General features: G+C 56.7%; 1 protein-coding gene across 1 annotated transcript; it reads right to left on the bottom strand.

Moving 5' to 3' along the window:
* Nucleotides 1-36,696: 36,696 nt before the first annotated feature.
* On the bottom strand, nucleotides 36,697-112,400 carry BMP7 (bone morphogenetic protein 7). Its single transcript, XM_012770495.2, has 7 exons — nucleotides 111,469-112,400; nucleotides 82,566-82,758; nucleotides 58,530-58,678; nucleotides 45,227-45,424; nucleotides 39,816-39,892; nucleotides 38,420-38,530; nucleotides 36,697-37,317 (listed from the first exon to the last, which is right to left on the bottom strand). The coding sequence occupies exons 1-7, from the start codon at nucleotides 111,884-111,886 to the stop codon at nucleotides 37,168-37,170; spliced, it is 1,296 nt and encodes a 431-aa protein (XP_012625949.1). The 5' UTR covers nucleotides 111,887-112,400; the 3' UTR covers nucleotides 36,697-37,167.
* Between the last annotated feature and the right edge of the window lie 29,007 nt (nucleotides 112,401-141,407).

Here is a 141,407-nt window from a genome sequence, read left to right as displayed (position 1 = left end):
GTGGGCCTGGCCGCGCCACTTGCTTTGGCTAATGACGACCATGGACGTCCTCTCGTGCTTTGTGCTGGCTCTTGTGGGCCAGTGACCCACAACTAGGAGACTATGTCCAGGGTAAGTGGCTGCCCCTTCTGCCTGGGCCCCAGAACAAACACATGTGGGGCTGAGTGAGCCCGAGCTGCGTCCTACAGCCAAGCCTGCCAACCGCATCTGACGCGGAGACCCCCGCAGGGCCCAGCCTAGACCAGCTGAGCCACGGTCCACCTAGCTTGTTGCTCCAGGCCCCGGAGCTTAGCGACGGTGTGTAGTGTCAACAGCTGCCTGGCTCGGTGATGGACATGCAAGAGGTCCGTACCCTCCCCCCGTCCCCAAGACTTCAGGGTTGTGCAGAGGAGCGTGATGGAACCTCCTGGTACTCTGGGAATCCAAGAGCACAGAAACCCTACGCCAAGCACAGAAGCACGGAAGGGAATCAGGGAGCCGGCAAGCCCCCGGCACCCCCCAAGGCATGCAGACAAGCGGGTGCAGAAGAAACGTCTGTCCGGTGTGCCTGGGAGCCTCCCAGAGTCTCATCAGCTCAGAACTCCCTGGTATCCAAAGACGCTTCCCGTGGGCTCTCGGGTTTCCCTGCCAGATGTGTCCGAGGCACCTGGCACCCCCGGGAGGCTTTGCTCTCGAGATGCAGAGGGCACAGAGTGGCTGGCGAGATCTGAGGACCGCTCCGGAGGGAAGGGGGCAGTCTGCGTGGGTGCCAGGGTTGCCTGGAGGGAGCTCGGGTCGGACGCAACTAGCATGCCTGGACTCGCTGGGCCCCCAGAACTCGAGCAATGTTCCAGCGAAACAGAGAGCCCAGACCCCTAAAATTCGGTTTCTGTCACCTGGCACAGGGGGCTCGAGAGGGAAATTAACTCCAGTTAGAGTTACATGTCTTGCACACCATACACTGTAGTCCGAAATTCATGCCCACTATAGACACAGAGAATGCATTTAGTCCCTGGGTAAAGCGGGTCAGCTCGCTTCAGTTTTGTGTGTCTCGGTTCCCACTGGACTAAACCAGGTCAGCAAACTCGGCCATAGGCCAAACCCAGCCCACGGCCTGTTTGTAAATGAAATGTATTGGAACAGCCGTGGCCCTTTGTTTGCAGATTGTTCACGGCTACAATGGCAGGATGGGGTAGATGCCATGGCCACAGTCTGGCCCACAAAGCTGCACATATTTACTCTCTGGCCCTTTGCAAAAAGAGCTTGTTGACCCCTGACCTTCCTACCAGCTCCAAATGCCAAATCCCCCCGTACTGAGCTCCGGTTCCAGCCCATCAACTAGACCAGGGCTGGAGAATGAGCACAGCATTCAAGAACCCAAACCCCAGTGGGCCAGGGAGCTGTTTTCTACCCACATACCACAGAATTCTCCAGACTTCCCCCTCCAATTAGCCAGCGGGCTGGGCCAGGGACCGCCTGGGTCCCACGCCGCTGCACCTATGGCCGCGGAGACAAATGACTTTTCCTCTTGTTGCTCTCTTGGCGTCCTCCTTACCCCGACCCCAACCTTTCTACCATCCTCTCTCCCCGGGCGTTCCTCAGGAGAGGCTGAAACGAGAGGGGAATTCTCAGGGTTTGGGCTCCACAAGGAAATCTGCCCTGGCCAGACTCCACCCAGCGCCTCGGATGCAGAAATCCCACGTTTGTCCCTGTTAATCACGGGCAGAATCTGCAACTCGAGCCCCGTGCACCAGAAATGAGTGGAAAAAGTGCAACCTGACCACAAAAGTATTATTTTATAAATAGGGCCCTTCAGTAGTGGTTAATTGGACGCACATTTTGTAAGATTCGGGGAACATTAAAACTATCATGCTCAAATTGACGGGCTGGTTTCGTGTTACAGCAGTGGCCATTTTCCGCGCAGCGTCAGGCCCCAGGCTGAAAACCGTAGCTCAGAGACTTTATTTTTCCCTTATGGATGTTGCTTCTCCACCCCCACCTTCACAAAACAGAGCAAGATTGATTTAATGTATGCTTAACAGCTCCATAAATCACTCAACATACCCCAATCTCATCAAAATTGTGCCAGAAATGATTTCCACCAAAGCAGATGGCCTGCACGGGGAGCTAACTCGGCACACGCTTATTTCCGCCAAGCTGCGCTGCGCTCCTACTGCGCGCCAGCACACACGTGGCCCCGGAAGGAGTCAGGGGAGCTGTCCTGTTTGTCTGTCTGAGGTGGTTTAACACCCACACGTTTCTCGCGGAGACAGAATAAGAAACCCAAGGCCACCTTCGAGTGCCATGTCCTGCTACGCGTGTGCTCTGTGGGCAGTTCGGGGATGGTGACGGGACCCAGCCGTGCCTGCTGCCGAGGGACAACGGGACGGGGTGGCAGGCGGCAGAGGCCAGACGGAGCAGGCAGGTCAGATGACAGCTGGCTCTGCTGAAGGCTCGCCAGGCCGAGGCTGAGAGTCCAATCTCCAAATCGGACGGCCGACCTGGACAGCCACGCGAGGCCAGGTGTCCCCATCTGCGAGTGGTGTGAGCGGGTGCTTACCCTGGGGAGAGGGGGCCGAGGGGACCGAGAAGTCAGGGGAGCGCCGGCGAGAAGAGGGCGGAGCTGAGCCTGAGAGAATGCAAGGACGGGATCAAGGAGGCCACTGTGCCTTTGTGACCCAGGTAGCTCTTGGGAGCATCTCTTGTCTTTGTTTCGAAGGCGTAGCAGTAGCATGGTCCTAGCTGACATTTACCGGGGACGCACTCAGTGCCGGGAATTTCACAGGCATTATTGCCTGCCTGATTACTCAAAACGACCCTATAAGGTAAAGTTGTTACACCCAATTCACAGATGAGAAAACCAAGCCTCTCAAGTTTCTCAACTTTTCCAGCAAAATGCTTCAGAGATCAAGAAGCTTATAAACTGCAGACTCGGAGGCGTCCCCCAAACCACCCGTCGCAAATACAAAATTTCTTTGAAGTTCTACTTTTCCTATTGATTTGTTTTTACATTCTGTTCTATAATATATTTTAGCTTGTTTTAATATTAAAATGATGTTTTTTGTTTTCTATCAGTGAGAGTCCACGAATTTTCCCCCCAAAATAACTTCCAATAAAACCACCCGTCCCGAAGCATGAAGCTCATGTCTTCTGGGGCTTTTCCAAGGCCTTTGCCCACTGGCTCGCACCCCAAGGCTCCACGTGTTCTAGTCCTCCCGACCAGAGAGCAGGGCTTGGAAACTGGTGGCTCCAGCCCTCTGTTTCTTGTTTGGCCTGTGCCACGTTCTTAAGTTTTCACCAGAAAAATCCAGATTTCCAGGCTCTCTTGAAAAACGTCCCACCGTGGCCACAATTGCGTGGCTCTGAGTCGCGGCGGCCCCTTCAGGCTGGGCTCGAGTTCTGCCGTTCGCCGCAGCGCCCACCCCTCCCTAGTGCCTCTCACCTAGCATGTGTCGGGATATGCTTATCTAGACCCTGCTGGCATTTGACTACGTGCGCTTGGCTTGGAGCTATCGGCATTAGGGGTGCAGAATGCTGAAAAGCCACGAGCTCTTTCCGGGGAAGACAGAGAGGGCCCCAGCTGAAAGAAAGAAAAGTCCATTCACAAACTGCCCGGGCAGAGCCGAGTCAGCGTGAAGGAGAAAAGGGCCCCAGTGATGCTCAATGCAGCCTTTTTATTTTCCACTCTACCTCTGATGCTGTTCAAAGTGATGAATTAGAGAAGCTCATTTCCTTTGGTTGGGGAAAAAGGAAAAAAAAAAAAAAAGCCAGAAAGCAAAAGAAAAAGCCAGTGTTCCATAAAGCATGGAGGAATGACGCAAGGGTGCTTGGAACCCTCGCGGTGGAGCTGTTAATTGCTTCCTTCCCCGGGACTCTGGTTACCCCCTTTCTCAGGGACTCGGATGCATTTGTCAAAGAAAGTCTCAACCCCCCATAACTCTCCCAAATGATACAATACATCACTTGAAAGTAAGCTAGGATCAACACGTTGTTAACTGTTTGATCTCACAAGTCAGAATTAATGATAGGTATTTTGCACAAAGAGAAAAAAATGAATGTTAAAAGCCTATTTACGCTAACTAAAGACATCCCTGCACCATCAGGGTTGAGTCGGAGGCGATTTCCTGCGGCACAGCTGTTCCACGTTTGTTGGTCTGCGGGTGGGTGGCAGCAACCGGTAATGGGAGCCAGACTGAGGGTGTGGGGAGCTGAGGAGACTGGGGGGCGGGGGGTCAGGAATCTTTTAAATAGAAAATCCCAGCGACCCACTGGAAGAAGAGGGTCTGGGTTAGAGATCAGCATGGACGCCTTCAGAGCTCTGGGGGGAGATTTGGGGATCAGTTTCTTCATCTGAAAAACGGACTTCCTTCCTTCATTCTGAAAATGCTTAGAAAGCATGGGCTAGGCTTGGGGGACCCGCTGGGGAACATGAAGGACCAGGTCCCCAGCCTCGTGGACCTTACATTCTGCACCGAAAACTTTAACCCATAAGGCAACAGATTAGCAAATAAGAAAATTCCAGGTCATGACAGTACGACGAAGAGAACAAACAGGGCGGGCTGTGCCCAAAAAGGGACCCGAGATGAGGTCACTTTAGATCAGGGGCTAAGGAGGAAACACCGGACACTGGTGACACCTCTGGGGAGGTGACACCGGGGTTGAGCCCTGAATGACGTGAGGATGGAGTGAGCCAGGCAACACCCGGGCAGAGAGTTCTGCAAAGGCTGCAACGTGTGCAAAGGCCCTGCGGCGGAGAGGCCTGGGAGCGTTCCAGCTACAGCACGGCGGTCTGTGTGCTGGAACCGAGGGAGGGAGGAGGGTGGTGGGGAAGCGTAGTGTGTAAGGCTCTGGGGCAAAGAGTCTAGCTGTTACTCTGAGCGCGAAGGTGTCCACTTGGAGATTCTGAGTAGGAGAGTAATAAGATTTGATTTGCATGGCTTGGGTTGGAGAACACATTGTGAGCACCGGCAGGGGGAGTGGAATCAGGAGCCCTGGAACAGGCTACCGGCGATGTCCAGGCTGGGAGGAAGATGAACACATTGACTGCCACACTAGAAAAAAAATTTTTCTTCCTTGGGGCCATGGTGTTTTATTACAAAAATAAAAACTTCAAAAACAAAATGATCCTTTCTAATTTAATGAAAAATTTGTTATTTTTGGTTTTCTGTGCCCATAAGTATAGCGAAAAAAGTAAAGAGTCGTGTGAGTTACATACACTTCACGAGGCCCCGGGCTCAAAACTAGTGTGAGTTAAATACAACCCACGTGGCAGCCCAGGGCCAGCACATAGGAAGTCAGAACTGGGATTGGGGGTGAGGCAAGTGATGCATTCACCTCAGGTGCAAGATTTAAGAGGGGGGGAGAGGATGGCCAAAAAAACTCAGGAATCACGATCTATAAAGACACAATCTCTATTACTGATTTTTTCCTTTTGCTCCAGGCTCCAATATGTGGCTTGAAACAGTGCCGATCCTGTCTTTCTTTACAATTTTGATGTTTTGTTCAGCATAGAATTTTTGGCATTAATTATGATTTTTAAATACATTGCATTAAAGTATTTATTTGGATGACTGAATTTTCAGCACCCCCTTAAATTTTGTGCCTATCCTGCCCCTGCACCAAGCACTCAACACCCTCCCGCAATTGAAGTCACTGCTGTCATTTTTTTGGCCTACAAAACATTATGTAAATGCTTACCTGGCCACCAGAGTAGGCAGGAGCAAAGTGGCTTCTGGAACCTTTCCATGTCCCCAGCTGACCCAGGTTTATGACTGAGGTGGGAATGAGCAAAGCCTTTAGAATCATCTTAGGAGTCTGTGGGTTGTAGAATCCACACGACTGAGCTCAATCCAGGGGAGATTGGCAGGAAGGAGCCCGGCTCATCTCAGCCAACCTCTAGCCTCAGGCTCTGGGAGTCTCAGCTCAAAATCCCCAGGAAGAGCCTCTGATTGGCCAAGCATGGGGTCACATGTCACCCACGAGCCAATCAGCTGTGGCTACCCAGGCAGGGTGGGTGAGGCACAAACATGGCTGCCAAGAAGAGCACCCTCTTGGGCGGGGCAGGTACCGGGAGAGAGGTGCGGGCTGCGGGAAAGGGCTAAACTCCAAATGTCTGTTCTTACCGCAGTACTCCCTGCTTCCAGGGAGCTGGACTTAGGATTTTGAAAAGGCTGGGGAAGTCTAGAAAAAGCCGTATAGGAGGGGAAGTTGAAGGAGCTCGGGACGACATCCTCAGGGAGTTGCGTCCTTGGAACTGTAATCCCCTTTGTCATGCGTCTCCCTCTGACCCGAGGGAGGCTCCCTTGGAGGACACTTTAATTCTCAGACTCATCACATTTGCTTTGCCCATCCCCACAAATGGGAGATTTTCTGGAGAGAGTCAGGGACCCTCAGAGAGGGCCTCCAAGCCCGCTGGGCTCTCGGCGTGGGGGCCAGTTTCTAGGCCTCCACAGCCCCGTGGGGAAGGCCAGGCGTCTCCACCGCAGCCCCTTACCCAGGGCAGGAGTCCCGTCACACGTCCGTGTCCAAGTGGGGAAGCGTACGTAGGGTGAAGACCAGCAAAGAGGAACAGGAAGTAACTAGTCTCCCTGCCGATGTTCAAAAGTCTCTCAGTACTGATGTGTTCAAATCAATCAAAGTCGTCCCTAGCATGTATAATATGTTTTATGTTGTAAAGGATTTTTTTCCCACCTGTAAGAGTTTATTTCAAAGTTTCACAAAGGCTATTCTGCACACCCCTGTGGCACATGAGGTAGCTTTAAAGAGGACACCAATAAACATGTCTTTCTTTATTTATATTTAAATGTATTTTTAAAAACATAGCAACCACATCAAACACATGACTTAGGAGATAAGAGCTTAAGTCAAGCTGAAAGTAGGTATTTAAATGAGAAAAAAAAAAGGAGGGAGTGGAGTTGATTTAAATAAAATGTTAATTAATTATACAGTCATTTTATGAGTAAAGACAAAATCGTGAAGGTAAGCGAGTGAAGTCCCGGGAGCACTTGCCACAAGTTCTGGAGAACCCATTTGATGGGCTAGGTGGCAGATGATGGAACGGAGAAAGAATAGCAACAAGCATGTGCCTCAAATCATGCATGTCCCAGCAGAGCCAGGGCAAATATGCTGGATTTTAAACTCAGTTCAACAGGCTTCTCGTCCCTGTCAAACTAAGAACTCACCTGCTACTATAAAATGTGATTTTTGAAAACTCACCCCAATGTAGTGCTTCTCATGACTTCTCTAGAAATGGAGAAAATATAATAAGATGTAATAATTATTTCTTTATTCTCATTTTGCCTTCTATAGCAGTGGTTCTCAACCAGGGGGGATTTTGTTCCCAGGTGCTGTTTGTCAATATCTGGAGACATTTTGGGTTGTCACGATTGGAGGGTTGGGGGCAGGTACTGGTAGAGGTCAGGGATGCTGCTAAGTACCCTACAATGCACAGGACAACCCCACGATAAAGGAGTGTTTGCCCCAAATGTCACTGGTGCCCAAATTGAGAAACCGTGGTTAAACACCATCACGACCCGTCTAATTCACACAATCAAATCTCAGACTGAAGGATTAGAGAGCTGTCTCCCTGTTGCACCCCTGAAGTTTGCCCAGAAATTAACATTGTGTTGGCTAAAAAACAGGAACTATTTTCTCAGTAGCTGTCGTATAATATCTTACTAACAGCTAACATTTATAGAGCCCTCATGTCGTGCCAGATACTGGCCCAACAACTTTGCGTGTCATTCTCACAACCACTCCATCAGGTAGGTGCAGACAAGAAAGCTGAGGCACTGAGAGGTTAAGCCACTTGCCTGAGGCTGCACAGCCTGGGCTTTGCAGGCAGAATTTGACCCCCGGCAGTCTGGCTCCGGACGGAGCCTGTGCTGTTATTCAAAACAGTATGTAGTCTCCGTTGCAAGATTATATATTTTCTATGGGACACACTTTAACGACTTTCATTATTAAATGGGAAAAATAGTGCCACCCATAAGATTTTTATTTTTCCTGCCTTGTTCTTCATGAAGAAAGAGGACTCACCACTGCTTCCTATCATTCTCCTTTACTACTGCAGTGACTTCCCCTGTAATCTCCCTGTTTGGCCTTAATTTCCTTTTAGTCCTCGAGTGCCACGTAAACCAGGGCTGGAAGAGTTCACGCAGAGGGCTTCCATTCCGCCCCGCAGGCCCAGGACGGACCGTGGCTTGCTGGAGCGAGGCTTCCGGGCTTGTGCTGGGGACCCGCGAGTCTCGGCGTTTGCCTCCAGGGGCTGCATTCAGCTGGCGCTTCTTACGTGCCAGGCCCCGGGCAAACACTGCACAGGGACCACTGCGTCTCAGGCCCAGCTCTCTGGGGGGGAACGTACTGTTTGTTTTTTGTTTTTTATTAAGGTAAAATTCATCTAACAAGATTCACCACTTTAGCCATTTTAAAACGTACAATTTAGCGGCTTTCAGTGCATGCACAAGGTTGTGCAGCTATTTAATTCCAGAACATTTTATTACATTGAAAGGAAACCTCATTTCTGTTACGAAGTCACTCCCCCTCCCCCGCCCTCTCTGTCCCTGACAGCCACCAATCTGCTTCCTATCTCCATGGGTTTGCCTGTTCTAGAAGTTTCCTATAAACGGAATCGTACAGTACATGCGTGGCCTTTCCCATCTGGCTTCTTTCACGTCGCACGACTATTTTCAAGGCTCCCCACCATGCTGCGGCAGGGACCGGTGCTTCTCTTACTTTTACGGCTGAATAATATTCCATTGCACGGGGAGACCACCTTGTGCTTATCCGTCCATCCGTCATGGAGTGTCTGGGCTGCTTCCACCTGCTGGTGATGGTGAATAGCGCTGCTGTGAGCCTTTGCGTACACGTTCTTGTTGGAACACCTGCTTTTAATCCTCTTGGATATATATTTAGGAGTGAAATGGCTGGGTGGTACGGTAACTCTCTGCGAGACACGGTTTTACGCCCGCTTTACAGATGAGAAATCTGAGTCACGGTGGAACTTGCCCGAGATCACTCGCTGCTGAGCGTCAGGGCTGGGATGGGAACCCAGCGACGGCGCCTCCCTTTCTGGAGAAGGAGGCCTGGGGAAGTTGGAGATGGAGCTCATGGCACCGGCCCTCATTTATGTACTTTAACGTTTATAATTTCTTGGTTTTATTTTATTTTATTATAAAAGCAATGTGTGCTCCTTGCAGCATGCCAAGTGATGTTTAAAGCAAGTACATAAAAAACACACACGGCTAAAGGTCCACATGCCGTGAGCGGCTCTCACTTCTGAGGTTGTTTTTGTCCCCAGTGAATGGGGCGATGGCACAGCGCTCCGACTGAGCGAGACTGAGCGACGCTCAAGGTCGAATCGCCGTAACCTTGCGGGTAGAGACTGCCCGGCTGCGGTCGGGGCTGTGCTGTTCCCAGGCAGGAGTGACGCGACTCGACTCCGAGGGCCCGGGCGGAGCCATCCTGGGAAGCTGTTGTTCCCTCGGCAGCCACTGAGGCTTGGCCCGCAGAGCCGGCGACCCGAGCCAACAGCATCAGCGTTTAGGTTAGGGCGGCGTCTAGGTTAGGGCGGTCCTGCGCCTGATGCTCAGGGAAACAGCTATCTTCCTCTCTCATTTTCCAGCTGAAGAAACCGAGGCTCCAACAGAGGCACTCACTTGCCGGATAGCAGGGACGTGGCTGATCCGGGCCTCCCACCCAGTTCTTCCCGACCTTACGTCCAGAGAGGTTTATTACTCCCCACTTCTGTCCCGGTTGTCACGTTTGTTTCACAACAACCCTGGGTAGGTACTTTCAGGGTCCCCATTTTGTAGATGGGGAAACTGAGGCTCAGAGCCAGGGAGTGATCTAACTGAGGTCACTTGGCTGAAGGTGGAGCCAGGCTGGAACTCAGATATCAGGTCTAAGGCTCCCTTTATCACAAGAAAGCATCCTCTGGCAAGTCAGTTGTTTAGTAAACACAGTTTTCCCTTTGGCTTTTCATACCAATGTTAAAAGCTTCTAGGCTTCCACCTTGATTAGCCCGATGGGCTTTGGCAGCATACACACAGGCCTCGGCTCAATCCCGGCTCTGGGTAAGTTGCTCAATAAGAAGTCGAACTAAAGAAATTAAGGCGATTCTATTCCATGGATAAAGAATGGAGAAACAACCAACTTGTCTGAAGAGCTCACTTCCCGCCAGAAACAGGGCGAAACGCTTCCTATGTATTAACTAATTTCTCACAGCAACCCTTTGACCTACGTACTGTTTCTATTCCCATGTCATAAATGTGGACACTGAGGCACAGAGGTTAAACAACTTGCCTGAGGGCACACAGCTGCCAGTTGCCAAGGCTGGCGTTTGCAGTCAAGCAGCTGGACTGCAGAGCCCGCGCGCTCGGCTACCGCGGCTTAGGGTCGCTCTGAGGAGCCACGTCCACCAGCAGGGCGCAATCTAGGGGTTCAGTTTAAAAAGTAGGCCACACGTCGGCATGGATGCCCCTGTTTATTCTATTTTTTTATTTTTAATTTTTTTGAGACAGAGTCTCGCTTTGTTGCCCAGGCTAGAGTGAGTGCCGTGGCGTCAGCCTAGCTCACAGCAACCTCAAACTCCTGGGCTCAAGTAATCCTCCTGCCTCAGCCTCAGTAGCTGGGACCACAGGCATGCGCCACCATGCCTGGCTAATTTTTTCTATATATATTAGTTGGCCAATTAATTTCTATTTATAGTAGAGATGGGGTCTCGCTCTTGCTCAGGCTGGTTTTGAACTCCTGACCTTGAGCAATCCGCCTGCCTCGGCCTCCCAGAGTGCTGGGATGACAGGTGTGAACCACCGCGCCCGGCCGTGTTTATTCTAAATTTGTGCTTCGTCCTACTTTTCTTTGAGTGCTGACTAAGCACATTGGTGCTAGTCACATTGTTTAAGTGCTGGGTGCTAAGCACATTGTTTAAGTTAATCCTCGAACAGCGCTGCAAGTAGGGTACTGCCCTGGCCGTGGGCAAATGCAGAACGGGGGACTCAGCAGGGTCGGGTCCCTTGGCTGCCGTCCCACAGCCCTCAGATGGGAGCCGGGATTCCGAGACCCGGGCCCCCAGACTGCACGCACGGGAACGTGCTTACCGGCCACACGACACGGTCCACTTGCGGAGCTTCTCCCTGGGCTCTGTGACATGGCGCGAGGGCCCTGGCCGTCGCTGTGACCTGTGGCTTGCGTGGCCCGGCCCGGGTCTAGCCCAGAGGCTCGCTCCACCCACCTGGCCCGCTGCTTCGGCGAGGCACTTTTCAAAGTACTTAGCGGTGCACGGTTGGAGCCGGAGCCTGGCAGTCCCCCTGGGTGGGCGCTGCCCCTTCGGTGGCTGCCCGGGGAGGGGCCGGGGTGACGGGCAGCACCCAGAGGGCTCAGAGCAACGTTGCCAACTCGCAGCTTTCCCTGCATGTCCTCCTGCCTGGAGGGGCGGCAGTGCCAGGGCTCCCCATGTGCCCCGAGAAGCCGCCTCCAGACCTGACCCCCACCCCCGCTCCGCATGGGAAGACAGGATCTGGAAGATGGTGGGATCGCGAGCAGCTGGGGAGAAGCGGCAGGAGGGACTCCGTGGGGACAGCTCGGATGCCCGCCCCTCCATGTGCAGGCCAGATGCAGGACAGGGCCAGGAACCACATCAAAGCGGCCGGCACCGGGCCGGAGTGGGAGGGACTGGGGAAGTGTACCGCAGGGTGATAAAAGCCCAAGCCCTGCGGGTCCAGGGCCAGCGGGGGACAGCCGGAGAGTGGCCGGGGCAGGCCCGGGTCCAAGGTGACGCTGAGAACTTGGGGGAACTCCAGCATCTCCAAGCCTGAGGGGCCGGGCTGGGCTCATCGGCCAGCCGGGCCACGGCAGGGCAGCAGCGCCACCCTCACAAGCAAGGGAGAGAGAGCCGCCACGCCACTCGGAGGCCGGAAGCACAGGCTCTGCACCAGGAGGGCCCGGGCTCCAATCCCAGCTCCACCGATCACCAGGACATTTAGCCTCTCTGGGCCTCGGTTTCCTCGTCTATAAAATGGGAGCAGCGTTGTTGGGCGGCTGGAAGGTGTTGAGCACAAGCAGGGCACGTAGCGAGTGCTTCATGAATGTCATTCTAGTGCCGGAGCGGCCCGGCCCGGCTGTGAGGCACCAAGTGGGCGGGGAAACGTCTCAGCCTCTGCTGCTCTTCCCTGCTTGCCCCGCACGGACCCCAGAGTCGCCGGCAGGATGGGGCTCGGCTCTCACAGCTACGATCTGCCCCTGGACGCTCCCTTGCTGGCTTCCTCCCCTCCCCGCCTTGCCTGCCCTCTCGCCTGCCTGCGTGCCCAGCACACCCTCGTCCTCGCCTGCGGCCTCAGGCCCAGCAGAGCCTCCCAGGTGACCGCGACAGCAGGGGCAGCGCCAGCCCTCAAGGCCGCTGCTCAGACCTCAGTTCAACTCCTGCTCTGCCACGTGCGCCGCGACCTTGGGCCAGCGAGGCCGCGCCTCTGAGCCGCTGCTCCTCACCTGCACAAGGCAGACGACCGTGGCAGCCCGCTAGGCCACGTGTGAGGACTCCATATGTTCTGTAGGTCAAGTGTCCAGCACAGACCCTGGCACTGGACGAACGAGAGGAACTGTTATTACGGCGGTCGGACCCAGGGGCAGCTCTGGGGGCGAGAGTGCCGGGCGGTCTCGCAGGGCTCCGAGCTCGGTTTAATGCGGTCTGATGGCCGTCTTGAAATCCTTAACGGTCTTTGCACGAAGGGCCCTGCATTTCCATTTTGCACTGGGCCCTAAAATTACGCAGCTGGTCCCAGGGGGAGCTCCCTGGGCCGCAGCTTGCACACCGTCCGATGAGCATGGGAACGCGTGTGCCTCCCTGCAGGAGAGCATGCGGCAGAGGAGCGTGCACCCGTGAAAGCGCTCTCAGATAACAAGACAGACAACCCGGCGAGAACACTGGCGACGACACTGCTCCCGAGAAGGTGCGCGAGTGGCCAACGGGCACGTGGAAAGATGCCCGTCGTTAGTGCCGGGGAACGTGCGAGTCAAGTCCACAGCAAGACGGCAGTTCCTACGGACGACGGTGGCTGCCATCACAAGCAGGCAGGCAAGAGCCGGTGGTGGCGAGGACGTGGGGAAATCAGGGCCCTCACTCGGTGCCGGTGGGCGTGCGAAATGGCGTGGCCGCTTCGGAAAACAGTCCAGCAGTTCCTCAAAGAATAGAGTTACCAGTGACCCGCCATTCTACTCGGACGCAGATATCAAGAGAAACGGAAACATGTGTCCGCCCAAACCCTTGTCCACACATATTTATAACGGCATCCTTCATGAGCGGCCGAAGGGATGAGCCAGCCGTGGGCTGGCCACGCGGCGGGCCGGGCTGGGCCGTGAGGAGGGAGCGCCGGCCACGCGGACGGACTGGAGACGCCGTGCTGGCTGCATGCCAGAGTCCGTCTACACGACATGTCTAGCGCCGGAAAGGCCGGGGGCACGGGCAGTGGATTCGTGGCTGGGAGGGGCCGGGGGTGAGGTGGGGAGGAAGGGGGCACGTCCTAGTTCAGGCTGATCTAACAGGGCGCCACCGCCTGGGGGGCTTACAAACAGGAGAAATTTATTTCTTTCAGTTTTGTAGGCTGACAAGTCCAAGGTCAGGGAGCCGGCAAGTTCAGAGTCTGGTGAGGGCCGCCGTCTCCCTGTGTCCCCCAAAGAGGGTGAGGGGTCTCTCTCGGCCTGGTTGGCGAGGGCATTCGCCCCACGCGGCCAGCGCCCAAAGGCCCCACCGCCCGCTGCCGCCGCACCGAGGGCAGCGTTTCGACACACGGGCTCCGGGGGCCACGGCACTCAGCTGTAAGGGGGAGTGGAGCGAACGGGCACAGGGCTTCTCTTCGGGGGTGATGAAAATGTTCTAAAAGTGATTGTGGTGCTGGTTGCAGAACTCTGTGGATGCACAAAAATACTGAATGGCACGCTTCCAGTGAGTGAGGTGTAGGGAATAGGAATTACATGCCAACAAAGCTGCCGTGTAGAGAGAGCAGCTTTATATATGTGTTTCGATGTATGTATTTAAACATACACATGCTTATACACACACACATATGTTTGAAAGTGCTTTGTGAACTCTAAAGTGCCGGACAATGGCTGTTACTGTGATGCTCAAAACACGGTGCCACGGCCACACATGTATGTACACACATGTACGCACACACAGGTATGTACACACATGTATACACACTCTCTCTCTCTCTCTCACGGTCCCAGTCGCCTGTGTGCCTGGCCAGGGCTGCTCCCTGTTGCATTCTCTGTGTTTATTCCTCGTTCTTAGGAAAACACATTCGCTGCCAGCTCCTGCAGGGAGAAGCCCCGAATAAACTCACCCACCAGGAGGAGCCGAGGGTCTGGCCGGGAGTCCTCCTTCCTGCCACTTGTCCCCCAGCCCCTGCATTCTGGGGCACAAACAGGTCAGCAAGAGTCCCCATTGGGGCGTGATGGAGACCCTCTTCAGGCAGGGTCTGCTTTCTGACTGAGCCAAGAGGCAAAGAGCCTTCTTGCTTTGGTTCAGGGTGCAGGTGACGGAGGACCAGGGCAGTGGGGCCCAGATGGGAGGCTTCCCAGGGCAGTCAACGTGCAAAGATAGGTGTGTTGACCCCTATGGGATGGTCCCCTCTCAACCTTTCCCACCCCCCTCACTCTCTCTCTCCCTCTCTCCTCCACCCCCAGTGTTTGGGTGTGCCTTTCTCTGACTCCAATTCTCACCCCACAACTGCAAGATGGCAGCTGTGCCTCCAGACATCACACCCAAGTTCCTGGCAGGAAGGAAGGGTAGAAGGAACATTAATCAATGCCTCAAAATATTTTTCCAGATATTTTTGACAGGAAAAAAAGCCTGACACCTATCTGAATGCTTCTTCTTTTACCTATGAACCCCTCAACCACCACCTCCAAAGGGGACTTTATATTTTACCTACTCAATTCTCTCCTCTCTTCTGTGCTCTACAAACAGCCCAGCCTGTTCCTAGGCTTTTGAGAATACAAGTGGGAGAATTAATGGACAGGGACACAGGGGCTGACTCAGGGCGGGGAGTTTTGGGGGCTGTGGGAGTTCTGGTCCTCTGGGCTCCCACCACGTCCGCCACTCCTCCCATCTCTAGAGTTTGATTCCTTCTGTTCGTTCTCTCACTCCCACGCTTGTTCCTTTACTCCTGTCCCAATGTTAGCAAGAACCGAGGCGCTTCACCAGGGCCCTCATCAGCTGCGTCGCGGTTGTCTTGTGCTTGTCACTGTCCTCCATGAGACTGTGAGCCCCTGGGGCCCCTCGGGGCCAGGAGTCCGTGTGTGTCGTGTTGGCCAGACATGCGGCGCTGGGTGCGGGGCTCTGCCGTGGTGCCTCCCAGGGGAGGATCCTGGCTGGGAAAAGCTCAGCCAGTCGGAAATCTCCGGGTTAGAGGAGAGGTCCATGAACCCGCGAGGGGGTTGGCTTTTCTAGGCTCAGCTGCTCGCTGCACAGAAAGCCACACCCGAGATAGCGAGGATTGTCAAGGAAGAAAGGGAATTTATCGCGGGGGCCGCCTCCAGTCCGCCTCCCTGGCTGGGGGCCAGCTGCCTTTCCAGGGATGAAATGAGTGGTGCAGGGAGGGAGCGAGCTGGACTGCAGGTTGGGGAGCGTGACGGCCGGCGGGTGCAGTGGGGAGTCACGCCGGCTCGACGCCGCGTGATCAAAAGCGAGCGAGCGAGCCCCACCCGGGGTGGAGAGTTCGGCGGTGTGACGGGCTGTGGGCTAACATGGGTCATTGTTTGGTCTCGTGCAGAGGTGGGGGGTGGGGGGCGGGTTGCCCAGCGGGTCCTCAGGCACGATCCGAGGTGGGGTGCCGCTTATCTGATCTTCCCTGAACTAACAGGCGGCGCGAGGCCTTGCAGTCATCTGGCTGCCGCAAAGAGGCTCCGTCGTTTCCGGGCGGGGACTCAAGAGGGAAGGGACCAGTGAAGCGGCGTGCCAAGCTCTGGTCAGCAAACGCTGCCGGCCTGGGAACCCGAGGCGGAGGACTGCATCGGGGCGCGTTCGTTTAGAGAGATGGGGTCAACGCGCTTTCTGTCCACCTTTCTCCGTGACCCCTTGAGGTCGGATGTCTTGCTGAGACACGGGGCCTGTCTCCCCACTGCGGTCAAGACCCGTGACCTTGACGGGACCTCCCGTTGGCACCTGTAGCTCTAACAGGTCTTGGAGCCCCACCTCGAGGGCCAGGGCAGGGGAGAGGCGCCGGGGAGACCGGCAGGCTCCGCCCCCGCCCGGGACCTGCTGGGCGAGCCCTGGGCTCGTGCTCCACCCGCTGCGGAGGGCAGGGCGGGCTCAGCGGGCAGGCCTGTGAGCTGAATTTCAGTTCATCGCGGCCCCTGCTCCGGGGTGGCTGTGGTTTGCCCCCGCCAAACCCACGCTGGAATTTGGTCCCCGGGGTGGCGGCGTTGGGAGGCGGGTGGGTCCGCGCTCTGGATTCGTGCCCATGACAGTGGGTCGTTAGGAGGAGTCTGGCTTCCTGCGTTTCCCTCGCGCTCTCTCTCTTTGCTCTCATGGGGTCTGTCTGCGCAGGCCCGCTCTCCTCCCTCCTTCCAGCACGGTGGAAGCCGCATGAAGCCCTCGGCAGACGCAGCTGCCCAGTCCTGAACCTTCCAGCCACTGGAATCTGAGTAAACCTCTTTTCTGTATAAATCGCCCGGCTGCTCCGTGATAGCAACGAAAAATGGGCTGGGACGGCCCCGCTTAGCCAAAGGCTGCCCTTCCCTGGGCCCCCCGAGTCAGACAGGGGCCCCCGGCAGATCGGGACAAGTTCCACGGGCACAGGGTCAGTTAGGTCCCTGAGGAGTGTCAGAATAAACATGGTGATAAGAACAACGATGACACCAGGCATGGTGCACTGTCACGTGCACATCATCATAATCTGCTAAGCACATGATATTTATTTTTCTTTTAGTCTTTGCTCAACAGCCCTAAGAAGTAGGTGCTGTAATTGCACACATTTTGCAGATGAGGAAACTGAGGCTCCAGGAGGCCAAATAACCAAATAGCCAATAAGTGGGTGGACCGGGGACCTAATTGCCAAGGCACAAACAAGGCCAGGCCGCCCTCCCCAGCCCTCCAGCGACTGCCTTGAGCTGGGCACCCCCTCCCTCTTTGGGTAAATTAGTGTAATGTGTGCGTGACCGCTGAGCTCAAGGCATCCTAGAGATGTTTGCCTTTTTATTTAAAGTGCTGGTTCATCCAAGCGCATGCTTCATCGGTAGACTGCAGAGAAGCATCAACCAGATAAATAAAAGGGCACCGCCCAGCGCCCACCCTCTCGGGGCAGCCGGGGTGCTGAGAGAGGCCGGCCGCGCTGCAGCAGAGGCAGGGAGAGCACCTCCAGCCCTGCCCTTGGCCGTGAGTAAGTCCTTCCAGGCTCTTCCATGGCGGCTGTTAATCCCCAGCGCTGACGACCAGCCTGCTCCCTGCACTCCCAGGTCTTGTTTGGACTGGAACGATTTGAAGCGCTGTCTTATAATTACAGAGGCTGCGGGGGCGGGGGCGGGGGCCGCTGGCCTCGCACGTCTGCACTGCAGCCAGCAATTTCAGTAATGACAGTCATGCCCGCCGTTTATCTTTGGGGTTTCCAGAAATATAGGGACTTTTCCAGACACTCCCGGAGTCTGCCGTGAGTGATCCGGTCTGCAGGGTTTCTGGGGCTGCGGGGGCGCCCGCCCTGTCGGTGGCAGTTCAGGGAGCGCCAAACGCACACGGGTTCAGACAGTCAGCCGGTGCCGCAAAGGGGACTCAGCCCTGGGGGCTGGAGAAAGAGCCTGCCCTGGACTGAGGGGTCTCCTGGGTACGGAACTTTCCGTTATAAAACCAGCAAGTCCTGGGCAAACCAGGTCTGTGGGTCGCTCTACTCCCCGCAGTTTCTGTGGAATTGAACATATGAATTTTTATTTTTTCCCCTCCGGAGCCCTTTCTTAAAAGGTAACAATTACATTTTTAAACCCGAAGAGCAGTAGGAACGGAAGAGGAGACGGCAGCAGGTGAAAGGTGCCCGCACAACGCTGGAAGGCGGGAAGAAATGAGCGGGGACACCCCGCAGTCCAGCAGAAAAGCCGACCCCTAAGCAGTGTGGGCTGGGAGACGACGGGACGCCCAGACAACCAGGCTCCGAGTCCTGTCCCCTCCCTGGAAGGAGGCGGGAGGACTCCCGTGCAGAGAGACTCACCTGGGACTCCCCAAAGCCAGCAGGGCCCATGGCAGCTCAGCGACAGGCAGGGGACACCGACAGTCGCCGCGGGCGTGGGGAAGTCACCCCTGTCTCCCAGCACGGGGAGCCAGGGCCGCCGTGCGCAAGCCGAAAACAGCAGCGTGCGGGGAGTAAAGACAGTGCAGGGGAAGGAAATGCGCTTAAGTAAAAACAGAAAACATCGTTAACACCCCCACCAAAGTGAAAGATTGAGCTCGTGGAACAAGAAGATGCTACTAGAACGAAGATCCTTCAGAGAAGCGGGAGTGCGGCCCTGTGGAACGGCACTGGCGAAAGAACAGCTGAAAGATGAGGGTGAAGAAACAGCCCCAAACTGAGCATAAAAACACAGAAGTAGAAAGCTAGAAGTACGAGACAAGAAAATTAGGGGGTCCACTCCGGAACCCAACTTTGAACTAGCTGGAGTTATAGACAGAGAAAACAGAAAGGGGGGGAAATTATCAACTTGTGAAAATTTTTCGGAAAACTGGGGACAAAACGTACTACATGTTTTTGTGGGGAGCAAAGGCCCCCGTCCCCATAACGGTTTGCTGAAAAATCACTGGCATGCGGCAGATTGATTAGCAGGAGGAAAAGGATATAAATTTATTTTAGCACGCAAACACGGGGACTCTCAGAAGGAAAATGCAAAGATGCAGGGGAGATTGTCCGTTTTTATGCGGAGGTCCAACCAGGCGTGGACAGCCGTGCAGAAAGGGCGTGGTCCGATGCCAGCGGGCCGCGAGAGGGGAGCAGCCGGGCTCCGTCTCCACTGTGCCTGTCCTTTGCGGGTGTTCCCTCCTGCCAGGCTCGGGCCAGGGCCCTTTCTGGAGTGGGGGTCTTACAGTCAAACAAGGTAGGTCTGAGAAGTACTGTGTGGCCAGTTTTAAATTACTATTTAGAAGAATTTCAGGGTTTATGGTTGGCTTTCAGGAAAAGGAGGTCTGGCTTTTATGACCAGCCTTGGGGAAGAGGGATTCTGTTTCTGCGGCCTCTGAGAAGAGAGGGGCCGAGAGGCAGGAGGACAGGGAAGGTCGGAGGAGACCTCTTGCTGCAGAGGCCTTCGTTTAGGGGTACTGTTTCCCGGGGCCCATCGTTTTCTTTTTTTCTTTTCTTTTCTTTTTTTTTTTTGAGACAGAGTCTCGCTTTGTTGCTCAGGCTAGAGTGAGTGCTGTGGCGTCAGCCTAGCTCACAGCAACCTCCAACTCCTGGGCTCAAGCAATCCTCCTGCCTCAGCCTCCCAAGTAGCTGGGACTACAGGCATGCGCCACCATGCCCGGCTAATTTTTTTTATATATACTAGTTGGTCAATTAATTTCTTTCTATTTATAGTAGAGACGGGGTCTCGCTCTTGCTCAGGCTGGTTTTGAACTCCTGACCTCGAGCAATCCACCCGACTCGGCCTCCCAGAGTGCTAGGATTACAGGCGTGAGCCACCGTGCCCAGCCCCATCATTTTCAAAGAGAAAGAAGGTGGGGGGGGGGAGTTCATATACAAATGAACAGAATTCAGAAGATTCCCAAACTTCTGAACAGCAACTCTGGGAAAACGGCAGCTCTGAAGAGCGCGGAGCCGACCCCTGTTGGCCCCCAGACACCCGGAGGAAAACGACTCCCCAGCTAGAACCGGGTTAACAAAGTGCGAGATAAAATGATGGCATTTTCTTACTTTTAAAAGTTTCAAAAAGTTGCGTCTCATGCATCTCGGCCCACACGTCTCCTGGAGAACTTGCTCTATGACACAGCAGGGTGAGCCACCAAACAGGAGGCCCAGGGCCAGGAATGGGCGCCCGCCACAGGAGGGAAGTGACGGCAGGTTTTGTGGTGGGGGGGGGGGAGCCCCAGTGGTGTGCCAGGCCTGGCAGCCACTGAGAGGGAACCGGAGGAACAACTTAAAAACCCAAACAAAAAGAAAAGCGTCCCCTAGACTGCCACCCAGATTTACTGATGTGTTTGTGCTGAGAAAAGTTCCAGAGCTCTTTTGCAGAGCTGGGCAAAGACGTAATGGTGGATAAGAAGAAAAGTCAGCAGGTTGTTTCCCAAAGGCAATTATAAACACCAGGAAAAACTAAAGGCTGCACGAGAAAGGGAATGATGCCATAAAATACTACACGGTGTTAAGGTAAACAGCATTTATGTGGCTGTAATTATGTAAACACTGAAAATTCACTTTACCAAAAACACGATCAGTACGTCTAAAGGATGTGGGAGGAGACGTCTGTGTGTGCAGGCGGCGCAGAGTCCTCAATCCTCATTCCCATACGGGAGGGCGAGGACTGTCGTAGTCTTTTCGGGCTGCTATAACAGAAGGCCACAGACTTGGTGACGCATAAACAACAGGGATGCATTGCTCACAGTTCTGGAGGCTGGGCAGTCCGAGCTCAAGTTGCTGGCGGACTCTCTGTCTGGCGAAGTCCTGCTTTCTGGTTTGCACGCAGGGCCTCCGCTGCATCCTCACGCGGGGGGCGGGGCCGGGGCCGGGCCTCTGTAACACGGGCACCAGTCCCACTCATCAGGGCTCTGTCCCCTGGCTGATCGCCTCCCGGAGTCCCCCACCTCCTAACGCCATCACCTTAGGGCTGAGATTTCCACTTATGAATTTGGAGGGTACATGGGCATTTAGACTGTGGCAATAGATACTGTCTACAACAGGAAATCAAGAAAGAACAGTATGAGCAAGGTATTTAGAAATAAAGAGGTATATATATATATATATATATATATATATATATATATATATATATATATAGTAGTTTGCTTTGAAGGACACCAGGGCACAGATGTAAAGGGTCCCCCCAGTGCCCCGCACAATACATTTCAGAGTGACGGTGACAGATTGGTGTCCCCACCTCAAGTAGGAGCCCAAGTAGAACACAGCTGCTTTTCATTATCAATCTTGGATTAGAGCTTAACTTTTCATTTGCCTTTATACACACAGAAATTAAATTTTAGAAGTAACAAAACAAGAGTTTTCTACGAGGGTGGGGGGGAGAAAAAGCAACACAAGGAATTCATTGGCATTCACACCCAGAAAGCCCGGGGCGGCTGGCTTTCAGGTGCGGCTGGATCCAGCACCTGGAACGGTGTTACCAAGAGCCGGAACGGCCACCTCGGCCTCCTGTGCCTGGGACTCTCAGTGCTAGCACCGAAATTCCCACATCCTGACAAACCATCAGTCCCTGAGAAACCCCATCAGTCCCCGAGAAACCATCAGTCCCTCCCGGACAAACCAGGACTGTCGGTCACTCTTTTAAGGGCTCAGTTTCCCGTTTTTCTGATCTGCCTTCCATGGGGCAGCAGTGACGTGCTCAGACCCCGCAAGGTGACCCCAGACAGCATTTGCATAATTGCCCCATCCCAGGTACCTGCCGTCTTTGACGTCTCTGCTTCTTTCAATAAGCATCTGACTCCAATTTCATTTTTAATCCTCCCATTTTTCATGTTTAAGTTTTATGTTTTTTGTTAAGCCTCCTACAAAACCTTTTTTTTTTTTTTTTTGGAAGCAGGCCACCTATCAATCCTAAATAAATAAATGCATCAGCCTCCTTTCCACAGCTGTCTTGGCGAGAGCAGAGTTCACGGCAGAACTGGCAGGCTCCTCGCTCGGTTGGGACTGCCGGCGCAGAGTGAATTTTTTAGCGTAAATTATCAGGTTCGCTCATCTAGAGTGGCCAGAGGGCAGGACAGCTGCCAAGTCTCCTCTTCGTGCTGTGCTCGGTCAGTTACCAGTAAAGTCACTTGTTTTTGTTTTATTTCATCCACATGCAGGTTTGGGCAAGAAGCTGTCTGCCTGGACTCCAGTTCAAGTTCTCAGACCGCGGACCCCGAGTTTGTGATGCTCAGGGCCTCGAGCAGAAGCCAAGAGGAACAAGAAACCATCGCTGGTCTCGAGAGTAGGGTCAAGGTCCTCCGTCGCCTGGGCAGGGGAGCACTGCAGCGGGCAGAGTCGTGCGGGAGTTCGGAGCCGGGCTGGGGAAAGAACAAACCTGGTCCAGACCCAGCTGCGAGGCCTGGCTAGTCGCGCACTCTCCGGGCCAATATCCCGTCCTGGGGCCTCCCTCAGCCCACCCGGCACCTTCGTGCGAGGAGGGCGATGGGGGCCTTCTGCATGGGTGTGGCCCCTCGCGGCTTGGGGTGCAGCCGGGCTGGATTTCTGCCCCCACCGGCCGGGCCGCCAGCAGCTTGTCTGCCCACAGCCGGGGACGGGGGCAGGTGGGGGTGCTCGGCAGGACCCGGGCCACGGCAGCCCGCGCGGCACCGCAGCCACACCGCGCAGACAGCTCGTCCCTTTTCTGTGTCTAGTCCCAGCTGAGGCCCTAAATAGCCGCGTGTGATTGGGAAGCCTCCCCAGAAAGAATGCAAGCAGAAAATTCAAAATTCAAAGGAATAACTCCCCAGACCACGTAGAGTGAAAAAGAAGGATAATATCGAGTGTTGGCGAGGTCGGAGGGTGCAGGGGACAGGAGGGGGGCGGAATGGTCCCGCTGCGTCGGAAGACAGCACAGCAGAGTGGGCCCAGGGCGTGACTCACACCTCCTGCGACCCGGCTGTGCTGCCCCATTCCTGCGTCAGACCCGACAGAAGCACAGCTGTATGTTCACCGACACGCGTGTGCAGCAGTGCCCGCGGCGTGTTCGCAGCAGCATTTTCTCCTGAGCCAGAAACGAGAGCCGTCCAAACGCCCGTCACCAGAGAGCGCACAGACTGCCGAGCTCGCTACGTCCGCTTCCGGGAGTGTTCACAGGGGCAAGCCCCAACCTGCTGCGCCACGCGCGGCACCCGGGGCAGACACGCCTCCCACACGGAGCACCGGGGAAAAGAGGCCAGACACAAGAGCACATGTCGTGTCATTTTGTTTACATAACTTTCTAAAACAGGCAAGCCCAAACTGCAGAGCGGGCGTTCGGGGCAGTGGTCACCGTTGGCAGGAAGGGGGTGACGGCCGGAGGGGCGCAAGACCGTCACCCGGCACCGCGCTGCGGCTTCTCGATGTGTTCCAGGTGCAGAGCGCTCTCCCGTGAATTTTCGTTCTGATGACTTTGTGCCCTCTTGCCTGGGTGTCATGCTTCAGTAGAAAACTAGAAATAAACACAGTCACACAAACCGGATCCCGTTTCCCCCGTGAACAGCGGTTGTGGGACTGGGTTGACGGTGACTTCCCTTGTCCCTCTGGTCTTAGCTGGAACGCCGCCCTCTCAGAGGAGCTGTCCCTGAGAACCCGTCCACGCGGCCACCGGGGTCGCCGCCCCCTCTGTAATTCTGCGCAAGGGCGTCCGTCATCCCCGCGCCGGCGCCTCTCGTGCAGCGCGTCCTCGGGCGGCGGCTGCCCCGTGCTTGCTCGGGTCTGTGTGTGGCCCGGGTCTTGTCTGTCTCTCCCCCAGACCGTGAGCCGTCAGAGCGGGGCCTTGCCTGCCTTCTCGTTGCCTGCTGTACGCCCTGTTTCTAGAACAGTCCCAGGCACAGAGTACAAGCTAAGCAAGTGCTCGTGAGCTCGACGCTGCCGGGACTGGCCACGCACTTATCGACAGAGCAGAGGCTGCAGCTATGCGTGCCCGGGTCAGCTCCGGGGCCGGGCACGCCCCGAGCCGGCAGGGGCCTGGGAGGCCCAGGGTGAGGCCGGACAGGGGCGGAGTAGAAGGTGGCTGAGGCCAGACTGGTGAGGGGAGGCCACGGGGACTCGGGAGCATTTGGTGCCTCATGTGAAGGCACCAGGAGGCCACCAAAGTGTCTTCCTTCTTTTTACATATGTAATGTTTTTAATATTTATATATTTTTATTGTACATATTTATATTTCATGCATAAATAAATATTCTTCTGATTATGTAAATACATACTCACTGGAGAAAGTCTTAAAACCACGGAAAATCATAAAGAACCTAAATAATAATTTGATGCCGCCAACCTCAGACAAGCACTGTTGACGTGTTGTGTTTTTCTTGCAGCCTTGTGGCTCTGTGCGAAGCACAGGTGTGAGGAGCTCGTGCAGCCAGTGTGAAGCAGGAGGGGCTGCTGCCCCGGTGGATCGGGAAGACACGGGCGCCGGTGGGGTGGTTGGCGGCTGGGGTCGGGGCCGGGGCTGCCAAGGAAGAGGCTGGTCGGAGTCCCGGGAGCAGGCTGAGGGCAGTGGGGCTGCAGAAGAGGGTCTGCTTGGGCCTTCCCAGGTGGGTGGAGCTGACTGGGTGGGGCTGGGGTTGGGTGAGGAGCCAGGGACCAGTCCCGGGAGACTAGGAGATGGTGGCGCCTCGAACTCGGGGAGGAGAGAGGATGGCCGCAGCGTCACGCCTGTCGACCTGGCGGGGGCAGCAGGACCACGCGGGAAGATGCTCACGCGGCCGGCGGAGGGGCGGGCTCTGGCCCAGGCGGGCGGTGCACGCTCCTGATCCAACAGAAAAGCGAGTGTCCTCCGAAAGCACCTGCCAGACGGCTCCTTGCCGACCCTCCAGCTGCGCGGCCAGGGACAGGTGCCGTGTCTTCTGCTGAGTTCCGCAAACCTGCGCGAGGGTCCCAGGGACCCTTCTCCGCAGGGACTTGAAGTGAGTAGGAGAGGACGCCAGAGCGCAGCCACCCAGAACTTCCGCAGCCGAGTGCACCGAGACAACGGAAAACATCAGGAAGGGAAGAGTCCGTTGCCACGTGTCCATGTAGCTGGAGAAGAATAAGGAGGAATCGTCGTCATGGGTGTGAGTGATGGGGACAAGGAGCACGTTGTCAGCTGTCTGTGCAGGTGGGAAACTTCAAACCTACACAGAAGTGGCATAACAGACACCTACACACCCACTGCCCAGAGCAGCAGAGGTTAACATTTTCACATTCATTTCAGATAATTAAAAAGTGCTAATAAATAATATAACACAGCAACAGCCCCTGTGAGATTGGTACCCCCATTTTACAGGTGAGAACACAGGGTATCAGAGAGAACATTGCCAGCCTGTGGTCCACGAGTGACAGCCCAGGCCTGCCTGAGCTGCCTCTTATTTGCTGCTTGACCTTGGCACTTCTGCCCCTCTCTCAGCCTCAGTCTCCCCATCTGTGGCGTGGACGACGTGCAAGCATGTGGTTGGTGGAGGGGGGCAGCGCTGAACTGGATGCTCTCCCAGGCAGCTCAGCGGGGTGTGGAAGTTTCCAGGTCTCCATCCAGCAGCCCAGACGGTCTCTGTGGGCTGTGACCAGGCCACCTTCCACTGGAGTGTGGCCCCACTAGCTGGCCGCCACTCTCAGATGTGGCTCCTTGACTGTGTCAGCCCAGCATGCTCTTGCCTCCTTGCCCCAAAGTCACTTGACAGTTGCACATGTGTGGAGAACAGTGGGCAAAGGGAAGGTGATGGTGATGGTGGTTACAATGGCGGTGGTGGTGGTGGTGATGAACTTGATGGTGATAGTGGTGATGGTGATGGACTTGATGGTGGTGGTGGTTGTGGTGGTGGTGGTGGTGGTGATGGTGATAAACTTGTTGGTGATGGAGATGGTGATGGTGGTGGTTGTGGTGGTGATGATGAACTTGATGGTGAAGCTGGTGGTGATGATGGTGACGGTAGTGGTGGTGGAGGTTGTGGTGGTATTGAACTTGATGATAATGGTGGTGGTGATGATGGTGATGGTGGTGGTGGTGATGAACTTGATGGTGATGGTGATGGTGGTGGTGGTGGTGGTGAACTTGATGGTGATGGTGGTGGTGGTGGTGGTGGTGATGAACTTGATGGTGATGGTGGTGGTGGTGATGATAGTGGGGGTGGAGGTTGTGGTGGTGATGAACTTGATGGTGGTGGTGGTGATGATGGTGATGGTGGTGGTGGTGATGATGGTGATGGTGGTGGTGGTGGTGATGATGGTGATGTAATGGAGGTGGAGGTTGTGGTGGTGTTGAACTTGATGGTGATGGTGGTGATGGTGGGGGTGATGGTGGTGATGGTAATGGAGGTGGAGGTTGTGGTGGTGTTGAACTTGATGGTGATGGTGGTGATGGTGGGGGTGATGGTGATGGTAGTGGTGGTAGAGGTTGTGGTGGTGATGAACTTGATGGTGATGGTGGTGGTGGTGATGGTGGTGGTGGTGATGATGATGATGATGGTAGTGGTGGTGGAGGTTGTGGTGGTGATGAACTTGATGGTGATGGTGATGGTGGTGGTGGTGGTGGTGATGGTGGTGGTGGTGATGATGATGATGATGGTAGTGGTGGTGGAGGTTGTGGTGGTGATGAACTTGATGGTGATGGTGATGGTGGTGGTGGTGGTGGTGATGGTGGTGGTGATGGTGGTGGTGGTGATGATGATGATGATGGTAGTGGTGGTGGAGGTTGTGGTGGTGATGAACTTGATGGTGGTGGTGATGGTGGTGGTGATGGTGATGGTAGTGGTGGTGATGATGGTGATGGTAATGGAGGTGGAGGTTGTGGTGGTGATGAACTTGATGGTGATGGTGATGGTGGTGGTGGTGGTGGTGATGGTGGTGGTGATGGTGATGGTAGTGGTGGTGATGATGGTGATGGTAATGGAGGTGGAGGTTGTGGTGGTGTTGAACTTGATGGTGATGATGATGGAGATGGTAATGGTGGCTGTGCTGGCAATGGTGATGGTAAGGATGATCAAACACTTGATCTGTGCTCACCTTGAACTAGAAACACTTCTAAACATGCTACATATTAACTCATTTAATCTTCACAATAATCCTACGAGGCTGAAAATGATTATAAATCCCATTTTACATGTGAGAGAACCAAAACAGAGAGGTTAAGTGACTTGCCCCTGTCACACAGCAAGCTAATCATGGAGCCAGGATATAAACCCAGGCAGCCAGTATGTGTGCCCAGTCCAGAGGGCAGGCAGTCATCAAAGGTGGGTCTGGGGGCTTGGGGCAACATTTGTGATCTAGTAAGCGAAGAGAGGAGGCTACAACGTTGAGTATAATCCCTTTTGTATTAAAAAAAAACAAACAGCAACGACAAAACAGTGTAAGTATTTGTAGGAAAAAAAACCTGGAAATAAGTATAGCAAATGTTCACAGCATTTTGCATCCAGTGAGAGGAGAAAGTTCGATTCACAGGCAGTTTTTCACCTTTCTCTCTATGCCGTTCTTGATTTCTGAATTGAGGGCCCAGAACAAAGAATGTGAACTAAAGGAACATTGTGATGATGAGCCGTGGGCAGCAGAGAAATAAATGCTCACGGCGTGATACTGAAGGTGAGACCCACAGCCGACGGCAGGGACAGGAGGCCACAGCTGGGCAAAGGCTGGGAGGACCAGCCCCCACGTGCCCGGGGCTCACAGGCCCCACTGGGGCTGAGGACACACGGGCAGAGGAGGCAGCAGGTCTCTGCTCACTGGTTCTAGGTGGGAGTCGTGCACCAGGTGTGCCAGGCCCTGCCACTGCCGTCACACCTGCATAGCAGACGTTGTGCCCACGGGACTGTTTATACCCCTTGGAATGTCGTCGGGCCGGCTGGGAAGCAAAGACCTCGCAATTTCTCCGAGGCCCAGGGCCGCTGCCCCACCCCGGCCGAGGGCCGCGGCGAGGACACTGTCCAGCCTTATCTGCAGGCCCGCCGCACAGATAAGGAGCCCCTCTCGGCCCCACTAATGGTGTTATTTTAGGGACCGCTCAGGAGACAGGCCGGGATGGGTGCCCAGGTCACCTGTCATCCTTTCCTTCATCGACACGCTAAACGAGCGTGGAACAAAGACCAGGGCCAGTTCGGAGCTGGAATCATCCTCCCCGAGGGCGGCTGGGAAAGGAATTTGCTCCCAGCAACTATTTCCGTCCCCCTCACAGCACCTCCGGGTGCCCCCTCGCCCCACCCACAGGCCGAGGTGACCTTGCAGGGTGGAAGGGCAAGGCCACTGCCGTCTAACTCTTGGCTAAGGGCAGGTGTAAGACGCTTTATGATAAAACCTCCTAAAATGGAGAGATCTCAGATCTGGATTCAGTTAGAAAGGGCCGGAGCTCAAATATGGGATTTCTCTGCTGGCATTAGCATTTGAAACCATTTTTCCTCAGTGTTTCTCTAATGCAATTAAGTCAGATCTGCGCCACCCGGGGTCAAGTACGAGGGTGTGGGCTTCCGAGGACGGTGGCCCGAGCGCCGCCCTCCCCCACCTCCACCTCCACCCGCAGCGGCCCTCCCCCCCCACGCAAACCCGTCTCGGGAATTATTTAGTCTGCAACTCGGTGGCTTGCTTGTGGCATTAAACAATGACGTGAGTCTGAGTGGACACGCATCTAAGGTCAGATTCGTCATCCTCTATTTCCCCAGCCGCCTCCTTTTCAGAACAAGAGCAGAGGAGGCGGCTCCGGGGTTCGGGAGGCAGGTGGGGGGCGCCTGCCCCCGGGCAACGGGAGGACCCTCCACGGCGGCCCCAGATGCTGCCCAGCGCGGGCCCTGGCGCTAGCCTCGACCTGCAGGGGGAGGCCCGGGAGACCGGGATGCAGGCCCTCCAAGGTCACTCGGCCGTGGGGGGCAGAGCCCGTGTTGCCGGTCCCAAGCCTGCGAGTGACAAGGGCATTTGCTCACCCACGTGTCCAGCGAGCCCGCTGTGTGCGAGTCCTCCAGAGCCCGAGGCAGGCAAGCCGCCTCCCACGAGGCGTCCCGTTTGTGGGATGACAACAGCGTGGAGGGGGCAGCACGTGGCAAGAGGACGGGTGCCGGGAGGAGGCTCAGGCATCACCGAGGGTGGGGGGGGGACTCTGGACAAGGTGACGTTGGGCAAAGACCTCGAGGAGCTACTGGTAGGCAGGAGGTAGAGGCCGGGGCTGCTGGGAAGCATCCCACGATGCACAGGACGCCCCCACAGAGAATGGTCTGACCCCAAATGCCAGTGGGGCCGAGGCTGAGAGTCACCTCTCGAACTCAGGAGCCTGTCCCAGCGCAGGCCCCCTCCAACCCTCTCCCTCGTCCCTTTAGGCGTTTATGCGCCGGGCTTTCCGTGCACTCTGCCTTACAGGCCCCTGCACACATCCGCGTCCCTTTCTCACTCCCTCCCCCGCTGGGCCTGACTCGAGGGCGTGTTGTTTCCTTCCGGGCCCTTTACTAACCTTCCGCCCAGCGCTCGCCATTGTCTGACCTTCCCCGACTGTTTCCGTACCGGCCTGTCCTTCCTGCCACTGGACGCGCCATCAGAGAGCGCGGCCCCCTCTCGCCGTTGGCCCCGGCGCGTCCTCCGTGCCCAGAACACTGCCTGCAGCGCACATGCCCGAAATGGGCTTGCTGGAGGACAGACGCAGCAGAGACCCAATTGGGCCCCGAGTCCTTGCCCCATCCGTAGGGCACAGGGCAAAGCGAAAACGTGGGCCCTTGTCCAAAAGTTACTTTTAAATTCAAGACGGCAACAGCAGAACGTGAAACCAAACTTGGGGCCCTCCTCAGCGCGGAGCCCCTGGGGGTTCCTGGCTGCCGGTAGTTTGCACTCGTCTTGCCACCCGGGCCCCGGTGCTGGGCCGGTGACCTGTGGACACCTTCCGTCCCCACGCCAGCCTCCAGTCGCTCCGGTGGGGCCAGCTCGGGGCCCTGCATCCCGCCTGAGACCCGGCCCCTCCTCGGCCACCGCTGGAGAGGGGCTGGGAGCAGCAGCACGGAGCCCGGCCAGGTGCACGCCACCTCTGTCCAAACAGCTGCCGCCACTCCAAAGGCTTGGGAGAGTTCCGTGTGTTTCCTGTTCTATTTTTATTTCCTCAAATCTGAGACCAAGAGAGGCCGTGCCAAAGTCCTGAAGGGTCTGAGCTGGGAGAAACTGACCCGCAGACGAAAGAGGCCGCCACGAGTGTCCTTGTCCGGCGTGGACGGGCTCCAGCCAGAGTGTGGGGCTGGCCCGGCAGAGGCTGGGTCTTGCGAGGGAGGGTCCATCTTGCCCTCAGGGGCCCCTGTCTGGGGGCTGGCCAGGGCTGCCGCCACACTCCCCTCCCTGCTGCGCAAGGCGCTGTTTCCGTTAGCGCTGCGTGAACGGAGGCCTGGGCTTGTGAGGGTCCAGTCGGTGCAAAATCCTGACGTCCGGCGAACATTTAACGGTGCCACTTCCCTGGGCCGCGGTCTGCAGCGGGACGGGCGGTCAGTGCAGAGAGCTCGCAGGCTCGCGGTGAGCGCGAAGCCCAGCGCAAAGGCGAAGCACTTGTTGGTGCCGTGCGGGGGTGGGGGATGGGGGTGGGGGGCCCCTGGCCCAGAGTGAGTGCTCAGAAGCTCTCCGTGATTTGTGATTTGCAGAGATTCAGACAGGCCGGTCTCTCACCATCCCAGGCACACGCGGGAGTCGCTGGGGTGACGAGTGACTTCATAGATGATTTTGAGACTACAGCTAACAATTCCTGGCACGTAAGACTCACAACTCAAATTGCTCAAATCCTCTGGTGGGGTGGGGGGTGGAAGGCTTCTTAGCAGGAGCAGCCCTGGGCTCAGCTGGGGGCCCTGGTATCTCATTGTGCGCCTACTGCATGCCAGGTGCTTTACTGCCAATGTAACCCGAGCTGTGCAGTGTAGCTCAGGTACCGCAGGAAGCAGAATTCTAAGAGGAATCCCAGGATTTCTGCCGCCTGTGTAATCTCCCGTCCTGAGTGACTATGGAGGGTGCCACGCCCAAAGGTGAAGGCCCCTAATCGATGGACTTTGAGCTAATCAAAGGGGTTATCCTGGGGGCTCTGACCCAATCAGGTGGACCCTTGGGAGAAGTGAGGGAGATTTCCCTGCCGGCCTCGAAGCGCGAGCCGCCGCCAGGAAAGGGCCGGGGAGAGGCCGCCAGGAGCTGAAGGTGGCCTTGGCTGACAGCCAGCAAGCAAATGGGGACCCCAGTCCTACCACTGCAAGAATCTGAGTGTGGCCAAACCCCGAGTGAGCCTGGACGGGGACCCTGAGCTCCAGGTGAGAACGCTGCGCCGACACCTTGTTCCCGCCCTTGTGAGATCCTGGGTGCAGAACCCAGCGAGACCGGCCCGTCTCCTGGCCCCTGGAGATGGCGAGAGGCAAGTGGGTGAGGAGGGGCGGTGCTAAGTCTGTGGTAGTTGTTATGTGCATAGAAAGTTGTTATGTGCATAGTACAGATAGTTAATTGCCAATAGCCGACATCCTTAAAATCCCGATGGTACTCGGACCCTGGCTTCTGATTTGGGGCTGTGCATGTTGCCACCTAGAATGCGTCTGTAGTTCCCAGTTTCCCTTGCAGCTCAGTGTGACTGTCATTTTGCTAAGTGAGAGGTGAGTGGACCTTTCGCGCCTGGCCTTTGGAAGCGTTCCTTAAAGGAAGCACACAGCCTAGAACATAGACATGACAGCTGGCGCTCCAGCAGCCATCTCGGACCTTGGGGCGGCTTGTGAGGACGGGTGCCGTGGATGAGGACAGCAGAGCAGGAGGACAGGAGCTCAGACCCCCCATGGCACCGTGGGACTGCCGCGCTGACCGTGGACGGCCGGCCTCAGACTCCGTTCAGACTCCGTTCAAATGAGAGAGAATTTTTATCTTCTTTAAGCCATGACCATTTGGGGTTTTTCTGTTACGTTGCAGCTGATCTGAAATATCCCAAATAAGGGTGGGCACCACACCCATCTCTGAGAGGAGGAAACTGAGGCGCAGAGAAGGGAGTAAGTGGCTCCAGGTAGGCGACCAACAGCTAACCCAGCGAGGGCGGGCTCTGTGCTGAGCCCATCTCGGGCCCCCCTGCCCCCGCCTCTGGCCCTGCGGCACGAGGGGCCTCCTCCACCCCAGACAAATGTCTGCAAGACGGCGGCAGGGGTCCTCCCCAGGGGAAGCGGGCGCTTGTCTCGGCCGCCGCCACACGGGAACCTAACTGGGTGCCGCTTCCCGCTCCAAACTCGGGGCGGGGAGGGCCCGCACGCCCACCCCAGCGCAGAAGGGGCGCGGCCTGGGAATGCTCCTTCCTCCTGAAACCCTCCTCGTGCCTCTAACCGCCCCCGCCCGCCATCATGTCTTCTCCTGGTCTCCCGTGCCCCACAACCCCCGCTGCACTTTAGACGAGCTCGAAGTCCCTGTGTGGCCCTCAGAGCCATGCACAACCGGCCTCCCCTTCCCTCGCTGCCTTCCTCCCCGCCCGCCGCAGCCGCTCCTGCCCACGGCTCCTGCAGCCGCCCAGCAGGCTGCCTCAGGGCCTTTGCACGTGCCCGTCTCTTGGGAGGAGATGCTCTGCCCTTCTCGCTGGCCCGCTGCACCCTTCGCCCAGGTCTCAGCGGAAAGGCCTCCTCGGGGCCCTCCCCGGCCACCCCGCCCCTGCGCGCTGTGGCTTCCTGATGCGAGTCACCACTTGGCGACCGGCAGCTCTCGGTCAGGCCCGGCTTCTCCGTTACACGCGGCGCAAGCCGTGCCTGGGGTGGGGGTGGGGGCCACGGCACGTTTAAGGGCCCACAAAAATATCTTAATGTCTTTTAAAATCAGAAGGAAAGACATGAATCTCATTCAGCCTGGCTTGTGTTCACTCTTACACCCGAAGTCATAAAACGAAAATTTTATTATTACTTTTATGGTGGCGGCAGCCAGGGCAGGCACGGGGCGTGCTGGTCCCCGAGCAGTTGCCGGGCTTGCCGGAATGGACGCTTCCCTGCGCCCACCGCCCGCCATGGGCCCGGCGCACATAGGCACGGGGTGAGTGGGTGAACGCGTGAAGGGACACTCTGGCCAAAGAGGAAGCGTGTGCCGTCTCAGAGCAGCCCTCCCTCCTAGAAAGGACACTGTGGCTTGGCACACCCGGGCCGCTGCGGTCGTCCCTATTTATGGCTGTCCTGGTCCTTCAGGCTGGGCCGTGGCCTGGAGCTCCTGCCCCGCTGTCAGCCCAGCCCACGGAGCGCGGGCGGGCGGAGTTGGGGTGGGGGCTGAGCCCCCGCAGCACCTGCTGCAGCCGAGGCGCCCAGGGCTCACGCTGCGGGGCAAGGACGCTGCGGTGGCACCAGCCGGGGACAGTGCGAGGGCCAGCTGCGGCTGGACGGGGAAGCTCTGAGGGCCCAGAACCCCTGGTGGGAAAGGGACACAGGGCCTCGGGACCATGACACGTGACCTCGCCGTCGGGGGTGGAATGGTGGCCCCCAAAAGAGCTGTCCTCGTCCTAATCCCTGGAGCTGTGAATGGGGCCTTCCTTGGAAAAAGGGTCTTCGCAGACGTGACCAAGGATGAGGGGTCATTTCGGGTTATCTGGACCCAGTGACAAGGAGACCTAGACGAGGCCGAGTGCTGACAGAGGCAGAGACCAGGTGACACAGCCACAAGCCCAGGAAAGCCCGGAGCCACGGGAGTCTGGAGAGGCCAGGAGGGACCGTCCCCTGGAGCCTGCGGAGGGAGCGCAGCCCTGCCCACGCCTTGACTTCGGACCTCTCTCCTCGGGACGCGGAGGAGAATTTCTGTCGTGGTAACCCAGCCGTGCGGAGATCTGCCCCGGCAGCTCCGGGAAGCTGGCGCACCGCCTCCTCCGCGGGATCTGAGCAGAGGGCAGGATCACACATGGTGGGGAGTCTCCGCTGCGGACGCCCCAGCGGCCACGGCCACCCTCTGGGCCAGCCCCGCACGCTGCTGTCACCGGCGGCGGAGGCGAAGGCAGAGGAGGGGCTGCGAGTGTGCATGGTGCACAGTGCGGCGGGTTAGGCCGTCAGTCCGGCCACGGGGACGCTAACAGTTGACCGCCAGGCTCCGGGTGAGGCGGCAGGCTCTGGACCATGCCTGAGCACTGGGGAGGGGGAAGGACACCGGGAGGGTCAGAGCTGGGGCCGGGAGCCCGTTTCACCTGCAGCCCCAGGAGACTCCAGCCCAGGTGAGCCCAGGTGAGCCCAGGCTGGGGGTTCACATTCCCGTTCGGGTAACTAGTAGCTGGGGGACTTCGAGGAAGTTCCTTCACCCGTCTGTGCCGAACAGCAGGCAGGAGCGAGAAGACAGGCAAGAAAGTGCCCCAAAGGAAAAAAGAGCAAAAGAGGCAGAAACCGGGCGTGGGGGCAGATGAAGGCAAAGGTGAGGCTGTCCGTGGTGCTGCGACCACAAACGCGTGCCTTACGGGGCCTGCTAGGGCGGGGGACAGGGGAGAAGGCCAGAGGTGAACAAAAATGTCCTTCCTAAAGCGCCTGGTTCTCCCAGTCTAGCTTTTACCTTGCTCCTCTTAAGAGGAGCATGGGTGCAAATAAATAGGTATCCACGATTTTAAAAACAGGACGCGACATTTGCCCCTTTGTACGAGACAATAGGGAGCAGCGGAGACTGCGGCATAGGCTACAGCCCCGCAGGGATGGGGCCAGGTGGCCAGGCCCGCCAGTTTCTCAAGGGAAGCCAGATTTGGGATGGCTTTTGTTCACCCCAACCTTTTGATTTTTGAAAACATGTTGGCAATGAATTTGCATTTAAAAAAAACTAATATAAACACCAAGCAGGGGAATAAGACATGTCTGCAGGCCACATCTGGACCTCCGGCTCTGGTCTTCAGCCTGGAAAACAGAACAAAAGCTGAGCTGTGCGTCAGGACAATGACAGGAGGGTTTGGAAATCACGGGGGCTGGAACTTGTTAGGAGCGGCCCTGCATCTGAGGCCACAGGCGAAGAGGGAGCAGGCCGGCCGGCGCGCACGGGGCTGGGCTCTTACCGGCGCCCGCGCACTTCAGGGAGGGAAGGAGCCCAAGGCGCTTGCTCCAGCCCGCAAGGCTGAGCGCGGCCCCCAGCGCAGCGTGGCACCGGTCACCGTCCCTTCGCCGGGCCTGCTGCGGCCATTCACATCCATGTCACAAGCTGGGCTCCGCGCAGTCCCCAGCTGCCCACGCTGTTTGCGCTGGACAAGGCTGGCTCCGGCGGCTGGCGCTGCTTTCAAGTTTGGGTGTGCACCACCCGCCCTCTTCCCTCTTGTGCCTCTGTTTTATTGGGATGACTAAATCTTTCAACTATGTTCGCAGTAAACACAGCTAATTTACCCCCTGCCTCCTTGAAGCAGCTGCTGACAGCTGCCCTGTAATTCAATCAAGGGTCTTTGTAGTGGAGCCTACCAAGTTCACGTGGTCGTTCGAGTCCCTCTCTCCTGCCTGGAGCCCCAAACAGCTGCAGCAAACATGGACGCGCCCGCTTCTCTCCGAGCCCCGGAGGATAAACAGCGTGTGGATGGTGGAGGGGCAGGCGGGGGCTTCTCAGCAGGCTGAGGGAACCTCAGTGTCCAGGCGTGGAGGGACAAAAGCAGCACACACAGGCCCAAGAACCAGAACCAAATGTCTCCTTTTATTGCAAAGTCAAACCCTTTTTATTTTGTCTATTTATACAGAATTTTCACTAAGGACTGCTCTATGCAAGAGCCGGGGTACATTGGTCCAACGGATAATAAATAGTCTTAAATAAGAAAACAAACAGGTCGAAGGACAGCAAGCTCATTGTTCCGGACAAGGGATGAAAGGAGGGTTTAAAAAAGGCTTCAGATGGAAATAAATAATTTCTTTGTTCCGTAACAACTATTTACATGTTTAAATGTACAAACGATGCGAACCAGAGGCTGGTTGGGTTGTTCAGCGGTAAGGAAACTTGCACCAAGAGGGAGTCCCACAAAAAAACCCCAAATCTGCCACCAAATGAAACAAAATATAACAAAAACTACGCTTCCCCCAGTGACTAGGCAGAGTATAGGCTGCAGCCCTAGCTACCAAAGAAGAAACAGTAAAAGAAAATAAAAACAGAGCCCCGACGTTTCCAGGAGCCGACTTAGCCAAGACGGAGAGACATTTCCCCACCGGACTGGACCCCACGTGGACACGGGCCTGCACGGATGACCTCGTTCCTTTTGCAGGTGCAGGAAACATTCGCACACAGCCTAGCCCGCCGGAGCTGGGTTTGCAGCTGCAGGCTGGGTGCACACCACGTACGGGACCCACTGACCAACGCAACGGGGGCTCGTCCCAAGTCAGAAACGCCAGCTCCAAGTCAGGATGCTTGGTTAGGATGTCACCCTGGACACAGCTTGGAGATCCACCTCTCTGCCGTTCGAGTCCAGCACAGCCTGCACCCATCAGACCCCCCACTCTGCTGTCTCTCCCTTCCTTCAAGGAGCCAGTCTGTCCGCAGAGCCAGTAAGAGGGGTCTACGCCCCCGCCAGAACCCGGCTTCAGAAGGACGGGGCTCCGCTCAGAGGACGCACGGAGGCCCTGCCCCCTTCTCGCTGAGAACCGGCCTTCCGGGGCCCCTAGGCACCGGGGTCCCGCTGCAAGTTCCATCCGCTTGCCGTCCTGGTCCCCTGCGTGGGGGCCGGAGAGCCAGCCTCCAGCGTCTGCGGTGCTTCCCGCGCCTACTTTAACCTGGGCCTCCGCACACCCAGCCGGACGGGGGGACACATGTTTCCTGCAAGCTCAATGCCCTGCCCTCCTCCTCCTCCTCTGAGCAAACACCTGCCCTTTCTCTCCCCGCCAGCGCTGGGCTCTGGGCGGGGCCCGGTAAACACGGGGCCTCCGCAAGGCTCCGAGCGAAACCCGAAACGCGCCACCCTCTGCAGGACGCGGCTTCTGCCTGCGAATCAGAACAAACCCAGCCCCGGGGACAGACTGTGTAGGAAAATATACCTGTAACGTCCTAACCATTTTCATCCATTCGTTTTATTGTGACATTTATTACAGGAACTTCCGCGTCGGCTTTCTTTCTGCACAGACACAGACGCGCCCACCCCTCGCCACGCCCCTGCCCTGCTGCCCGGCGGCCCCGCGGCGCGGTGGGCGGGCGGGCACGCATGGTTACCCCTGGGAACGAGTCCGGGCACGGCCGAGACGTCACGCCAGTGACCCCGGCCGGGCGATTTTCCTTTCTAGCTGTTTTTCCTTGCTAGGCTTTGCCTGCCGCAGCGTGTCGGATCTTGTCCGTGGGATGCCGCCGCCCAAAACCGATCAAAAGCCGCTTGCCGCCCGGATTCCTTCGTGCCCTTCCCCCTCTACAGCGGGGCGGGGGAGGGGCAGTCTCACGCGAGGCGTGGGTCTGCGGGCTCCCTGCCAGGGCGGGCGGCAGGCGGCACCCAGGAGAAGCGTGGCCCCGCAGGGTCGGGTCCCAGGAGGGGCTAGTGGCAGCCGCAGGCCCGGACCACCATGTTCCTGTACTTCTTCAGGATGACGTTGGAGCTGTCGTCGAAGTAGAGGACAGAGATGGCGTTGAGCTGCGTGGGGGCACAGCAGGGCTTGGGCACCGTCTCCGGGTTGATGAAGTGGACCTGGAACACACACGGGGACGCTGACGGTGGTGACAGACGCGCGGCCCTGCCGGCAGCCTCCGGGTTTGCACAGGGAACGTGCACTGCCTGGGGGGCCGCAGGGGGCCTGCGCCAGGCCAGCCCTAGGCTGAGCACGTGACGTGCACAGCTCGGTTCTAGCCTGTCCCTGTTTCACAGACGAGGGAACCGAAGTAGACTCTTCCCTGCACACAGCCGGGCGGGAGGTGGCCAGACCGGACATTTGGGGCCTGATCATTCCTTGCTGTGGTCCCTCCGATGCTAAACAAAGGGACAACATCTCTAATTCTCATCGCCACCATTGCTGGTAACAGAGTACTGACCACATGATGCCATGCTGGGCACCGTAACCTCATCGCCACACCGCCTCTCCCCCATGACCCCACAGTTAACTTGAAATAGCCCCCCGGGCCCCCCAGCCCCCCCATCTCCACCCCGCCAGCCTGCTGGCCTCTTCTCAGCCTCCCCCTGCTCTGAAACTTCTCCTCCGTTTACCCAACTGTCTCGTTCACTGGAAAACGAAGCCCTGAGGCCAAGGACACATCTGTGCTGTCCCTGCAGTGTCCCTGGCTCCCAGTGTGGATGCTCGGTCAGCACAGTGAACACCGTGAATGACTGAGCCAGGGCGTCCGAGGCCAGGAGGGAAGATGGGAGCTCTGCAAGGGCCACCAGACAGGCTCGCAAGCCCACTTGTCCCAGGGGACAGGTGGCACTGGGGCCGCAGGGGGGACAGGCCTGAAGATGACTCTCTGACTCACCCCGACAGCCCAGGACAACAGCCCCCAGGGGAACCGGGCCAGGGCCCCTGCCTTGGTAGGTACGGTGACCCGCACCCATGAAACTGTTTCCATTGCTTTTAAAATTAGAAGCAATAAATGAGGCAACTTCAGAGTTGACGACTGTATTTATACCAATGCAGTCGTAAAATGTAATTCCTGATTATTTTCCTTTTCAATGGACCAAAGGGCCCGAAAAAGTCACGATGTCACCTTGGGCCAAGATCCACTCGGGCCCGGCCTGGAGGGTCTGGCGGCCCCTCAGCCCGCCCCGCCTGGCTGCCCACCCCCGCGGCCGCGCCACCCACCAGCGTCTGCACGATGGCGTGGTTGGTGGCGTTCATGTAGGAGTTCAGCGGGAAGGCGCACTCGCCCTCGCAGTAGTAGGCAGCGTAGCCCTCGGGCGCGATGATCCAGTCCTGCAGGAGGGAGGAGATAGTGGGCAGCGGCCCGGGAGCGCCCACGGCCTCTCGGAAAGCCCGGGCCGCTGCCCAACGCCACCACGCTGAGCCGTGTCCCAAGGCCGAGGCTGGGACCGTGCCCTCCTGAGCAGCAGCGGTGAGCAGGGACGGCAGAAGGAAAAGGAGGGAAAGATGCCACGCCGGGGCTGGGCCGAGCCCAGAACGGACACGTCGCGCGGCATCTCCTGGACGGAGGGTGGCTCAGGCGTGCCTGCGGCTGGCCCTGGTATCAGCCATGCCCCACGAGGTGGCAACGTGCTGGCAGTTTGCCTTTAGCAGGCCCTCCATGCCTTGGTGCACCCACCTGCCGGAGAGGCTGTGACCCACAGCAGCGTGGTCAAGCCATCGACACTCCTCAGTGACTCTGAAGTGCTCGGAATCTTCCGCAGGGGCCCTGGGGTTTGGGCTCTGTCCCAGCACCGAATGCCAGCCCCACCCAGCGCCCCTTCGAGGGTAGGGTGGCCGTCGGACCAAGGACAGGCTCCCAGGAGGGCTCCGAGCTGGCTGAGGGCACGAGAGCCCTGAGCGTACCGGGGCGTGATGCCCAGGGGAGAATCTGGACTTCCCGCTGGACCGCAAGCTCCCCTCTTGCCCCGATGACCTCAGGACAACGCCCTGCCCGGGGCTGCGTGGGCTCCGCGGGGCAGCCACACTGTGACATCCGCGCTGCCTGTGCAGGGCCCAGAGCAGGGCCCGGACGCCGCAGAGGCTCCGGGACCGCTGCCGGGATTGAGAACCGCTCCAGCGCCGCAGCAGATGGGCCGTGGAGCGCACGGCCCTCGCTGCTCACCCAGGGCCTGTCCCCTGCCTGCCCTCGGCCTCACTTCAGCCAAGCGGCTCTCGTCCCCAAAGCAGGGCCCGCCCCGACACAGCCGGCTGGTGCGGGAGCAAGCACCTGACCCACGCTGGGCCCCCCGGGCCCTTCCCCGGGAATCCGAATGGGGACGGACGGGGCGGAGGGGGAGACGGCTCCCCAGGCAGCTGGGATCTGACTCACGCGGCCACGTCGGAGAAGCGGCCAGGACAGGGCCCAGGCTCGAGTCCAAAGTGCTGGGTTCCTGGTTCTAGTTTGAGTCTCGGCCACTTTTCTGCTCTTGGCTGTCACGAGACCTCCCCAGTCCTTAACCCGAGCCCCTGACCCCTGGAGCCTTGACTGGCAGAGATGAGCATGTGGGGAGCACGCACCTGCTGTCGCGGGCCACACTGGAGGCCCCAGCACCCAGGACGACCCGGCGGCTCTTACCTGCCAGCCCAGGTCTCGGAAGCTGACGTACAGCTCGTGCTTCTTGCAGGCCTGCCTCTGGTCGCTGCTGCTGTTCTCTGCGGTGGTGAGGGAGTCAGGCAGCAGAGCGCGGGAGGAAAAAGAAACACACGCGTGAAGTCCCTCGGTCTAAGGCAGTGGCATGAGTGACAGCCCCGTGCACACGGCCGAGGGCGAGTCTGCCGCACGAAAGCCGGTTCAAGGACCCGCAGTCTCAAAACTCACTGCTACCCCCAGCAAAGGGTCCCAGGAAGAGGGGGAGCAATGCCCCGTCCCTCTCTCAGTCTTAGCCCACTGCACTTTCTGGATCCTTCTGTGGACACTGGTGTCTTTTATACGCAAGTGTTGGCATGGCGACATCTGCCTGATGCCACAGGGGACCAGGCCCGGCCACACCCCACGGTGACAGGTGCGGGAGCCCTGCTCGGACGGAGCGACCTGCTTCTGAACAACCTCGCCCTGCGGGGCCGGCCCCTGCGGGGGGGGGGGGGGGGCGCAGACGGGGCCCGGGACAACCCCCCATCCCTCCGCCATCACCACCAGGAGGGAACAGAGGGCAGAAAGTCAAATCCCACTGACCTTCCAGAAAAACAAGCTCCTGAGGTTTCTTTGAAGAGAGAAAACTATGCACTGGGGCTTTCCAGAAGTATGTGAGTTTGTAAGCAACTGGGTCAGGGGCCGAGCGCTTGTAAACACTGGAGAAATCTGTCTGTCTGTCTGTCTCACCCACAGGCTGCACGCCTGCCCTCCACTGCGCAGCTACAGGGACCGTTTCCTCCTGCCCATGACCTGTCTTCCCTCCACCCAGCACCCGCCAGGGCTCCCTGTCAGCCTCAGAGTGGCGCCCCGCGTGGCTCTGACTCCCCACGGCCAACTGCCCAGCCCTGGGCAGGCCAGCCTTTGTTCCACCCCGCCACGCCCGCCTCAGGGCCTTTGCACTTGCTGCTTCCCCACCTTTGCTGTGTCCGGCTCCACTGTGACCTTCACGTCCCCAAAGGGGCCTTGTGGAGTCACCGCTGGGTCCCCAGAGCCTCGTGCCCACCCATCCTTGTGCAGCGAGCACACAGGCACATGAGCAGAGGTGGGGTCAGTGCCGTGGCCTCTGTCCACTGCTCTAACGTCCTCAAGCCCTCGGAGTCCCAGGAGGCAATGCAGACCAGGGGACGAGGTGGGAGGGGGAGGGGAGAGGAACGTCCCGGAAGCTGACCTGGGCCTTGCCCTGCTCAGGTGACCTGCGCTGGGAAACTCCTGGGAGCCTCCCGTGCCATCACTTACTCACACGGGGCTGAGGGCGGCCCTCCTGGTGGCTCATTCATTCATTCATTCAGCCAAATCGCACAGGTGCCTCCTGGGGTGCAGACAGGGTTTCAGGCACTTGCAGGAGTGGACAAAGCCCTGCCATTCGGGGACTTCTCTTCAAGGACGAGTAGTGGATGACAGACAGACCAGCTGGTGCACCTAACTCCAAGCCAGCGGGGCAGCCAGGGCGGGCGTGCTGCCGGTGCCGGCAGAGGGCTCTTGGGAGGAAGCGGGGGAGCAGCCAGAGCGGCCCCCAGGGGGGGTGTTCCTGCATGGGGACGCTGGGGGTGCCCTCCATGACCGAGGAAGTCAGAGTAGCGCGGGGCACCGAAGCCATCAGGGGAGGAGGAAGCTCGGGCCTGGGTCACCGGCTGCAGTGTGGGGTGGGACGGTCTACTTTGTTGGAACAAGCCCCCAGGCTCGACGCAGCTGCGGGGCAGCGGGGTCCTCCCCAGGGCCAGGTTGTCCCTAATGCGCAAAGCTCAAGGTCAAGGAACCATCAGAGAAGAGCCCGAGCGGCTCCACTACTCAGTGCCCTCTGGGACACGCAGACGTCAGGCGGAAATCTAAGACAGCGTCCAGGGCTGCGGCGACGCCCACGGCTGCAGGTGGCGACGCCCATGAACCTTCTCCCGCTTCCCGATGGGGAGGCAGAGGTAGGGGCGAGGGATGTCGGGCCAGGGACAGTGCCGGCTGCTGCTAGCGTCCTGAGTAAAGGAGGGTCCTGAAGCTACGTGCAGGCTCAGTGAGAAGAAAGAGCCATGATTGATTAGCAATGTCTGCCCTGAGCAGAGCAGGGGCAAGGAGTGGCCTGAGTGCCACTTTCACCAGCCCTGTCTTAAAGCAAAGCGAGGATAATTGGCTTCATGTTCAAACCCAGGGCCCAACAGGCCACGGCTGAGCATAGCCCATGAAGCCAGTTCTGGCATGTGGGTGGGAGTGGGCATGGGCCCTGCCATCAGGGCCCCCGACACCTGCACTGCCCTTCTAGGCCTCTCTGGATCATGGCCCCCAACACCTGCACTGCCCTTGTAGGCCTCTCTGGATCATGGCCCCCAACACCTGCACTGCCCTTCTAGGCCTCTCTGGATCACGGCCCCTGACACCTAAACTGCCCTTCTAGGCCTCTCTGGATCACGGCCCCCGACACCTGCACTGCCCTTCTAGAACTCTCTGGATCACGGCCCCCGACACCTGCACTGCCCTTCTAGGCCTCTCTGGATCACGGCCCCCGACACCTGCACTGCCCTTCTAGAACTCTCTGGATCACGGCCCCTGACACCTAAACTGCCCTTCTAGGCCTCTCTGGATCACGGCCCCCGACACCTGCACTGCCCTTCTAGAACTCTCTGGATCACGGCCCCCGACACCTGCACTGCCCTTCTAGAACTCTCTGGATCACGGCCCCCGACACCTAAACTGCCCTTCTAGGTCTCTCTGGATCACGGCCCCCGACACCTGCACTGCCCTTCTAGGCCTCTCTGGATCACAGTCCCCGACACCTGCACTGCCCTTCTTGGCCTCTCTGGATCACGGCCCCCGACACTGCACTGCCCTTCTAGAACTCTCTGGATCACGGCCCCCGACACCTGCACGGCCCTTCTAGGCCTCTCTGGATCACGGCCCCCGACACCTGCACTGCCCTTCTAGGCCTCTCTGGATCATGGCCATCCCAGGAGAAAGTAGCTGGAACTCCTGGAAATCACCATGACCTCTTCCTATTAGCAGGAAAGCAAAGGAAGGAAGCAAAGGAGAGACCCCAGCCCCCTGCCCCTCCACTCCTCCCCCACCGGCCCCAGGAAGCAGAAAGCAAGCACGCAGGAGACGGCGCCCGGTGCCAGGGCTGCGGCTTTAGGTGCCACCACAGCTCCCGGCCTGAAACGCCCGCAAGTCAGGACTGGTGCTCAGACTCGGCCCCGCCCCCGGGGGCCATCTGGAGAAGGTGGCTGCTAACCAGGGAGCCGGGTCCAAACATGGGTGGGAGGAGGAAGCGGAGGGAGGCGAGGGCGCCGTTTCCCAACCCCAGGCCGCACCATCTGAAGTGCAGTGGAAGCCCTGGGGGAGGGTGGCCTGCTGGAAAGAGCTCCGAGGTGGGGCGGCATGCCGGAGCACGTGACCCGCCCCAGCACACGAGGGCTGCCCGAGGGAGAGGACTCAACTTGTGTGGCCCTGGGCAGGGCTCCCGGCCCGTCACGCGCGGGCAGGGCATTTCAGATGGGCGCGAACACACTCGCACACACACTCACACACTCAGGGATTCTCGCTTGCTAAGACTAGGGTGGGGCCTACGCCTCGGTATTTTTTTTATTAAACTTCTGGGCAGGGTTTAGAAGAACTTAAAACGGGGCCAGGGAGAAGAAATCGACAGGACGGAGGCAAAACCCAAGCAAAGCTGCCACGTGAGGTAGTGAGAGCCCCATCCTGGGGGTCATGTAAGTGGAGACTTGATGGGGGGAATCAGGTGTTGAATTTTAAGACTTCGAGGTCTATTCCTCCCCCCTGGTTATGGAGGTATGCCTGGCAGAGCTCCAAGGCACAGGAGTCTTTGCTGGGGTGCAACCTGCCAGCACTTCCTGGCTGGCTGATTTGCAAAAGCCTCTAACCCGGGGGCTCTGAGCCCCACTCTCCAGCACCCCACCCTGCTCTCGCCTTGCTCAGAGCGGCCAGAATGAGGCTGTCACCTACACCCCACACCGTAGCTTGAAACTCCTCGAAGACTTCCACATTTGCTTGGGATGAAGTTCAAACCCAAGATGTGGCTCCCAAGAGAATGCCTGTCCCTGCTCCCCGGCCCCAGCCACCACGGGCTCCTCCCCCTCCCCAAAGCTGCCCGAAACCGTCCAGCCCGGGCCTTGCCCCAACAGGGCCCAGTGCCCGGAGCATTGCGTCCAGACCGCCGGCCTCAGGCGCGCCTACTCGGTCCAGCCCAGAGCGCTGAGCTCGCTGCCCGCGGGAAGTCAGTCTGGTCTGCACCCTGGCCACCGTCCCCCACCCCAGCCTGGATGTGGATGACAGCCACCTCCTGCCTGTCCCGAATTAGCTCCCCAAGGGCAGCCTGGGTCCGGGCGTTCGCTATGGAACCCCAGCCCCCAAAAGCCCGGCATGGGGGAGACTCCCACACATGAACAAAGGGATCCAGCTGGGTTGTGATTTGGGGGCTCACAGACCCCTTTGCGAAGGCTAATCTACAGAGATGACTGCTGAGTTCCAGGCCTGAATCTCTCCTCTGGGCAACGCATTAGCTTCACTTCTGTTAATCTTTGAGTTGCTTGCAATGAAAATGTTACCTTGATTTTTAATTTTTTCAACTTACAGTAAAGAAACATTTCAAACAAACCTAAAAGTATCCCAAATAATATATTTTTTGAAAAAACACTTACCACTTATATTTAAGAAGTATTAAAATTTCCCATGAGCTTCAAATATTTTTTATCTTAGGAAATAAAATTAAAAATAGAGCAAACTCTCCCCCTCCCTGTTTCTTCTCCCCTTAGTTCTTCCCATGCAGGTTTTCAGAGTTTTCCTTCATATGCCCACACGAGACTGTAAGTGTAGCCATTGTTTTGTCTGTTTAGAAATTTATACAACTGGCATCTTGTTATATTTTGCTACTTGCATTTTTCTGCTTTCCTAGAGCCAGGGTCTCCCCGTCATCCAGGCTGCCGAGCAGTGGCATCATTACAGCTCACTGTAACCTCAAACTCCTGGGCTCAAGCAATCCTCTCGCCTCAGCCTCCCGAGTAGCTGAGACTACAGGCACGTGCCACCACACCTGCTATAAAAAATGTTTTCAATTTTTACAGAGATGGGGTCTCACTATGTTGCCCAGGCTGGTGCTGAACTCCTGGCCTCAAACGATCCTCTCACCTCAGGATCCCAAAGTGCTGGGATTACAGGCGTGAGCCACCGCGCCTGGCCACCACTTGCATTTCTAAACTAATTTGCCACCTGCACGGAATTAAGAGAGCGAGCCCTGCGTAGGAGGGATTTGGGGGGATTTGCTTCCGGCCGTGTTTCTCCAGAGCCACCTGCGGATTCCCAGCGGGGCCCCGCTGGGTCCCGGGTCTGCGTGCTGCCCCCGGCCCTGGGCCTACCTGCCACGTTGGCCATCCGCAGGGCTTCCTGGTTCTTGGGCGTCTTGGAGCGATTCTGGCTGCGCTGCTTGCTCCCCGCGGACCGGACGCTGCGGAAGTGGACCTCCGTGGCCTTGAAGAAAGCCACCATGAAGGGCTGCTTGTTCTGGGGCCCGTGCCGCCCGATCAGGCCCGCCAGCTTGGGGTTGATGCTCTGCCCTGGACGGGAAGCAGCCGGAGGCACAGAAGGGCGGTTACGAGAGGGGCGGGGCGCGGTGGGGCCGCACGGCTCACGCACACGCCCGTCACCCCTCACCACGGGCGCTCACTCCGGCCAGGTGCGAACAAAGCTGCGAGGACTCCCTGTGGGCCGGGCTTCCCCGCTGTGGGGAGGGCGGCGGGGAACACACGCCGCCCGGACCCCACGGTGAGAGGTCAGTGGAGAAAAAGGGAGCAAGGGCGGCCGGTGCGGGGCTGCGGGCTGCAGGCCCCAGGCTGGCGAACCCTGCGAGTGCGGCTCACATTTCACCAGCCAAAGCAGATCACGTGGCCACCTAACGTCCGGGCGTAAGGGACAGTCTCGCCCTGTGCCAAGGAGGGTGGGAACAGGTGCTGACGGCCCTCAGGAAGACAGAGGCCAGTGAGGGCCGGAGATTGCCGGGAGCCCGACGCTGGAAGAGGCGGGAGGGACCCTTCCCTAGGGCGCTCAGAAGGGCACGGCCCTGCGACACCTTCATTTCGGGCTCCTGGCCTCCAGACTGGGAGAGGACGAAGCCCTTGGTTTAAGCCACCCAGTGTGTGGCTCCTCTACAGCAGCCCCGGGTCGGTACCCCACCACTGGGGTGGGGTCTGGCTGGTTCTAGACCAGCCCGGGCGGCCGCTGGAGACTGGACGGCAGAGGTCAAACGGAAGCAGGGTGACCGGGTGGAGGTCTGGGCCAGTCCAGGGGAGAGGCCAGGTGAGCCGGGACCCAGGGCAGCCAGGGTAGATGCTGGTGGGAAATGGGCAGGCCCTCGATTGTTAGTTTTTTTTTTTCAGTCCATCTTTAGAACTTATCTTGGTTTTAACGTTTTGTTTTGAAGTGATTGCAGATTCACAGGCAGCTGAGAAACGACACACAGGAAGGCCCATGTACCCTCTGCCCAGCCCCGCCCAATGGCAGCGCCTCCCATAACCAGAACACAACATCCAAGCCAGGAAAAGGACAGAGTCTAGATACATTCTGAAAGAAAATCCGATTGGATTTGCCAAGATTATAAAAGATGTGAAAAAGAGAGTCATCTCATAAGACTTTGCACGCTCTTGGCCTAAGCCCCCGGGAGAAGGGAGGGCCCCTTACCAAGACAGGGAAACTGAGGCAGGGGTGGAGGGTGGAGGAGGAAACGCGGTTTGGTTGAGCAGATGCTGCCGGACATCGATACGTGACGCCAGGGGTGGGAGCTGCTGGCAGGGCTGCAGACCACCGGCCCGGGCTTGAGGGATGGGAAGAGATGAGCTCTGGCCTGCTGAGGGGAGAGGTGGCGCCCAGGCCAGCCGTCCTGGGTTCCAGGTGCCGCCTCTGTCACCAGGTGCAGAGATGCAGCTCAGAGCAGGGCCCTGCACGCCGTGAGTGCTGGGAGAACGCCAGCACAGGCACCTGGGCGTCCCCAACACAGAGGTGGGGCTTAAAGCCGGGAGACGGGGCGAGCTCGCCGGGCAGAGCGCGTAGCCAGACAAGTGACGCGAAGGCTGAGCCCGGGTGGCCTCTCTTTTCCACCGAGAGGTCAGCGGAACGCGGCAGGGAGTGCTCAGCAGGGCGGAGAAGGAAGGATCTGGAAGAAGCTGGGACGGGAGTCGAGGGACACCAAGAGGATATGGGGGCCCAGAAACCGAGGGAAGGCAGTGGAGGGAGAGCCCCCGTGCCCTGTGCTCTGCCCGCGGGTCCGAGGTGTGGGCTCGACCAGGCTGACCGCCTGGTGGCTCTGACCACGGTGAGGTCGCTGGCAAACACACATGCAGCTACATGTCTGGTGGCAGCGAGTTTCCCCAAAGGAAAAAGAAAAGTGTCAGATAGTCACGAAGCCTACTTACTACTGGCAGAACAAGCTCAGAGGGGCTGAGGAGTCTGCCTAAGGACACCCAGCATGGGAGCAACCAAGCAGAATCTGAAGCCAGATCTCGCTGGCTCCAGAGTCAGGACGCCTGGTCACTGCAGGTCCGATGCCCCCACATTAGGTGAGAGGGGTCAGAGGCCAGCGAAGCCAAGGGCTTCTGGAAGGTCCTGGGCGCGTCCACATCTGGAATTAACTTCCCCTGGAGTCCCCCAGACGGGCCAGAAGCCGAGAAACCCAGCCTCCAGACCAGATCGGCACCGGGAGGTTCGCTTTGTTTTTTTTTAACGACTAATGTTTAAGAGAACAAATTTCCCCATCCACCACTATTTTACCTTCACCCCTTTTAATGTTCAGCTTCCCTGCATTCCTGAGCGGGGTTTCCTCGAGTTCACCCATCTATAATTTGAACGATTCTATAAAATAAACCATTAAAGCTGAGCCCCTAGGAATTGTGTTCCCCCCTGGAAGGGTTTTAGGGCAAAATAAAAATGTCTGGCCTGAAAACCTGATGCTATTCCAGATACCTTAGATCCGAGCGCTGCGAACAGCCTCTCTGCCCCTCGGAGCAAGGGCGTCCGGCCTGCTCCTGCGCCCGTCGGGACGGCCGCGCCCAGGGACCCCCAGCCTCAGCTGAGACACGGCGGGACGGAGGGGAGAGAACAGGGTCTCAGGGGTGTCCAAACGCACACACCTGCCACTGACCAGCCTGTGCGGGCAGAGAGGGGAAGTTGCACACTGAGGCCTCGACTTCATCTGTAAAATGGGGATGATGCCACCGGCGTCAACCACCCGCCCTTTTCTTGGGGACCAGCCCCATTTAGGCAGCTGTCCTCAAGCAGCCTGCGCCCTGGCCTTGGCCGTGGGGCCTGTGATGTAGTAAAAGGCGACTAATCCTCTGGCTACAGTGATTGATTCAGGGATTAGCACGTGACCAAATCCAGCCAACGAAGGGAGCCAATATGGCAGCAGGGTCCCACTCTAGGTCCAGAGCAACCTCTCTCTCTCTCTCTCTCTCTCTCTCTCTCTCTCGGACTGAGGGAGGAAGGATGGATGGAGGCCCAGAAATGGCCACCATCTGGCAACTAGGAGGAGACTGCGTTTCCAAATGAGGCTGCCCTGGCAGGAGGGACTGGGTCTCTCAGGACCCCGCCAAGTCACTGGATCAATCCCGTCCTGAAGCTCACATTCCCACCCCGACCACCAAGATGTACGACCCCCTGGATGGTTTAGTCCCAGCTGGTATTTAGGGTGGTTCGTGCCCCGTTCTTACAGACTTGAGGAGAGGGAACACGGCACAGGCCATCCTGGGCTTGGCATGGAACAGGCGCCCCCAGGGCGGTTTCGGATTCTTCCTTTCTTCCCCCAAGTCTGCGAAAAGACTCAGGTTGTCAACCTAAAGGCTGACACACACCACAACGGACTTTTCTTCTCCTTCAACAAGAAACAGGGATACAGAAGATAGGCCGGCAATATCTCACGGAAGATAACAAACAGTTATCACGTGACCCAACAATCCCACTCCCAGGCATGTACACACGAAACGAAAACACAGGTGCACACAAAATACAGGTGCACACGAGTGTTTGCAGCAGCGGCATTTATAACAGCCCAAGTGGAAACAACCCAACTGTCTATCAACTAATGAACAGATAAAGAGATATGGTGAATCCCCGCAACGGAGTATCATTTGCCTTAAAAAAGAAGGAAGCGCTGATACACGCCACACCATGGACAAGCCTCAAAAACATGACGCTCCATGAAAGAAGCCAAACACAAAGTCACGTGCTGAATGATCCCATTTATATGAAAGGTCCAGAATAGGTAAATCCACAGAAACCAAAAGTAGGGAGGGAGACAAGATATAGATAATATTTTAACCATAAAATCTACATCTTTGGGAGAGTTGGAAAAAAAGTTCTATTTTAGCTGATGGTTAACAGTTTTAAAAAAAAAAAGCCTGCAGATTTGCCCATGAATAGCAGGGTTTGCAAATAAAGTAGTAGGATGCCTAGTTCAATCTGAGCTTCAGATAGATGGACAATGTTTGCAGTATGTGGGACACACTTAAGCTAGGCAATTATTTGTTGTTTATCTGAAATTCTAATTTAGCTGGGCAGCTTGTGTTTTATCTGCTAAAAGATTCTCCTTAAAGGTGGGACAGAAAAGATTTTCCCGAAGGGTCATTATAAGTGAGCCCTCTGCAGGCTGCAGGGGACCAGGTGAGGAGGCATCTGGCCCACCTGCTGGCCAGGTGGAGCAGCCCAGGGCCAAAGGCTTCACTGGACTCCTGGCTTGCCTGCCAGGGAGGTCTTTTGTTTTTGTTCTGTTGCTTTTTAAGTGCTAGTTTTTAAATTCCCATAGAGTAACACTGAGCCTTTTGTGGTTTGCAAATTTGTCATTGTCAGCACATGGACAGATTTGTGTACCTGCCATTCCCATGGGAATGGGACACAGAGCAGTCGCAGCCCCGCGGAGAACTCCCCTGAGCTGCCTTTATCTCAGCGCTGCTCAGCCAGGGCGGCTGCCACTCCCCAGGACACAGGTGGCAATGTCTGCAGACATCTCTGGCTGTCACAGCTGGGCAGCTGCTACCGGTATTGAGTGGCTATAGGCCAGGGAAGCTGCCAAACACCCCACAACACACAGGACGACCCCGTGACTGAGAGTTCCCCAGTGCAACACATCCACAGCGCCAAGGTGGAGAAAGTAGGCTTCGCACGCACCCCACCCCAGCCCCGGTCTCTGGGAAATACTGACCTGTTCACACCCAGTAACTTTGCAGTTTTTAGACATTTTATATAATGGATTCCTACAGTCTGTTGCATCTGCTCGTTCCAGTCTGCAGAATGCCTGAGATTCATCCATGTCGCTGTGCATTGCAATAGTCCATTCCTGTTGGTTGTATGTAAGCACCACGGTTTGTTCTTCCTCTCACCCGGCTGCTTCTGGCCTGGGTGGTCACGAACACGGCGGGAGACATCCAGGTACAGGGTTCTGTGTGGACCCACCTTTGCAATTTGCCAATGCAGAGAAGACGTGAGGTCCTCACGCTGCCTGTTTCCCTCGGCCCTTTGCACGCTGCAGGTGTCATCTGCTCACAAATCGCCACACCTACTATCCGAAGAGGCCAGGGAAGCTGCCTGACCAGGCCCCGCCCCGATGGCCCAGAGCAGAGTGGAGAAGGTCCCATCCTCGCGGGGGTGACGGGAACAGAGCAGCTGGGTGCAGAGCCCACCGCAAAGCCGTGCCCAGCCCGCCCCTTGCCCTGGCCTTGCTCCACACATGGGGGCTGCAAAGCAGACCCTTCCGCACCTGCAGCTCCGTCTGGGGATGGGAGCTGCCGGCTTCGCAGAAGTGTCTTGTCTTCCTCCCTAGAAAGGCAGGCATGTGAAAGATGAATGTCCTTCATCCTGCCCACTGTGCCCTCCCCTGTGCTTGGGGACGTGGAGAAAGCCATCTCGCCAGCTGTGATGTGATGAGCCTCAGCACAAAATGCCAGCACACTCGGAGTGACGCAGCCAGCAGGGGAAAGCCTTGACTCCAGCTGAGACTCTAGCCAGGAGCCCACAAACCACAGCCCACAGGCTCTATCCAGCCCACTGCCTGTGTTTACAAATAAAGTTTTATTGGAACACAGCCAATGCACAGTCATACGCACATGGCCTGTGGCTGTTTTCAGGCCAAATGGCAGGCGGAAATGAATGCCTGACCCTCAAAGCCTAAAATATCTGTTCCCTGGTACTTCACAGAAAAACCTGTGCTGACCCCTACTCTAATCAACCCCAGACCACTCACTCCCAGACTTGGAAAGGAAACCGTAAGTGTCCTCCTGAGAGAAGACGCCATCATCGTTGTCCTCCTGAGAGAAGACGCCATCATCGTCTATGATTTGCCGAGGTAAGTTTCCTTGGCCCACTGGTTCCATCGTTGCTGGTTCTCAATGAAGATGGAAGCCCACCATTTGCTAAGCGCCAGCTCTGGGCCAGGCACTGTGCTGAGCCTGTTGCACTCACTGCTCCTCACTGTGACTGCTCAAGGCAGGGACTGTGACCCCACGTTCACAGATGAGGAAAGCGAGGCCCCAGGTGCAAAGCCGTCTACCTGGGACCCACCGCTAGGGAGGACAGAGACAAGTCCGCACCTGGTTTGGCTAACTCGAGCCTAAGGTTCCAACCACTGCACCATCCAGGCAGATGCCGGAGGTAAAGGACCCCCCAAATTCAGAAAGGATGCCCAGGAGTGGGGGGGGCTACCAGGTCTGCGAAGGTGGGAAGGACTCACTGAGGCATGGGGGAGCCTTCCAGGTGGGGAGGGCGGATGTGGGACTCAGGAAAGGTGAGCACAGAACGGCCAGCACGTTGTGCATTGCGCGGAGTCAGTAGCCCAACCGACGGCAGGGAGGGCACAAACGGGGCCCATGGGAGAGGCAGGGACGCAGCCCACCCACAGACAGGCGGCATCTCGGTTTTCTTGTGGCTTCGTGTTTCCAGGCCTGGGGCCATCGGCTGCCCCTCCGAGGCCCACAGCATGAGAATGTTCCTGGTTAATTGTGGAAAACATTCATTCCAGCCACTTCTCTGCATGGACCAAGGCCCAAGTGACAAGTGGGACCGTGGTTAACGCTTGTGACACCTGCCTGGTCCCAAGTGCCCCAATTCCGACCCCACCACCTCTGCCCGCCAGCCCAGGAAGGACCCAGCCCGGCCTGGGTCATCGGGCCCCGAGTTCTTTCCTCCCCCCGCCAGGCTCTGGACAAACAGGATGTGAAGCAATCGGAGAAGCGAAGGCACCTTGCAGCCAGCTGCGCCGTGGGCGGGATCCCCCGGCAACCTTGGCTCTCTGGGCTTGGTTCCCGCGGCCCCGGCGGGCGGCTCTCCTCCCAGCCCCTCCCCGCTGCCAGGGCCGTGCGTCATGGCTGGCGCACCCTGGCTGGCGCATGCCCTTCAATCCTATAAGCGCCCTGCGATCCCACTGCACTCAATCTGGGGCGATTAAGAAGTGAGGCACGTGCCAGAGGGGAGAGAGGTGCTCGAGGCTTGGGGCTCTCTGTGCACAGGGACATCCAAAACGCGCATTTGAGCCCCCACCCACTTCAGGAGGCAGAGATGGGGGAGAAGCCGCCCTGTGGCCTTGAAGCTCAGGAGATGGGGGGCAAGTGCCCGCAGGAGCTGGAGAAATGGGTCCCTGCCGAGGAAGGGGGAGGTGGGGCCGACGAAGCCACCGATCGTCTTCTTGGACCAGAGAGGCAAGGCTGATGGACATGGCCCTCCTGTGATTTCTTCTGCGAACAGGGCGAGGAAGGGGACCCTGGGAACCAGGACAAGATGCTGGAGGCCTCCTCTTGGGAACAAATGACCAGGTGCTTCCAAGTCTGCAAGGATGAGAGTCTCTCCAGCCCAGAGCAATCTTCGCCTCCCTGCGACAGGCTTTGGAGGTGGAAGGCGCACCAGGAAAGCAGGTGCATCGCTGTGCAGCCAGCAGGAAGTCCTCGGAGCCGCCCTCAGAACCTAAACTTATCCTCGAGGCCCCGACCCTCCGCATATGGTCCCCTGTGCCGTCTGCCTCCTCCTCTGAGAACGTGCGGCGCGAGAGCTCTCGCCCCTCGCCTCGTTCCGGCTGCGCTGGAACAGCCCCGGCACATCTCTGGGGCTCCCGAGTGTTTGTAGAGTGGACACGTGTTCTCCCACCCGGGCGAAGAGGCTGTCGGCCGTGGGATGCTGGTCCAGCGACCAGGTGCGGGTGCTGGGGGTCATCACTCGGGGTCAGCGGTCCTTTCAAGGGGCCCATGGAAATGTTTCCACGTCTCTTAAAGTCGGAAGACAGGACATGGACTTTCAGTATTGAAGAACTGTTTGGTTTTTAATTTAGCCAGGATCATATACATCTTGATACCAACACGGTTGGAAAACATACTTTTTAATATATATATATATATATTTTTTTTTTTTTTTAATAGAGGGAAGAGCCCATGAGAGTCAAACGCAGCCCCGGAAGGGGATTTTCGATCAGTCCTGCAGGAGCCCACGGGCTTCGGGTGCTTTGGCAAACGCTTTCCTTCCCGGCGAGCCTTCGGCGAGACCTGCAGTGCTACAGGGGCCCCCCAGGGCTCACTAGCAACACACTGTCCCCTCGGGCCACACTCGGTGGCAGATTTCCCAGGAAAGAGTGAGAGGGCCGGGCCAGCGACCTAGGTGGAAGCCCAGGTCTGCCGTGGAGCCAGGAGACGTTCAGTCGAGTTCCTGAGCTTCTGGGCCCCGCTTTCCTCATCTGTAAAGGGTGTCGCTGGGCAGGGTCACTGTGAGAACCAGCAACGACATCATCAACACTCAGGAGCACAGACGGGGGCCAGGCCCGGGGCTCAGCATTTTCTCTGACGTCACTTTCTTCCCCTTCCCAACCGCCCACGGAATCGGTGATGTTACTGCGCCACAAAGGAACAAGGGAACAAGGCCCCACGAGGGTGGTCAGGCTGCTGAGGCCGCACAAGGGAGACCCAAGGAGCTGTGCTTCGCCCCGGCCGTGGGGCAACGCAGCTCATGCAGGGGCCTGGCCCGTCCTGCTTCCGGAAGCTGCTCAGAGGTGCCTGTCCTCCCCTCTCCCCTGGGCCCGGGTCCCCAGCACCAGTGTGGGTGCAGGACGTGCCTGGCCCAGGGGTGGGAAGCGCAGCCCGGGGGCTGAGAGGGAGGGGCCGCCTCTCCTCTCTTCTGTCCTGAGGGAGAGAGGAGCAGACTCAGCCCCTGCCTGCAGCGGCAGCCCCTCCCTGTGGGATGAGGCCGTGCTCCCCAGTTGGTCCCCCTGATGAGCTGCAGGTGCCTGGGGAATTCATGGGCTTCCTCCCCTCCCCCACTCCCCGCGGCCCAGGGCAGAGCCCAGCTGTGCTGCTCCCGGGTGAGGAACAGGAGGGCCCAGCTGGGAGGAAGAGGGAGCAGACAGGCTCGCTGGGTGGTCAGAGGGAGGGAGGCGGGTGCCCCATCTGGGCTGCGGAGTTGAGGAGAAGCTGGCAAGCGGGGGCTCGCCTGGGGCCAAACACCAGGCTTCGGAGAGGTCCGGACACCTGCGTCTCACTCGAGGGGCAGCCAGCGCCCTTGCTCTCATCAGCGTGCCATTGTTTGGGGAGGAAACTGAGGCCCCTGGGAGGTGACCAGACCAGCCTCGTGTTCATGCACAGTGTGACGGCCTGGTGGCCGTGAGACTCTGCCTAGAGTCCGGGCAAGGATGAGGTGGCCTGCCTCACAAGAGCTCCACCAGTTGTCCCTGTCTTGATCCGTGCAAGCACCAGGCAGCAGGCAGGCTGAGACCGCGAGTTACCCAAAAGGCTTATGGAAAAAGGGGCCTATTCCTGGGACTATCCTCAGGGATTTGCCACTAGTGGGTGTGGGACGGAGCCCGGGAATCTGCTTGCTCAGTGCGCCTCCCAGGCATCCTGATGGCCACTGGGCTTGGGAACCTCCACAGTGGGAAAAACAAAGAATGTTCGTAGCCATGAGCCTGAGCCTCAGAAGTGCAGACTCACTTGCCTCTTAGCTCATCCCCAAAAGGTCCAAAAATTCACACGGCCAACTGGCACTGCACACTCTCCCCTCCCTGACGGTCGGAGTGGGTGGTCCTTCCTGACCCGCTGCCCGGGCGTGCACAGCACCTGGACAGGCCAAGTCCCCGGGGGCGGCTCCCACGCCACGTTCCCAGTGCCCTGCCCGGGAGGGAGGACGGGATCCCACTGAATCAGGGGCACAGCGTTCAGCCCTTGCCCTGACTCTAGACCGTATTTTTGCAGCCCTAGGCTACAAGGAACGGACAAGGGTTTCCAGGTGGGCTGCCAGAACGTGGAGCTCCCATTTCCTCACTGCACCATGGGATGTTAAGGTCAGCACCCACCTTGCTGGGTAACGGTGACAATCACGAGAGGCCATGGTACAAAGCTGCCACACGCTGAGCAGCGAAGCTCTTCCCTTGCACGAGCGCATTTCATCCCTCCCACCCGCCCTTGGAGGTGGAAACTATTATTAACCCCATTTTCCAGATGAGAGACATTAAGTGACTCACCCTGGGTCACATGGCGAGAGACAGCAGGGCTGGGATTCGAACCTGGGGAGACTGACTCCTCAGGAGCCCAAGCTCTGACCGTGAGGCTCTGCCACCTCAACCAGTGCTGAGCCTTGTCCACAGCCAGGGGGAGGGGAGACGGAAGCTGGAGGCAAAAGGGACGGAAAGATTCTGACTTTGTGTCGGGGAGGAGGATGGGGCAGAGCTGACGCTGGGTTGGTGTCAGGCCTGGGCCAGCAGGACAGAGCAGCTCCGGACCGAGCGGGGTCCAGGCAGAAGGTCTGGCCGACACCCTCGAGTCTAGCAAGATGGTTACTCTGAAAGGGGAAATTAAGTCCACCTTAGCTACATTACTTCATTTTTATCTTATCCCCAGTATGTTCCATGGAGGCTTTTAAGGAAAAAGAAGAGTTGAATGATTCTATTGCAAGGTAAGTTTGGAATCCTTCTACACAGTATTCTCTATCCAGAGACTCATAAGGGAAGTCGGCAAAGTAAATGCTCTGATAAGTCCCGCAGAGAAACCTGTTCCATTTACCTAGCCTAGCATCCCTCACCTGCAAGTGACCACGAAACCCTTCCCTTTTCCCTGGGGCACCCGTTGATACTTCCCGGAACCACAGTTTGAGAAGGGTCACCAACTATTGCTGTAAATAATATTTCTGAAAATACCAACGATTTTCAGCGTGGCAGGTCACAGGGTCTCTGTCACAATGACTCAACTTTGCTGTTAAAGCACGAAAGCAACCCTAGACAATACATCAACAAATGAGTGTAGCTCTGTGCTAATAAAATGCTATTTATGGACACCAAAATGTAAATTTCATACAATGTTATGTGTCACAAATATTAGCCTTCTTTTGATTTTTCTCAGTTATGTAAAATGTGAAAACTGTTCTTAGTACCCAGGCCACAAAAAAAAAAAGAAAGAAAAGAAAACAGGCTAGGGGCCGTGTTTGGTGGCAGGTGCAGAGCGGTGGCAGCTGCGGAGCTGCTGCCGGCACCTGAGCCGGAGGAGGAGACAAGGGCACCTGCCCCAGACTTTGAGCGACGCACCCCCATGATCCTGGCCAGGTGCCCCCCAAGCTCCAGACCAAAGCAGTGACCTCCGATTGGGAGGAGAGCAGGCCAAGCCCAAGCACGACACACACGGGAAAAGGTGACTCAATTCAGCTACAGCGTCTGAATCACTTGGCAAAAATCCAGCCTGAGCGAAGTAAAAAGGAAACCCACAACTGGGGCAATGTCTGCCGCTCCAGCTGCCAGCAGCCCAGACCGAGAAGACGATCGACGATCGCCTGTCAGAGCGACGGGCGAAGGATGGGAACAGATCGCGCGCCGCGAAGAGACCGCAAACGGCAGGCGTGAAGATGTGCTCCAGCTCACAGAGAAAGAGGAAAGCAGAGTCCCACTGCAAGACATACACCTGCCACCCATCCCTCTGTCTAGCAAAGGTCGGCACACTCGAGACCTGAAGTGGCGAGGAGGGGACACAGGCACGGCGTGTGCAGCAGGCGGGGGTGCCGATGGAACGGCCTCTGAAGACGGACGGACGCTGCCTGTCATGGCCACGACGGGCCAGCGCCTCTCTCGGGCGTTTATCCTAGAGCCACACGCGCTCAGCTGAGAACCAACGACCTGTGCCCCGAGGCGTTCCACGGCAGCCCTACCTGGGACAGCAACAGACTGGAACACACCTGGGTGCTCACCCAGGGGGCTGGAGGAGTCAACTTTGGCAGGAGTGATAATAACGGCAGCAGCTCTGATTCAGGGCACGTGTTGTAAGCCCTCACTACTCAAAGTATGGTCCAGGAACCAGCGTCCTCTGCATCACCAGGGGCAGTCTAGAAATGCGGGGGCCCCGCTGCCCCGGGCCCTCAGAATCAGGGCCTCAGTTCGCCAAGGTGCCCGGGGCATTCCCACCCACTTCACGGCGCTGTTTTCAAAACCCTTTCCACATTAACTCACGGATTCTCACAGCAACCCAACGGCCCAGGCCCTCTTATCGCCTGCATACTGGAGGTGAGGCAGCCAGGGCGCGGACAGGGTGGGAAAGCTGTCCAAAGTCACACACAGCACGTGGGTGGCAGCGCTGCGTGGGCACAAACACATCAGCCTTAAAGCGAACGAGGAAGCTCCTCAGTGGCTGGCAAGACCAATCTCCAAGGTAAGGTGCCAGGTGAAGGGCACTGTACGGACCAGGCCGCCATTAGTGCAAGAAAAAAAGAAAAGAAGAGCAGACTGTCTGTGTAAGTGCCAAAGCACCCAGAGAGCATCTCTGGAAAGATGCTCAGTGGTGGGAACAGCAGTTGCCCCCGGAAGTGGAACTCAGCGGCTGGGAGGAGGAAGCCGGAGGGAAGCCATTTACTGTTACACACGTTCACACTGACTTTGGAGCCCGGGGCTTGTATTGCCTACTGAAAAATAAATGGGAATTATTTTTTTTTTTCTTAAAGCTGGTGTGAAGAAGCTACATACCCGAAACCACCCCCACTTTTAATTAGAGACACACTTAGTCAGGGGGCGGGATTAGAACCTCCCCACCCAGCCCCAGTTCCCCACTCCCCTTCCTGTGCCCTTCTCAAAGTCGGCAGGTCTGTGGTGGGGGCGGGGGGAGGGCAGGCCAGCAATGGCCTCTCCAAGAATTTGGGACTCAGAACCATACTCAGGTTCCGATGTGGAAAGGACTAATGCCTTTCACCAAGGGCAATTTTGCTCCACAGGGGACATCTGGCAATGTCTGGAGGCATTTTGGGCTGTCGAAAGTAAGAGACGGTACCAGCGTCTAGTGGGACAAGACCAGGGATGCTGCTGAACATCCTACACTGCACAGAACGGTCCAGAATGTCCTGTGTCCCTAGCTGTCACCCCGAGGACCCAGTCCAAGTTCAGGTTCTGACGCAGCAGGTCTGGGTGGGCCCATGACTCTAAATTTCTGGTAAGAGGGATGCCACCCTGCTGATGTGGGACCACCCTTTGAGCAACGAGACCCAATCCAGTGGGGCCAACCATGTATTCTTCTCATGCGAAGTGGGGAAGGGGCTGTTTTTGGTTTGGATCAAAAGGCTGAACACTGAGTACCGGCTGGGCGGGCACGGGGAAGCCTGCTCCTGGCGGAGAAAAGCACGAGCCCTTCTGAGACCCACAGGCTGCAACAGAACCGGCGGTAGTGTGGCCAGGGGACTCACCATCCAGAGTCTCCACCGAGAGCTGCAGGCCCAGGTTGTGCCGCGGGTTGACCACCCAGTGGTTGCTCGTGGCCGTGATGTCGAAGACCAGCCAGCCCTCCTCCGAGGCCCAGAGGGTGCGGCTGTCCAGCAGGAAGAGGTCCGACTCCCTGCGAGAGAGGAGGAGAGAGACACGGGCTCCCGGTTAGACAGGTCAAGGCTCGGCCCCCCGACAGCCACTGGTGGAGCAGAGAGTCTCGTGGAGTGGGGGAGGTGGAGTCCACCGGTCCCCCGAAAGTGGGTTCACCAGACCAAGATCCAGGGGCAAAGACTCCTCGGTAGCTGTAGTGAGGAAGGGGAGTGTAGAAGAGGCATAGCGATATGCACGGGGGACGGGGAGCTGCTACGAGGCCACCTCACCCTACAAATCGTTTGGGGGGAGTCCCAGCGGGAGGGAGTATAGGAGTGCAGAAATTATACAGCCTCCATGCTGCCAAAAGAGTCTCAGGGAACAGAAGTTGACATAGATTGTATTATTCCCCACGTACCAGACACTGTCCCGACGGCCCTACACATGCTATCTCATTCAATTCCCACAACCCCAAATCGACCCCCATTCAATATATGGTAAAGACACGACTTGCTCAAGGTCATTTAGCCGGGAAGTTGCCAAGCTGGTTTTTGAGCCTGGGTAACTGAGCTCCCGGGTGGCCACTCTTCGTGTCTGTGATATGCCACCTCTTCATGAGCCTACCAAGCGTTAGCAGGTGAATTCCTGGCCTGATGTTGTTAATAGAGGAGATCCTTTCATTCTCTCCTCCTCACTTTTCAAAGTAGCAAAATGGGTAAAACCAGAATTAACCTTGTAAGGGATGGAAGATGGATGGAAGGGAGCAGGCGGGTGGATTTGTGTGTGGGTAGAGACATTTTTAAATTCCTGGGTGGCAGAACCCTAGTATGCAAGATCTTCATAGCATCTCTTGTGCACCTTTAATGATAAAGATTGAGAGTTTCAATACTTTGATTCCTCCAATAGTCAACTGAAATATCTGAACCCCCATCCTGTGCCAGGTGCTGGGCTCTTACGATGAACGACTCCACACTGGCCCCTTCCCCAGGGCACTGACAGGCTTTGCCACACCTGCAGTTATCTGATTTTCCTGAGAATGAAGGTGAACGTTCTCTGCTCGCACATAAAGATGTCAGACACAACAACTATTTATCGAGCACATACCACGTGCCAGGCTCTGGGTTGAAATGCCCCGCCAGCATCACGTCACCGAGTCCTTATAACAACCCTCTTAGGTGGGTAATGCCACCCACACCATCGTGCAGAACCCGAAACTGAGGCTCAGAAAGGTGGAGCTGTTTGTCCAGGGTTACACCACGAGGACAGGGTCTAGGCAGGACCGGAACCCAGCCGGGCTGCCTGCAAGCCCAAGCTTGCAGTCGTACCTGAAGACGGCTCTCCTGAACATCACCTTCGCTCAGGTGCAGCTGTCACCACTTCAGAGTCTTTGACAAATCGGACGTACTGGAATATCACTCGCTGAGACATCAGCACGAGCCGAGCCATCAGCAGGAGCTGAGCAACAGAAGCCCCTGTAGACGAGGCCCATGTCTCCGGATGGCCCACTCCCCGACTCTCCCCACTACTGACACAGCCACCCCATTTATCTTTCCTGCCTGGCCCGCGGACCTAGGTTTGTGAGCTTCTGCCCATCTGCAGCTCTGCCGCAGGCCACGATACATCAGACGTTAGCCGGACACGTCGATAGGCACCAGGCTCAGAGCAGACACGCGGGAAATGAATCTGTAACGTTAGCCAGTTTCTCAAATTTATTTAGAAATGTACTGGGACTAACAGGCCACTCAGAGAAGCCTACACAGGGGAGGAGAACCGGGCTCCGAAAGAGACGGGACCCAAGGCGAGACTGGGGGGCGGGCGGTCTCGTCAGGCCCACCAGAGGGGGAACGATCTGAGCTCTTTGCCCTCTTGGCTTCTCCCCATCCAAATCTGGGGCCAGAGAATCGACTGGGCCGGCTGCCTGGCCGCATGAGTGCAGGCACTCCACAGTGACGGGCGGCATCACCAGGACCACCAGGGGAGGCAGGGGTGACCCCATCCCACACCCCCAGAAGCCACACTTTTTAAGTAATGCTCAATGACTCCCGGAATCCAGTTCAGAAAATGCTTAATTATAGTATTGCTAAGGTTTGAGTGTTTGCGCTCCTCCCCAAGCTCATGATGAAACTTAATCTTCGATACAATAGTATTACGAGGCGGGACCTGTAGGAGGGAATTAGGCCATCAGGGAAGGATGAGTATCCTTATAAAAAGGTTCAAGGGAGAAAGTTTGGTCCCCTTTTGCCCATCCCTCTTCCGACACAGCAACAAGGTGTCATCTTGAAGAAGAAGAGCAGCCTTCGCCATGAGCTGACCCTGCCGTCACCTTGATCTTGGACTTGCCAGCCTCTAGCACTGTGAGAAATACATTTCTATTGTTGCGGCAGTGTGTACAGCCAGTGTTACAGCCCTTGCTACAGCTCTTATTCGTTTGACCAGGGAAAGAACCGAGCGGCACATGAAGAGTCGGAGAACAGCCTTTATTCTTCTACAGCAGACTCAGCACGCCTAGTGTTACAGCTCTCCTCCTGTCTTCAGATGCTCTCCCAATGTCCTCCCCCTTCCTGCCCTTCTGCCCCTGCTTTTATACCCTTGGTAGGGCTCAAGAAGCATCCAATCAACTACAAGCTTTAACATCCAATCAGCAACAGGCTTTAACATCCAATCAGCAACAAGCCTTAACATCCAACCAAAAACAGTGAGATTCAAAGATTACCCAATCAGGATCATGAAAGCAGCGTGGCTGGAAACAGGCCGTGGCACGAGGGCCTGGGGCATTCCGGCACGTGGGGGTCCCAGCGGTTGGGTGCCTCGGGGCCGGCCCCAGCGGCGTGCCTTTAACTGGCCACGCACAGCACTGGCCCCCGGAGATGCAGAACTACGAGGAGGCGGCAATCGGCCACATCCCGGCACCCGACATTTTCCGCATCACTATTACTGACAAACTACCCAGTCTCGGGTATTTTGTTACTGCAGCACAGATGGACTAAGACAGTTACGCTGCGTGTGTGAATGCCATATGACTTCCGATCTTACAACCAAAACACGTCGCCTCAATACGAGGCAATAACATCGTCCCCAGCCCGTGAAACCGCGGTCCCTTACGGTCTGCAAGAAACTCATTCCTCTCTCTGACACAGAGAGACCACAGAAGCAAGGAAGCCTTTTTAGAGCCACATAGGATTTTGAAGACCCTAAGTTTGACTTTCATGTCTAAACTGAATTAAAATAATGAGACGATTTTCCACGACTCATTTACTTCTTCTTCCTCCCTGTGCTATTTTAGCGGTGGTTTCAGACTGGCGTAGGGGATGTCCATGCGGATTTTAAACTTGCAAACAAGAATTTCCTGTTGTCTTCGTCTCCAATTTGTCTGGATGACTTTCCTGGCTCTGGAATGCCACCAAGGTTGTCGAGGAACCTGTTAGCTGTCCTCGACAATCAGCAGAGGAGAGAGAAACGCCACTCCAAACCAAAACACTCCCCCCACCCACCGAGTCAGCCTCCCGGGGCCCCTGTCGGACACACCTACACCACGGCACAGAAGTCACAAACCCAGGTGGTGAATTTGCTGGGAAATTGTGATTTGCAGGAAAATGTGACCAGATAGCTAGAGGGTCCCTCGTGGATGGCAACACAATGCATGGTAAGTGAGGGAACAGAATGAGGCCCCTAAACAGAGGGCGCCTGGCCAAACGATACTAAACATCCTCTTACTGCAGGCCATGACAGCGTGGGCCAGATGTTACAGGCCAGGGCTGACTCATCGTGAATCCATGTGCTCCCTCCCCCAAGTCACAGTTTGCAGTTTGTTCCAGGCACGCTTAGAAGAGCCAAACCTCCGTCCGAAGGCACCAGGAGAGGGGCCAGGGGAGCCCTGTCGAGATGGGCAGAGTGCGGGATGGTAGCGCAGGACCTGCTTTCCGACTGAGAGCCCAGGCGTTGAAGGGTGGGCCTCATTTGCAAAGGGCAAGGAAGGAATTACTCAGCAGCTGGGAAAGTGGGAATTGCTAGCTACCACCTGCAGCATCGTAAAAGAACACTGGTTCTTAACAACCAGGAGAGCACCGAACAGGCCCTTTGTGACATTTTTATTTACCTTGAGCACACTAGCCTCCCTGACCCAGCCCAGATGGGAAAGGCTCAGGGTGCAAGGCCTCAAGGACCCTACCTGCATTCTTTCACCTTTACCACTGAGAGTCTAGGCGCCTTCCGTACGTCAGTTCTCCAAGTCTCCACAACAGCCCTATGTTGTGCGAGAATCATTGTTCCCATTTTATAGATGAGTAAGTGGAGATCAGCAAGGTGAAGCCGACTGTCCACCATGATAAACCTTATAAGTGGCAGAAACATTCTATAGCACAGGAAACCTGACTCAAGAACTTGAGCGCCTTAGCCCTGCCACCTCCTTCACTCACCAGGGGACAAGAGAGACACAGGAAGTCGTCAAATCCTGTATGATGCATGCTGTCACAACGTAGCACGGGGCAGAGAAAACAGTATGGGGGCTGAGAGCCAGGCAGCGGGGAATGGAGAAGGCAAGAAGGTCAAGCCAGCTAATTCCTGAGCCTCAGTTTTGTCTTCTGTATAATCTTCTTCAATGATTGAGAACAGCCCAAGTCAAGACAAGCCTGGCAACAAACTCCCAAGGCTCTCTGGGGAAATGCCTGTAGTTATAATATTACAAGCTATGTCAGTGTTGGTATCTAATCCCTCCTAAACTTCAGGAAATTCTAGGATGGGGACAGACCTTACATGTCTTGGCCCCAGAGGTTATGTGAGCACAACATCCTCTGTTAATAGACCACAGATCCATGCAAAGAATGTTCACCTTTGGTTCCAAAATTCATCAGAGAAGTGTATGAGGATGTTCACAGAAGTGCTAGATTTTCTGCAAATATGCCACCAACAATTCCTCCTATCTCTGCATCCACATGCTATTCTCTCATAAAGCTGTGGAGTCTATTCCCCATCTCTGATGTCTGGACTGACCGGGTGACCAGCTGTGACCAGTAGGACCCAGCAGAAGAGAGTCCCTGCCAGGTCCAAGGCTGGGACTTACGAGGCCTGGCAGTTTCTATTCTTGCTCTCTGGAAACCTAGCCACTGAATCAAGAAATCTGACTACAATGCTGAAGACCCCATGAAGAGGAAGGAGGCAGAGGCTGTGGATGACGATGGTCTATAAAGGGAGAGTGACAGAAAGACCAAGTTCCCAGCTTCATCAGTGACCACAACACACAGTGCAAAGAGTAGAAGAACCAGCCGGCTAAGCCCTGCCCAAATTCCTGAGCAATAAAATGGTTGTTGTTTTAAGCCACTGCATGTGGGTGGTTAGTTTCAGGGACAGACAACCCAAAACAACAGTCACATTGTTTATAACAGGAAAACTGAAAACTAACCCTCTACCAATAGGGACTGGTAAACCACTGTGGCATGTCCAAGACAACAGAGCCCTAAGCAGCTGCTTCAAAGAACCACATACATCTACACTTGTTGCCAAGGTGGAAATATAGTATGAAGCAAAATAGTGTTTAAAAACAATGTGTAGTATATAAATTTCTGGGAAAACACAAAATGCTAAAATCAGTACAAAAAGAAATGGAAAATTTGAGTTGCTCAAAAGAAACTGAAATTGGAATAAAAGGCTTTTCCCATCCCCATACCCCAGAGGGTTTTATACTGAAAATTTACCAAATTATCAAGATAATTTCAAGAAAATGGAAAAGGGCCGGTCTGGAACCCGTATTGTAAAGTTTATGTTCCAATGACTCCAAAAATGGAAAAGGCCAATTTGACAGACATTTCTCTAAAGAAGATGTGCAAATGGCCAGTGAACACATGAAAAGACACTTCGTTAGCTCTTAGGGAAATGCAAATCAAGACCACAATGAGACAGCACTTCACACACACCACTAGGACCGCTAGAGCTAAAACCCTGACAAGGAATAACCAGTGTTGTTGGCACGGAGGTGGAGAAACTGGACCCTACACACTGGTGTGGTGGTGGGAGTGTGAATGGTGAGTGTCCTGGTGTCTCAAGGGGAAGACATGAGTTATCACATGACCTAGCAATTCTACTACCCACAGAAACAAAAATGTACATCCACACCAAACCCTATACACCAACGTTCATAGCAGCAAGTCATGATACCCAGAAAAGGGGAAACAGACCACATGTCTATCAACCGGCGAATGCATGAACACGGTCAATTCATAGAATGGAATAGTATCTGGCGATAAAAAGGAAGTACTGATACACTCGACAGCATAGATGGACCCTGAAATCATTATGCAAAGTAAAAGAAGCCAGACACAAAAGACCACGTAGTAGTTTATGATTCCATTTCCAATGCCCTGAATAGGTAAATCCACAAAGACAGAAAGTAGGCTAGTGTTTGCCAACAGCGAGAGAGGGAGGGAAAGTGGGCGCAGCTGCTAATGAGCACGGCGTTTCCTTACGGGGTGACGAAAATGTTCTTACCAGTAGACAGTGGTGTTGGTCGCACAACTGTGAATGAACTAAAAACCACTGAATTGTACACTTTAAAAGGGTGACTCATATATCTGAATTGTATCTCGATAAAGCTGTATTTTTAAAAATAGACAGGATAACATAAGCCCTAAATAGAGCGCACAGTGCCATTGTGCCAGTGACTGTTTTAAGGTCTACAAACATCTGCACAGAAAGTTCCCGTGCTTACCCTGCAGAGTTTCAGCAGCAGTTCACTCTCAGGCATGCTGCGGCCCTTTACAAGCTAACACATGTATGTCAATATCGTCTCAATTTAGCAAGCACACACACCCTATTTCCAAAACAGCTAGATCTGACACAGCTCCATGCTCTGCTTGATCTGCAGGACACAACGGGGCGAGGAGGCAGGCCTGGTGCTCAGCCCCTGTCACAGGTGGGGACAGTTCTGCCCACTCCTCCAAGCTCCCAGAGCCAGGACACGGGCCACACGTCTTCCGACCACTATCTCGATGCTCCTTCCACTTTCTCAGGGGCTTCTGATTGCAGAAATAGCAGCAAGACCCCGAAAGTCAACTTCTCCCCTCCCGAAACCTCTCCTTCCCCCAAAGCCCCACTCTCTAAGGTGTGAACCGCAGGGGACCCCAACTCCTCGGTGCCGAGGGCTGTTGATATTTCGTCACCATTCTGGGGGTAAAGTGCTGCAGGGGCTCGCGGGCACCTCCTCCCAGGGACGTCCACACGAGCCTGCCGAAATCTAACTGCAGGGGGAGGAGCAGGAAGGGCCGCAGCCACCAGAGTTGGTTTCTGGTGTCTCTAAGCCCACCTTCCCCTGGAAAGTTCTACCACGATGGAAAAGTGGGTATTTTGGAATCGCAACCGTGGGAAGGTGGAAAGTCCTTTTTTTGCCCTCCGGCCACCCAGAGGCTATTTAGAGGCTGCTCCCGGGGGAGTAGGATTCCCACGTGGGCTGCAGGAGGTGGCTCCCTGGGCCTCAGAGAAATTGTTAACGCTTTGTGCAAACACAGCTCCAGGGAAGACAGCCCTGAAGCCGGCTCCAGCGAGACACAGGGCAGAGTTTGGAAGTGTGAGGACCCCCCGCCCCGCCCTGTGCTCCGGCAGGAGCAGCTGCCGCGGAAACACGGATGCCACCTGGGTCGCGCGGCACCTACTGCCTGCTTACCCCGACTCAGGACCCGTCTCAGGGCTGTGGGGAAGACGCCTCCTTCGCCCTGCTACCTCTGGACCCAGCCGGCCAGGGTCTGGAGAGCCAAACAGGACCTTGGAAACGCACCCGGCCGTTTCCATTTTCAGCTTGTAGGATCAGAGAGCTCATGTTCTCACACAGGCTGCCGATGGCTGAGCGGGCGCAGGGTCCAGTTCTGGGCCATAGTTTAGGGTGGTGTGGCGAAAACTGCTGTCCCCAGCACGGCCCGACTCCCGCAGGGCACGGCCCGCCACCTCCAGGGGACAGGCACGAGCCAGGGTTTGGTGGGGTCACATTTTGGAACCATTCCAGCCGGGTCCGTCCAGGAGGCCTGGCTGGTGGCCGGGGTACCTCGGCACCCCGACACCCTGGCCTGGGCACCCACCGTGCACCTGGCTCTCCAGTGGCGCTCTCCCACCACCCCTCCTCCGACGGGGCAGGTACACTCCGACCCCCGTAACAGACTCGGGAGCCGAAGGGCAGAAGAGGGCAGGAAGGATCCTGCAGGCCCCGGACGGGATGGGACAGGACGGGATGGGACACGAAGCCTCTCAAGCCATCCCCCCACCAGCCATCGGCGTGCAGCCAGGACCCCGTCCCTAGGCTGGAGGAGTGGGGCAGAAGAGAGTGCGCCCAGCCCAGTGCCAAGTGGCCCCACCGTCCACGAAAGGGAAACAAACTTTAGACCATGCAGTGGGCAGAATAATGCCCCCCTCAAAGACATCCAGGTCCTAAGCCCCGGCCCCTGGGAGTGCGCTGGCTTACTCCACCACGGGGACTTCGTGGAAGTGACTCGAGTAAGGATTGGGGAACGGGGGACGATCATGGGTTATCCTGGTGGCCCCAGAGTGACTGTGAGGGTCCTTCCAAGGGGAACAGAGGGGGAGGAGGCCAGAGAAGGAGACGTGAGGACAAAAGCAAGGGTCAGCGTGGTGCGATTGCCACTCGTGGGCCAAGGAACGTGGCAGCTTCAAGACGCTGGGAAAGGCAAGAAACATTCTCCCAGAGTCTGCAGAGGAGCGGCAGCCCTGCGGGTGCCCTGATCTGGGCCGAGTAACCCCCGCTGCAGACCCAGACCTCCCAAACTGAGAGGGAATAAATTTGTGTGTCTTAAACCACCAAGTTGGTGGTCACTTGTTACAGCAGCTAAGAGGCACTAATACGATTTCACACCTGAAATCCACACTGGACACCTCGTATCCTTAGATGCTCTGCCAGGAGCCAGAAGTAGAGGGTCATGAAACCCTAATTAAGTGCCACGAAGGACAGAAGAGTCCTCTGGGGGAGCAAGACAAGGACAAGGACCAGATCCGGGGTGTGGAGGAGTGCGGGGAGGACATCCCCCCGGAAGCCTGTCCCAAAGGGACAGAAGGATGGACAGGGCTAACGCAGCCGGGGGGCGGGGGGCGGGGAAAGGTGCCCCGCTGGAGGGAGCAATGTGGAAAATGAGAGAAGAGACTAGCAAGGAGGGGTGCAGGTGCGCGGTGGCCAGGATCGGCAGGGCCTGTGCCGCGGGGAGCCAAGTCCCGGGAGCTGGGAAGCCCTGGAGCGTGTTGAGCAGGGTGGAGACCGCGTGCTCTCCACTGGCAGCCCCACCCCTGCCCTGACCCTCACCCACCCTCGCCCCGCCGTTCTCCGGGAAACCGTGAGGCTGGACATTCCGCAGCCCTGCATGCTGTGAACTGCCGCGGGGCCCGAGAACATTCCTCAGCAGAGAGCGGCGCGCAGGAGAGCGGCCCGCGCGGTTCCCAGGCTGCCGTGATGTCACGGAGGGAGGGCAGGAATGTGGCCGCTGAGGAGGAGCCGGGCTGGGAAGCAGCGACCGCCACGCACCTGGGGCGAGACCAGTGAGGACGCCAGCCTGCAGGGAAGCCCGCCAGCCTGCAGGGAAGCCCCGGACGGAGATCAAAGGAGCCCAGGGAGGAATGCGGCCCCACCCCTGGCCGCCGCTCCGCTCCCGGGTCCAAGGGGAGCCTCTCTGGAGCTCCGGAGCTCCAGGCCTCGGCAGAGGACCAGCCCGGCCCCGGGCGCCCCCACCCCGGCGTCAGGAAATGCCCTGCCTTCCCTCCGAATCCCCCACACAGGCCCTAGATCCCCCAGGCGGGAAGATGAAGTCAGGGAGGTCCAACGCTTTTCTCAACACACTTGAAGACTGCACACATCCAGGAAGACTGGAATTAAGTCATTTGAGAGAAAGGTGGAAAAGCACACAAAGAAGCAGTGTCCTCCCGCCACTGACGGGGCTCGGGCCAGCCCACGGCCTTCTCGCCGGCCCCGGGAGCGTCTGTCTCTCTCTCCGGGCAGGGCCTGCTGACCGCAAAGACAGCCTGCCCGCCCGCGCACTCTCGGGTCAAGAACGCTCCCGCCCAGCGCCCGGGAGGCCTGTGTTGTCAGAGACAGAAAGAAGCCGGTCACGGACAGTGAGTTCTGGGCCTCAGTCTGCCCATCTGCAAGACGAAAGGTTTGGAGACTACCAAGGTCTCGAAAACCGCGTCTTTTAAATAGGATATCTAAGAAAGGAAAATGAGAGGGTCAGAAACCCCCAAAGCCCTGTAGTTAAATGAAGCTGGGAAGCATTCTACGATACATTGCTCCTTAAAGACGTCATAATGTACATTAGTTCTATAAAGGCTCTGAGAAGTCCTGCTGCAGAAACACGTCTGGCAATGGAGTGTGAGAAATAGGCTCTCAAATCCATGTCCACATGGGGGCTGGGGCTTCCCGAGGGCAGAGGATCACAGTTAAAAATGGAAGGCTCTCCCCCATCTCAGGTGTATCTGGCAGCAGAATGATCAGGAGGTCCAGGTGGAGCCCAGGATCCTCTTCGCAATGAAGTCCAAAGGGTGATCCTGGGTCACACTCTGGGCGGTCATGGATGCAGGAATCAGGGCGAGAGGCTTTGCGTTGAGGCAAGCTAGAGTCAAATCCCAGCAGAGTGACCCTGGGCTGGTCAACCTCTGTCCTTTCAGATTCTTTTGTTTGTAAAACTGAGGACGGCCCCGAGCACAGATGCAGTGGGATGATACAGTCAAGATGCCCCACCGAGCCCGAGGCTCAGGGCTCCCAGTCGGTTGGGGCAGACCTCAATGTCAATGTCAATGTCAAGGTCAACGTCAATCCTCCAGTGCTGGACTCACACTGCCAGGGCCTGGAAGCAGGATCACAACTGCAGCGTGCCGAGCCTGACTCGAGACGTAATGATCTGGCCTGGCCCCGAGCGAGCCCACTGAGTCCCACGATACCCGAGAGGGAGGTACTGCAGTCCCACTCCCAGGTGGGAGACGGGAGGAGGGTCAGAGAAACTCAGGTGTGTGTGCAGGTGGCACACAGAGCCGGCCCCGCGTGCCGTGAGCACAGGGAGAGCTGCCTCCTGGGGCCCCTTCCCGCCCCCCACTCCCCCTGCCCAGCAGCCTGCAGGGTTGGCTACCCTGCCTAAGCCTTTTATTAGCTCTTAGGATAAAAAGCCAAAGCCCCTAACGTGCTCGGCGGTAAGGACGACTATGTAACCGACAGACCAAACTGGGGAGAGAAAGGAGGCGCTATTAACAATTCCAGATGGGCACACGGGGGCTTCAGTCACCCCATCTGCGAGGCCCTGGGTGGCCCGGCCACTCTCCCACACTGTCCCGCCCCCGCCCCCTTTCTCGCCTGTGCCAGACTCCAGCCCACCACGGGCCTTCGCACTCGCTGTTCCCGCCGCCTGCAACGCCGTTCTCACTTTCACCCCCATCACACCTGCGCACCCTTGAGCTCCCCGAGGAAGCGTCCCCGATGCCCAGATGGCACACGTGTGCTGGACACCCTCCTAGCCCCAGTCCTCCCCTCGGGCACTCGGGCTGGGGCTGAAGTGTGTTTGCACTGCGCTTTGGGGTTTCCTCTTTCCCCAGATTTTCAGCTCCTTGTGGGCAGGAGTCAGCCGGTTCTGCCCCGCACGCTAGCAGCCCCGGAACCCAGAGCCAAGCACGGCGCACGGCGGGCCTCGAAAGCGCGCTGCGTGAGCGTGCCGCTGTCTTCCCAGGGCTCTTCCCGGCCAGGGCGGTTTCCGTTTCACTTTTTGTGGTTTGTGCCTTTTCCTATTACTCAGGTACCTCCAGAGATGGCTCTGCCTCCCTGTTCCCCAGGGTCTTACCTCCCAGGCCATGGCCACCTGGCCACGCTAGTGGAGGGGACACCCCCGTCAGCCCCCGGGCACCTCCACACCCCCTACCTCCCCAGGCCTGGCTGTGGAATCAGGCAGCTGTCAAATCAGCACAACTGACGCCCCGCTGGAACCCGCCACTCCACCTCCTGCCGCCACCAGCTCCGAGGGGCACCTCCTTTCCCAACACGTCAGAGAGACACGAGAGGACTCGGGGGCAGAGAGCAGCCGCCGGGAAGAAAGCGGATCCACAGTTTACTTTTGGACCCGACTCCCGCTCCCCTTTGCTTACGATTCCAGGGCTTGAGCCCCAGAATTTCTGGGAAACTGGCGGCCCTGCCACTCCACTCAGCCGCTGCGTGGCCCACACGGAAGCCCAGCAGCAGGAGCGGAGCGCACCGTGGATCCTGGCACTCGGATCAGACGTGTTCCCCGTGAAACGTCCAGAACTCTGGGAGTCCCCCCGGAAAAGCCAGGCCTCGTGGGAGGCGGCACGGAGCCCCCGGCACGGCTCTGGGGAGAGTCCTCCGTGGACGGGCGGCTTCCCGCGGCGGCCGGGCGGGCGGCCAGCGGGACCGGGAGACGCACCTCTCCAGACTTCCCTGCCTGCCCACTTCCTGCAGCCTCCAGCCCCAGACCGAAATAGAACGAGGTAAATTCAGCCTCTTTCACGCACACTCAAGGAATAAACAAACAAGGCAAGCATGGTTTTCATGCTGGGTCATGTTTCCAACCCTGTTTTTTTTTAAAGAACCACAGGCTGTTTTAAGATTCCGAGCCAGAGACAGAAAAGTGGAGTGAGGCAGACAGACAGAGGGGAGAGGAAATGAACTTAACAGCAGAGTTCGCAGACAGAAGCCGGCAACACGATTACCAAGTTCCAGAGTTTCAAAAACAGACGCCAGGTCAGAAAAATCTAGAAACGGAATAGGGGCCTTCTGTCCAGAGTAAGTGTCTAGACGTCTTCTGCTGGGGGCTTCCTCAAACCAGAGTGCGGCCAGGAAGAGGGAAGGCGCACGGGCTTGCGCTTAGTAGGCGCTTGCTGGCTATGCAGGAGACACGCTCATCCCGTCGAGTTTCGGGGACCCCCCAGAAGCAGGTGCTGAGAGGGGAGCAGGAGTGGCGGCCAGTGAGACAGGCATAGAGCAGCCACACAGGACACTGTGGTCTGGGGCTCCTGCCCATCAGACCTCCGGGGGGCTGTGCTCCTGGGGGTGCCCTGAGGGGAGGCGGCTCCCGTCCGCATGGCCCAGGGCTGCTCCCACGGGCCTTGACTCGGCAGCAGGGCGGAGGAAGCCCCCGGCAGAGTGCCCACGCAGGGGAAGGCGAGTGCTGACGGGGGACTCCGGGTCTGTGCTCAATGGTCCCTCTCTGGGAGAGGTGGAGGCTCTGTCCCGGGTCACCGCTGGGAGGTTAAGGGGGCGGGAGTCGCCCCCCTGTGTGGCCAGCCTGGGCTGGAGGGGAACCGCCTCCCAGGCTCAGGGCAGGCACCCCCGCCAAGATGGCCCGTGGGGGTGTTGCCTGCGGAGAGATAAGACTCGAGAGGCAGTGCTGACAGGAAGCTGGGGGTCCCCCTGTGGCAGGGGAGCAAGACTATGGGCCCAGAGAAGAAGCAAAGTCTTACCCTTAAAAGGCTCTTACAATCTAGTTTCCACGCGAGAACCAGAGCCATGTGCTGGGCACTGGGGCACGAGGCCTGAAAGGCCAAAGGTTACAGGGACTCGAGGCTGGGGACCAGGCCCGGGCCCACCTGCCGTCCCAGTCCAGAAGACAGTGAGCCCACAGGCAGAGGGAGGGGACCCTGGCTGGACTATACGATAGGTGGGGCCAAGAAACCCCGAGCAACGGCGGGAGGGGACGGCACGGCCACTCAGCGTCAGAGGCGGCTGACCGCCAAGGTCATCAGAAACAAGCTACGCTGAATAAACAGACACACGGGGAGGGGCGGCCTCAGGAGACACCAGGACTCAGTGGCATGTGGTGTTCTGCGCGGGGTCCTGGGACAGAAGGACATTACCTAACAACAAAGGGAACCTGAACAAATGGTTGACTTTAGTTAATAATAATGCACATATTAGGTCACTGATCACAGCCAACGTAGCACGCTGCTGTGAGATGTTAATTATAGGGGACGCTGGGTGTGTCTGTCTTCTGTGTGCGTGTGCTTGTGTGTGTTTCTGTGTATCCGTGTGCGTTTCCCTGTGTCTGTGTGTACAGGAGACAGCTGGAAAGGAGGCTGGGGCTGGACGCTGTGCACGCCTGTACTGAGGCTGGAACTCCCACGTGTAGACGGGCGGCGTCCCCATTAACACAGAGACCAGCAGGCCTCCCCACCCAGGGAGCCGCAGGGCCGGCCTCGTGGGCGCGTCTCCGCGCAGGCACACAGGCCCCGCGCACGCGAGGGCTCCGCGCCTCTGCGTGTTCTCACGCTCTGCTGTGCCAGCTTGAAATCCTTTAGGCATTTCAACAAGGGGCCCCATGTTCTCATCTTGCACTGGGCCGCACGACCAGACCAGCTGGGGTTAGACACGGCCTGCATTTGTCTCTCTAAACGTGCTCCGGGTGGTTCTGACCGCAGCGGGGTTTGGGCGCCGCGGCCCCAGCCGGACGCGGGTGAGCAGCCGGGTACCCGGGTACTCATCGCGGGCTGAGTGGGGTTCGGGGGTGGGAGGGCAGCAGTGAGCGAGATGGGCGGGAAGGTGGGGAGAAGGGGCGGGAAACCGGCCTTAAATGACGAGCTGTAAGGACTTCAGGCCCCTTGACCCCTGACTGGGGTGAGGGTGCCACTTTGTCTCCAGGTCCCCCTGCGGGAGGAACGAGCCCGAGTCACCCTTGGGGACTTGGCACGCCCCCCCACCCCCCACCCCCGAGCCTGGCTCCTCCCTTTGCCATCCCGCTGCCCCACGTGCCTACGGAAACACTTTCCTGGAAGCACTTTCTAATCGTTCGAGCCTCGTCTCGGGGTCAGCTTCGGACAAACCCGGCCTGAAACCAGGGTGGACGGTTTCCTTGGTGGTAGCCTCCTGCGCCAGCCTCCCCTAGACCTCGGGACCCGGGCAGGACGGGAGGCGCGCCGGGACCTGTAAGCACTGCCTCCGTCCCGGGGGAGCACGGTGGCTGGCGGGGACGCACACCCCGTGTTGGCCCTCCTCCTCCAGCCGTGCAGTGACAGGACGGAAAGCCACGGGCATCGTCGAGGGAAAACAAGAAAACGGACTGACAGAGGAGGCAAAAGGAAGAACCAGGGCTGGAAGAACTTCGAGCACTGACCCAGACACCTACTTCCGACCCGAACGTGAAATGACCGTTGGGTTATTAACCACGGCCGTCCCCTTTAAAACGTCCCCTCCCTGGCAAGCCTGTGTTCCCATCCTCAGAGGCACTATTTGGGCAGGCACTTTTCTTCCCAGCTACAGATGACCGCTTATGACCAAATTGAAAGATATTAATTCTCTTTGTCTCCTGCCAAAAAAGGCTAAAGCAATTACAGGCCCAGATTTGAAACACAGATGTTAATACAGTTGGAAAAACAGGCTGCTATAGGCGAGCAAGGCCCAGGTCCAAGCATGAAGAGCTTTTGGGCTGAGCGTGCCAGCTCGGGGTGTGCAGAGAGCCCCTGCAGCAAGGCCGCTCGCCCGAGATGCATTCCGGTGAGGAGCCCAGGGCCGGGGTGCCCACGCTGATGTCTCCCCCATGTGCACACAAGAACCGACCCGCCCCTGGGCACCCGCTGGCACAGAGCTCTGAATAGCGTAATTATAATCACCACAGGGAAACCTCCATAGGATCGAAAATATCATAATTGCAGGCAATTTTCACTTTTTGGAAATTGGGCTCAGATGCCGAAGGAAGGCTGCGAGCGAGGGGCTCTCGGGTTTCAGTTCTGGAGGAGAGAGCCCGCTGGAACGCCCGCTGGAACGGACCAGCCCGAGGGCAAAGACGCTGGCCGCCACGCACATGCAGCAGGTATCTGCCGCGCGTGGACTCAGGCCAGCAGGAGTGGTCTGTGGGTTCAGGAAGCCCACGTCCCCGAGGGGAAGGCCAGCTCATTCCTCCACCCCTTCGTGCACTAGACATCTGACTGAGCACCTACTGTGCGCCAGCTCTACGCACCGTGCACAGGACAGCCAGAAAAGCAGACAAAACGCCTGCCCTGTGCAGCACCCGTCACGGCCTCTGCCGCGGGGCCACCGAACGCCACGCAGACCTGCGCCCTGCAGCCGGCCAGGCGTCTCGAGGGCCTGCGGGCTGCCCGGGTCCATGCGACTTGCAGGCCCACGGTGGGACGGCAGGCAACTCCAGGCGTGTTCCCAAAGCCCACGGCCTTCCCCGCCTTGCTACGCAGCAGTGCTCGGGGGGCTGGGCAGGTCATCGTCTTCTCTGCCTCAGTTTCCTCGTGCAGAAAATACAACCGGCCCCACCGCTGCCCAAGTGGAGAAAGGAAAACGTGTGTCCACCAGCCAAGGAAGAAAACATGCGTGGCCCGGGAAAGACTCGGGCCTCTCTGCCGGAGTCCCCGCCCGGGGACGGTGCCGCGGCTTCCTCGCCTGTCAGACGGGGTGCGTGAGGGCACATCCATGGGGACGGCACATGACGAGCGTCTGTCACCACGACCACTCCCGGTTGAGACAGGCATCTCTCCTCCCCACACAGAGAAGCGTCGCTGCCAGGAGGGGCTCGCGGACTGCGTTGCGGATTTGCCCAAATGGAACAGAACGTAACGGGACCGCACGTCCCACGGGCGGGTCTGCAGGACCGAGCGCCTCCTGGGGACACCTGCCAGGCTCCACTCCGCGCGACCTGACACTTGCGAGGGAAGGGAGCAAGCGCCTGCGACCTGCTAGGCTCCACGGATCCACCACCAGACCCTCCGCCGCCACCGTGTCCCCCCCGCGGGGCCAGGCGTGGGACGAATTATGGAAGGAAATAAAAGGGCACAAAAGATCACGAAAGTCACCAAGGCCCAGATGGCCTCAGACCACAGGGCAGGAGGCCGAGCAGGGGCTGCCGCTGCGTTTCCGGCGCTAACTGGGTCGGACACGGCAGGGCGGCGGCACGGGCAGGCTCTTCCCCGAGAGGGGGCCCCACGGGGAGGCGTTAGGGGCCCATCACACCCGCACAAGCAGCTCGGGGCTGGGGTTTGGAGCGGGGCCCAGGCGTCCCTGACCGGGGCAGCTCTCCTCCGACCTCCCGGGCCACCGCGGCGGGCCCCTGGCCGCCCGCTGCTCACGCCACACCCTTTGAAAAGGCTACTCGGGAAGCTGAACCAGAGCCGGCACATCCTGGAAGGCAGCTCACAGCCAGAGCTCATGCCCTGAGGCTGAGGTGCAGCGCAGAGGGGTGGAAGCCAGCAGACATGGAACCAGGCACGTAGGCCTTCAGGAGCTGCAAGAAGGCTGTGGAAGCTTCCGGAAACTTCTGGAGCCAGAGTCCAAAGGGATCTCCACCCTCAGCCAGTCCCTTTCCTGTGCCGTTGAGACTGACAATCATGGTCTGGACCGTGCTTTGGGCTCGGTCCTGCAGGGAGTAAAACCGTCTTCTCTGAGAGACCAAGCCAAAGGGAACGCAGGGTCCTGTCCCAGGCGAACTCTCTCCCCTTCCGCCTCCTGGGTAGGGAGACAGCTCGCAGGACAGCAGTAAGAGAGCTCAGCCACCTGCCGCAGCCCTGGCATGCGGGGAATCACCTGTGCTTCCAAAGCACCCCAGTGCCGGCTCAGCCCCCACGTACAGGGCGGTTTAAAAGCCCCAGCTGGTTCTGATGCACAGCCGAGGTGGACAAGCACAGCTCAGGACCCATCGCTTGACCCAGGTAAGCAGGTGAGCTCCGGGTGAGGAAATCGGCACAATGACAAGCACCGAGGTGCCACCATGGAATCTCAGGGCCCCAGGTTTGAGTCCCGCCTGTCACTTCCTAGCTGCATGCTCTCGGCTAACCTACTTCCCATCTCAGAGCCAGTCTTGGAACCTGTAGCATGGGGACAAGTCTTCGTGGGATCGTTTCCAAGGCACGTAACAAAGGAGAAGTGCCTCCTACACTGTCGCAAACAGTAAACACCAAATAATGAGAATCCTCGACCACAGGGGTGTGATGTGCTCTGCAGTGTGCCCATGTCCCTCTGCCCAACATGCTCACGGTGGCTAACGTGAGATCCAACCCTGCCCAGAGGCTTGCACTGGGCCCTGCACCTGCACATGGCATTACCGCCACCACCCCAAGTCCCCAGGAGAGGACCGGCCAAGGTCCCATTGCCAGACACCCTGGGGCCACCCTGGGGTGCAGGGACCGCACTCTTCTTCCGCCCACGCCAACCCTGTGCCCCTTCCCAGACCCATGGACCCACAGCATCAGGGCATCCCTGGGAGCTTGTCAAAGGCAGGAACTGGGGCCTCCCACCCAGAGCGCTGAATCAGAACCTGCATTTGGACCTGAGCCCGGCGCCGGGTTCGAGAAGCGCTGAGCTGAGCTGGGGTGAGGGCGAGGCTGCCGGCCGGCTTGGCTCAGCATGCCCTGAATGAAGGGAAGAGCCGCGGGGCCCGGAGGGCTGGGGGCACTGGCTGAGGGGACCCTCGACACCTCCTCCGTGGGGAGCCCGGGGAGGGCCGCGGGCCAGGCTGCGGTTGCAGACGCTCCCACCCAGGGCGGGTCGGGGGCAAGAGCCCCTGCCGGGCTGCCGGGAGCCGGGGAGCCAAACCTCAGCCTCCTCCACCAACGCACCCCACGTGGTGGGACAGGAGGGGGACAGCTCCCTCTGCCTCGGAGTGACTCAGGCTGCAGCTGATCCGAATCTTGGCCCGGGAGACCAGTCTGAGGTCACCCTCCTGGCAGCCAAAGTCCCTGAGATGGACCCAGGGACATTTTTCATCCAGCTGCCGACATCATCTCGCCCTTGGTGGCAGCCGACTCCCTTGGCGCCGGTTCCGCTGCCCTGGCTGGCCTCGGCCTCCCGGGGCATCTCAGGGGCCAGCGCCAGAGCAGGGCCACGTCGCGGCCCCTCCAGATGGGGCAGCGCTGCGGGGGCGGGGCGAGCCTGGGACGCGCAAGGGCGCAGGGGGAAGGCTGGGGCGGAAAAGCAGCGTGGCCCCACCCTGATACCTGCACCTGCAGCTGGAACCGGAGCGTGCCAGCAGGGCAGGAGCTGGTGCCCATCCCGGAAGCCAGGCCCCAGCTGGCCCGGCCTCGGCGCAGGGGGCAGACGATGAGGATGAGGCTGCGCTCCATCAGCCACCCCCACGCTCCCAGCAGGGCCTCTGGAGCCAGGGCCACCGTCCCCAGGCCTGCCGCTCAGGCCCCCGCTTGCTCCACGGCCCGCCAAGGGCGGCCCCGGCGTGTGTTTCCCGCTGTCTGGGGCCGCTGTGAGCAGGGCCGCAGGGCGGGGGACGGCCTCCAGCGCGGCTCATTATCGGAATTTAATCTGGATTCCGAGAGATCAAGAGGGCTCGGTGGAGAGCGACTCCCACGGGGGAGAGAGGCTGAGGCCGCCCCAAAGCCGGCTAATCCCTGGCACCCCCGGGGCTTTCCTGGAGCTCAGGCGGAGCTCGCCAGAGAGCCAGACGTCCCAGCCCCGCGCAGCTGGGCGGGGGGCGGCGGCCAGGACACGCAGGTCCAGGCTTGCCCGGAGGGGAGGCTTGGCCCCGCTGAGCACGCACAGAGGAGGGAGCGCCAGGGACGCAGGAGGGCTTCGAAGAGCAGTGCACGCTGGGGCCGGGTCCCCACCAGGGCCGCAGAACGCGGGGGTTCAGCACAAAGCACACGGGGAAGGCGGCGACCAGCCGCCACCCGGAGCGCCCCACTCCCCCAAGACGGTCTCGCCACTTCTGCCGTGGGGGTGACACTGGTACCAGTGGACGTTTATGGAGCGCTTACTGTGTACCAGACGCTGTTCTGAGTGTGTTACCTCCCTCCGTCCTCGCCATAGCCCTGGCAGGGGGATTCAGTTATTACCCCCATTTTATAGAAGAAGAAACTGAGGCTCGAAGGGCTAGTCTTTCCCACAGCCACGCTGGTATCTGGAGCTAGGGTTTGAATCCATGGCCTCAACAGCTGGCTTTTCCCACCTGGGCAATTACATCACGGTCTTGGTTCTAGATTCAAAAACAAAACCACCAGCCCAGAAATTTTATGAATATATACATACACACACACACACACATATTAAACGTTACCCTTTTATCTTTTGAAGAATGAGAGCTTTGCTTCCCTCTTTCAGGCACAGGAAGAAAATTTGGAAATCTAAAGAGAGCAGCCCCTCCCGCCCCTCCCGATGCCTCTCAAGGCCCTCCCTTCCCTGCTTAATACTCTCACCTGCCACGCCCTCACCTCTGCCCAAAGAGGAGCTCCCAGAGGGCAGGGATTGCATGAACGCCCCCGTGCACGGCACGCAGCAGGTGCTCAAGCGTTTGCTGAGTGGGGACGTGATTCCCCCGCAAGCCAGAGGCCCCCAGGAGCAGCCCCCCAGCACTGGGCGGGCACCCCCAGGCCCCAGCAGCCTGCCAGGGAGCTGAGGAGGTGTGTGCCGCTGCCCCTTCCCGCTACCGGGCCTCGGGATGTACCCCGCATCTCAGGCAGGACAGCGGAGGCAGCCGCCTCAAGCTGCGACAGGACTAGGTGCCCACACGCTCAGCAGGACGACAGGAGCAGGAAGCCGAGGAGCTGCTGGAGCCGGGGCTGAGGGCCCAGACTAGGAGTAAGGTGCTCACGCCGCCCGGCCCTGATTCCATCCTCCCTGCAGCCCACGCTGGTGGGTCCCCGAGACACCCTTCCCCCTGCGCCTGCCCCCAGGTCAGTCTTGTCCCTGAAACATGCCAACTCCTTCAGCAAGACCCCCATCCGACGTCCACCCATCACACGGTCATCTTCCCGGACCACGCACAGCGACCAGCTTGTCTGTTCACCGGCTCACCTGTCCACCGCCCGTCTTCAGCCGTGTTCTGGGGGGACTGCATCCCCTCGGCAGATACAGTCAAGTCCTAACCCTTGGTAACCGTCAACGCGCCCGTACCTGGAAACAGGGTCTTTGCGGACGTCACACATGGGGAGACGCCACGTGAGGACAGACAGGGCAGGTGGTGACAGAGGCAGACACTGGACTGACAATGCCAGGCGACGCCAACCACCAACGGCAGGACGGGAGGGAGGGTCTTCCCCTGCGGGTTCCAGAGGGACACGGCCCTGCCGACACCTTGATTCCGGACTTCGGGCCTCCAGAGCGCTGAGGGAGTGAACTTCTGATGTTCGGAGCCAGGCAGTCATGGTGCTCTGTTGAGCAGCTCCAGGTCCCCCCCCGACCCCAGCCAGAGTCCCAGGTGAGGTCCCTGCTCTCTCGACCCTGTCTGTTTTGCTCCCGTAGCCTCGGTTCTGAGAACAGGCCCGCCTTGGCGGCGCTCGGCGGTGGTTAAACAGGTGCATGCACGGCCCACCTGTAACGTCGTGGCCTCTGACCTCCGCGCAGCAGCACCGTGCCCCGCCTGCTGGCCACTGCGCCCTCCCCGCGTGGAACAGGAGCAGGATCAGGGCCGGCCCACAAAGAGGAGCAGCGCCCGGGATGCCCGCAGCCGCGAAGCCGCCGCAGGAAGGAGCCTGGCGTCAGAGATGCCCTCCAGACCCAGTGAGCACCGGGCACGGCCACCCGGGAAAGGGACGCGTTCCTGCCAGAGCTCAGAGCAGGCGCACCGGTGACCCCGGCTGACCCTTCCAGTTCTGTCCAGCCAAACACACTCGGGGCCGCCACATTCCTGCAGTGAAACTCTCGGCAGAGCTTTCTGAGGCCGGGCAGGCGGGCGGGCTTCGCAGGACGGGACCCATCGGGTGCCACTGGTGAACAGCCTCTGGGGCCCTGCCTCGCCCGATTAATCCGCCTTTGTAGGAAAAATCACACACATGCTCTTGTGCTAAGCCCTGCGGCACCTGCCAGAGCGCAGGGTGCACACCTGTAACCCCCGAGAAGGAGCTCCACACCCGCCTCTCCCTGCAGTTAGGCCTGGGGGCCAGCGCACGGCCCCCAGGGTCCAGCGAGGCGCCTGAGTGGTGAGATTTAGAGGCAACTGCCAAGGCTGGCGGCCCCACGCCCGGGCCATACCTCCGCAGGGGCCTGTACGGGGCAGTGCATGGGGGGGCGGGCTCTAAAATGCAAATTTAAACCACACTGAGATGCCATTCATTTGTCACCACCAGCCTGACAACACTTGGTCAGAGACCTACTCGGTGAGCAAAAGGGAAACCACCTGCTCCCTGTTCCCTGCTGGGCGTGGACGAGACGCGGCCTCCGAGGAGAGCTGCCTGGCAACCTCTACCAAGGCCGCCGACGCTGTGCCCTCCATCCCCACGGTCGCATTTCCAGAATTTATCTGCATGACAGGAGCGCACAGGTGTGTCCAGGGGGCTCCACAGCGCCGCCGTCCACACGGCAGAAGAGATAAGCCGCCGCACGCGCTTGGGAAACAGGGAAGCACCTGGCGGCACGGCCCACGCGGCGGGACCAAGGGCCACGACGCCCCGTGTGAAGGTCCGGCGACAGCAGCGGGTGTGGGAGGGAGCGAGCGGGGGCTCCGCTGTGAAAACACACAGACGCACACGTGTGTTTGCCGACTTGAGACGCGGGAACCCGGACCAGAGCCGCCTCCGGGGTGGGCCCCGGGCTCGGCAGCAGGCGGGGCCTTCCCTCTCCCCGAGCTACGTTTCTTTCTTTCCGATTTTATACCGTGGACCTGTCTCACCTCTTCAGAACCAAATCTTCAAAAGGAACGCTTTCCGTAAGCAGGGCCCGCAGCTCCCCAAGCCTGGGCTCAAGGCCTGGCGTGGCCATGTCCCCTCGGGGCGGCCTCGCCCGCTGGCTCCGGGCCGCCTCCCTTCTCCCTGTTCTGCGGTCACCTCCCTGGAAGGTTCTTGCGAATATGAAATCACAAATGCAAAACATGGAAAGACTCAAGAAAAGTGTTGTTTCCTCAGTATTTAAGATGACCCCCAAAATAGCAGTGCTCGGCAACAGGGCAGGGAGGTCCCTCTGCCCCATCTGCGGAAACCAGTCCCGGTCGCCTTCCCACTGAAGGTGCGGGGCCGACCGGCGGAGGGAGGCGCCCACGGGCCCTTCTGCCATGAACCCCCACGGCACAGCGGGGGGCACAGAAGCCCGACAGCGGAGGAGTCCAGCAACCCAACCACCGGGTAACACGACCTCAGTCACCGCCACCCCGGACGGTGGAACGTACTTGCTGGATGGTCCAGACCTTCCCTCGGCCTTCTTACCTCTCACAAGACCTTGAAATTAAAGGGTCTCAAGAAATTAAAGACTTTCAGCACAAACTTTGGTTTCTGACCTAGTGATTCTTGGAAGGCCAAGAGTTCTGTGTTTGTTTTTGGTTTGGTTTTTTTTTTCCCCCCTAACATTTTATTGCAAATGGCCACTTTCATTGGTTGCCTGACATCGTGTACTGGGTTTCAGCAGATGAACCTTCAAAAACATTTCTTCTGGCCGGGCGCAGTGGCTCACGCCTGTAATCCCAGCACTCTGGGAGGCCGAGGCGGGCGGATTGCTCCAGGTCAGGAGTTCGAAACCAGCCTGAGCAAGAGCGAGACTCCGTCTCTACTATAAATAGAAAGAAATTAATTGGCCAACTAATATATATAGAAAAAATTAGCCGGGCATGGTGGCGAATGCCTGTAGTCCCAGCTACTCAGGAGGCTGAGGCAGGAGGATCGCTTGAGCCCAGGAGACTGAGGTTGCTGTGAGCTAGGCTGATGCCACAGCACTCACCCTAGCCTGGGCAACAAAGCGAGACTGTCTCAAAAAAGCAAAATAAATAAATAACAAAAAACGTGTCTTCCTCTTCCCCTTCCCTTCTGGGCCAGACCCAGAAGGCCCAGAAATACCCACACGGGACCACACGTCCCTGGGCTTCCTGCTGCCATTCCCAACTGGAGTCACTGACGTTGACAGCTTTAAGAAACAGCGGTACACACCGCACGCCTCCTTTTAAAATGATGTCCGGTGCGGGCCTGGCACGCGGCTGGGGCTGCACGGCGGAAGCCCGTCTGGCGGGGCCCTCCTGCCAGCACCCCCTCTTCCTCGGTCGCTGGAGGAAGCTCACACCCCTCCCAGGCCCCAGCACAGCACCCACCTGCTCAGGTGCTCCTGGAGCACCTGGTAAACGCTGATGCGGAACGTCTCGTTATCGAAGCGTTCCCGGATGTAGTCCTTGTAGATCCGGAATTCTGCTGCGGTCACGGCTTCCCCCTCTGGGATCTTGGAGAGATCGAAGCGGAACTCCCGATGGTGGTAGCGCGGGTGGAAGAATTCTTTGTCGTGCTCCACTGGAAGGGAAGAAAACACACACCAGCACCAAAAGCCCATTAGTGTCCTGGTTTCACTCTCCCGGCTCAGAGTCCAAGCACCTCGCTAAGCTAGATGGAGACTTGCCCACAGCCGGTGGCCCTGGTGACAACCGCCTGTTCCTCACCAACACACCGCACACTGGAGGGGCACAGGCTCAGACCCCAGGGTCACCTTGAACAACGGGAGCAGGACGCTGCATCCAACCTGCTGGGAGAAGTGGGGCACTGCCCACAGCCATCCAAGGTCCCGGCCAGGCTCGGGCCTGGGCCGGACGCCAGCCTCAGCCACTACCCAGCAGTGTCACCCTGGACAAGGTACCAGGCAACCTACGGGGACCTCGATGTCTTCATCTAACAAATGGGGATGATAATCCTCCTTCGTGGGCTGTTGTCAGGGTTGAGTGATCTAATCCACATCAATAAACACCTGTTAGAGCCAGAGAACTGTCAGCTATTGTCGGTAAACATAAACCTTACTGTGCCTGTCAAGGGATACCTCGGCCGGTGGTTCTCAGCCCCGACTGCACATGAAAAGCACCAAGGAAGCTTTTAAAAAATGTTGATGCCCAGTGGTGGCTGGTAAACACCCAACACCTGGCTTTCTGGACCTGATCTGGAGTACTGGCCAATTTCCATGGTGTAAATACTGCCATCCTGGCCGATTTCAAGCTCCCAGAGTAAGGCCACTGAGCATGGAGCTAGGAAGAGAAGCAAAACCGGGCCCCAGTGCAGGGCTGTTCTTACCCCACCCTGAACCAAGGGAACCAATGTCTTTGGGGAGGGGATCTGAAAGTCTGTACTTTTTAAAGCACCCCCAGATATTTCTAACTCATATCCAGGGTTTACGACCACAGTCCCGGACTAAAAGCTGTAAGAAGAGGTGAATGGCAGAGCCTGGGGGGGCTTTGGAAAATGACTATAGGTCAAAATAAGGCAAAAGGCCTCACTCAACCTGTCTCCCTCACGCTGGCAGTGACAGCACACTGAGTTGTCACGTGCGTTTCACGGATGATGAAGACCATGACGGAAGCCGGGGAACAGTGTCTCTGGGGGTGGACCCGTGGTCCCCCAGGTCGTGCACCCTCTGGACCAAGTGGAGCAGGGGTGATGCTGGGTGTCACCAAGTGCTGGGACGGGGCAGAACAAGCAAGCCCGGGCCGGTCTGCAGACCCCCAGACACCTGCCACCCCCTGGATGACGCAGCCCCATCTCCACTTCCTGCCTGGGGTGGGGGACCAGAGAGACGGGGAGAAACAGTGGAGCAGTTTGGGCACCAGAGGGCCAGAAGGGAGGAGAAACGTGACCGGGGGCTCAGCTCGCAGGGTGGGTTTCAGCTGCGAGGACGGCAGGAGGGCAGGGCGCTGAGCAAGGAGGTTCCCACCACAGGCAGCCCCAAGACCCTTCCCACAGATCTCCATTTAAAAATCTGTTTTAGGCCAAGTGGGGTGGCTCATGCCTATAATCCCAGCACTCTGTGGGATACCTTGAGGAGTTTGAGACCACCTTGAACAAGAATGAGACCCCGTCTCTACTAAAAATAGAAAACTTAGCCTGGCATTGTGGTGGGCGCCTGTAGTCCCAGCTACCCGGGAGGCTGAGGCAGGAGGATCGCTTGAGCCCGGGAGTCTGAGGTTGCAGTGAGCTGGGATGACACCACTGCACTCTAGCCAGGGTGACAGAACAAGACCCTGTCTCAAAACAAAAATATGTTTTAAACCTTAGTAATAGTGCAAAAAGATACTGGGGTGAGGGCAGGGAGCCTTAAGGACTTATCCACTGGGGCTGTTCCCTGCTGGGAAGACGGGGCAGGTGAGACTGAGGCCGAGGGAGGTGGCTGGGCACAGGAGCAGCTCTGCCTTCAGGGAGACCTCGGGCAGGTGGCCGCTGTGGTTCAGAGGAACCGCAGCGGCTGGAATCCTGCACCGCATTTGGACAGCCGCCGGACAGGGGAATACTCCAGAAACCACGAGGAGCACCTGTCCTCTGGCCCAACCTGTGGAAAAGGCCAGGCCGGACGGGGAGGAATGGCCGTGGGGCCGTCACCGTCCCCCACGTCTAGGTACAGAGAATGTGGAAGGGAGGGAGGGATTTCTGTGGCAGCTTCTAGAAGGGGCGGCCACCTGGGAACCAAGTGAGCCTCAGGAGGTGGCCGCAGGGTGAGACGGCCAGGCAAAGAGCTGACTGTGTCACCACGGGGAGAGGTGCCCTGGCCAGGCCTCTGCCACCTGGGTGGTGGGTGGGCACCTGACACCCACGGCTGTCCCATGGCCCAGACCCAGGTCCTGGGCACACCAAACGCCTTCACCACCACGAGTACCTGTGGCCATGTTGACAGCTCAGCGAGGAGCCTTCTCTGCTGGCTTGTCAGAACTTTTAATTGCACGGATACATACGTGTAGCGTGTGCACAAGCCCCGCGTGTGCGGCACAGCAAACTGTCACTAAGCGAACCCGCTTACGGAGGCTCCTCTCAGACCAAGAAACGGAACGTCTCCAAGCCCTTGCGCTCCCGACTTCTTGGACCACAGGTCAGTCCGCCTGTCGTGAGCGCTCCACCTGGGGCGTGGCACCGCACCTGTCCTTTCGCACCTGGCGTCCTTCGCAGACTGGTGCCTGTGTGACCCGTGTTCACACATCGCTGTGAATGTGCCCTCACCTCATCGCGTGTGACGCTCGTGGTTTTACAAGACAACAATTCACCTCCCCACCCTACGGTTCGTGGGCGCGCGGGCAGTTCCCAAAGTGGCTCCAGCTTAAAGCCCGGCCGCGGCGCACACGCCGGGACGAGCGCTCCGGTGGAGGCGGGTCTGCACAGCTGGCAGGGAGCCGGGTTGCTCAGCCTCCGCGGTGCTGCCAGGCTGTCCTCCCGGAGCTCTGCACCCGAGCGGTTTGGAGAATGCACCAGCACGAGGTGGAAGAGGCCGGGTCTGCCCTGCACAGGACGACTGCGGACATCCGGGGACCACTCGTGGCCTCCTCAAGTGCTTTTCTCCAGGGCCCATCGAAGCACAGATGAAGGCTCGTTCCAGCCTCCCAGGCACGGCCAACCCTCCCGAGGCTGGGAAGAGCCCCTGAAGTGCGCGACGCCGCCCCCGCAGCCATGCCCGGGAGCACAAAGCAGGTGCCCCCGTGCAGCGAGTCCCAGCAAACCTCAGCTCCCTGCTCCCCGCAGGGACGGGCCGCACCTTCAGAACAGCCCCACTGCAGACGCATGGCGCAGCCTGAGCAGAGAGCGGGCCGGGGGAGCTCCGCTTTACCGCCGCAGATGGCTGCAGACCCCGGACGGGCAAAGTGCATGCTCACTGGGTGCCGGCTCTGTGACGGGCACACTGAGCACCCTTAGCCATCATCTGACAGAAGCTGAGGAGGCAGAACTCATCCCCATTTCACAGATGAGGAAACTGAGGCTCAGAGAGGTCAGGTAACTTACCCAAGGTCACAAGTTAGGTGGGTGGCTGAACTCGGAAGCCCAAACTCTTGACACTCTCTGGAGCCAGGTGGCCAGAGCCTGAGTCTCAGCCGTGCCACCCGGCAGCTGTGTGACCTTGCCAAGTTACTTATTATCCCCACATGCCTCTTCTTTCTCTGGGACGACAACAACGGAATAATGGTCCTTTCTCACGGCGCTGTTGGAAGAACACGGGAGTCTCACTCACAGCAGCACCTGCACACGGTAAGCTGCGTGACAGCCGGCGTCACGGGGCCTCCAACACGATGAGCCGGGAGGAGAGTGACAATCGGTGCCGAAGCAGCAATGTGTGCATGTGAGTGTTTACATAGTTCAATTATGATAACTTTATTTGCAAAAAAAAAAAAAAAAAACTAAAAAAAAATTTCAGTAGACCTAACAATAGAGATACGTTTGAATAAGCACGACATAAATGCAGGTACGATCATTAAAGTCACGCCCAATGAAGAAATATAAAGTGTGCTGCAGCAGCTTTGGAGAACTTTTTTTAATGTATAAGATAAACTGTATCTTAACTGTTAAGACAGTTAAGATATCAGGCTTATACGGTTTCTTTTTATAAAAGAAACTCATGGAAAAAGTGACCAACTAAATGTCTGCAAACATTCGTGGGCTCTTTGGGATGGCTTTCTGAGTGCATTTCCTTCCTTAATGGTTGGAAGACAATGAGAGACATGAAGCACAATGTCTTTCTGTTCTTTCTGAAACCCACATCATTACATGCTCTGAAAATAATTTTATATGGATTATCAAAGAACAGTCATGGAGTTCACACAATAACTCAAAGTCCAAACCAAATTCCAGATCTTGTCTTCCAGAGGTTTCCCCTGTTATGCGGAAGCCACTCCACGCGTGGAACCGCGCCATTTCAACTCAGGCATCCAAAAGGCAGTAGGCAGAGGCTCGCATGTACTTTTGGGGAGAAAACGTATACTTTTTCCTTAAGTTACCATAGTGGATTGCCCTGATTGCCCGGGACTTGTGTTTTAAACTAAATGTCTAGAGTTAGCATGTCCCTGGGCCTGCAGAGAAAAGCTTCCCAAGGAACCGGAGCCTAGGATTTCGGCCTTTCCTCCCTGGGCCAGTTACATTCCAGCACCCCGCGGCTCACAGAGCCCACAGGCATTAGCAGAGGACTTTCATCTTCAGAAGATTAAAAGGGCCCAAATCCCCGTGACCGAAAGATAAGTCCAAAGAAAATGCAAGCCGGAAAACACTATCCTGACAGCCCATGGCCATCCCCAAAGCCAGCTCTGCAACAGTCTCCTCCTTTCACTCCGGCCTGCAGTGATGACCCCCAAACCGCCCTGGGAAGGCCGACTCTGGCCTGGAGGGCGTCGCTGAGGAGGTAGAGGCAGGCAGGAATAGGAGGCCGCCCACCTGGGCACCTGTGTCCTCAGGGAAGACCTCTGTCCCGGGTGGAAGCCACACCTGCACCCCAGCAGCACCCAGGGGTGCCCCGCGTCCCCACAGCACCAGGGCTTCCTCCGCCCACTCAGAGTCACAAGAAAGGTTCAGGCGAACCCCTCACTAAGTGAGAGTCCTCCGAACAAAGGTGCTTGCGTGCGTGCCCGACAACACACAAACGCAAACAACCAACCAATCCTTACGAACGAGAGAGCGTGGACGGAGAGGATGCACTGTTTCCCCGCTGCCGGAGGATGGCTGTGCCGGGGCACGGCTCACCGCGATGCCCCTTGGAGAGCCTCCCCCGTGCTTCCCGGGCAAGCCACGGGGCTCCCCGACGCCCCTCTCCCGAGCTGAGGGATGGGAGGGAATAAGCCCTCGGCCTGGCCAACATGGGATTTCTTTTATTTTTATTGGAACCTGGTGGGGAAGAGGCCCTGCTTGTTTGCTCTGCCTTCAACTCCAGGGATGCAACCCGGCACTCCAGACAGCCACCCGCCAGCGCCCTGCAGAGAAAGCCGGTCCGAGAGGAAGGAGCTTCCAGGCAGGAGGACTGAAGTGGGGACCGAGGAGGGAAGGCTGCCAGGCGTGAGCCCTGGTCTGCCAGTCCCCGCCCTTCCCGAAGTCCGGGGTTTCGGCTCCCCCAAACTGGCGGTTATTCTGAGATCCTTCAAAGAGTCTCCTTTAAGCTAATTGGGGTCAGGCTGCTAGCAGGGCAGTTCCGAGCAAAACAAACACGAGCCCAGTTAGGCACACACCCAGAGACGGGCGGACAGCAGACACAGCCAGGTCACCGTCGTCATCTCCAGGTGACCCTCCGCCATGAAAACGGCTTTCTTCAGACTTGGATCATGTCCAAACACAAGACGTCCCCCTGGACTCAGCTCTGTAGGAACAGGGACGGTGACTGCCTCCGCCCACAAGCCCAGCACAGCCCGACGCTCAGCAGGGCTTCGTAAGACTGTTGGATTGGCTCCATTACTCTCCGTGCCATTCCCTTGCAGCCTCTGGGCAAACCGGCCTGCTGACGGCGCACACGCAGGCAGGCGTCCCGGGGCACGGCAAGCTTCCACGACGCGCGCACACCCAGAGCAGGACACAGCGCACTCGTCACCAGCGCCAAAGCCACCCCCATAGGGCCCCCTCCCCAAGGGTGACGCCGCCCCGACACCCACAGACCCCCTTTGCCTCCACGGCCCTGGACCGAGGCGTCACAAAGGTGTCCCCTTCTGCGACCCCCTCCTCCACTCGACCTCACCCGTGTCGTCACATGTAGCGGTAATCCGTTCATTTCCTCGCTGTATAGAGAGAACCACACCGTATGAATAAGCCAAAACTTGACTTCTGGCGGGCGTTTGGGTAGTTTCCAGTTCGGGACCATTGCAAAGTGTGCTGCAATGGACGCTCTTTGCTGCAATGAACATTCTCAGACAAGCCTTTCACGCGAACACGTTTCTGTCGGGTTGACGCCCGCAAGCGGGATTGCTGGGTCACAGGTGCGGCAGGCTTGGCTTCGGTTCCACATCTGACTGCTTCCATGTCGAGAATCTCGGGGAAACAGGGTATGGGGCCAAACGAGACACAGTCCCTACAGGGACAGTTCACTTGGTTTATTTCAGTAAGTCGAGGTGCACGTGCTCAGGTGTGAGGACAGGGGAGGAACGCTGCAGGTGGGAGCTCTTCCCACGAAAGGTGTTGAAGGGACTCTCAAGGAAGAAGGGAGGTTGACTGGTCTGAGGACAGGGAAAGGCACTAGAGGCAGAGGGAACAGCATGATCGAAGGCCTGAGACAAGAAACAGACTATGTTGGCAAATCTGGGTAAGACTTTTGTTGAGAATAACGAGAAAAAAGCAAGAGAGCTCCTCAGTGGGAAGGTTCTTGCATGCCAGGCTAAGGGTCAATCGCTGACCCCACCAGCCATAATCGGCTGGTCCCTCACTATGCAGGGAAGTACTTCCATCAGATCTACTGTAGAGAAGGCACTGGTGACCCTGTGGAGAGTGGATTATAGGGAGTGGGAGCAGAGGCAGGGAGCCCAGAGGAGAGTCTGGATCCGGGATGACACATATCCTCCAATCCACGTGCCCCTTCCTCCCTTCCTGCACCCAAGACAGGCATCACTAAACAATCGCAGCACTCTCTTCAACCTGGCACTCAGGCAGCCGCTACCAATACTGGCTGGCCCACGAGAGAAAATGACTGCATTTTCCATCCCTGGGCTGGACGACAGAAGAGGGAGAATGGACAAGAAGCACTTCTCCAGGGGAGTGGACAGAAGTCAACGACTGGCCAAACGCAACCATCTGAAGAGCGGGGACGAGACAAGGACTAGTTCCCGCTGTGAGCCTGCGGTGTCTGGCAGGCAATGATGCACCTGCAGATATACACACAGGGGAGCACGGGAGGTGGCGTGGAGGGGAGGAGACACGTGCAGCCGCAGGCAGGTTAAACATGAGGCGACCTGCAGACAGTCTGACTGACAGTTGGCAAGAGAGAGGTCGGGAACACTGGGGAGAATGTTCAAGTTGGGAGCTGCCGAGTCGGTTTCCGGACAAAGTTACGCAGGAAAAGTGCCTCCACGATGAGAAAGGCAAGCATGGCCTCAGAGCAACACTTGGGGGCTGCAGGGCAGACGGAGAACCATGGCAATCAGAGGGACCTGGCCCAGAGGAAGGACAGGACCGGAGGACAGGCAGGGCAAGATGACCAGCGGTGGCCAGATTCACATGAAGGGGACGGGGAGACCGTTCACGGGGTCTGGTCACTGGCTGCTCAGAGACCTCAGAAAGCAGCTCTCACGGGGACGGCCCTGCAGGGGAAACACCTGAAGACCAAGACTGCGGCCAGTTGCAGGAGAAAGACGTTCGGATCGCGGGAGGGGACTGTCGGCCCCCGAGAAGCCGTCTTCATTTCTTCCCCGAGCCACTCTCCCAGAGGGCTGGAAAGAGTTGATAAATGGGTAGTAAACAAGTTAATCACCCAGCAGCTCCTTCCAAAACTTTATGGTTTTCAGAAAAAAAATCCGGCTAACCTTCCAGACTATGTGGACCTCTCACTGCCCCCAAAGATGCCGCTAAACTACGACACAGGAACAAATATTTTATGAGCAAACGGATGCTTTCCAGGCAAAAACCACAAGTCCGGTGTTAGAATTCTGTGCTCCTCACGCGGAGTCTGGTTTCTGTGGGCCCAGAGAGTTCTTTAGCCCCCGTTCGGGACGGGGACAGACCCTGCATCCCTCTAATGCGGGCGGCGCTCCAGAGACTGTAGGACCGACCGAAGTCCACGTCGTGCCCAGACGCTGGAACCGGGTTTCCTGGCCCTGGGACTACCCGGGGCCCAGAGCCCAGGGCCGCCCCCTGCCCATTTACCCTGCAACCAACCCGGCCTCCTTCCCTGCCTACGGGGCCACGGCGCATCCGGAAGGTTCTGGCACACACCAGAACTCACGGAGCTGCCTTACCAGGGCTGCTGCTGGGAGGCGATTTATGGCCCTGCGGCTCGGGGATGTGAAATTTGATGATGGCTCTTCGTTCATTCGGAGATTTATACATGGCAAGATTAAGGGGCTTGAAAAAGCCGCCAGAGGCACGCAATAAACCGGGAGTTCTGGAAAATGGAGCAGACAGACGTTCCGGACTGTGCTAACAGGGAAACGTCCTCTTAATAACGGAGCGGCACTGCGCCTGGGGGGCCACGGACGCCCACGGCTCTCGGGACGGGGACGGGGAGGGGGAGGGGCCGCCCCAAGCCCAGAGAAGCAGAACCTCGCCGAGAAGTCTCACGGCCCAGAAATCCCTCCCGCCGCACCCGCTCGGCCCCTCAGCCGTCAGGCCGTAGGACAGCAGCTGACACCGGCCTGCTTGGAGTGCAGCTCTGTCACCCGCGTGACCCCACGTGTTAAGTGGGGTCACAGCTGACATTTTTTAATTTCTATTTTTAGTTGTAAAATACACGTAACATAAAATTTACCATTCTAGCCACTTTTAGGTGTCCAGTTCAGCAGCATAAAACAAGTTCACATCACCATGCAGACACCTCCTGGACCCTTCATCCCACACAACTGAAAGTCTGTCCCCAACAAGGTCCCCTCTCCCCTCCCCCGCCCCTGGCACTCCCCCCACTGCTTTCTGCCGCTGTGACTCTGACCACTCAGGGACCTCAGATAAATGGAATCACACAGCGGTCGTCCCTGTGTGGCAGTCACAGTTCACTCAGCACAATGTCCTCGAGGTTCATCCGTGTCACGGCCTGTGTCGGAATTTCCTTGGTTTTCAAGGCCGAGTAATATTCCACGGCACGGGTGTACCAAGTTTTGCCTGCCTGCTCACCCCTTGCTGAAATCTGCATGGCTTCCAGGTCTGGGCTGCCGTGACTAACACTGCCGTGTGCACACGGGTGTCGAGTGTCCCCCAGAGCCCCCACTTTCAATGCTTTGGGGTGTGTGCCCGGGCGGGGAGCTGCGGTCGTGCGGCAGTTCTGTGTTTGATATCGCGAGGAGCCCCACACTGTTTGCACGGCGCCCTCCACTTTACACCCCACCAACAGTGCACGGGGCTCCCCGCTCCCCACTTCTCCTCCAACGCTCGTGCTTTCTGTCCAGGGCGGTTCCGACGGCGGCCCTCCCGAGATGAGGCGGGCCACCACACCTGCCACATGCGCCTTCTCGTTGCGCCTTAATAAAGCCCCACTGGGAGGCAGGCACACACGGCGTGCCCGTGTCACAGATGAGGACGCTAGGCTCAGAGTGGTGAAGTCACCTGCCCGTGGCCACACAGCCGTGCGGATCCTGGAAGGCCGGCACCCCTCGCCACCCAGCCGCGCCAACTCCCTTCCTCTCACCACCAGCCCCGTGGCTGGGAGACGGTCAAGCATGGACAGTGCTCGGGCATGCCAAGCTCTGGGCGCACTGGCCGAGTTCGCTACGTTAATCCTAACGGCCGAAGCCAGGGCGAAGTCCCTGCGTGGATAAATTCTGCTCCTGCCTAACGCAGGCTCCCCGGGGGAGGAGGCTGACGGCTTGACGGTCTTGCAGCATGAACCCCGCCTCTCCCCACCCCCCTTTCCCAGTCCCCCTGTGTCGGGGGGCAGCGTCCTGCCTGGCGGAGGGCACACAAGCGGCATTGTCCCCCACCCCGAACTGCCTGCCGCTTCCACCCTCGAACTTTCCACCAAACGCTTCCACCGCCAACGGGACCACCTGGCGCCTGGCCCGCCCGGCTCTGCAGAGGGTCTTGGAAGACACTGCCTCCCTGTTAGGCACGGGGCCATGTGCAGGGCCGCCGAGGGCCGGGCATCCCGGGGCGTCGCCTTGAGGAGCCCGAGGCCCGCGCAGATGTCGGGGTGGGGTGGGGGCAGCGGGAACGGCCGCGCCGCAAGATTAAACACTCCAGTGTCAACATGTGTGCAGCGCTGCTCGAACAATGTTATCATTGTGAGCTGAACGGACCAAAGGGCTGAGGGGCCGGGCGGGAGAGGGAGGAAAGATGGGTTTAATTATCTCTAGAGCCCGGCCCGCCGTTTGCCTAAGAAGACCCAGACGCCGGTGGAGCCGGGAAGAAACGCAGGCTGAGCGCGCCCGTGGATCTTCCCACCGCGTCCCGGAGGCGTCCCAGCTCCCCGGAGGGCGGACCCCGGGTCCGGGGGCCTCTGGGCCCAGCCGCACCCTCAGCCAATCGGAAATAAGGGAAAACGAGTATTTTCAGCTAAACCGGTGCTTCTCAGCCAGGGGTGCCTGTGTCCCCCTCCCCCCTTCAAGGCACACGGAGCAATGCCAGGCGTCACTTTGGGTTGTCACGACTCGGGGGTGCTACTGGCGTCTAGTGGGTAGAGACCAGGGACACCGATTGCTAGCCCCTCGCAGTGCCCGGGACCCCCCACAACGAAGAACGATCCAGCCTCAGACATCGGCGGCACCGAGCTGAGCGGACGGACGGACGGATGGACACAGACTCGAGAGGGCCAAGGACCCTGGGCTGGCAGCGGCCTGAGTGACCCTGGGCTCCCCGTGACAGAGGAAGGGCAGAACTGCTCCGAGTCCTCGTTCTCTCCCACTGGGCTGCGCCATATAGTGCCGACGACTACCTACCTGTCCCTACCTGTCGCGAGTCCCCGCGGCTCAGCCCCACCCCCAGCAGCACGGCGTCCGCCCCTGAGCACCTGAGATGCAGCTGGAGCCACTGTGGGACTCGGCATCTCCTTTCATTTCACTGTGATTCGTTTACATCTCAACAGCCACACAAAGCCAGCGGCGTCACGCGGGGCAGCCGAGCAGGGGACGGTCCCGTCACGGTGGGTGGTGGTGCCAGCAGCGCGAAGCCCGGCACCAGCCCCGAGGCAACACCGGGTCTGCAGAGAACGACCACGGACAAGGCCCGGACAGACCTCCTGAGAGACACCGGGGAGTTCTTCTTTAGAAAGAGGTTCCCAGTGTGAGAAATCTGTGGACGCAGGACGAACGTCACCCCAGAGCCGGGGGTCTGAGGTGACGGCGGCGGCTGCACAGCCCTCGGCTCTATCTGCAAAACGGGCAGCAGGATCCCTGCTCCAGTCACAGGGTCACCCGGGGAAGGGACGTTCCCCACCAGGCACACGGCAGGGATGCCCTGCGAGTAGGGGCAGACGGGCCAAGTTCAAGACCGGCACCATCGCCATCCTTTGCTCCAGGCCCCCCGGCTCCCTGCGGCTGCACGGGGCTGGGCGTGGGGGCGCAGCCCCTCTGCCCCCTCTCAGCCCTCCCTTTCCTTTCCCTCCTAGCTCTGCCTGCTGTGGCTACTTTATCGGTGGGCCTGCTGACCTTCGTCGCTGTCCTAACATCTATTCTAACTCCAGGAGAGCAAGGACCGAGCGGAGGAACAGAACAGAAGAGGTTTCCGCGCGGAGCTGGCCCGGACTGAGTCCCGGCTGCCACTCACCGGGCCCCTGGGCAAGTCGCTTCTCTTCTGCAGAATGGGGGTGATGCGAACCACAACACTGACTTCACCGGGGGGTCGATTAAAACCCAGGATTAAAGCAGACCGGGCTCTCAAGCCTCAGTGTGCCCAGAGTCCCCCAGGAGCCTGTTAAGCACGGCCGGCCGGACCCCACTCCCCGCACGTCCCATCAGGGGGTCCGAGACGGGAGGTCACGCGTTTCTGTTAGTAACACATGCCCAGGATGGCGATGGTGCCGGTCCGGGGACCCCACTCTCAGAACCTCCCGAAAACAGAAAGTCCAGGGAGTGTCTCGCACATTTAGAAGTCTCGAAAGATGCTGCTGCTGTTTAGCTGTTGTTCAGCACTGTTCCACCTTCCACACCCCCGTGCCTGGCGCTTGGCAGCTTCTCAGGTAACTCAGAGAAGAGTGACTGGAAACTTTGCCCACAATGGGCCCACAAGGAGGGAGAAACCCCACCCCTTTGGGCTTTGGTCAGCTCAGGGGGCAGCTTATTTATTTATTTATTTATTTATTTTTTGGAAGCAGAGTCTCACTTTGTTGCCCAGGGTAGAGTGAGTGCCGTGGCGTCAGCCTAGCTCACAGCAACCTCAAACTACTGGCCTCAAGCGATCCTCCTGCCTCAGCCTCCCGAGTAGCTGGGACTGCAGGCATGCGCCACCATGCCCGGCTAATTTTTTCTATATATTTTTAGTTGGCCAATTAATTTCTTTCTATTTATAGTGGAGACGGGGTCTCCATCTTGCTCAGGCTGGTTTCGAACTCCTGACCTTGAGCAATCCGCCCTCCTCGGCCTCCCAGAGTGCTAGGATTGCAGGCGTGAGCCACCGCGCCCGGCCTTCAGGGGGCAGCTTAGAGCAGGGGCTGAGCGTGGGCCTGAGGGTCTGGGCCAAGCAACGAGGGCGACTCAGGACAAGTTCACCCATCTCCGTCTGTGAAATGAGACACGCAGAGGCCGCCAGCATGAGCTGTTGTGAGAATGGAGGCTGGGCTGGCCGCACCGTGGAGACCACAGCAGGCCCAGGGGCGGCCAGGTGGGGGGAGCAGAGCTGTGCCCCCCCCAGCGCCCCAGGAAGGAGGGGGCCACTCACACCATCCCCCAACACGGCAGAGACGCCTGGGTCAGCTGGGCAGGCACAGCTGGTTTAAGGTATTTTAGAAGCAAATCAAATCAAATGAGAATTCATAATCCTTCCTGAGGTCTGGGTTCCATCAGCCTGAACTCATTAGGCCCGAGAGGTGCAGGTGCAGCGAAGGCAAGGACGGTTCTGCCTTTTCCTCGCCCGTGCCAGGCGCCCATCTCCCTTTCAAAATAAGAGCTTCTCCAAAGCCTGGCGCTGTCCCGGGACCAAGGCACCGACAGCGCAGCTGCCAGCTGCAGTTCTGTAAACAGAGGTGCAGAGGTACGCAAAGGCTGCCCCAGGGGCCGGCCGGGGAGTGTGGTGGAAACCAGAAATCGTCGAGAGCCTCATACATTTCAAGTTCACATTTTAAGAAACTGAACTTGAATTCCTAGGCTGAACTGTCAAAACACCCTTAAACTTGCATCGTTGTTCTTTGGTGTGGGAAGGAGGAGAATCTGAGATCAAACCAAAGAATGGCATTTTGTCTCCTACACGGAATGTAACCAGTAGAGCCGCCTACGAACTCCCAACAGTTCTAAATGAGGCTTTCTGTCCAAATCGCTGCTCTTGCGATTGGTGATTTAAAAGAGTGTTCTCCTACAATTACACCTCTATTATATAGAGTTTAGAAATCCTGTCCGCTGTTAGAAGACAGGACAGTCGGTACCCCTGGGTGCAGGTACGAGACGGTTGTGGCCATGTTCTGTTTCTTGAACTGGGCACTGGTGACCTGGGGTGTTTGCTTTGCAAAAATTCACAAGTGTTCTCGATTTGAGTGCTGTTCTGCACGTGTTACGCTTCAGTAAGCAGCTTTATTAACAACCCATCTCCCGTTCTATTGTCGCCATATTAAGAGGTACAATCAATGCAATGATAGCTCTTTAGGGCAAAGATGCCAATATCTTAACCAATTTTAAGACATCGCGGTTTTCAGAAATACTGATAATCGAGGAATTTGGGCCTTAGGCCTGACGCACACAAGCCACCCTCACCCCCACTCGGCCCTCGCAGGAGACGCCCCGACGGGCAGGGCTGCTAACCGGCCTGCTCCAGACCCACCTCTCCAGCCCGAGCAGCAGTTCAGGGTCAGGTGGAAGGGGGAAGGCTCAGGATCCAGACCTCCAAATCCAGATACCCTCACTGACTATCCATCCCTGGGCTTACTGAATTCTCTCTGCTCGGTTTTCTAGTCTGTAAAATGGGTATAATGATAACAGCCCTTACCTGAAATGGTTGTTATAAAAATCAAATAAGTTAATCTAAGGAAAGAGGATAAGGGTGCTTGACACATAGCAAGCCTTCAGCAAATGTTAGCTACTAGGATTCTTATAATAACTAACGCAGCTCTAATCAGATAATAAACACATCCCCATACCCCCAACCCAGCCACAGGGGCCAGGGCTAACGCCGGCTGCTGTTTATCTCTCTTCTAGCCCCCCAACTGATTCACGAGTGGATACGTGCATCAAGCTGCCTAGGAGTCTCTCCCCAGGAATTTTAGTCAAATATAGTAGTTCAGCCACATGATCAAGATCCAAGTTTCCTCTGTCTTTTTTGCTCTACCATTGTCTACACATTGACTTTCAATCCTTACGCCTCATCGTCACAAGATGGCTGCCACGTCTCCAAGCATCATGTCTTCCCAAAACCACATTCGAGGCCAGAAAGGGGGGAAGAGGACAGAGAGTTTTGTTTGCTCAGCTGTCACTCATCAGAAAGCAAAATATTTTTCAGAACCATGTCCCAGCTCATTCTACCCCCAGCAGATTTCCTCTCGTGTATAAGTAATCAAAACAACATCCCACGGCCATTCCAACCTCCAAGGGAAGTCGACTTGGGAGAGCAGGCATGTGGGTGGCTGGGTGGCTGTAACGACAAGTCGCTGTGGGGTGGGTAGCAGAAGAATCTAGTGAGGCAGAGAGGGAAGAGGACAGTTGTTCGGTGAAAGAGACGAGAGACCCGGAATCAGCCCTGCCTTCTCTAGAACCTTCTTGTTGCTAGTCTGGCGTGTCCCTTCCCAAGGCTTGGGGATGCCCTGATCCCCTGCCACCACCACCACGTGCACCGCTCAGAACAGATTTCTGTTGTCTGCAACCAAACTTCTGCTAAATGTACCTGTGTTCAGACCAAACTCACACTGCCCAGAAACAACTCCGAAAAATACCTTCTACTTCCCTCCCTCCTCTCCCCGGATCATGCCACCTTCCGACCACTGGGCCTAAGGGCACGCCAGGTCCCACTGCGTCAGTCTCCCTCGGGAACAAACAGAAGCAACGCAGGTGCCCAGAACCCTTTCCCGGGAAGGTCCCGCCGGGCTCTCGGAGCGCGGACGCAGCATCACCGTCCAGTCCGCGTGCGCAGGCAGGCCTTTCTTCCAAGGGCTCTCCACCCTTGGGGAGCAAGCAGTGACACGGAGTCTTAAAATGCTTTGAGTACCTGTGCGTCCTCTGCCCCGTGCACACAGGAGCGCCTGTCCCTCCAGCGGACTCAGACCAGGCTCCGCCCCGGCCTCCACTCCTCCCGGGGACAGTCATTCCTGACTTTCTCCCGTCACTGTCAAGAAAATTTGCCCCTATCTTTGGAGATCAGGAGGGTGAGGACGCTAATATAGCCTGTTTCCAGCAAACAACTGGCTGTCGGCTGGAGTCCCTGCCATCCTCAAAGGCGGAGCTACAGTTGTACCCACTTGTGGGTTAGAGTTGAAAGAAAAGCGATAACCACTCCACGGGCTGCAGACGGTCCGGTTAAATTAACGTCAGCGTTCGCCCATCAGCCTTCTCCTGTGCTCACAGAGGTGCGCGGTTACGGGGAGACTCTGGAAGCTAGCTCAGGGCCTCTATCTACCTGTGCATACGGTGAAGCGAAATCACACGTGCAAATGCCTGGCACAAATCCAACTACATGCAACGCAGGAAACAACACAGAGGGAGACAGAAACCCTGTCAATCGCTTGAATGTGGCCACCTGACGACCACTTCCCACCCACGGCTCCCTCACCTGTCTCCCCTGTGCTGGCTAGAGCCTAACTGCGTATTTTCCCACCCTCCCTTGCCCAGTTTGGCCCATAAGACTTAAAAAGGAGAAGTGTTCTAGGGCATTCTAAGAAAACATGAAAAAAGTAAGCAAGGATAGCTCTTTGTACCCTCCCCTCCTGCCTTGAATGTGAGACTGTCTAAGGATGCAATGTTTGGAGCTGCAGCCGCCACTGTGTGACCGTGAGGTAGCAGAAAGGAGGCACCGAGCAGGGAGGGTGGAAAGCTCAGGGGTCCCTGGATGGTACCACTGAACTGCTACTCCAGACTTGAAATCAGCTCCCTGGAGATCTGCTGATAGGGGAGATGATGAGATAACGACATGAGTCTGTGCTGAAGCCACTCTGGGCAGCCGACCTGTGACTTGCAGCTGAACAAGTCCTACACGGGACACCATTCCTGTCCCCAGAGGCAGACAGCGGGCATCATGGTGTATGCATCTCACATATCTCCTGTCCCAGAGGGTGGTTCTAACGTCTACAGATAAGCATTGGGGCACAATATAGGCCCTACACGTAAGCCGATCACGTCATCTCCCGGACGACAGAAGGAGCAGCAGCAGCCAAGGCACTGGAGGAAGCACTGGCCGCAGGGACTGACCACACACAGACACAGCGAGACGCGGCAGCTGCCTGAGGGCTCTCGAGGGTGATTTCACCCTGTCCAGTTTCTGTCCTGCCCACTGCCTTTACTCTAACCCCCACGGAGGGGGAGGCTGCAGCATCAAACTTTTTCAAAATCCCAGGCTTCTGGTCAAAACTATAGTGAAGTTCAGTAAATAACATAGTTTTTTAAATTTGAGGCTATGTAGGGAAATTTATGGTCTTAAATAAGAGGGCCCAAGATGGATTTGGAGAGGAACTTCCAGGCACCTCCAGTGAGTTTCCGCTGCCACATTAAAACCCCACCAGGTGACATTCCACTGTCCTGTTCACGGATGGGCCTGGGACAGGCTCTGCAGCCAGACTGGGCCCCAGGAGTGGCCCTGCTTCCAGAGAGCTCCCCGCAGGAGAGGGCTGAGCCCCTTCCCGCCAAGCACTCATTTAATCCCAGTGCCCTGAGCCCTGAGCCACCCACAGTAGAGGGAAACTGAGGCCCAGAGAACTCCCACCCTTTCAGTAGCCTGTCTGAGGACATGCATCAGTGGGAAACTGAGGCCCAGAGAACTCCACCCTTTCAGTAGCCTGTCTGAGGACACGCATCAGTGACCTGGACTCAAGGACAACAGACAGACTTGCAGCCCCCAAAGCCAGGCAAGTGACTTGTCATTCCTGATCCCATTTGCACGCCCATAAAAATAAATGTGGGAACTGTGCCATTTGAAACGGCTGGCACAGGTGAGTCCTCACTTACGGTGGAGAAATGTCAGTCTTCCGTATTAAAAAATGGGGGAAACACAGAAATGCCACCCTACAAGGATTGACATAAATAGTGTTCAGAACAACAGAAAGCAAATGGTATTTTACTGTGAAACTTTTATTTATGTGTGGTTTTTTTTTTTGAAGAGAAGGCCAGCCCACAGCCAGATGCCCAAGCCCGACGGGCTGCCTGTGCCCACGGCGGGCAGGGCGCACACAGGGCTGTCCCCAGCCGGTCAGAGTTCCCTTCAAACCCTGCACCAGTAAACACGGACCTCAATCGGCAGGGCACCTTCTAGCATAACAGGATCGGCCGTCCTGCTCTGCCTGGAGCCCCTCAAGTCAACGCAGACAAGCTTCCCCTTCCGGCCTGGGGCACCTCCGGGAACGGGGGGCCAGCCCGACCCAGAGACCCAGAGACCCAGATCCGTGGGGACGGGCCCGGCCGCCAGGCCCACGGCCTGCGCTCTCCGTGTGCCGAGGGCTGCAGATGGGCACGGTGGGCCAAGTGACAGCCTGGCTGCCCACAGCTGACGTCACCAGGCGCCTTCTGCCTGCCGCCCGAGCGACCACGTCCCCCTGCCTTCCCGCGGCAGCCCAGGAGACAGGCAGCAGCGTCAACCCCAGCAGAGGAAACGGGGACGGACGGCCTGAGGCCGTGCCCATGGGAAGTTAACTTGTCGGCTTGTTCAAAGCCGCAGAGCCGAAGCCTTAGCGCCCACCCGAGATGCTCCAGGGGAAGCTGCTCAAAAGCAGCGCGCAGGGAGAGGGGTGCTGGGGCCAGGCAAACTGAGGGAAAGCCGTGCCTCGGGGGTTCAGAACACGCGTGTCACGCAGAAGACCCTGAGAGGTCTCCGGAGGGGACAGCAGTTTCAGTCAGAGCTTCCTCAAACTCAGAGGAGCCCCGTGAACACCGTGGAGGAGAGAGGGCGTCCCTGCGTCACTGGGGGTCTGCAGAAGGACAAAAGGGACAGATAAAACTCTGGCTTTTTAAAATTTTTTACACTTTCCCAAACAGGGGGTCTGGACGGTCCGCATCGCGGCTACCCAACCCCGGCACCGTGGCCATGCAACAGCAGCCGCAGGCAGTTTGCAAGCGAAGGAATGTGTTCCAATAAAACTTTATTTATAGACCCTGAAATGTGAATTTCATGTAATTTTCACATGTCAGGAAATATTATTCTTCTTGTGATTATTTATCACCCTTTTTAAAACTATAACAACCATTCTTAGCTCACAGGCTGCAGAGAAGCAGGCAGCCTGCAGGCTGGTGCCGGCCGCTGGGCTGGGGCTGACCCAAGCAGGTCTCCCCGCTTTAAGCAGCTCTTAAGCTGTAAGTAGCTTTTACGCAAGAAGTGGAAAAACGCAGCTTCTCGGCTCAACCTCCCTCTCCCTGGCAAGTTACTTGCCAGGGGAGGGAAGGAGGTAAGAGAGATCTGCCCTGTTTCCTCCTGGGGAACGTTGGAAGGGGAAAACAACAGGGCCCCGTTCTAAACGTGCTGAATCTTAACTGGACCTTTTGCCCGATCTTTTAGCATCATCAGGCAAAAGGTCCAGTTAAGGATCTGGTTCTGGGAGTGGACGCCTGCTCTTTCGAGGTTCCAGGGCATTTCAAACCCAGGCAGAGCCGTGCCCCCAGGAGAAGGCTCAAGTTTTGATTGCAATCTGTGCTCCTTTCAACCGGAAAATAATGCATCCCACTAGAAATGGGCCCCACTCCCCACCATGGGCCAATGGGTTGGAAGCCAAGTCTCCCCAGTGAATTCCCAAGTTTGAGGAACATCGCCCTAAGCCAGTGGCTCTCCACCGGGGGTGACTCTGCCCACCAGGGGACAGTTAGCAATGTCCGCAGATGTGCGTCATTGTCATGACTTGGCGAGGGGCCAGGGGCACTGCTAAACGCCCAACAGTGCCCAGGGCAGCCCCCAACAGAAAGAACCAGCTGGTTTAAAAAGCCAGTAGTGCCCAGGCTGGGAAACTCTGCCCTGAACATACCTAAAAAAGGCCCTTCCACGTTCCAGAGGCCCAGGGATTTCTGGGCGCCCCTCGTCCCTCCCTCCCGCCAGTGTATGAAGACAATTAGAAGCTCAGGGTTTGAGCAGGTATAAGGCAAGTCGCTTCATTTATTGTTTCCTCCTAAAGGAAATGACCAGCCAGCGCCTCCATCCCATAAACATTTACTAGCCCTGGAAGGTTCCAAGGCCTCACTGCCAGTTTTAAGGGCTTCTCTCTCTCTCTCTCAAGAAATGTTAGGTCAAGTCAGTCAGAAAATAGAACTTGAGAGGGGGCGAAGATTGGTGGATGGATGGGGGGTTTACAAAGTTCAGGACCAAGAGGAAAACTGAAAGATCTAAAACAACTCCCCCACCCCCTCTCTGTTGCCCATAAACAAACGGCAGCTCTATATTGGGCACCTTAGGAAGGAGGCAGAGAGAGTTTTACAGGTCTCGGGGTGCCGTCCTGTGGGTTTTTCATTTGCGTGCTGAGTCCCCGTCGTGTTAATGGGTCCGTAGATTGATTAGTTATTGGCCTTTGGGGCACAATACCCCGAACACACACTGGGACTGGCTCTCCTGGCCCCCAACTTTGGGAATAGCAGCACCCCAGAGCCCCTCACGCCTGAGCTCACGGGTGTCCGTGCACCAAAGAGTTAACATCATGGTTGCTCCCTTTTTTTAAACAAACTTTTTATTTTGGAATAACTTTAGATTTACAAGAATGCACGAAACAATATATTACAATTATAATTGTTAAGTAAATTTCAAGAATGACCAACATCATAGAAACTGACTAGCTAAGCTTCAACCAGAATCTCTGCATAATTGACAGGTGGGATTCACAGCCAACGATTCGCTTCTGAATCTTCCATATCTGTCGTGGTATCTTGGGAAGCGTTCTTCACCGATGACAGTGTGGGAGGCATTAGCGCCACTTCCAGATTCTTCCTGCCACTCTGCCTTCCTGAGCATGGGGTGGAATCGTGGTCCACTGCCCGGCCTGGGTCAGGTTTGGCCACGTGACTAGTGTAAGGTGAGCAGAAGCTCTTCCAGGTAGAAAGTCATTTCCAGCTAGAAATTTTAGGAGCCATTGCACAGTTCACATTATCTCTCCTCCCTCTGGAAAGGTACTGTGACTATCTTGGTGAATATGGTGACATTCTGAGGACCTGAGCCTCCCCTAGCAACCCCCACTGCCACCAATGTACACAGCGCCCACCAACCCACGATGGACCTGTAACTTAATGCAAATGAAAAACAAACCCCTGTGATTTTAAGCCACTGAGATTGTGGGGTTTTTTGTTACCACACAATAACTCCATGCATGCTGACCAGACAAAGGGTCAAAAATCATTGAAGTCTGGGGCCAGACCTTGAGCTCAGCGGTCTCTAACCGTTAAACCACGATTCTGAAAACCACCAAAGAACATTCCACCACACTGCAAGTGTTGGGGGCAGCAAAGTTAATTAAGTGTATACTGTTTGTCAATTAGAACTGTGTTAACAATCAAAATTAAATTTGTGTTAATAATGATTAGCTAAAATTCACATTAATGGACAAACATTAAAACTTTGTGTTGTTTTTATCTGTAGTGCCTCCTACTTAAATTTCCATTTTCATCTATGTTTATAAAGTACTAATGCAAACTATCCTAACTGTCCTGTAGCAGTTACACAACTTGTTTCTATTTGGGTGTGTACTCAAAAAACTGCTAGTGGGAATCCGAGGACACTGCCTAGAATGTCTTCACGCCACTCATGCAAACCGACAGCCAACACCGAGTGACTTCCACGCCAGGAGAAGGCAGCTCTCTGCAAGGCAGCACACGGGCAGGAGAGTAAGAACGTCTGGAAGAAACAGCCAGGGGTCCTTTACCGAAGGCCAGAACACAAGCCATTGCAACCACAAAAAACCTTGCCGGCCTTTGCACTTGTGCGTCAAGGTGCGGGCTGACGAGCTGGGACCACCGCAGGCCACCCTAGGCCGACAGTGCTCGGTGCTTAGCTTTTTTGTTTTCGCTCCCCCCCCCCCAAACTACAGGAAAGCAAGAGAGAGGCTGGAATCACACGACGGGGGCAGGCCTAAATCCGATGCTTAACCGCATGCAAGTCCTCGATTTGGGAAACAGTGCAAGTTTTTATTCACAGCCAAATTTAATTAAGCCAGACAACAAAAGATTGAAACTTGAAAGCCACTCCAGGGAGATAAAGATGTGATAGAACACGTGACCTCGGAGATGCAGGGAAACTTAATACTCGGGACTTTTCAAACGGCAGAGAAAGAGCTGAAGGGAACTTACGGGAGGCCTCGGTCCCGGGCCCTGGAAACATTCTCTTTCGTCCTCTGGTCTCCAGAGGCTTCTAAACACACTGAACCCACACAGGGCTCTGTTGTCGCGGTCCAGCCCCAGCGGCAGGAGCCACGGGCAGCCGCGCACCTGCTCCAGTGAAAAGTGGGAAAGTCGTGCTGCTCTGTTAATGAATGCTTTGGGCTCGTCACTCCCTTGAAGGGAAAGACCATTTGTACTTTGACTGTCTTCCAGAAAGGGCTGGAAAGAAACACTCCAGTAATGTAATTTTTAAAATTAGACTTTTTTATTTTGAAATGATTTTTTTATTTAAAGTTGGAAAGATAGTACAGAGAGTTCTCCTTATATACCCCTCTGCTCAGTTTCATTTTCCCAAGTAGTAAAATGATTAAATAACTATAGATGCTAAAACCCAGAGAGAGATTCAGCATCATTCTATTGGATGAGTGATCGAGTGAGTTTGGGGCATTCACTCAAATTTCACTGGTCTCTGAGAGAGGAGGGAAGGACATGCATGTACATGCCTTTGGGGCCATTTCCGTGACCGCTATAAAATAACATGTATGGCTTAATCTCAGTGTTTTAAGATTAAGTACTTAAAAACTGAAATTCCAACTAACCTACCAAAATAAATCTTCATCTGGCTACCACAATAAAGGCAAAAGCGACCACTTATTGTGCACCAACTCCCAGCCAGACTCCGCCGTACACGGGTGATAGGATTTGGTCTTCTTCAGAATCTGTCGAGGAGGGAATATCTGGGCTTTATAAAATGAGAAGACAAGCTCAGAGATGTTAAGTCACTTGCCCAAGGTCACACAGCTAACAGGCAATCATAGTGGAAACAGACACATGGATTTAGGCTGTGTCTAAAGAGTCACTGTGGAAGCCGTTCCAAGCTCCCTTGCCAAGTCACACCCACTGCTGTCACCGGGAACTTCCGTTACACGGCCACGAAGCCCCCCAACCCCCCAGTCCATATATCACCCAGAATTAGCTGCGAAGTGTCGGGAAACTCCGCCAGGCAGCCCCAAGCACCAGCGAGGGCTGGAAGCCTTCACTGTGGAGCCCTTTATAGAAAGCCGCGCTTGGCAGCCCCCGCTCCTGCATGGGGACAAATTAACATTGGCATTCCAAACACAGGAAAGGAAGGAAATTGGAAACACAGTTTATACTTGGCCAGCCCTTTGAAATACTGTACCATGCTACCGACATCAATTAATGAAAAGCAGGGTTGTGTGAGAGGCTCTGGTTTGGAAATGCATTAACACACGTTAAACATGTTTGCACAGGAACCGGATTATAAGCACCCTGGCTCCAAAACAATGAAGCAATTACCCTAAAACTGGTGCGCTCAGAGCTGTCATTAATTCAATCCACTCCACGCGGATCAGCAAAGGCTTTGCGCCGCTCCCCACAATGCCTTCCGACACGGATGTTGACAGGACGGCGGCGCATGCTACTCTGGGTCGCACATGAGTGAGTGTCGAACTTCATGCACCCCTAGTATCCCCCCGAATCACAGACACTTTACTCTGGAGAGGGGAGGGACACACAGCGGCAGCCCTGGCATTCACTGGCACTGCCATTCCGCTGTGGGTTTGAGCGATTTTTTGCCTGGGAAAGTTAACTATGAACTATCTGTTCCATATTAAGAAATACCAAGTCACATTTTTGTCAAGTATTATTTGTCAAATGCCATTTGCTGCAAAATCCGGAATTCAATCCCAGCTTGAACACAACAGCTAACGGCACACGGCTCACGTAACACAGCCAGGGCCGAGCGCGGTGCCGTCTGCAGCGAGCGAACCCCCCGGCCTCTGGAAACGGGTTCAGGAACTGGAAAGAAAGCATCTGGGGCTCTGGGAAAAATAAAGGACAGCGCCTTGAGCTGCCCAGGACAAAGGGCCCTGCATGCCGGGAGAACAAAACCAAGACCAAGTGCCCCGAGTGCCCCCTCCACTATCTTGTACGGATGCTGAGAGAAAGGATTTTAAAGATGCGGGTGAATCTCGCCATTCCTGACCTGCCACGGAAAGAACTGGCTCATTTCTTGAAAGACCAGCGTCCCCGGGCCTGCGTCTGCGGCCACGCCCACCTGCGCCCTGGCATCGCTGCCCTGGCATCGCTGACGTCTCCCGCCCGCTCCGTCACCCGCTGATGTCACCCGCTCGGCGCCACAACTCCACGGCGATCTGGGATCCATCAAGTTGGAGCAATGTGAGTGAGTAAAGCTCGATGTGTTATCATTGTCGCCACAAATTAACAGTTTCTATGTAAATATTGGTATTTCCTCGCCCCATGAAGGCGAAAGCAGGCAAAATGGCACCAGCGCATTTGATTTAAACTAATTAAAAGCAGAGGGTTGTGCAACTCAATATATTGATTTTACCAGTGGGACTTAAATCTTTTATAATAAGTGTACACAGCTGCACGCTCTCCCACCGCCACGCTGTACAGGCTAATCCTCACATTCCTCCTGACAATGACACGACAGGTCCCACACACCCCTGCCTGTGCCCTCACCCCGGTGACACTGCCAAAGCGTATTAAGGCAAAGCGTTGCAGCGGCATGCCAAAAAGCCAGTGTGTCGACAGCCCCCAGCTAAGTCTAAAGAGTGAGACACCGGCAGCTTGGTGCAAAGCGCTCCCCATTCAAAACGCTCAGCCCTAAAGGGACGGGCAGGCCGGGAAAGGGCGGAGACGGGGCAGCTTCGGGACACTCCGATTCCTGCAATGGGCCAAATATGACCTTACCAAATGGGGGCGGGGGGATGTTAAAGCGATAGGGGTGATCAATCAACTCAGATGGGACTCTCCCTGAAATGAAGTCATCACTTGTCTCCGAGCTCGGTGGCCATGTGATATTCGCTCACATCGCAGGCATTCCGGTGGTCAGGGGATCGGGCGCCAGCTGTGTTTGTCTCGGGAAGGCTCCACAGCCTACCACAGCGAGGTAAGGCCCAGGCCGTGGCTCTTGCAAAGAGCTGCCCCTCTCCTCTCTGTGCATGCAGAGAATCATCCCCCCGGCTGCCCCGAAACCGGCTTTTATCGGGGCTACCTTCCTTACACCCCTTCCACGGGAACCACCTCACAACCAAACGACAACCCTGGAATAAAAACCAAAAACAGCCACCCAAGCTGGCATTCGGTGCTCGGCCTTAACGTGCCCGATGCCAGAAATACATGGAAGATCAAAAAAGTTCAAATCCAGGTCACACAGATCCTTGGGAAAAGAGGGGGGAAATCTTTGATTTATATAAGCAGGAAAATGAGGTTTAAAAGAAGTGATTTTGAAAGGGTTACTGAAAACACAGCTGTTGGTGCGCGCCTATAGCGAAGGGGCTCTGCAGAGAGCAAGCAAGCAAGGGGGAGGCTGGGTGACATCTATATTAACCTCTGGCTGCTCACCAGTGAGGGCCGGCGCTCCGAGTGCTGGAATGTGGAACAGCCCCTTCCAAATTTTAACACAAGCCAGGTTACAGCTGCAAATGCCTGCAGTCCACGCTCCCTTCTTGAAGCACTCCCTGAAGGAAATTTTTAAACTGTAACAGAATCTTTTTCTAATACTCTACAGTGGTAGGGCCTGCTCTTAAGGGGCAAAGGGAGAGATCTTAATGCCAAACACTTGTCAACAAAAAGGACAGGCAGATGGCATGAAGCAAAAACCAAACTGCGGAGCCTTCTCCCCACTCCCCAGCAACGTTAACAAAAGCCACTTTTATACGCTGACTGCAGTAATGATAGGTTTCCGACTTTCTCTCTCTCTCTCTCCTTTTATAATTTAGCTTCGAAGATTAAACAAATTTCATTCCTTCATAACCTGGACCAGAGATAAACAGGAGACACACACACACACACCAGCGCCAGCAGGCTTCTTTAGAAGATTCCAGACAGAGCTGTGCTGGGTTTTGCTAGGTGAGGACTTTTAAAGAAAGGTGAGGGCTATTGCTAGGTTCGGTCTGCTGAATCGCCACTGCCCCTGCCTGGGGACTACTTAAGAGAGGGTAGCCTGTTTTGAATTCCAAAATTAAGTCTACACAGAGGAGTCAGGGGCTTGTTAATCCAAACCAGTTTACAAATCTTGCCATTGAACTTAAGGGGCCCAGGCTGGGAAGATGTGAGTCTCACGCAGGCAGCTCAACTCACATTGCACGGGGCTTTATTGTACAGGCTGGGCTTTGTCACAAGGTGCAGGCTGAAGTCCTCGTTCCCAGCACCTGGTTTTGTCGTAAATTCCCCTCTCGTTTCCCCTCTAGTTTAGATCCTGCTCAGCCTGGCAAAAAAACTTGAATTCCAAGGAGAACAACTTATAGGAACAAAAACCAGTTTGGCTGCAGACAGAAAGAAGAATAAACGCGCCAGGTCTGCAAAAGCCTTCAGAGTTCAGGCAGGGCCCCCACGCACCCACACACCCAGGCACGCCGGCCTGCAGGACTGCGGAGGTACGCAGCGCAGTGGGGAGAGGGCAGCAGATAAAGGACAATCCCCCCGAGATCCCTGCAAGTCCCCCCATAATAACAAATAATGGTTTGATATGTGCAAGTGACACTTTCTCACTCTTAGGCAAAGTGTGAGAATAAACTTACCTTCAGAAAACTTTGAATATTACAGATCAGCACGTTCTGCAATCCAAGGCAAAACAGTGTGCCCTCTCAGAAAACTCAGCACCTCCAACAAGCCTCCTACATGAATCCCACCCCCACCCCTCTCCAAACCCACTGCCGCTCCCAAGTCCCTCCTGTGGAAAAATTCCAAGTCACAGCAGAACAGAAGGGACAGGCAGTTTATTCCTGTGCTGCTGCTGAGCAGAAATTAAAGGCCAACCTTAAAAGCATCTACAGGAAGCGTCTCGCCAAACTGCAGTCCAGGTCTTCACCTAACTAATTACCTCTAGTTTAGAGACAGAGAAAGAAAGAAAACAAGGTCAGTGTGCTCTGTTAAAAGCCACTCTGCCATCTAATTTGGAGTGATGTTCCAGAAAGCTGGACCTGAGAAAGTCAGGGTCCCACAAAGCCCAAAGCCAGCCTGACTGATTAAGAGGCTCAGACAAGCCGGTCTTTGTCCTTTCAAGATGAAAGAAATGGATTGAAAGGTGTGTGTACAGCCAGAGGAGGAAAACCACCCAGCTGTGGCCTTCCCAAACAAGCCCCAGCTTGCTTCCACTGCCGTGGGGGAGCAAACAGCCCGCCCCAAAGTTCCCAGAGTCACCGGTGAGTAGCCTGGTCCTCCTGTGGGCTGCGGGGAGCCCCGGGACTGACCATGATGCTGGGCCAAAGCTTCAGGGCACTTTCTGCACTGGGTTTGCAGAGCCTTCCACAGAAACCAGGGGTCACAAATACCTTTTTAATGACCCCGGCCAGGCTCTGAAGGCAGCCTCTGGGACCTGCGGCACTCAGCAGGAGTCATGAGTACCCAGCAGAGAAAGGGCCTTGGCTAACCCCAGGCTTCAGGGGGGCTACAGAGCACTGCGTTCACTAATTATTTTATGTGTATGCATTTGGAATTTTTCTTTAGTTTTGGCATAGGCAATAAACACACATTGTAAAAGAAAAAAAAATTACAGAGGCAGAAGTGCAGATGATGAAAAATCGAACCCCAGTCCCAGTCCTCAAGTCCCAGCTATGCCCCACGGCCGCACCAGTGAGATCTCTCTCCAGTTCCTGGCGTGGTCTCCAGCAGGACACAGGCACGCAAGCACACGTGCAACCGCGCTCACCTGCACCTCACCTGCTTCCACCTCATGCTCCGTGGAGATGGTTCTAAGCCAGGACATAAGGAGCTGCCTCGTTCCTAACTGGCTGCTCAGTATAATTTAAACTCTCCTGAAATTATTCGGGCATCTAAACCTCCCACCCCTTGCTTGCTGGAGCTTGTTTCGCTATTTGAATTCGGTTATTATTAAGCACAGACAATGGCCTCCCGGGAACTCCAGGGACCTTATCTGGAGCGGGAAGCTTTTAGGCGGATCCTCGCCCCCCCATCCGTGCCCCAGGTGCCCAGCGTGGGGCTTCGGGATCATTATTTCCATGTTGACACAGCTCCCGTGGGCGTGAGTTTGCTGTCTTGACTCGGTTCGGTTTTCGCAGCAAGCTACGCAAGTAGAAGGAAAGCGGCTCAGGAAACGGCGCTATCGGGCGTGTTATCTCGGAAGCCAAATATTTGACCGTCGGCCCCGCCGCGCGCCGCCGGGGGTTAGTTTGAGCAAGTCGGTGAGTGTGCGCGCACACCTCGGGGGAGCCGCCGGCCCGGCCGCAGTCCCTGCCTCGCGTCCCGGGGTGGCGGCGGCTCCAGCTGGAAACAGGGTCCCCCAGCCGCCCCGGACGCGTCCCCGCGCCACCCAATCGCTAACACCCGCGGTTTGCGCGCCACACGTGATAAACGCTGAAAATGGATTCTGCCGGCCCGGGACCTATCATTAAATATTTAAAATAGAAAACTCGCAATGGCAACGTTTCTTCCCCAGCTCCAGCCGAGAGTGAGGGGGGCGCCGGGCGGCCGCGAAAGGGGGTCCCCAAGGTGCTCGGAGCGCGCAGCACGTGAAGGCGGGCGCACCGCGAGGGGACAGGTAGGGCTTCCCGGCGCGGGGAAGGGAGTGCGACGCCCGCGACGCCAGGGCCAGGCAGGGCTGAGAGGGGCCCAGGAAGGGCGGGAGGGCGGCTTGGCCGAGAAGGGCTCTTTAAATGCAGGTAGCGCGGGCCGCGCCGGCTCGGGACAGCTCACATGACCGAGCCCTGCGCTTTGAACTGAGCCGCGACCCGGCGGGCGCCTCCGGCCCCAGAGATGCGGCCAACGGCTTAACAAGGAAGGTGCTTTGGATAGGTCCCTCCCTCCCCACAACCCCCACGGCCAGCAGCGCGTCACCCGCCCTACCTAGGGGCGCACACGGCTTGGGGTCCACTAGGGCCAGGGCGGAGAGGTCCTCCAGTAAGCCCTGAGGTTTTGCAAACGGCGGGAGCGGAAAGCTGGGCAGGCTGCTTGTTAGCAGCGCAACAGCCCCCTCCCTGTCCCAAAGCACCCCCTGACAGAGGCGCGCACCCCCATTGCTGCCCTTACTCACCGAGGTTGACGAAGCTCATGACCATGTCGGCGTCGGTGAGGAAGTGGCTATCTTGCAGACTGGCCAGAGGGGGGCCCTGGGTACTGAAGACGGCCTTGTAGGGGTAGGAGAAGCCCTGGCCGTCGGGCCCGCCGCCCTCCTCCACCGCCATGGCATTGTACAGGTCCAGCATGAACATGGGCGCCGAGTTGTGCTTGCCCTGGAGGTGGGGGCGCGGGCGATGGGGCAAGCCCAAGATGGAGAGGATCTCACGCTGCATCTCCCGTCGCTCCTGGCTGCGGAGGCGCCGGTGGATGAAGCTCGAGTGCACCTCGTTGTCCAGGCTGAAGTCGGCCAGGGCGGAGCGCAGGAGGAACAGGGGCGCCCAGAGCGCCACGAAGCTGTGCGGCGCCGCGGCGCGCAGCGAGCGCACGTGCATCGCGCCGGCTCTACGCGCGACCCGGGCTCGGGGCTCCGGGCGACCGGGCCCGCGCCGCCCCAGGTGGCAGGCAGCCGTCCACGCCGCTCGGTCACTTGCTGCAGACTGGCCCCGCTGCGCCCGCGCCAGACATGGCCCCTCCCCGGCCGGCTGCGCTCAGCCCCGACCCCCGCCCCTTGTTCGGTGCTGGCCCGGGGCCCCTAGCCCCGCACTCGCCCGGGCGCACCGCGGGGCTTGGAAAGCAGCTCCGGCGAGCGAGCAGGCGAGCGAGGAGGCGGGCGCGGGTGGGAGGAGCAGCCAGCAAACCTACGAGTCCAGAGAGCTAGCGCCGAGGAGTCAGCGAGGCGGCGGGCGGGCGCGCGCTCCTTCCTCCCGCTGCTCCGGCGCTCTCGCCCTCGAGCAGCGGCGACCCACCCTCTTCCAACCTCCGGTGCCGAGAGCAGGGGCCCCGATCGCTCTCCCAGCCCTGCGCGCCCCGGCTCGCACGAGAGGCCGCCTCGGAAGCCCCAGAGTGGTACGCGCTGGGCTGGGAGGAGGAGGAGGAGTGGAGGAGGAGGAGGAGGACGGGCTTCCAGGGGCCCCTCCCGCGCCGGCGGCCTCCCACCTGCCCTCGGCCCCGCCCTCCCCCCAGCTGTGCCCAATGGGTTCATTCATTCCTTCTGGTGCGCTCCACAAATATTTACCGAGTGCCCACGGGGTGCCCAGCGCCGGGCCGGACGCCGCGGGGACGTGGAGGCAGGAATCCGAGCCCGCCCTGCGACCTCGGGACTCGCAGTCCGGACCAGGACGGACACCCGAGCAGGACCTGCGGGGTTCGGGCTGCGGTACGAAAACGCGGGGGAGCGCGGGGGAAGCGCCCGGGTAGCAGAAGCTTCCCAGAGGCGGTGACCCTTGAGCCCGCCTTGTCCCTCTGTCCCCCTTCCGTTGGTTCAGCCTCGCTGAGCCCTCCAGGCTCCCCCGACCTGCCTCTACCTCGTCTTCGCACTTGGCGTTCCCTCCCCCGCACCTCCCTCCCTCGCCCGCGCCAGATGCCGTTTTCGCCTCTCGGAGACCGTCCCAGACTGGCCTCGCTACGGCCGTCGCTGCTTCTGTCAACCCAAAGCACGCTTGCTTTATTTCCTTTAATTTCTCTTGCTGCCTGCAGTTCCCGGTTGCGCTGTTCCGCGCTAGAGACCCAGCGCCCGAGGGCCCAGCCCAGCGACGTCCCGGCAGCTCCCGGAGCCCAGCGCCCAGCGCCCGGCAGCCGCTGTGGCCGCACCGTCCACGTTTGTAGAACGAATAAGTGAACTTCGTGTGAGCTAGGGAGTTTTTCCCCGCCTCCTCCTCTTTGGGGCCCGTATATTTCCAGCCCCCCCCCCACGCTCCCCAGACTAGACACCGCGCGCCATTGTCTGCCCTTCCCTGCCCCCACCTGGCATTCCCCGGGGGGGCCCACCCGTCTTCGCATCCGGTTCCCTGCCAGGGTCTGTGCCAGAGATGTCACCCTCCAGTCATCCCATAAATGACGCTGAGCCCCCCACTTGGTCACAGGGAGGCCCCAGACACCTTAGAACCCGCCCATCTCCTCTGCCAGTGTGGGACCTTAGGCGAATGACTGCTGCTTAGAGCCTCAGTTTCCTCATCTGTAAAACCGGGAGCAAAATAACCCCTCACCCAGAGTAGCAATGAGTGCAGAGGGGTAAAAGTTCAGCCCTGTCTCCCTCTTCTCCTGGGGCTGGGACAGAGGGGGGTCCCCAGAGGGAGTTTGGAATGAGCAGTGAAGGGCAGTGTTTGGGGGGCTCTGGCTAAGCCTCCTGTGGGGGCTGGTCCTCCCTGGAGCAGGAGGCCTGGGGAGCAGGATCTCACCTTCTGCAGATTTCTGGAGCAGAGGCTCCCTTGGAGGCTTCTGTACAAGACAGCAGCTCCAGGCCACATGGTGAGAGGCCACATGGAGAGAGAGACCACGTGGAGAGAGAGGCCGGAGTCCTGCAAGGTAGCAGGAAAACGCCAGGCCTGAGCAGGCCTGAGCCCCCTCAGCCAGGGCTGAGCCTGTGCCCTCTGGTCCACCAAGGCCCCCGAAACCCCCTCCCTCTGCTCGTCACCCGCTATCTCCCCCTGCAGCACAGGTGTGTTGAGCACTGGGTGCCAGGCAAGGTGGGCCGCTCGGGCCGCAGCCTGGGCAGTGGCACAGGGCCCTGATCTCCCAAGGACCCCATGCTGGGTTTCCTGCTCTGCTGTCACCACAGTGCAGTTCTTAATAATCTGTGAACAAGGGCCCCTCATTTTCATTTTGCACCAGGCCCTGAAAACTGTGTGGCCGGCCCCAGCGTCAAGCACAGAGCTGGGCAGGAGGACACAGCAATGAGCGGCCTGCCTGGAGGCCTTCATCGAGACACTGGCTTTCAGGCTGGGGGAGACAAAGCAAGAACCTTAAATAAGGTTTGGGGACAGAAGGGGACACAGTTCTTGCCCGTGGCTTCGCTCCGGCAGGGTGCAGGAGCCAGGCAGAGGAGGGCACACAGGAGAGGGAAGACGAGGATGGGCCTAGTGGAGCGCAGGGGTCTGCCCCGGGATGGCCGGGGAAGTTGCAGGAGTGCCGCCAGCACCCGGGGGCCATCTGAGAGTGTGCAGCCGAAGAACCCGGGTCATTTGTGGGGATTGACAGGGTGGGGTGGGGAGGGTGGGGAGGGGAGCCGGCCTTCCCAGGGAAAGGCATCGGAGACAGGGGAGCCAGCAAGCAGGAGCCCTGCAGAGTGGGCTCTGTCCCGGCCCCAGCCGTGCCCCCAGCAGAGATGCAGAAGGTCGACTTTTCCCAAAGCCTAAATGAAGATGAGAGCCAGGGCGCCCCACCATGCGGCAGCCTGTTCTGCTGCTCATGCGCTCTCAAGTCTTTTGGAGGGACCTTCCCAAGCAGGTGAGGCTGGGCCCAGGGCCGCAGGTATGGGTACTGCCACTGTACCCATGGAAACAACCGCTTTGTCAGCATCTACCCTTGTCCCCCCTCAGCCACCCCTGAGAAGTCTGAAGCAAAGATTCCAGTTTACCCCTCTTCTTGCATCTCACCCAAGCCCACCCTGAGCCTGGCACACAGCAGGTGCTTAATAAGTGCCAGTTGAACGAATAACAATAAGCACAACCAATACCCTAGGAGCCCAGTGGACCCGGTGCTGATCTGCAGGCGCCAGGCTGGAGAGTCCCCCAGACCTCTCACCCCAGTGGCCCTTCCTGCAGAAGCCATCTTTTCTCATGCAAGATGAAGAGACAACACACTCTTCATATCCAAGGCTCCAGAGATAAGGTTTCCTCTGAACTCCCACAACCCCCATTTAGCCTTATCTTTCCTGTGATCCCTGCTGGGGGAGGGGGTGGGCTCTTTCTTCCTCCCCTAAAGGAATACCCAGGACTGCACCAGGCCCTCAGTGAATGCTGAATGAATGAATGCAAACATGCAAGCAAGGAATATCTGCTGGGAGCACGTCCCATCCCGTGCTGGTTTGGGGCCGGAATGAGGCCGCAACCAGGAAAGCCTTTGGGGATTATCCAGGGCAAGTGTTGGGCGGCAGAAGGCAGCCTCAGCTTCTGAGGCCTGCCCACCAGGGTTCCCCACCTGCCCTGCCACTCCCCGCTGTGTACCATGGGCAAGGGCCTTCACCTCTCTGCACTTCTGGTCCCCCCTCTAAAATGGGGGGACTGACAGCACCTGTCTCCTGGAGTTGCTGTGAGGATTCAGATGGTAATTCAGGTCGCAAAGGGGCTTCCCACGATGCCAAGGGTGCAGAGACAGCCCTTGATACGTTAGTTACCATCTGGATGAAAAGGAGAGTGTGTTAATAGGAAAGCCTCCTGAGTTAAAAAATAACAACAAAACTTTTCAGGATGATCTGTTTTTTGGCCAAGCAGAGAAAAGCAAATTTATACTGACTCAGAGAGAGAGAGAGAGAGAGAGACAAACAGTGCACGCAATAGCATAAGGGCAAAACAGAGAGCAGAGCAGGAAGGTGATATCAGAGATGAAAGAGTAATCCCTACATTCCAAGCCCCTCATTGTCCCCCAGCCCCACCCGAGACCAGCCAGGGCCCAGGGACTTCCCTGGGGCCTATCTGATTTCCCCAGCAGCCAGCCCCCCACCCACACCCCAACCGGCTGCAGCTCCCCCAGCCAGGGCACCCAGCGCTGGGCTCCAGGGTGGTAATCCGATCTGGCCCAGTCTGCTGCACACCTGGGCCTCCTTCCCCTGGATGAAAGACAGCCTGGAATCCCGAGGGGTGTTATTGTGTCCGCACCCTTCGCCTGCTGCCTCCCAGCGCTGGGCAAGGAGTTTTCATTTCCTACCTCATCAGTCACATCTTGCCGAAGTGATTTTGACCACGTCAGCATATGTCTCTCCAAGGCAATAAAAAGAAGAAAAGAATTCTGCTGACACACACATTGTTCAGCGAGGTGGGGACCTCGTCTTCATCTGCACAGCTCTTATACCATCTGCCCTGGAGGAAGCTCAGCCCGCCTGGGGGACCTATGGAGGTGCCCAACACAGCCAAGGGGTCTGGGGCTGCTCCTTCTGCCCACCCCACCTGGCCTAGGCCAAGTGACCTGGACCTCAGCCCCCAGCACGGCTGAAAATGCTTGTGTGCAAACAGACCTACCCAGCAGAGGAAATTATTTTAGCGCACCTGTGAGGAAATTTTGCCTCCCATGCAAATCTTTCATCACACTGCGGTCCAGGCTGCCTGCGCATGTTCACTCTGGGATTTTCTTTGCAAAATTTTTTAAACAGCCGAGTAAGAGACTAAACGTCTACTGTCAGTCTAAAGTATACATGACAATGGTCACTGTTCCAAAAGGAAAACACAAGCAGACAGAAAGACACACACACACACACACACACACGCATGCACGCACACGCGTGCATGCGCACCCAAGAGAAAGCCAAAACCACAGCGGGATGTCCAGGGTCTCCAGCTAGGGGGAAGCTGCGGCTTTGTTTATTGTTATAATGGCTGTTATTTCTTCCCGGACTGGAGGAAGTCTGGTTTTGTTCTGAGCATTAACTGTCCTTGGTTCAGCTTTAGAGGGAGCTCTTTCCTTCTGCCAAAACGTGACAGGAGTGGCTGGCCATCAGAAGCATGTGCTCCTGCCAGGCACCTGCTAGGCCTGCACTGCCGTAGCCCACGTGGCCCTCCGCCTGGAGGGGCCTGTTCTCTCCCCAGATCACACGGAAGGAGCCGAGACTCTGAGAGTGACTGGCCCAAAGTCACACAGCTAAGCTGTGACAGAGCCAGGACCCAAAGCCACATCTGTCTGCACAGACCAGGCCTTGAATTATCGGTGCAGTGACCAGGGAGCAGCCCTGTTCCCCACGCTTTGTCCTAAAGCAACACGGATCCCCCGGGACCTGTTAGGACGTCTGCACTTTTCACCAGCGCCCAGAGAGTGCTGGCGCTGTGATCCTCGGACTCCGCACTGAGGAGGAATGCTCTAATTCTCTGCCATCACAGCTAACAAATTGTTTGAAGCTTCAAATGAAGCGTCAGTATTGGCTCGCTACGATCCCAAGTGTCTTTTTTTTTAACTCATTACTCCTCCCAACTAACTACCTTATGAGATGTTCTTTATTATTATTCCCGTTTTTCAGATGAGGAAATTGAGGCTCAAATACTTGAGGGAAACTACCCAAAGCCACCTTGAGGGTGAGTGGTGACATCAGGATTGTCACGCAGGCTGTCCAACTGCAGGACCTGAGTCCCGAAGCACTGTCACACCAAGACAGAGGGCCTGTCTTGGTCCTGTGTGCGCCTCTGAGTGCCAGCAGCGGCTCTGCACACAGTGGGTGCCCTGTCAGTGTTCCGCGAACACCTAGAGCATCTCTGAGCTCCCCTCTAACTCCTCCTTTATTGCAGAAGTCACGCAGGGAAATGCCTACAGGCACCCAGCAGGTAGCACAAATACAGAGATCCAGGGCCCAAAAAATACTTACTTTCCTCCTAATTCCACTAAAGGAAGCCATGAGCACAGACATGATGACATTGGCAAGGCGCATTGGCTGAGATGCAGGGAAGAGGGGTGGGGACCAGCGCGCACTAGAAATCACATGCTCGTGGATGATGCTATCCAAGAATTTGATTCCAACGTTACCAGATCTGATTTTCAAGAGAAGCTGGAAACCTAGGTTTGAATGTGACAATTCTCAATGCTTATCTGTTGGCAACTAATTTAATTTGGTTTAGAGCAGAAGTGGAGAACCTGCAGCCTTAAAGCCTCATGTGGCCTTCTAGGTCCTTAAGTGCAGCCTTTTGACTGAATCCAAATTTTACAGAACAAATCCTTTTATTTTTAATACATTTTGTTCATCTTTTATATTTTTATTTTATTTTTAAAATGAACGTATTTAAAATGCCAAAGAATATAATAAGTTTCAACAAAATAATCCAGATGGACCAACACAATTGGAGGCTTAGTAAGCCAGAAGGGCTAAAATGATGGCTGCTACGCTCATGAGTTAGTTCTAACTTCCCCCGCCTGACTGGCACCACTACCGCACTAGGCTGGTTGGTGAGAGTTTATGCGAGTCAAGTACATCAGTTTGTTTTCAGCTTTTGACAGTGGTTCACTGTGTTTCTGTTTGAAGTGGAATTTGTGAATAGCTGCACAGCTCAACAGCATTTTTTAATTCTGTCTGCTTAACAGCCCATCATGTCAAAGAAGACCAAGAGAATGCTGAAGAAAACAGATTTTTAAATGAGGACTGGGAATTGCATTATTATCTTGTTTCTGCTAAATATAAGATGATTCGCTTGCTTGGTGATACTGCAATATCAACATTAAAGCAATTCAGTGCTCAGCAGTATTATAACATTCATAAGGACCACAAATATTTTAAATTAGAGAGAGAGGAGCAAAAGGTTGTATTGCAGAAATTGAAAGATGAAAAGCAAAAGCAAAGACAATTCTTTCAAGCCACAATAAGACCTGGAAATAATGCCACTGAAGTAACTTATAAAGTAGTTTATATACTCGGAAAAATGGGAAGCCATTCAGTGATGTAGAAATTGTGAAAGAATGCATTGTAGAAGTTGTAGGATGCTGAGACCCAGATAATGTTTCAAAGTACAAAACACTGCCTCTCTCAAAGAGAACCATAACCGATACATGGCATGAATTAGCCTTCAACTTAACAGAACAACTTCATGTAATACTTCAAAAGGAAAATAATGTATTATTCAATCACTTTGGATGAATCAACTGATACTATGGACTCAGTGTAGGTTTTATACTTCATTCAGGTCATAACAAAAGATTATCTTTGCTACAAAGAGTTACTCGCTTTGGTCACTCTTGCAAATAGAATATGGGGAATAGATATCCTCAATGACTTTCAAGATAAATGTCATGAAGTTGGACTGAATTTGGTAAATTAGTGAGTGTATGTACAGACAATGCACCTTCCATGACAGGAAAACATGAAGGGTTTACCACACAGATAAAAAAAAGTATTAACAGATCCGGATAATCTCATTTCTTTGCATTGTGTCTTACATCAGCAAAATCTCTGTGCTAAAGCTACTATTTCAAGTGACACTTTGCAACAATTACACAGTGTCATTAACTATATTTGTGCAGCTGCAACATGGCATCATCAGTTTCATAACATGCTAAAGCTAAACCATGAAGTATTCAGTGTGGATTTGCCTTATCATTCTAAAGTGTGTTGGCTATGGCAGGGACAGGTGTTAGCCAAAATATTTTCTCTGCCAGAACAGATAGTTAAGTTTTGCGAAGAACAGAATCAGCAATGTGAATTACAGACAGATGTCTATAGATATGCAGCATCTCTGTGTAATACCATGTCAAATCAAAATGACTTGAATATTTCTTTGCAAGGTAAAACTAAGTCTATATATGATATGTGGCAAAAAAAACCCCAAGTATTTCGAAAAAAAAAGCTATCTTTTTCAAAATATTTCTTCTTCGAAAGGAAATTTTAGATAGACATTTTCCCCAGTTAGCAAAGGTCACTGATGACCAGGATGATGTATGTGAATCATTTGAAAACTATGCAGCTGTTATAAACCTATTAATTGGAAAATATAAGGAAAGTTTCACTGGCTTTGAGAATCATAACATCACACTCAAATTAGCATTTCTGCCTCACCTAGTTGATATCACCAAGGCATCTAATTGACTGAGCTCTTAGTAGATGACATTTTAAAGTCACTGTTTGATGCTAAGAAAGATCAAATTGAAATATGGAAAAATGTAGAACACCCACACCTTCGGCAACACGCCTGAAAAATGCTTTCTCCTTTTTCAACCACTTGTTGCTGTGAATCTACATTCTCCTACCTAACCCAAGTCAAGACGCCCTTAAGGTCACAAATGACTGACACCCATCAAGAGGATCAACTGAAACTGCGGGCCTCCATGCTGCAACCAAATATTCAAATGCTTTCCAACAAAAAGCAGACACAACAAAGTCATCAAAAGTCATTAAAATTAACAAATAGTTTTCATTTCTGAAATTATTAAGTCCATAGTAGTTAGAATTTTACCAAATAAGGTACATTTCTAAGTATACCTAATTGAAGTTTCTTGAATGTGGCCTTATCTGGTCACAGCTAAATTGATGCAGCCTCCCACATGAAAAGTCTCCCCACCCTTGGTTTAGACCGTTAAACCAAAGACGACGACACACCGGTCCACACCAGTCTTCTACCAGTCAGAGTAGGTGGATCAGTTTTCCCCTGACTTTATAAGGCGCTGTGCTGGCTTTGGAGGATGCATCCAGTCTCTCCCTAACCCTCCTACAAGGCAGCGCCGTTCAATTCACTATTCAAGGACCACTGAGACAGAGGTTGAAGGGCTGAGGCTGCCCACGTCCCTGGGCGGAATCTGACCCTACCCCTCTCCAGAGTCCCCGTCCCACTGACGCCTGCTGCTTGGCCCTGAGCTTCTGATAAGCAACCCCTCCTTCTAGAAACATCAAGAGTCAGAATTCCATCTTCACCAGCAGGAGCGAGCGCTCACTGTTGCTGCTTTCGGCACCTCCCTCCTCCCAGCAGCACCAGAACCCCTCTCTCAGGTTTGGGGAGTCCCCACCGCGGGAAGCAGAACCTGCCGCCCTCTCCCAGACAGCTTTGCGGCCCCGAGCACTGGCACGTGACTGAGTCTCGGCCAATCAGAGGCACCCGCCCGGAAGCTCTCAGCCCAAGCCCCGCCCATTCTGCAGGGTGCTCGGCGCCATGTTCCCAAGCGCAGAGCCCCCAAGCCTGGTTCTCTAGCCTTCGCGTGGGCTCTGTGAGCCCCCCAAGACCCTTTGGTGAACTCCACTTCTGCACCAGGCAGCCCGGGACGGTTTCTGTCCCCTGCAGCTAGCAGCCTTGCAGGAAAGAGCAAGGCAGAGCTGGCAGGGGACAGGGAGATGGTGTCAACTAAACGGCCTTCTCTCCTTTCAGCAGCTGAAACTTGTGGCCAAGGAAGTTTTTCACAGATGCCCGACACAGAAAACAGAAATGGAGCTTTTCTGGTTAAATAGAGCAGGGGAGGGGCTACGGTTGCCACATTAAACAAATAAAAATATAGGACGCCCAGTTCAATTCGAATTTCAGATAAACAATCAATGAATATTTATTATAAGATAATAAATATAATGCACGGGACATACTCACACTACACATTCATTCACTGTTTATCTGAAATTAAAACAGAACTGGGCATCCGGCATTTTATCTGGTAACCCCAGCAAGGGCCCCGAGCCCCAGCTTGCTTTCCTTTCACCACCACCACCCTTTCCTCCTCCCAGGATTTCACAGAAAACATTTTGGAAACTGCCCATCTAGTTTGAGACCCCTGTCTTTTCTCCTCTGGTGAGAGTTCTTCTACTTTCTTCAGTGGAAATACCCCTTCTTCACTCCCAGCCCTGAACTTCCAGGTGGACTACCCCTCCCTCCAAATTCAGGGGTGGACACATGACCAGGCCTGGCCAATCAGAGCAGCATATGTGCTTGGCTCAGTGAAGGTCATGTGACTCAATCCAGGCCAATGAGACTCAACTTTAGAACTTTTGTGGGAACTACTGAGAAGAAGGGTCTTTCTTCTCAGTGGGGTCCCTTGCCCTGGGGCTGCTGCCGGCCATCTTTCCTCCTTTCAGAGAGAGCCTGCTAGAGAATGACACTACACAGGACAACAAAACAAGAGGAGGCAGGAGACTGACAACATCCATAAGCCCCTGGAACCCACTGTGCCTGAAGCCATCCCACCCAGGACTTTTCAGTATAAGCCACTGTGTACTGAGTTTCCGGTCAGTGGCATCAAAAGTCCAGCAGACGCATGGTTCGACCCTTTCGTCTTAAAGATGGAGAAACTGAGATCCAGAGAGAAACTGTTGTGTGCGTCAGGGCTGAACGGGAATTAGAATTTGGGCTCCAGGCTTCCACCCTCCTGGGAATGCTTCACCAACTACACGCTGCTTCTCTCCATCTCTGTTTTCTTCCTCCTCTCACCTCCTTCACTGTTTCTGCTCATTTCCTTAAAAATTTATTCTTTCTTTTACTTTGAATTTTATCTTTACTGCCTCCCCCTTGGTAAAGCCTCACTCTAAGTAGGTTAGTCTTGACTCGTGTTAGAAAGATAATTTGGGAAGATTAGCAGGTCTGAACTCACCTTACATATGATGCAAAGACTACTGAGTTAGCACCCGAGACACAGCTATCTGGTGTCCAGGCTCTGCGGATTATCTCTGATCTCCTCACCACCCTGAAATTAGATGTGCCATCTCCCATTTCCCAGAGGAGGGTATGAAGGCACAGAGGTCAAGGCGCATGACTGACGAATGACAAAGCCAGCATTCACCCTCAGGGTGACCCAGTTCTGAGTCCGCTTTTTCTTCCAGCCAGTCCCTGAGATTTTATTCCATAGGTCACGTGATACCTGAACGCTGACTAGGGTTGGCATATTTGGCAAATAAAAATATAGGACACCCAGTTAAATTTGAATTTCAGATAAACAGTAACTACTTTTTTAAAATATAAATATGGCCGGGCACGGTGGCTCACGCCTGTAATCCTAGCTCTCTGGGAGGGCTAGGCGGGCGGATAGCTCGAGGTCAGGAGTTCGAAACCAGCCTGAGCAAGAGCGAGACCCCGTCTCTACTAAAAATAGAAATTAATTGGCCAACTAATATATAGAGAAAAAAATTAGTCGGGCATGGTGGCGCATGCCTGTAGTCCCAGCTACTCCGGAGGCTGAGGCAGGAGGATCGCTTGAGCCCAGGAGTTTGAGGTTGCTGTGAGCCAGGCTGACGCCACGGCACTCACTCTAGCCTGGGCAACACAGTGAGACTCTGTCTCAAAAAAATAAATAAATAAATAAAAATAAAATAAAATATAAATATGTCTCACACTGTCTGAAACATGCTTATACTAAGAATTAGTCATTGTTTATCTGAAATTCAAATTTAACTGGGCGCCCTGTATTTTACCTGGCAATTCTACACTCAGGGGCTCTCACAGGTAAAGCAGGAAGCATCAGGTGTGTTCCAGGCTCTGCCTTGTAGCAAAATGCTCACCCCAGGGCCTTGGCATTCGCTGTCTCATCTGCCTGGAGGCTCATCTGCCAATATTTACATATCTCTCTCCTTCACCTCCTCTGCGGCTCAGTTCAAATATCATTTCACCATTGAAGCTTTCCCCCACCACTCGATCAGAAACAATCCGCGTTTTCTTTTTGTCTGTGACAACACTTATCACCACCTGAAATATCGTGGAGTTACATGTTTATATGTTTACAGAAATGTGAGCCCGGCGTTCTTCACTACCATCAGCAGAGTCGTATTTGCCGAATGAGCGAATGAACTGTCTGAGAGCACATCTTGGTTTCTGTCGGGAATGCTGCCTGACTCAGAATCAGGAGCCAGGATTGTCACCCACACTCAGTCACCTGCTGAGTGGCAGTGGGCATGACCCTGAGCTCTCCACTCCTTGGGCGGGGCTCACCGTGCAGCCCAGGACGACTGGGCGAGGATCAGGTGACAAAACAGCCTTGGCAGTTGGATGCAGACTTGCACGAGCTCTTGTGCAAGCATGCAAGTGTGGTTTCTTTTTCTCCTCCAAGGGTTCAAACCCTGGAAAACCACCTTTTCCATTTTCAGCCAGTGACCAGAGCGTGTGCAAGCCGCGGCACTGCGGGCAGAGGTGCAAAGCCCCCGTGTTGAGAGAAGGAAAGCACACTCAGACATCATCCACGCTGCTAGCCTCTAGGTGGCCACCGCGCTGTCCCCACCGCCTCATTGAATTCTCACAATTCTTTCGAAATAGGTATTACTTTACGCCCATTTTACAGATGAGGAAACCGAGGCTCAGGGAGATGAAGCAGTTTGCGCAGGGATGCGCTACCAGGAAGCGACGGAGCCAGGTTGGAACCCAGCCAACTTGATAGCAGTCTCTGAGCCAGTTCTTCACCTACAGCACAGGTGGAAGAATAGTGCTACCTTGTCGGGAGGGTACGAGGATACAATAAGACATCATGTGTGAAGTACTTGCACGGGTCTAGGCAGGTTGTAAACACAGGCAAACTTGCCCCCTCCCCAGCCAGAACAGGCTAGAGGATGTCACATGAGGACCACCATTCCAAGCTGGCTAGAATGACTGAGGATATGGCTTAAAGCAAGACAACTAGGCACTTTAATAAAATTCACTACGTTGGGTATTTGAAGTAGATAAATCTGAGAAAATGAGGCTATAGGGGTGAGGCGTGGTCAGGACGTAGAAGTGAAGCCAGTGTGGCCATGATGAGTGATGACCAAGCTAGCATTATAAAGAGCCCAGGGTCACTGAGTCCAATGGTGTAGGTCGTACGCTGCACACTCTCGGGTTACTATTCCCATTCTCAGCTTTGTGAATGGCGCAGGACACACCCTGAGCAACCCTGGGATTTTACCCATTCATCGATTCATTCATATAAATTTATTTATTTCCACTAAGTGACAGTCTCTTTTCAGGCCCTGAGGTAGCAATAGTGGGAAGACACTCACGACCCTTTATACAGGTATTTTAGTTAGGGAGACAGGAGAGAAACAAGAATGAGTGACAAGTGCCATGGAGAAAAAGAAAGGCAAGGGAGGGGTTGCGAGCAAAGGGTGGGGCTCTGAGGAGCAGCCAGGCAGGTGATGAGCAGGGAGAGACTGCTGCCAGGGGAGGCCATGGTGGGGCAAAGGCCCTGCGAGGACCACGGGAACATCAGGCTACTTCCCTCCACGAACCCCTTCTCACTCTGACTTTTCCTGGAGCCCGATGGCTCCCTGTGCCCAGGTCCCCAGCCACATGTGTCTTTATGATACCACCACATTCTTAAAGGTGGCTTCAGGGGGTGCCTAGTTTTTGCAGCCAAAATGTCTCAGCCCAGACTTCCAGCCTGGGCCCCCTCCCGGAACAGAGCTGTGTAGGGCAAAGCACAGCGTGCTCCCCAGGCAGCCCCCCAGCCCACCTCCGCTCCCAGCAACGCCAGGAAACATGCTGTTCCCAGGCACCAAAGGGCCTGCAAAAGACTGTGGTCACCTCAGGCCGAGGCATTGTCCTGAGCCTTTTTCTTTAGGGCTCCAATGAAGGGTAGAAACTACCTATGTCTCAAGCCACCAGCCCCTCTCCCTCCCCCCACAATCCATGGCTCCCCACGACCTCCACGGCCCTTATTTTGTTTTTATGGAGTAATAGTCTTTGATTCCCAAATGCCACGTAGGGACTTGCTGGGGGTGGGGCAGGAACCAGAGAAACAAAAGGATGATTTACAGGAGTTCAAAAGCCTCATTAGAACCAGAAAATTTAATTTACAGACATTTGGTTCTTTCTTTCCATTTTTTAAGGAGAGGGGGGAAAAATCAATCTAGTGTGGTCATACTGCGTCCCCCTTGCTTGGAGGTTAGTTCAAGACATCTGTGACTTCAGAAAGCTTTCTTGGCGCGAAGCAGTAAACAGGCTGAGCAGATAAAACCGTCCCGTGTTTAAAAAGCGGGTCTGTCTCCGAGGCAGAATTTTTATAAGATAAAACAACAAAATGTGACTCAGAGAAATCGTGTTGTGAAAAGGGCTTCATGCGGACACAAAACCCCGAACTTAGGAGCGAAGCCCTCCAACATCGTGGGGGGGGGGTTGGGGAATCCAGATAATTCTCTGTCTGGCTTCAAGGAGCCACCTGGAAGCCCCATGTTGCAGAGGAGTTTTGTGCTGCAAATGTTACCTCCGCACCTTTGCCGATTCCACCTGGAGGGGCCTCTCTCTTCCTCCTCGTTCATCAGAATCCCTGCTCCCCCGGCATGTGGAGAAAGGACTTCCTGTCAGGTGAGTTTAAGAAATGAGGATCGGAGAGAGAGAGACAGGTTTCTTCACTGCGGGACTCTTGGTCTGTAATTAGGATGGAGAGGGTGCAGGGCCGCCCGGCTGTGAAATCAGCACTCTGTCGAGGGCAAGCATCATAAACCCGAACCAAACAGAGCAAGGCCCAAACCGGGAAGTCCTGTCCAGGCCACGCGTGCCCGGGGCCTCACAGGGTGACCGTCTGCGTGGCTCCGTCTGTCTCTCCCTCTCTCTCTCTAGCTCCGTCTTTCCATCCAGCTTCTGCCCGAGAGCCCTGACTTCATGATTTCTTTCCACGCACGGCTCGCTCTGCGTGGCCACTGACTGCTCCAGATGGGCAGGGCCGCTGGTGGCCCTGGGGGGAGAGAGCCTCTCGCTCCCAGGAGAGCACGACCGGCTCTTGGTGCGCCGGGGACAGTGATGGCAAACAGGGAACGGGCCACCTGGATTTCCCGGCCGCGGCCACCTGCTCGCCCCTGGGTCAGGGCAGGAGTCAGGGCAGGCGTCGGGGTGATGGGTCAGCCCCGGCAGAGACCCAGGTCGTGGGGCAGGAGCAATCTCCCCAAAGCAGGGGTGCTGTCACCAGAAAAAAACAGGGAAGGATCACTGGGTGGGTGACAATGAAGCCAAGCTTGATCAAGGAACCCCCTTCATGGCCAAGCACCCAGCTGAGCTGGGGTTTTGCAGACAGACAGACAGACGCACGGCCCGGGGAGCAGGCACTCACCACTGGCAATGGCCCCACCGTCCCCCGGCTGTGGGCAGATTGTCAGCACCCGATGCCATGTGCCCGTATGTCGTGAGCTCCCGGAGGGCGCGGGACGCACATCGTTTTGTACTTTCTGTGCCTTTCTGTGTACTTTTTGTACTTTCTGTGGCTCTGCACACAGCCAGCGCTCGATCCATGCCTGATGGGTGGAGGAGCCCCAGAGGCCGCTGCGCTCTCTCACCGCCTGACCCGTCTCCCGTCAGAGTGGTTCCTGATTTCTTAGCCACCCCCCTGGACGCCCGCCTGCCGCGAGCAGCAGGCGGGGCGCACAGTCCTCAGCGGGGGAGCAGAGGCCGCTGGCCAGCGGCTGTGCTCCTGTGTGGGGTTGCCACTCCCTGTCTTCCTTCCCGCCTTTACTCTTAGACTCCTTCCTTCCTCTTCTTGAATCTGTTTTTCTAGCGGTTCTCTCTGTCTTCAAGAGACAAGTGTCCGCCGAGTGTCACTCTGTGCCAGGCATCGTTCTAAGAGGGGAGCGAGCGGGAGAGGACACAGACGGAAGGGCCGAACTGCGGCGATTTTACCCGAGTGGGACTGTCAGGCCGGGCCGGGTTACCCGGAGCAGGGGCTCAGAGAGGGACAAGGGGCTACTGCAGCCACAGAGGTCAGGAAAGGCCCTCAGAGGAGACGTGTCTCAGCAGAGGGCCCTGGAGGCCACGGGGAGAAGCGTCCTGGGTAAAGGGAACAGCAAGTGCAAAGGCCCTGAGGCAGGACATGTTCGTGGGTTTCGGGACCGGCCAGAGGGCCCTGTGCCAGGCGCTACTGAGCAGAGCGCAGAGCTGGACGCCCAGCTCAGGGACTGGGTCAGCGGCCACAGCACCAGGAAGGTTATTCCCACCTCCTGGTGCCCTCACCTTGTGTCCCCACCTCGTGTCCTCCCTCCCCTCGAGCGTGGGCAGGACCTGTGACTCACTTCTGACCAACACGCACAGCCAAGGTGATGGAGTGTCACTCCCGTGATTCCGTCACGTGTGGCTGTAACTCCCGTCCTGCGGGCTGACTCGCCTCCTCGCTGGCTCTGACGAGGCCGGTGCTGTGCTGCGCGCTGTGCTCTGGAGACAGCCCCCCGGCAACGCACCCACGGCAGCCTCTGGCCGAGAGCCACCCGGGAACTGCCACCTGTCCGTATCCACGGGAACGCAGGAGCAGACCCTCCCGCGGTTGAGCCTTCGGAGGAGAGCCCGGCCCCAGCCGCCCAGGCTGCCACCGTGCAGAGGCCCCAGCTAGGCCAGCGGCCAGACCCCGGCCCAGAGAAGGTGGGGTGGCACACGTGGTGGCTTTAAGTCGCTGAGTTTGCGGTGATTCTGTTACTTAGCAACAGGTGACAACACAGGCGAGGACTTGGGTTAAGTCTGGAAACCAGTGGAGGGTTTGGAGCAGGGGAGTAGCAAGATCAGAAGGAGGCGTTAAGAGCTCGCCCAGGCCATCCTGGGAGAACGGGAGGAACAACGGGAGCCCCTGGGGCAACCAGGGTGGAGATGTGTCCGGCCCAGCCCGGGTGGGGCAGGGGAGGTGAGAGGTGTTGCATCCTTCCTGCAGGTGGGTCCAGGGCGTTTTCAGACGCACTGGACGTGGGGTGAAGGCTGAGTCCAGGACGGTGCCAAGGGGGGCGCCATTTCCTGGGGTGGGCATGGGAGGAGGAGAGGGTTTGGGCTGAGAGGCAGGGTCACGAGTCGCGCTTGCGGGTTTAAGGCCGCACCATGTAGACGCCGTGTGGGTTGGGATGAGTCCGGCTGCAGGGACCCCTGGCCGTATCTTGAGCGACAAGAGCGCGCTGAGCTCCCCAGCAACAGCAGGCGGGGGGTGCCCATGCTAGAATCGGCTATGGGGGGAAGTCAAGAGTCGCGGGACTCGGGCTGTGTCCACCTCCTGCTCTGCCCTCCTCAGGGGTTGGCCTTTCGACCCCTGACTTGCCACCCTAAGGCCATAGTGGCTGCCAGAGCTCCAGGTACTGAGGTAGAAGGGAGTGGCAGTGGAGCCCCTTCTCCGCCTCTCCGTGTCCGGGGTGACACGGGTTCCCAGACGCCCCAGCGGACCTCCCCATACGCCCCACGCATCAGAGCAGGCTGCGCGGCCGGCCCGGCTGCAGGGGAGGCTGGGAAAGGAAGGGCCAGGTCCAGCTCAGCTGCCGTCGCGGGAGGAAGATCCCACTGGCTCGAGAAAGCGGGCAGAGAGTAGCCGCCGGGCGTGCACACAACGGTGACGCCACGGGGGGAGAAGGCTCCGCTCCGACCCCCACCAGCCGTGGTGGGCTAGCGTGAGGTCCCAGCCAGCGTTCAGGGCCACAGGGGTGACCCCGAGGCCCCTGTGTCTTCAGGGAAGGAGAGAAACAGCCACAATTACGGCGGCGTGAAAACTAGCAAGCAGCAAAGTACTGAGCCGCCACCCTCTCCACTTCCTCACCCAGCCCCTAACCGCTCGCTGAAGTGAAGAAGGGAAAAGAGCAGCCATTAAGATTGACTCCATTTCCACACATGTCACCTTACCACCCTGCCCATCATTCGAGACGCCCCAGAGGGTGAGAGATTTTACCTCTGACATTGCCAACACTGAATGGTTGTCACTTACTGAGTATGGTCCATGTACCCAGCACCAGGCTCAGTACTCAGTACATTAGGATTGTGTTGAGCTGTAGGTAACAGAAATCTGCCTAGAGCAGCCGGAGCACACAGGGGATGCTTTCCCCCTGTACTATAGTCTGGAGGAAGTCCAAGGCTGTTGGAGCCTCCCAGAAAAGACTGCAAGAGCCCTCCTCCTCTTCAGCTTCTTTCTCTGCTGTCCGTAGCCTGTGGTTGCCATCCTTGTGGTTGTAGGGGGGCTGCTCCAGCTCCAGACATCACATCAGCCTTCCAGGCAGGATGAACAGAGGAAGGGCAAGATGCATGTGCCAGCTGAGTTTGTCCCATCATATCAGGAAAATACCCTCGCATCTCTTCAGCCAGGGCAGGCTCACGCAGGCACCCTTAGCTGCAAGGGAGGCTGACCAGTGAGCACTTTTAACTGGCACGATGCCAGTTCTTGTAGAAAGGAATGGATACCGGGCCAGCAACCGGTGGCCTCGGCGTCCGCATGTCACAGGCTAAACTCTTTCACCCTCCCGCGTCCTTCCGAGTCGGCGCTGTGTGCAGCCAGTGCCTCGGGGGTCAGCCGGCTGTGCCCAAGGGCCAAATCCAGTCGCCTGTTGCAGCTAACGTCGTCTTGGAGCAGCCTCGGCAGTCGTGTACACATCACCTGTGGCTGCCGCTGTGCCGCCCCGGCAGAGTTGGGATGCTGTGACAGAGGCCAAATGGTCTGCAGGGTCAAGGACGTCTACAGTGTGATCCTTTGCAGAAAATCTGTGACCCCCGAGCCGACTCCCTCCACTCAAAGCATGACCGGTGGCCCAGCCTGTCCCAGTCGCGCGAGCAGACCTCAGCACCCCCGGCCTGCATCAGGACCTGCCACTTACGCCCCGTGAGCCCAGGCAATGGACCAAACCTTTCTGAGTCTCTATTGTCTCGTCTGTAAAATGGGCGGAATCATTTCTCCCATTTATCTCTCGCTCGTTGCTGGGAGCAGCAGTGCGATAACCCACTGAAAGTGCGCAACACAAATGACTTAAGGAGTGAGGACTGGCCACCAGCACCAGCCCCACGTCACCCGCAGGAGGGCACTTGGGAATTCCTCAGAGCAGGAAGAAAAACAGGCTCCTGGGCCACCCTGGCTGCTGGGCCCGGGCAGAGAAACCTCGCTGATATCCATCTGGTCCAGAATTCTCTTTGGAGTTTTCATTTGACATCGCGCAGAAACGCCTCCGTACACCTGTCGGGCTGTGGCTTTCTGGCTAGTTCCCGGGTGTTTGCACTTGAGGGTCACCCTCAAGGTTTCGCAGGCACCTTTTTGCTAAAATTGAGTGTCTCAAACAGCAAGATTTATTCCTGGGACTCCTTTTGTTTCAGTTAATTCATGAGCCCGAAGGAAAGTGGTTCTGAGCAGCGTTAGACCCGGCACAGCCAGACCTCCCTGCAGCTTTGGGGAGCGGCCGCTCTAGAATCCGGGTGAAGAATCCAAAGGTCAAACCAAATGAGCTCCTGAACCTAGTCATCCTTAGACATTTCATCTTTGCCAATACAGGGAAAAAAAAAATCAAAACAAATTTTCAAAAAAACAAATAAAAAATTTTAAATAGCTTCTTTGAGGCAGTCCATTCCAAGGAGCAGATGGCACTGGCCTCATCTGCTGTCCCAGAAAGCTGGCCACAGAAGCTCCCACCCCCCTGACACAAAACAGCTCCACGCTGGGCCAATTCTGTTTCCAGAAGGTTCTGAAGGTTTCCCACAAATGCCCATGCCTGTCTGGTGCTTCTCAGCAGCAGAACATCACTAACCACAGACCTTGCAGGGCAGGCATCTAAAACCAACCTACCCACACCCCGCCCCGCACAGCCCCGCAGACGGCCCGCACGGCCGGGATTCTTTCGGGGCTCTGTGTGCCCGAGCGTGATCACCTTGCGCTCGTGTAGGAAGAGCAGAGCTCCGGTTGCCAGGGGCTTCCGAAGGCTTTTAATGGAAAACATTTGCGCCAGATAAAAAGGCCTCTCGTGTGTGTGTTGCTTCAGCCGTAAATTATCTGCCCAGGGATCCGTCCAGAAACCTCCGCGCGGCGAGCTCCGCGGGGGCTGCACGCAGACTGCTCGCCGCGCCGGATAGGCTTTCAGCTGCTGCGTCCACGCTGCAGCCAGGGGGACAGTAGGAACAGAACCCCTTTTGTTCTGATGGAACTGCTTTTAATGGTCCCTTCCAGGCCGCGCCTCGTGGAAGCCTCTGCAAGGCGGCTCACGGAAACGCCCGCGAGGGGCCGCGTGGGGCGAGCGGGCCGGGAGGGGCCGGCGGCCCTTTGCTCGGCCCCGGTGGTCCTGCCGCAGAGCCGAGCTGGGCTGTTTTATTTGTTGTCTGGGATGGAAAAGGGGGAGGGGGCTGCTGAGACGAGGACTGTCCCACAGATTTCCATAATTGCCGCCTGCAAAGTGTTAGGGACGCGCGCGCGCGCACTCGGACGCGCACACGCCACGCTGCAAAGTCAAACGTCACCCCGGAGGCACAGGGGCCCCAAAGGCTGAGAACCCAGAAGCCGGTAGAGCAAAGCCCTAAATGGGACACCGTGCGTCCCCCGGGCCCGGAACCCGGCCTGCGGCAGGAGTCACATTTCTGACCGCTTGGCTGTTCAGCTGCGGGCCCGGCTGCCCTTTGGTTCAGCGGGACGGACGCAGCCGGGAGAACCACGTGGGGACGCGCCCGCCGCTCCCGCACCCACTGCCCCCCCACGGCTGTGCCCTCCGGCTCCCGCACCCCCGCTCCCGCACCCACTGCCCCCGCACCGCCTGTGCCCTCCGGCTCCCGCGCCCCCGCTCCCGCGCCCACTGCCCCCCAACCGCCTGTGCCCTCCGGCTCCCCTGCTCCACCAGGTCCGCAAGTGTCAGTCCCTCACCCCAAGGTCTCCCGGGGGCAGCTGAGGATGCTGTCCACGTAGCAACAGGGACAAAACAATCAAGGAAACAAAATCTGCTATTTATCCCTGGAAGGAAGTTTCCCCACTTTGAAGTGAGATTTCAAGTCTGCCTCTGAAGACTCCGCTCGCGTCCCCACGACAGTGGGGTCTAGGTGCGCGGTTCTCAGCAGGGGGCCCGTGAGGTCCCACAGGGGACATGGGGCGATGTCTGGGGACATTCTGGTCGCCACAGCTGGGGAGAGGGGTGCACTGGCGTCTGCTGGGACGGGGCAGGGACACTGCTCGGCTCCCTACGGTGCACAGGACCCCCGCAGTGCCGGAGCTGGCTGCACCGCCAGTAGTGCCGAGGTTGACAAAGCGACGCAGACCGTGGAAGCTCCCCTCGCCCCACGCTGGGACCTGGGTCCTCACTTGTTCGCAGGTCGGGAGGATCAAGTTGCTGCCTGACTGGCCCGGGCACAACTTCTCTTTTCCAAACACGTTAGGACAGCAGGGAGACTGCGGCTCTTTGAAGAAAAGGCGTTAGGGTTCGTCTTTATTTGGCATTAAATCATCTTAAATTGTGTGGGGAAATGGAATACAATTCAAGTTATATTACTAATCAATCTTTGAACGGAATACATCACGTGGAATGATCTTCTATTAAATCTGTAAATCTGTAAGTAATTAAAGGTCATGCAGACTTTGTAGGGAAAATTCTGGACTTTCATCAAGTTTCCCTCATGCTCAAACCTCCCACCCACCCACCCCCAAATAAAACACACCTGCTTCTGTCACCAGGGACTGTCTGGAGGTAGAACATGCTTATTATTTGACATATTGATTTATTAATCATGTTTCTTTTTCTCCAAGAAGTAATGGGAAGGAGTTGATATCTGAGAACTGTGAACAGAGAGGGAGGGTGAAAGGTAGTCTCTGGGTCCCAAGGCTTGAGTCCCAGCTCTATCTGAGGTGTGGCCTTGGGCAGCCTGCCCGCCCTCTCTGAGTCCTGGGTTTTCTCGTCTGTAAAAAGAGAGGAAAACTAGTTCTTCCCCGTAGGGTTCTTATAAAGATGGGAAGGAGCCCATGGGTGTGAACTGCCCGGCATACTCCCCTGGGAGGTGGCCGGAAGGTGCCGGCTGGCTTCACGGTCCCGCTTTGTTCTCCTGCAGGCTCTGGGAAGCCCCAGGTGATGGGCTCCATCCCCCGCCGAGTGCTGTCGGGCCACCCCGCCGTGATTTTCTCCGTCCCGATGACATTGGTGGTTTGGGTCCTGCCTTCCCCTTGGGAGTGGAAGGTCCGTGAGCGCAGATCAGGGCTGTCTCTGCCCAGGCGGATGGCACACAGTAAGCACTCAATGCATGCTTGTACCATAAAGGAATGGTGAAGAGAACATTTGCCCATGGGAAGAGCCTGGGATTCTAGTCCTTTGTCTACAACTTCCTAGCTGTGGACTTGGGGTAACAAAGATAATAGCCTCCTCTTCCTCTCCCAGGCATCCCATTCAGGAGCAGGTCCTGTGGCCTCTGCCTGCCGGGCAGAGTCTGACTCCGCCCACTCCCTGCACCTGCCCTGGTCCAGGCCGCCCTCCTGGGCCCTGAAGCCCTCGCCACAGCCCACCATTGCCGGCCCTTACGGACGGCCTTAGCACTCTTGCCTCACTCCGGATGTCCTGGCCACCCTGGCCTCCCCCCAAATAGCACCACCCAGACGCCTATCAGAACACCCCACTTTATCCTGCTTCCAGTTCTACCGCCGTCTGCAGTGCTAATGCACCTCATGCATTGCTGCGTGTGGTCTCTCCCGGGAAGCAGAGCCTCCTCTTCCTCGCCTCATCTCTGTTCCTGATGCCTAGAACAGTGCCCGGTCCATTCAGAACGAGAATCAAACAACTCCATAACTATTTCCTGAACAAGTGAATGCATCGATTGCAATAACTGGTGATTGATGAATAAACAGTAAAAGGGCCCAGGCTCTGAAGCCCGACTGCCCAGTTCAAATCCTGGCTGCTCCACGTTCTAGTCGAACGTCCTGGGGCACGTGACTTGAGCCGTAGGAGCCTCAGTCTCCTCATCCACGAAGTGGGCAAACAGCCATCCCCATGCTCGGGGTTGCTGCAAGAACTAAGCAGTGTCTACACTGCCTGCCCATTTAACCCCACGCTGGCATCTCCAAGACACTCAGTGAGCACTTATGGACACCTCTCCCCCGACATTTTCATTTAAACCAATTCAGATGGAACCTTGTGGAATTGCTGGTATCCAACAATCTGGACCTACAAAAATGGCAGTTCTCAGGATTCAGAGGGACAGTTCCCCAGGACACATGACTGGGAACCGCTGACCAGTCTTGAATGGGAACTCCCACCCCGAGTTCTGACCCGGCCCTGTTGAGCCTTAGTGGCATCGAATGCCAAGACAGCTTCAGAGTCACTTTGCCCTCTCTGGTTGCAGGAGGAGGCAATGGCCCCACAGAGGAGCCAGCAGGGCCGGGGGCCACAGGGAGGGCGCCGGCAGGGACTGCTGCTGGGCAGAGCAGGAGACGGGCTCCTGGGTGACAGGGAGGGATGCTACTACGCGGCCCAGGAGCCCCATCCTGACACGTCCCCCCGCTTCCAGCCTCCCGGCCTTCCCTCCTTCCCCCCTCCTTCCCTCTTTGTCTTCTTTCTTCTCTTCAATTTTTAATTAAACAATGACAGGATTCCTTTCTAGCGGTTTCACAAGGGGCGAAATCACTTAGCAACCTTAATTATTTTCAACTTAATACCGAGCCTCCGGGGGGGCCGAGCCCGTGGTGGAAGGCCTGCCGGCCCGGCCGCTCAGAGGCGGCTCTGGAGCAGGCCAAGCGTCCGGCCAGATGCTTCTCATATTTTCCCTCTCCCTGGGAAGGGCTTTTGTTTGGAGTGAACCTTTTCTCCTCCCCCTGATAAACATGAGTGACTACAGTTGATTGCAATTTTTTCAGCTGGCTGTAGCTTCAAAGGTTCAAGGTGGTTTAAATTCCAGGCTTTAAATTACATTTTTTTCCCCTTTTGCTCTCAGCTGCACCTATAGTAGATAGCAGAAACAGCAATTTCATCTTCAAATACAAGAGAAGGAGGGAGGCGTGTTTTGCGAGGAGTTATCAGTGAGGTCAGATCAGCGTGCACAGTTTCCAGTGGTGGAAGCCCCATAAATCTCGAGACCCACTGAGCAACGACAGAGAGCCCCGCACGCCCCTGCCAAATAGTCACCAGGAGCGGGTACCAAGCCCTGGCCACGGGCAGGCCCTGGGCAGAGGCCATCGTGCAGACAGTCACTGAGCCTCAGCCCACCCTAGAAGGGAGGTGCCAACATTCCCACTGGAGAAGCTGAGGCACAGAGAGGTTAAGCAGTCTACCTTGGGTCACACAGCTCCGTGGTGGAGCTGAACCCCAATGTGGTTGCCCCCAGAGCCTGCCTGCCTCTGCAAGATGGCTCCTCCCACCGAAGGGCTAACACTCCATAAGCAAGCGGCCATAAATCCAGGCACATGAAATGCCCACTTTGAAGTGCTGCGTGGTGATTCAGGGAGGTGAAGGGCATGAGAGACTCTGGGTCCTGGTTCCTTAAACATCTCCTGCCTCTCCCAGCTGGCAAGACAGCTTTGTAAATGCCAAAGGCAAAGATTCAGACAGATTAGGGCTCAAATTGGGCACACATCGCTTACTGGCCATGTGATCCCAGACAAGCCACTTAACCCTTTCCAAACCTCAGCTTTCCTCATCTGGAAAATAGGGCACGAGGAGGAGGAGCGGCTGCCTCCTGGGCTGTGGGGAGGATTACGGGAGAAAGGAGAGCGAGCGCTCAATGAACGCCATCTATAGTACAAACAATAAAAACAAAACCAGGAACCGCGGGCAGAATACAGCGGGTGGTAGAGACGGAAGGCGCGGGCAGAATACAGGGGGTGGTAGAGACGGAAGGCGGTCTTTGCTGAAACAGAACTCTTGTGACGCAGCCCGGAGGGAGCGCCCAGAGTCACTCTGCTCCGCACTCGCTTCCTGCGGGCGCGGTGCTACCTGCCGACCACCAACTTCGCCAAGGAAGGCGCCACCGTTCTCTCCTTGAACCCTCCTACAACCCTAGGAACGGGGTCCAGGTGTGAGCTGCGTCTTACAGATGGGAAACTGAGGCCCAGAGAGAAGTTGCTTCTTCAAGGTCACACGGCAGGGGGGCAGCGAGAGTGGGGCTAGGCCAGTCCAAAGTGCCCTCCTCCCCTCCCTCCTCTGCCTCCCTCCCCCGCCGTCTTTGAACCTAGGCCGTTGCTTTCTCCGCATTAATATGTACCGAAGCTCAGCATGCACCCTGAGCGCTGGAGCCGTCAGACTGGGCAGTCGTCACACACCTGTCCCACAGCCTTGCTGCATTGTAGAAGGGTCGGGGGGCAAGTGACCTCACGGAGACAGACTTCGGGGGACTTCCAGGACCCTCCCTCAGCAACTCGGCGTGCAGCGTCCCTGTCCCGAGAACATGTGTCTTGACAAAACCCAAGTCGGCCCCGCCCCGCGCAGCGCAGAGGCAAACCCGCATCCTCGTCCTCTGCCCAGAGCCCTGGTCTGCTCAGATCTCCCCACCCCATCCAGGGTGCCTGGAGACCGGCCATTCTTTGTCATGTTAATGAATCATTTTAACAGGGTGTTTTAACAGAAACATTCATCACCTTTAGTGCAACAAGGATTTTCTTTTTTGTTCTGCTTAAACGGTTAAGTAGGTAATAAACGCCCATCAGCCGCCAGTACAGTCGGGTAAGCCCTCCAGACGTAAATCACAGGAGGATTATGAGTGTCTGTGAATTAACACGTGGAGGGAACCGGAGGCCAGTGCTTGGGGCTGCCAGTCCCACAGGACCGGGAAGACTCGGCTGCCCAGGGCCCCGCCACCGAGGCTGCCGTGCCACCTGGGCATGGGCGCCTCCCTCCCCCGGCAAACCCCACCCTCCTCCATCCCTTACGAAAGGCCCTGCGAGGCACCCGGCCCTTTGGTGGGCCCTGGGGTGACCAAAGAGAAGAAAACAGGGCACGCTCACACTCGGGCAGGCTGTCCAGGGACCCAGCGTGCAGCTGAATCACCGCCGTGGTCGGCACCAGGAAGGAGCCGGGCAGGGCCTGGCCTGGATGGGTGCTCAGGGTGACTCTGTGAGGAGGTGACTTTCATCCAAGAGGCTGGGGTGGCTCTGATGTGCCCTCGTGGCCAGGCTACGCCACAGTGTCCAGAATCGCCTTCTCTGCAGGGGTTGGGTGCGGGGCTCGTGTCAGCCTCCCAGGGCTGCTGTGGGGAGCTCCCGGCACTAAGGCGGCTTCAAACCACAGCCTGTTTCCTCCCAGGGTTCTGCAGGCCTGGAGTCCGCATCGAGGCACCAGTAGAGCTGTGCTCCTCCAAACCCTTGACGGGAGGATCTCTCCTGGTGGCTTCCGGCTTCTGGTAGCCCCAGCGAGTTCTTGGCTCGTGGCTGCATCACTCCGATCTCTGCCTCCGTCTCCCCACTGCGTGTGCTCACGGGGTCTTCCCTCTACTGTGCCTGTATCCGCGTTTCCCTCTTGTGGGGACAACAGTCCTATGGGATTAGCCCACCCACGCTACAGGATCTCATCGCCCCAACTAACCCCTTCTGCAATGACCCTATTTCCAAGTAAGGTCACAGTCTGAGACCCTGGGGGTTGGCACTTCAACACATTGTGGGCGGCCACAAGAGACTCTCTTGTGTGAGAGCTGGAGGGTGACCCCCCTATTCTGCTTTCGTGCTGGCTTCCCAGCTGCCTCAGGCCCCCACCTGCCACTCCTGCCGCAGCTGCTCTGCCCCAGGTGCAGGCAGCAGGGGCACCTCGGTGCTCACCCCGCAGCAGCCCTCGGCCAGTGCCCGAAAGCCCAGCCCTGGCTCAGGCAGGCCGAGCCTCCAGTGTCCTTCACACGCCAGAGCTCCCGTGGGACCAGGCCACGCCGCGTTGTGCCTTAAATTTCACGCATTTGTTTGACTGCGCCCTTCCTGACTCCAGCAGTGGTTTCTCATGGACGCCCAGCCCCAGTAAACCACCCGCATGTGGCCCAGCACCTGAGTTGGCTCCAGGAGGCTGCGGCCCGATCCAGAGACATTTAGCAAAGTAGTTTCAAACGGCAGGTTAGGGGTCAAACAGACGGTGTTAAGGTTTTTGGAAGCTAAAACCAGGGGCTTCGGCAAGTCAGCACGCGAATCTCTCAGGAGCTATCCCGTTTGGCCTTGCTTTGTGCTAACGGGGACACACCTGGTGGGGCGGGGGGACCCACGAAGGACAGACCTTAACCCACAGGACCAGCAGGCCCAGTCACACAGGCTGCCCTGCCCATAGGACAAGTAGGGGCTGAAATAAAACCCACCAGGCCTGCCTGGAGGAATGGGAAACTTTGCTTGTTAACTCTTCGTTTTGGAAATACTTTCAGACTTGTAGCAAAATTGTAAGAACAGCACAGAGTTCCTGTCTAGCCTTGACCCAGCTTCCTTCAATGTTGTCTATCGGAATCATGGCACAAGGGTGTCTTTTAAAAACTCACACTACGGTGCCCACGGCTAGCAGCTGCACCCACCCAGAGTGAGCCGGTGAGTCAGGGAAAATGTCACCTATGAGCTGAAGGATGGGTGAGGTTCTCCAGGAAGGGGTAAGCCCATCCTAGCCCAGGAGTGGGGAAGGGTGTTCTGAGCAGAAGGAACAGCTTCTGCAGAAAGCTCCAGGCTCGGCCGGGCGCGGTGGCTCACGCCTGTCATCCTAGCACTCTGGGAGGCCGAGGCAGGCGGATTGCTCGAGGTCAGGAGTTCGAAACCAGCCTGAGCAAGAGCGAGACCCTGTCTCTACTATAAATAGAGAGAAATTAATTGGCCAACTAATATATATAGGAAAAAATTAGCCAGGCATGGTGGTGCATGCCTGTAGTCCCAGCTACTTGGGAGGCTGAGGCAGGAGGATTGCTTGAGCCCAGGAGTTTGAGGTTGCTGTGAGCTAGGCTGACCCCACGGCACTCACTCTAGCCTGGGCAACAAAGCGAGACTAAGCCTCAAAAAAAAAAAAAAAAGAAAGAAAGAAAGCTCCAGGCCCGCTGGGTGCAGCTGGAGGCTGGGGGAGGGCCACCAGGGGAAGTGCCAGGCTAAAGGGGCTGCCAGGCCCCAGGACAACCACATGACGGTGCAGGCTGGAGGACCGCAGTGGGTTCTCAGGGCCCTCCTGGACCCCAGAGATTGCTGCCTTCACTCCAAGACAGCAGAGAAGGAGCAGGCAACGCAGGGAAGCCGGATTCCTGGGACCAGACTCAGGAACAGGGAAAGGCCCCTGGAGGCAGCTGTGTCTCTGCATTATCAGATGGTCGCCCCCATTCAGCCCTGCAGTCTGTCTCCTTCCCGATAAGCCTCAGGGTGCCGGCCTCAGGCCCACATGTGGGCGTCCAGGAGGCACCTGGGAGGGCAAGGTGCTGATCTAATTAGCCCAGTAAAGCAATTGGCACTGAGGTGTGAGTCCCGCAGGCCTCACCTGGAGGTGGATGCAGGGCCACAAAGGGAAGCAGATGGGAAGGGGCCTGAAGGTGGCTGCCCAGGCTGTTAGAAACCCCCAAAGGGACTCACCCTGTGGTGATCTGGGAGGGGACATCCTCTGCCCGCCCTCTTCCGGCTAAAGGGTATCAAAGTCTCGCCCTGGGAAGAGTTTTGCCCTCCCATGGATGGAACCCTGCCCAGGTCTGACATCTGTGCCCAAATCATCCCCTCCTCCCCCACAGACCTCCAGGGGCACCGTCGCTGCCATCCACAAATGACACCAAACCCAGCACCAACACTGGCAGGCCATGACTGGGAGAAGGAGCCACCTGAGTGGGCCAGGAGCCCTTTGGGTGGCCGTGGACTTCTTGAAACCACTTCCATGTAGATTTCCCTTGAACAGATTTCATGATTCAAAATCCCCTTGTGCTGGCAGGGTGACCTTAAGTGAGCACTTGACCCCCGAGCCTTGGTTTCCCCATCAGGAAAGCAGGGCAACGAGAGTTCCTACTTACTGGGGTGGTGGTGAAGATTACAAGGACGTGATCTATGTAAAGCATTCCGAAGTGCCCAGAATGTGAGCTATGATCCTCGATGCCTGGCTTCTGTTGGAGTATAGGAGCAAGGCCCTGTTGGCAGGACATACTTGGATACCACCTCTCTGGAAGGTGCTATTAGCATACAGGTCAAAGGTTGAAACACACTTTTTTTTTTTTTTTTTTTTGAGACAGAGTCTTGCTGTGTTGCCCCAGCAGGTAGAGAGCAGGGGCATCATCACAGCTCACTGCAACCTCCAACTCCTGGGCTCAAGCGAGCCTCTTGCTTCAGCCTCCTGAGTAGCTGGAACTACAGGCGTGTGCCACCATGCCCGGCCAACTTGTATATTTTAGTAGAGACGGGGTCTCGTCTTAGTCAGGCTGATCTCAAACTCCTGACCTTAAGCGATCCTCCCACTTCAGCCTACAGACCTGAGCCACGAAGCCCGGCCTTGACATACTTCTTAATAGTTGTGTGATCTCAATTACTTAAGCTCTCTGTGCCTCAGTTTCCACGCCTAGAAATGGGGCTAATCGTGCCTGTTTCATAGATCACCGTAAGGACCAAATGAATTAGTGAGCAGGAAGTATTTTAGACAATGCCTGGGACCTAATGAGCAGTTGATTAATATTATGAATGTTATTTGACCCAATGATTCTATTTTTCCAATTTTTTTTTTTTTGTAATTTCAACTTTCAATTTATACGATTCCTCAAGTGTCGTCTTAGACACGTATAGGCTATTTGTCGCAGCAGAACAATTTGTAGTAGCAAAGAATTGGCAGCTGCCAAAATACTAATCTCTCCGTCTAGGGGAGGGAGTGACATACTACAGATCACGCACACAGTGGGGCTCTGCGACTGTTAAAAGAGAATGACTGGATTTGGAATGACATCCAAGATGTGCCTAAAGATA

Source organism: Microcebus murinus, chromosome 16 (genome assembly GCF_040939455.1).
Source record: "Microcebus murinus isolate Inina chromosome 16, M.murinus_Inina_mat1.0, whole genome shotgun sequence".
NCBI classification, from domain to species: domain Eukaryota; kingdom Metazoa; phylum Chordata; class Mammalia; order Primates; family Cheirogaleidae; genus Microcebus; species Microcebus murinus.
The sequence above is the reverse complement of the archived record's forward strand: the minus strand, read 5'-3'. Positions and strand labels throughout refer to the sequence as shown.

Bases quoted from the DNA above. Each gene is read 5' to 3' on its own strand.
- BMP7 (XM_012770495.2), bottom strand. From the start codon at position 111,886: ATGCACGTGCGCTCGCTGCGCGCCGCGGCGCCGCACAGCTTCGTGGCG. The intron at 45,425-58,529 runs GTGAGTCCCCTG...CTTCCCGTCCAG, and splicing joins CTCGGTGGAGACTCTGGATG to GGCAGAGCATCAACCCCAAG. The intron at 38,531-39,815 runs GTAAGAGCCGCC...TCCCTCCTGCAG, and splicing joins TCCGAGACCTGGGCTGGCAG to GACTGGATCATCGCGCCCGA.